At 40.6% G+C, this 143,623-nt stretch overlaps 7 protein-coding genes, 1 long non-coding RNA gene and 2 other non-coding genes across 16 annotated transcripts; 4 read left to right on the top strand and 6 right to left on the bottom strand.

Annotated features, from left to right (window-relative positions):
- Nucleotides 1–29,901: 29,901 nt before the first annotated feature.
- trnak-uuu (transfer RNA lysine (anticodon UUU)) lies at nt 29,902–29,974 on the bottom strand. Its single transcript has one exon. It is a non-coding gene; the product is annotated as a tRNA-Lys (tRNA).
- Nucleotides 29,975–32,216: 2,242 nt separating this feature from the next.
- On the bottom strand, nt 32,217–34,212 carry LOC143418746 (uncharacterized). 2 transcript variants are annotated; one of them, XR_013098761.1, is made up of 4 exons: nt 34,077–34,212; nt 33,849–33,985; nt 32,913–32,969; nt 32,217–32,787 (listed from the first exon to the last, which is right to left on the bottom strand). It is a non-coding gene; the product is annotated as an uncharacterized LOC143418746 (long non-coding RNA). The 2 variants fall into 2 exon arrangements; XR_013098760.1 differs by having other exon boundaries at nt 32,217–32,790; nt 34,077–34,205.
- Nucleotides 34,213–35,250: 1,038 nt separating this feature from the next.
- ccdc3b (coiled-coil domain containing 3b) lies at nt 35,251–44,780 on the top strand. Its single transcript, XM_004545105.2, has 3 exons — nt 35,251–36,040; nt 39,560–39,734; nt 43,311–44,780. The coding sequence occupies exons 1-3, from the start codon at nt 35,682–35,684 to the stop codon at nt 43,602–43,604; spliced, it is 828 nt and encodes a 275-aa protein (XP_004545162.1). The 5' UTR covers nt 35,251–35,681; the 3' UTR covers nt 43,605–44,780.
- Nucleotides 44,781–62,972: 18,192 nt separating this feature from the next.
- camk1b (calcium/calmodulin-dependent protein kinase Ib) lies at nt 62,973–103,335 on the bottom strand. Of its 4 annotated transcripts, none has more exons than XM_014412833.4 (13): nt 103,184–103,285; nt 101,340–101,352; nt 97,088–97,201; nt 77,625–77,756; nt 70,395–70,469; nt 69,239–69,377; nt 68,570–68,696; nt 68,273–68,348; nt 67,806–67,918; nt 66,754–66,832; nt 66,443–66,530; nt 66,067–66,175; nt 62,973–65,976 (listed from the first exon to the last, which is right to left on the bottom strand). In XM_014412833.4, the coding sequence occupies exons 2-13, from the start codon at nt 101,348–101,350 to the stop codon at nt 65,876–65,878; spliced, it is 1,164 nt and encodes a 387-aa protein (XP_014268319.1). In that variant the 5' UTR covers nt 101,351–101,352; nt 103,184–103,285; the 3' UTR covers nt 62,973–65,875. The 4 variants fall into 4 exon arrangements, with proteins under 4 accessions (XP_014268319.1, XP_014268320.1, XP_014268321.1 ...); XM_014412834.4 differs by lacking the exon at nt 103,184–103,285 and adding an exon at nt 103,054–103,132; XM_014412835.4 differs by lacking the exon at nt 101,340–101,352 and having other exon boundaries at nt 103,184–103,335.
- Nucleotides 103,336–105,181: 1,846 nt separating this feature from the next.
- nek4 (NIMA-related kinase 4) lies at nt 105,182–114,461 on the top strand. Of its 3 annotated transcripts, none has more exons than XM_076883916.1 (16): nt 105,182–105,487; nt 106,802–107,068; nt 107,159–107,356; nt 108,103–108,210; nt 108,775–108,929; nt 109,090–109,234; nt 109,571–110,179; nt 110,264–110,314; nt 110,391–110,540; nt 111,040–111,204; nt 111,903–111,969; nt 112,086–112,198; nt 112,380–112,468; nt 112,582–112,793; nt 112,874–113,010; nt 113,733–114,461. In XM_076883916.1, the coding sequence occupies exons 1-16, from the start codon at nt 105,398–105,400 to the stop codon at nt 113,829–113,831; spliced, it is 2,655 nt and encodes an 884-aa protein (XP_076740031.1). In that variant the 5' UTR covers nt 105,182–105,397; the 3' UTR covers nt 113,832–114,461. The 3 variants fall into 3 exon arrangements, with proteins under 3 accessions (XP_076740031.1, XP_076740032.1, XP_004545166.2); XM_076883917.1 differs by having other exon boundaries at nt 112,377–112,468; nt 112,877–113,010; XM_004545109.5 differs by having other exon boundaries at nt 112,377–112,468.
- Nucleotides 114,462–114,598: 137 nt separating this feature from the next.
- Nucleotides 114,599–116,034, bottom strand: spcs1 (signal peptidase complex subunit 1). Its single transcript, XM_004545110.5, has 4 exons — nt 115,877–116,034; nt 115,238–115,297; nt 115,069–115,155; nt 114,599–114,884 (listed from the first exon to the last, which is right to left on the bottom strand). The coding sequence occupies exons 1-4, from the start codon at nt 115,910–115,912 to the stop codon at nt 114,759–114,761; spliced, it is 309 nt and encodes a 102-aa protein (XP_004545167.1). The 5' UTR covers nt 115,913–116,034; the 3' UTR covers nt 114,599–114,758.
- Nucleotides 116,035–116,484: 450 nt separating this feature from the next.
- On the top strand, nt 116,485–121,145 carry glt8d1 (glycosyltransferase 8 domain containing 1). The gene is made up of 9 exons (XM_004545111.3): nt 116,485–116,847; nt 116,969–117,067; nt 117,205–117,409; nt 117,505–117,622; nt 117,705–117,789; nt 117,894–118,006; nt 118,103–118,269; nt 118,449–118,561; nt 120,125–121,145. The coding sequence occupies exons 1-9, from the start codon at nt 116,832–116,834 to the stop codon at nt 120,307–120,309; spliced, it is 1,101 nt and encodes a 366-aa protein (XP_004545168.1). The 5' UTR covers nt 116,485–116,831; the 3' UTR covers nt 120,310–121,145.
- A 639-nt stretch (nt 121,146–121,784) lies between these two features.
- gnl3 (G protein nucleolar 3) lies at nt 121,785–127,073 on the bottom strand. Its single transcript, XM_012917452.4, has 15 exons — nt 126,934–127,073; nt 126,678–126,736; nt 126,381–126,521; nt 126,086–126,205; nt 125,927–126,007; nt 125,711–125,846; nt 125,500–125,603; nt 124,614–124,764; nt 124,413–124,500; nt 124,051–124,228; nt 123,805–123,947; nt 123,448–123,584; nt 122,618–122,766; nt 122,322–122,388; nt 121,785–122,229 (listed from the first exon to the last, which is right to left on the bottom strand). Exons 1-15 carry the CDS (start codon nt 126,944–126,946, stop codon nt 122,129–122,131), a joined length of 1,668 nt encoding a protein of 555 aa, XP_012772906.1. The 5' UTR covers nt 126,947–127,073; the 3' UTR covers nt 121,785–122,128.
- LOC111501481 (small nucleolar RNA SNORA47) lies at nt 124,867–124,999 on the bottom strand. The gene has a single exon (XR_002721512.1). It is a non-coding gene; the product is annotated as a small nucleolar RNA SNORA47 (small nucleolar RNA).
- A 2,673-nt stretch (nt 127,074–129,746) lies between the features above and the next one.
- On the top strand, nt 129,747–134,826 carry LOC101482976 (uncharacterized). Its single transcript, XM_004545113.3, has 2 exons — nt 129,747–130,007; nt 131,819–134,826. The coding sequence occupies exons 1-2, from the start codon at nt 129,827–129,829 to the stop codon at nt 132,736–132,738; spliced, it is 1,101 nt and encodes a 366-aa protein (XP_004545170.1). The 5' UTR covers nt 129,747–129,826; the 3' UTR covers nt 132,739–134,826.
- Nucleotides 134,827–143,623: the final 8,797 nt, after the last annotated feature.

Here is a 143,623-nt window from a genome sequence, read left to right as displayed (position 1 = left end):
GATATTATGGTCAACAGTATCGAATGCTGCACGCAGTTCGTGGCCTTGTGTGGGAAGAATATGCAGGCATTTCCTGGAGGATTAAGGAAGTGACACCACTGACTGCCCTCCACAGTCGGCTGACCAATACAATACCTCTGATGCATTATATTTCAGTCCATCTGATGCTGCCAGGTTTCCCCTCAGAGTGTCCAGGAGCTCAGTTATGCCTTATAAATATATATATGCCTTATACCATAAACACTACTCAGTACCATTTTGAGTCACTGGAATGCCATTTCCAGAAAACAGACTACTGTGCCTCATAATTGGCAGAATCCCTCTGTCCTCGCCGATTGACTTACCACTTTCTGTCTCTCTCTTTCCTAAGCGCTGTACCTCTGTTCTGTCTAATGGCAGTTTGCATAATCTTCACATTGATTTAAGAAAAACAGTATTTCTGGGTGGAACCTCGATTGTCTCCAACAGTGTTTAAAGTCAGCCACTCCCCTGGTAGATTTAGTATTCATAACTGTACAAGAAGTATATCATGACCTTGCTGAGGTATTTAGTAAAGATCTCACCCTCTCACTTACACCACCACTGCTGCTTCCATATGATTGCACAATCATTCTGCTACCAGATGCTCCATTCATCTCAAGCCATCTATATAGTTACATAACCAATTCACTAGAATAGAATAGAATAGAATAGAATAGAATAGAATCATCATTTAATTTAAAACACATATACAAACAAACAGTACACAGGTCACAGAACAGAAAAATACACATTTTGTTTTACATATTTACATCAAGGACAATAGTTACCAAAAACAGAGTACTGTACAGTTATTAGAATTAAATAAAATTGAATACAGATAAGAGGCAAACCCAGGTTGTAGTGTGAATCGGTTGATAAAATAGTGCAAGTTACAGTGCTGATGTAAACATCTATGTTTGTTGGGAGCAATTTTGATTGTACAGTACACTAGCCGCTGGAATCATCTGTCACTTAAGACAGTAACACTTCTGTCACTGATTTCTGTGGGATAAACAAAATTACTGTTAAAACTAAATATCCTCTGCCTTTTTTGTCCTCTGCTTTTCAGCTCTTTTAGGGTGCATCACTGTTCACCAAACCTACCACCTGATAAGAATTAAAGAGAGTGATTAATAGAAAGCAGCCTTTTAGACACATCTGGACCACTTTGAATATTGCCATACTTTTTTTGGCTAATGTCTCCCCAGTTTTCTAACCCCTTTTCAATGACATGCTACATGACTTCATTAATCATTTTGTGCCTGTTTACCTTGATGACATTCGTATTTTCTCAAAGTCTGTCCAGGAGCATAAGTCCGATGTCCTTCTGGTTCACCAGTGTCTTTTGGAAATGCCTCTATGTCACGTTGAGACAGTAAAATTCCTAGGGTTCATTGTGAAAAGGGCAGAGGTGTGGACTCGAGTCACATGACTTGGACTCGAGTCAGACTCGAGTCATTAATTTTATGACTTTAGACTTGACTTGAAAAAATGTTCTAAGACTTGTGACTTGACTTGGACTTTTACACCAATGACTTGGGACTTGAATTGGACTTGAACCGGTTTACTTGAAAAGACTTGATATTTTACCCCAAATATAAAATTTAACAGGCATATTATATAGAGATTGAAAATGTGACGTCATTCACGGGTAGAACCGCAAAGGATTCTGGGAACTCGTGGCAAGCGGTACTAGCGCACGCAGGCTTTCAATTAAAATCAGTTATACAGCGATAAAAAGAAACACAAAAATGTCAAGAAGCCGTTGTATTATTAACTTCAATAGCCGGTCGCATGACAGCCACGGGAAGCCGACAGGTAAAGAGATCGGTTGTTATCGGATTACGTCGTTGAAGAGAAATTGTTCAAGCCATGTTTCCGAAGTAACAAAGAGGCGACGGATGGCCTGGATTGCAGCCATTCAAAGATCAAATATAACGTCCCAGAACACTCCGGCTCACAGGTTAGTCTGCTCCAAGCATTTACACGAAGGTCAGTGATTTTTTAGTAGTTAATACGTCATTTTTCTTAACATAATTGGTGATATAGGTTACAAGCAAGTCTGGCGCTGAACAGAAATTGTCGCGCTATGCTCCTTTATTTATTGTGCATAAATAGTGAATTGTCCTGACACAATATTGCGTTTCGCTTCTGTTATTATGGTACATTGACAAAAACATATACTTTTATTCACAGGATAAAACAGGTTTTTTGTATCACTAATTGCCCAGTACGATTACAGCATACAGTATTATTGTCACTGCTACATTTCTGTGATGGGTACCAGAAATTATTTCCACTACTAATTAATTACCGTTGAGCTCAAAGGTCCTATTAATAAACGGTTAAGGAATGTGTATTTATGACGACAATTTGTGAGACTGGTAAACTTATGATACGTACGATGGTCTTTCGTTCTACACGGTGCATTTCAAGGTCCTGTACCCATCCGTCGGTAATCTGTACCTGGGCTTGTTGCAGTGACCTGAAGTTACTAAACTTCATGAGTGTGTGCACTCACTCCAAGAACCGTATGATTATAAATATGCATATAAATATGCTAAGATGAGATAGCTGACTTCATCTAACTAGCAAATGTTGTCCAGGCTACGTTGGTGATACAGTTTTTTTTAATGTGTATGATATTTTTGTCATGCGATTTTAAAGCTGGTCCTACAACCGCATCCAAGAATAACATGCAGCTTATCTCAGAACTGTCGGTGAAAATTATTCTTGGAGCTAGGTTTAATTGAGCTGCATTTTAAAGAGGTGCAATTTCACAATTTGTGTATATTTACATTTAGCATATAACTGCAACATTATTTTTTCGTTTGTTTTTTTTTAAAGACTCGAAAGGACTTGAAATTCAAAGTTTCAGACTTGTGACTTGACTCGGACTTTTACACCAGTGACTTGAGACTCGACTCTGACTTGCCTGACATTACTTGAGACTTGACTTGAGACTTGAGGATAAAGACTTGAGACTTACTTGAGACTTGCAAAACAATGACTTGGTCCCACCTCTGGAAAAGGGGAAAAGCGCAGGGCAGATACAGTTAAGGCAAAAGCGATTGTTTATTGGTGATTGGCCAGTACCTCCAGAGAAAGTTGCCTTACCTCTATCCCATCTCACATCTCCAAAGGTCCAATTTAAAGTGAGAATCTTCCAGTGATACAGATTTCTTCTTCTGAGTCTCCCATCTCTTCTTTTTTTTCTCCTCTTTTTTGTTCTTAAAGCATAAGCATGTAAGCTTTTAAACTCTCTGATCTTTCAGAGATATGTTTGCCTCCTTTTTCAAATCTGTGAAGGCATGATTACTCCTTTCCCAAGTTGTTGTTGTCTTCCTTTCTGTTTTTTCTTTAGGCCATAAATCCTGCATCCTTTGAAGGTAGGGGTCATGCTCATCATGTCCATCCTCACCCAGAACTTCTGATAATGTTCCCTGATGAGCTCAGATATTCAGGTTGAGTAGGTTTGACTAACTGAATGAAAGCTGTGGAGCGTCATCATTTCTTTATTCTCAAATATTTACTTCAGACAGAATAATGATATTAAAATAATGCAGAATTTACTCTGCAGAATACTCTGCAGAATAATCACTGTTCTTATTTATATTCATGTTATAAACATTGGTTTTAACACTTCCTTTCAGATTAAATTACCTTCAGCACAAGAGGTCTATATTCTTTTAAATAATTAATTGGCTCGATTTTAAGTGTTAATCAGTCACTTTAAAAATCTTACCCCCTCCTCGATCTCACTGGACCCCTCTGGAAGAGCATGTAGACCACAGGTGTCGAACTCCAGGCTTCGAGGGCCAGAATCCTACAGGTTTTAGATGTGTCCTTGATCCAACACAGCTGATTTAAATGGCTAAATGACCTCTTTGACATGTCTTGAAGTTCTCCAGAGGACTGATAATGAACTAATCATTTGATTCAGGTGTGTTGACCCAGGGTGATATCTAAAGCCTGCAGGACACCGGCCCTCGAGGCCTGGAGTTGCCTACCCCTGCTTTAACAAAATCAGCTTGAAGCAGATGGTGAAGCTGTCTCTGCTCAGTTTTATTATCTCATGCTGTAATTGTATTTTGGACTTATTGCCAGAAAGACAGCAGACAGTATGTGTTGGCAGTAAGAAATCACCAAAGCAGGGCTGCACTCTGGGCTGAGTACTTTGTCAACTGCTCTTTACTGTGGTGACAGATGACTGCACTGCCAAATTCAGCACAGATCAGATCAACACGCTTGCTGATGATACAACAATATTAGCACTCATCATCATGGACATGCTTTTCTATAGTGTCTGCAGATGTTGTGCTATCAGTGCTCAGGTGTTAACAAACAATGAAAAAGGTCAACTGTACACTATCACCTTAAAAACAAATTGTTTTTATTAGAAGTGGCCACAAATAGTTATTGCCAGTTCATCTAATTTGGGATGACAATACAAATCATGCATAAACACACATGCAAACTCATCACTACTTGTGATGTCAGCAACGGCCATACGTTTCTCACTTTTAATTGGACAAGTGCATAATGTATTCGTTATTCTAATTAGCTGAGAAATGTTACAGTCATGTGACTGTCATGTTAAAAGTCTCTTAACACACTCCTCATACAGGTATGTAGACAACCTAAAGAATGCATTGTTTGTTTGTTTGTTCATGAGAACAGAGAAAGAAATGTTTTTTTGAATGCTGAAAATTGAAACTTGTTCCAGGGCTGTGACAGGGAGTCATGGAGTTATTCAATGTGACTGTTAATACTGTGAGCTTCCTTCTCTGCGATTCACAAAAGAATAAATTATGTGTGTTATTATATGTTGTCCTCAGCTCATTTATGCTTCTTACAATATGTGGAAATCTTCTTGTGATAATTTCTATAATTTACTTTAGATATCTCCACACTCCTACAAACTACCTTATCCTCTCTATGGCTGTGGCTGATCTACTAATTGGTGCTTTAATATTTCCTTTGAGCATGACAGTGTCTCTAAAGCCATGTTTGTATATATACAGTTTACTGTGCAACTTAAGAAGCACAATGGATGTAACAATGGGTGTATCTTCCTTATTAAATTTGTGCTGTATTTCTGTTGATCGATATTATGCTGTTTGCCACCCTCTGATATATAAAACTAAAATAACTGATTGTGTTGCCATGAAGATGGGCCTTGGAAGTTGGGCTGTTGCTATCTTGTGTGGAATTTTTGTCTTCCTGCTGTTTTTTATTTTAGACGAATGTGACACAAGTTGCGTTTTCGCTCTCATTGCCGCATCAGTGGTAGTATATTATATCCCAACAATAGTTTTACTTTTCATGTACACCAAAATTCTTGTTGTTGCACTGAGGCAGGCACGCAGCATCCATAATACAATTTCTCAGAACACAAAGTCTAAAGCAGTTTCCAGTACGGAGAGAAAGGCCACAAAGACATTAACCATAGTTATTGGAATATTTTTAATTTGTTGGGTTCCTCTTTTTCTTAGTTATTCATTTGTTCCTCTGGATAGTTTTATACTTTATGTGCTTCTTGAACCATTTAACTGGTTTGCAATTTCTAACTCAATGCTCAATCCCTTTATTTATGCTTTCTTTTACACTTGGTTTAGAAGAGCTTTTAAAATGATAATTTCTGGAAAAATATTTCAAGGTGATGTTACTAACATAAAACTACACTGACAGCTATATATATATTATGAATTATATCAATAAGAGTAAATATCACCACAGTTGATCTTCTCTATGTTGTTCATTACAGTTTCAACTATGTAAGTCAACTGTCACTATGCACAGACTGAACTGCCTATGTACAGATTTTATCAGTACACTGTTAATGAGCTTGTTCATGTAATTATCACGTTTCTATAAAATATGAAGATATATTGAATGGCTGTTAAAAGTGAGCATGACACAAATGATCATTCTTCTACTACTACTTCTGTATTGCCCTTATAGAAGACCTTGTTGACAAACAGCATATAATGTTACAATAAACATGTACATAATTGTTATAATAATTCTGTCTCTTTTTTAAAAAAAAATTAAGTGTGTACTGTGTAAATGAAACAAGACAACACAGAGTCCCTAATTAAAGGTGTGAATGACTGTTGAATCCTTATTCCCTAAGCTTGTCTGCGTGTCTGCTTGTCTGTAATTACAGGTGTTTAGTCCACTTCCCTTGTGTGTACTGTGTAAATGAAACACGACAACACAGAATCCCTAATTAAACGTATGAATGACTGTTGAATCTGTATTCCTTAAGCTTGTCTGCTTGTACACAGAGCTAACTTTCTCCCAACCAGCTCTAAGAAAGGTCTAACTTTAGCACTTGGCAAATACATAAGGTAAAGATGTTTGGAGCAGAAAACAATAAAAGAGCAACAACAGTAGTGACATGATATTTTCCCATAATTACTGCCTTAGGATGGTGACATTTTTCATTGCTCACACTAAATTAACCCAAAAAGTCTGTTTTTATTAATTTTTCATTTACAAACATACGTACATACTAGGGGTGCAACGATACACAAAATTCACGGTTCGGTTCGGTTCGATACTTTGGTGTCACGGTTCGATATTTTTTCGATACAAAAAAAATGTTCATGCCTTTTTAATTTGTCATTTATTAAAATTATAAATATATATTTTAACTCAAAAGTACAGTTTTTAAATTTAACCCTAACCCTTGTGCGCGTTTTTTATTTTGACAGCGAATGCGCACCTGCGGACCACTTATGTGCAGCCCTGGTTATTTAGCTCGTCATATTGCAGCCACAGAAATTCTTTTGTCCATGAAACCATAAAGCTGCACTTTCTTTTTGCCTTATAGTCTGATTTGTCATAACTTCTCCGTTTTGTGGTAAGCTTTTCTTTGGCTGTCACTTCTTCACCCTGACCTGTCTTATTTGGCTCAGCAGAACTAAAATATATATCTGTCTGTGAAGGTTCTCAGTCATCTAGGTTATCGTAGTCAAATATAAATCCTGCTGCTTTTACACACTCACTCACATAAGCTCAGCGATTCTCTGCGCGATCAACCTCTCACATGTTTAAGCTGCGGGAGATTTCACTTGTCATGTTTGCATAGTAAGCTAACGATTAATAAGACGATGTCAGAGGAATTGGTGCGCAAATTATCATCACTCACAGATCAGTGCTGTCGCTCTCTATACACAGTTCGCGCGATTGCAAAGTGAAAGCAAAAAAACAAGCGCAAATTCAAACGCGATTTCAATATGTCACATATTGACAGTGGCTCACCGATGCCAATGACATAATTACCCAGCTACATTTCCGAAAGAATGCAAAAGCATTGACATATATTTTTCCTTCCTACAATAGCCCGATGGGCAGGGCAGAGATAGATTTTGGTAGCCCGACTGAAAAAATTGCTAGCCCCGGGACGTTGGGCTAGCGATATTGCGAGCCCTGTATCTGATTGAGGAATCACTCATCTTTGGAAAAGAGAGTTTATTACAGAGAAATGTCTCTTTCCAAAATAAAAGCTATACTATCCGCTTCTTCTGGGCTATATTCTCAGCAGCATATTAAACATATAAGGAGAATCATGTGCTAACAGCTGTCTAAATGACTCGGCTAAAGTTAGTAGCATGCTTGCTTGTTTTTTTTCTGCTTCCACTTGTCTTTGCACTAGGATGATGTCGGCGTAAATGTGCAGTCATATTCGTTGTGTTCCCACTAGTGCTTTCAGGTTAATCTCGTTGAAATGACCTTAACGCCACAACACGGCAAATCTCCGTTAACGAGCTACCGCCGATCGCCCCGTGCATGGGGCTAGACGGCCAACACGTTAACGAGCTAACTGCGCTAACACACTAGTTCCCACCCATGTAATTGAGCATTGCATGGCACATCCAACATACTGTTTTACTTTAGTCCATGACTCGCTTACCTTCAGGGTCATACGTCACATGAAAACCAAAATAATTCCAAACGCCAGATCTGAATGAGTAGTCGAACGCAGATTCACTGAGCGCTCAACACAGACAGCATCATCAGAAGGAAAGTTGATAAAATAAATTACAAATTTTGCATTGTTCGATACATATGCGTACCGAACCGAAAGCACTGTATCGAACGGTTCAATATCGATACGAATATCGTTGCACCCCTAGTACATACATACACACAGTATATCTCAACAGGAAAGCTAAATATATATTGAACATGGGAACAACTTTTTTTCAGGCGACACATAACACACGTGTTCCCATCAAAGAAACTGAATCATGAATCTGAACAGCAACACTGAGATAAAATATGTTTATGCCACCCACAAAAAAGCTTTTTCATTTCACTGTCTTAAAAGTGGGAGTATAAATGCAGTAAACCTTTTCCCCTCTTTCACTCTCTTATTCCCTCTTCTTGTGTGTGAGAGAATGTGTGCGTGTGCATCAGGTTTGCTTTGTGTTCCAAAGTTGAGTATTTCTGCTATTCTCTCTGCACCTGAGTGTGACACATTATCACACACCTGCATGTTGTTGGGCCAGTTAAGGTCTGACTACAAGAGAGGGAGTTTCTCCTCAGCCAATAACATATCATTGGCCTCTTAAAGCAAGCTAGGTTCCCGCACATTGGAGACTTAAAGAATCGGTGTAAGTGTGTTTCTTTGGCCCTTTTTTCTCCTCTGTTCAGAATGCTGATAACACAAGGTGGGAGAGCTGAAACTGGACCTTCACTGAAGGTCCAGTTTCAGGTCACTGAAGGAAATTGCTCGTTGAGATGGCTTGCCAACCACTAGTGAAGAAATACTATTGAACTGTGTTATTATAATGAATTCCCTTTCAATCCATTATACTCTTACTAGATCATACTGGTAACATGATGTTTACAGAGACCCATCAAACTTACTCTATGTTAACATTAGGCCTCACATAACATTCACTATAACACAAATAAAAGGAGGGACAAATACTGTTTTATGCTATATTTTGTTCGTGTCTCTTCTGTCATTGTGGCTCAGTAGTGAGTAGTGGTGCAACAGATCACTGTTGACCCGTGATCCGAACCGATCCCTCTCCATGGTTCGGTACGTACATGATCCGAAGATTCGAAAAAGAAAATAAAAGTTTCACTGCACAAGTTTCATGCGCAATCTGCGCATGGTCAGTCTTTCAAGCAATAGTCATGGCCAGCGCTAGCGGTCCAACTGAAGGAGCAGAGGACCTCCAGAAACCTCCAGCATCACTTAAATCTCATGTGTGGGAGCATTTTGGCTTCCCCGTTAAATATGTAGATGGGTAAAGGGTGGTGGATAAAACACAACAACAGCAACAAACTTTATTTATATAGCACATTTAAAACCAGTGGTGTACCAAAGTGCTTAACATGCAAGAGAGTAGGATGAAGTAACAGGGAAGGATGAGGGCTATGGGGCAAGGTACCAAAACATGCTAGCAGGCTGAATGGCATTAAAACACAAAAGCAAAAGAATTGCTAAAAGCATAAAAGGAAACTAAGTGTAAAGGATAAAACAGTCAAAATTTTTTAAAATGATTAAAAGTAATTAAGAATAAGCCAAAGATAAGAATAAGCATTAAGCTAACTGACAAGCAGGCGTTAACTGGTAGAAAAGGCGAGGCTAAATAAGTGGTTTTTAACCGCGATTTGAAGAAATGGATGGAATCAGACTCGCGTATAGCGATGAGGAGGTTATTCCATAAATCAGGTGCTGCCACGGCAAACGCGCGGTCACCTCTAGTCTTTAACCAGGATCTCGGGAGTACCAAGAGTGACTGGGAAGATGATCTTAGTGCTCTAGTAGGGGTGTATAATCTAAGTAGCTCAATGAGGTAGCTTGGCGCTATATTGTTAATAATTCGGAAGGTAAGCAGCAGGATTTTGAATTGAATGCGATACTTAATGGGAAGCCAATGCAGGTCAGCAAGGACAGGGGTAATAGAGACATGGCGCCCACTACCAGTAATGAGACGAGCAGCCGCATTCTGAACAATTTGGAGTCTATGGAGGACAGGAGAGTTAAGACCGAAGTAAAGTGAGTTGCAATAATCCAACCTAGATGTCACAAAGGCGTGGATAAGCTTTCCAAGGTCCCTATGCGGAACATAATGTCTGGCCTTGCTAATAAGACGCAATTGATGGAAGCAAGATTTAACAACAGAAGACACTTGTTTGTCGAACTTAAAAGAGCTGTCCAAGAATACACCCAGGTCACTAACAGTGTCGGTGAGGAAACTGTTAAAGGAACCGAGGGCGTCACGGAGTTGGCCACGGGGGACTCTGCTGTCAAACACGATAATTTCAGTTTTCCTGTCATTTAGAATAAGAGAATTACCTGCGAGCCAATTTTTGACCTCACGCATACACTCGCGAAAGCCGTACAAAGACATAGCAGGATCATCAGTTAGTTCGAAATACATCTGTATGTCGTCAGCATAACAATGATGTGTAATGTTATACTTCTCAAAGATTGCGCCTCAGATACAGTGAGAAGAGCAGGGGGCCAAGGACAGATCCTTGAGGCACGCTGCAGGAGACAGGTGCAGCAGAGGATAAATAAGGGCCAAAATTGATCGAGAAGGACCTATTAGAAAGGTATGACTTAACCAATCAAGGGCGGCACCTCCAATGCCAACTGTGTGTTCAAGCCTCGCTAATAGGATGTTATGATCTACCAGCCGAGGATAGATCTAGTAGGACCAAGACTGAAGAGCGTCCAGAGTCAGCAATCAGAAGGAGATCATTGAGGACTCTGAGCAAGGCCGTTTCAGTACTATAACAGGGTTTGTAAACAGACTGAAATTTATCATAAATGGCATTCAGATCCAAATACGGCTGGAGTTGTGAAAGAACGATCCTCTCCAGTATTTTGGACAGGAATGGAAGGTTAGAGATTGGCCTATAGTTTCCAAGATCGTTATGATCAAGGTTCCTTTTTTAAGAACGGGCTGGACAACAGCATGTTTGAAGGCTAAAGGAACAGAGCCTGCAAGTAGGGATATATTCATTAGAGATAGGATGCTGAGTCCAATTACGCTGAAGCAATCCTTAACTATACGAGATGGAAGGATATCATAAGCAGGAGAGGTGTCCTTTGATTGGTCAATAAGTCGCTTGAGAGTATGGAGTGACACCGGCTCAAACTGTTGAAATGATAATGAACAACCAGGGGTGGGAGTAAAACTCGGCACCGAAGGGAGCGAGAACTTAAGATGTAGAACTTTATGAATAAAATGAGTTAAAATATTTTCACAGAGAGCAGGAGAGCACACCAGTGGCATTTCAGGACAGGGGTTAACCAATGAACTGAAAACATTAAAGAGGGATTGAGGGTTGTGACCATGAGTAAGAATAATTTTAGATAGGAAGGCAGCTTTAGCCATTTTAGCAGCAAGTTGAATTGCAACCGGCGGGCACGCAGGATATCATAAGAAACCTGGAGTCTATCTTTCTTTCATCTTCTCTCATCCCGGCGGCACACACGTTGCAAGGCACGTGTAGAATCGTTTAGCCAGCATCGGGAAAAGGATCTAGGGTGCTTCATTTTAACAGGGGCAACAGTATTGAGGATGGAGGAGCATGTGGAAAAAAAGGTACTAGCAAAGTCATCAATCGTGGAAGATAGGGAACAGTCAGGAATGGAGGAGGCAAGTTTCGGAAAAGACGTTGAAAAATTCTCCACAGTTCCAGAATTAATTATACGTGTAGGGTGTAGGAAAGACTCAGGGTGAAGTTCAGAAGTACATAAGTTAACATCAAAGATAACAGGAAAGTGATCAGAAATCCCAACATTGCTTATATCCTTAATGCTAATGTCCAAGCCATATGAAAAAAACAGATCGAGAGTATGGCCCCTAGCATGGGTTGGTTGATTACTGGACAAGATTAAAAGAGTCTGTTAATGCAAGGAAATCTTTGGCTAACGGATCGTCATTACAGCAGATATGAATGTTAAGATCACCAACAATAAGCACACAGTCATATTTAAAAATAACTGAACCAAGAAGGTCAGCAAATTCGTGAATAAAAGTCTTATTATATTTATGTGGCCGGTAAACCACAACAAACAGAGAAGTTCGCGAGGCGGTCATCTCCAGAAGTTGAGCCTCGTAGCTGAGGTAGGAAGGACAGGGTAGCTGTTGGACTTTGTATTTACATTTAGAGACTGAGGGTAAGCTACCGCCTCGGAGAGCTAAAAAACACACAGTCCGGGGGGAGAAGCTCAGAAAAGGGAAGCGACTCACCAGGGCGAATCCAGGTCTCTGTCAAAAAGAGAGCATCAAGGCTCGTGGCGGAGAAAAAGTCTACACATGGTTGGACCTCCAGGGCAACGGAAAACTACGTGACCGTGACCGCTCATTACATCACAGCCGAGTGGGAGATACGAAGCCCTGTACTGCAGACATGCCCCCTCTATAAGAGTCACACGGGTACAAATCTGGCGCACTTACTGACGGAAGCGATGGCAGAATTGAGGATAGAGAGGCCCAATACCAATATCGTGGCTCAAGAGTTGGGAGTTCGCCTTGTAATCGGAAGGTTGCCGGTTCGAGCCCCGGCTTGGACAGTCTCGGTCGTTGTGTCCTTGGGCAAGACACCTCACCCGTTGCCTACTGGTGGTGGTCAGAGGGCCCGGTGGCGCCAGTGTCCGGCAGCCTCGCCTCTGTCAGTGCGCCCCAGGGTGGCTGTGGCTACAATGTAGCTTGCCATCACCAGTGTGTGAATGTGTGCGTGAATGGGTGGATGACTGGATATGTAAAGCGCTTTGGGGTCCTTAGGGACTAGTAAAGCGCTATATAAATACAGGCCATTTACCAATATCCCAGTCACAACAGATAATGCTAAAAACCAAATAAATGCCGTGAACGAGGCAGGACTGGGCCCACAGATAGGGTGCTTTGCACATGCAATTAATTTAGCATCCCAAAAGGGAAAGTGAGTAAGATGGACCGCCTCCTTGGGAGGATAAGGAAGGTGGATTCCTACTTGCACCAAAGTTCAACAGCTGCTCATGTGCTTAAGAGCAAGCAAGATATGCTACAACTGCCTACTAATAAACTCATACATGATGTCCCAACAAGGTGGAACTCCACTTATGATTAGGGATGGGTATCGTTTAGGTTTTATCCGATACCGGTGCCAAACTTTTGAAACGGTGCCGGTGCTTAAACAGTGCTCAAACCGGTGCTTAAAGAATGGAGAACACAAAATTGGTCCAAAAACCTCTCATGTTCAGCTGTTTTTTTGTAAAAAGATAACAATGTTAGCATTCTCTGCAGCTATAGGGGATTTATGGCATCACTCTTGGCTGGAAGCAGAGCTTAATCAATGGAAAAAACACAAACTTTGTCCAAAAACCTCTCATGTTTAACTGTTTCCCACTTTTTCTTTGGTCATTTTAGCCTTTTTGGCCAGGGTGAAGAGAGTACCTGCCATCAAGCAAGAAGACAGCCGCATGTAGCTATGATGATGTTTGCTAGTTCACCTTACATGCACTAATGTAATAACGAGGTTAGCCTACTCAACGTAAATTACACACGAACAACATTAAGCTACTCGCGCAGAGAAGAACGGCAGCTGCTGCCATCATCATCACCTTTGACAGTATCACAGTATCACCTTAAAGCACTTGTTGCAGGCTGCTGAGTATACATATTTTGCTGTGAAGTACAGCCAGACTTTTGACTGCTTCGCCTCGGGCATTTTTAATCTGTAGCACTGCTCTAAAAGAACGTACTACTATCCTCAGAAACGTAAAATGATTGGCTAGAATCTAAAGTGTATGACATCTTAGGGAAAAAAAAGCACCGAAATAAAGCACCGAAATGTGCGCTGCTTTTTGGTCTGGTTACTAAAGTTTATGTCAGAACCGGATACCGGTACCCATCCCTACTTATGATATGTTGGAACGTTATCATGAGCAGCAGACAGCTATATACTCTGCACTAACAGACAAAACCCTGAAGAAAAATGTCAGAGAGATCGTCACCTTGTCTGATGATGATGTTAGAGTGGCAGAGGAGGTCCTCCAGCTGCTCAAACCACTCAAAGCGGTTACAACTCTGTTGAGCACTGAAACTGCACCATGTGTCCATGATCCTGCCTCTGAAAACAAGGATCCTACAATCCATGGTCCCAAGTGAGGAAGACAGCACCATCACAAGAGATGTCAAGACTACCATTACAGAGGACCTGAAGCCCAGATACACTTCACCACCAGCCCTACAGGAGAACCTTCACGGAACTACTGCACTTGATCCAAGGTTCAAGTCCCTGTCTCACCTAGACATTGCCCTACACCTGAGGACATACAGTGATCTCACTACTGAGACTGTGAGCAGTCTTGGCACTGCAGACTGCGAAGAGGTAAATAAAATAAATATTTAGAAATTATATATATATTTTTTTTTTAATGATAATGTTTTTCTTCAAAGTTATTGCCACATTTTAATGTCAATGAAATATTCTTTTAAAAAATAATTGTTTTAATCAATAAAGTAACTTTCCCTGTAGGGTCAAGCAGCACCAACAGGAGCAGACACAAGTCCTCCTCAAAAGAAGTCGGCAATGGCAGAGCTTTTTGGCGACACTTTTGTACAGAAGGACATGGGCAGCAAGGCTTTTGCTGACACCATCAAAGAGGAGGTGGCATCCTATGAGGCAGTAAGTGGCATTCCAGTGGATGGTGATCCACTGACGTAGTGGAAAAGTAATGAATGTAAATACCCTCACCTTGCCATAATGACAAGACGCTATCTGGGTGTGCCTGCCACTTAAGTGCCTAGCGAGAGGGTGTTCTCAACAGCAAGGGACATAGTTACAGCAAAGAGGTCTACACTCTCCCCAGAAAATGTAGACATCCTCATCTTTTTGAAAAAAAAATTGAAGTTATAAGCTCACATCTGCTTTGCTTTCTTTCTTCTTTTTTGATGATGTGGACATAAGCTAGTTTTTATTTCATTCTCCAAATGTTCAAAGTAAGAAGCAATGATACCTTAAATTGAATTTTGAGTTGTTTTTGATTGTGCCCACATTAAAGGAAATAATTAAAATGCCCTATAATGCACCTTAAATTTGTTTTTATATAATTGTGTGGAATGATTCTAGAGTTGAATGTTTTTTAAAGGGCAAAAAATACTTAACTAAATAAACGGACAGTTACATTTGTCTTGACTTTTTTGCTGATCCAAAAATTTATCCGATCCATGACTTAAAACCGTGATCTGATCCGAACCGTGAGTTTTTTGATCGGTTGCACCACTAGTAGTGAGTATGGGCCCAGTGTGCCTATTCACTTCTATGATGTCTGGATATGCTTCTTATGACACGGTGCATATTGTCCTCTTTTAAGATGTGGATCAGGGCATGAGTGAGCTCCTGTACAGACTGTGGCCTATCTGGGTTTAGGTCAGTGATAAATTAGGACCAGTCAGAAGCATGCCTTTGTCATCTATAAACAGCCTGCTAATTGCAGCTACATAATATCAGGCATTTGTGTTTCACCATAGAACCCAGAGCACACTGCAGGAGCATAAGATCTGACAGTGGGTCCTGCTACCTAACAAGGCATTTCTGGCAAGTCAGTGGAGGTCTTTGGATGTCTGGGTGACCTACAAGACATGTTGTATAAAGCTCTGTCTCTGCTGACTGTAGTACAACGTTCAGCAGAGATTTCCGGTATTTCCGGGTCACTGCTCGTGTGGTCGACTGGCCAGTCAGCTGAGCAGTTTTGTCACTGTCTGCTGAGGCAAACTGGAGGGTGAAGAGTGGACCCAGGTGCAGACATTCTAAAACTCAAACTTAACTGATCATGAGCCGTTTATTAAGGCAGACAGAACAGTACAAAATAAAAGGGCGAAAACAATGCAAACTAAGCAATAACCTAAACTGGGTAAACTAGAAAGGAAACACGAACTATGAAAAACCCCGGCAAATAGAAAAACAAACAAACTCCAAACATGGCAATGTGATGAGGATATATGAAAACCTGAACGCAGTACATGGCATGGGAACAACGCAGACGATCCGACAAAGACTGAATGAGAAGGCACAGACTAAATACACACAGGAGGCTAATGAGAGAAGTGGGAACACATGGGGAAACAGCTGACACACATGAACATAATGACATCATAGTAGAAGAGTAAAACTAAACATGATGAACACAGGGACACAAGACCTCTTCAACATAAAACAGGAAACATAAGACGCAGACATGACACATCAACACCCTGGTTAAGAAAGCCCGTCAGCGTCTCTTCTTCCTCAGAAGACTTAGAGACTTCCATCTGCCACTGAAGGTGCTCAAGAACTTCTACTCCTGCACCATCGAGAGCGTCCTGACGGCAAACATCTGCACCTGGTTTGGGAACAGCACCAAGCAGGACAGACGAGATCTGCAAAGGGTGGTGCGCTCGGCAGAACGCATCATTCAATCAGAGCTCCCTGACCTGCTGTCCATCTACACCAAGCGGTGCAAGTCCAAAGCTAGGAAGATTATGATGGACCTCTCCCATCCCAACAATGGACTCTTCTCACTGTTGAGGTCCGCTTCCGCTCCCTTAAGGCCAAAACAGAGAGAATGAGGAGGAGCTTCTTCCCCCAGGCTATTCGGGTCCTGAACCAGATGTAGGACTGGACTCTCCCAAACACGTCACTATAAGACTGGACTCTCACACACGTCACCACACGCACCACCACACATTTCCTATAATTTCCTATAATGCTATAATTCCTATAATTTATAATCCTTATCTTTATAATCTCTTCTGCTATTTGCACATTCTTTACTGTAAATTCCTAAGTTAATTTGTAAATTTTTGTAGTAAACTGTAAATTGTAAATATTGTAAAACCTTTCTTCTGTCATTTAATGGTCGGGCATTGTACAGCTACAAGCATTTCACCCCCATGTCATACTGTGTCTGGTTGTGTGTGTGTGACAAATAAAATTTGAATTTGAATTTGACAAGCTGAACTTGACAACATAAGACACAGACATGAAACACATGAAGGGCAAGGAGACTTAACAGGGGTTGGAAGACACAAGGGGAATATAATAACAAAGAACTATAACAACCTAGGCATGGTAAAAAAAAATGAACTTAGAAAACCTAAAGGGCTTAAACATAAGCCATAAACATGAACAGAAAATCAAACTCAAAATGCTGGGTCAAAAGACCCAGGATCGTGACAAGTTTTGTGTTCTTTTTCATTCTTTTTCTAACTTTACTGCTCTTTTCATTGTTGTTTTGAGCTGTGTGCTTGGTATAGTTGTATTCTTTTCCTTTTCCTTTCCCAGTCATTTTCGGACTTGTTTTCGACACTCGACATGACCCCAAGGCTCAACTAAACCTTGCAGCTGCATCCCAGCCTCCTGCTTTTTCGCTCTACTCCCATGGACTACTTTCCCGAGGAAATACTCAGTGGACACGGAAATAAAAAAACTCACAATAACAAGGTCACCAGGACTCAAGAGGGAGACACACAAACAACGAGCATTCCCATCCATTATCCTTGCTAATGTGCGGTCTCTCTGCTTCAATCTGGACGAGCTGCAAGCCTGCATCAACCACCTGCATGAGTACAGAACTTCCTCCGTTCTGGCATTTACGGAATCATGGTTAAACAACAGCGACTATGACAGCACGCTGCACACTGATGGCTTTTCACCACCCCTTCGTCTGGACAGAGACCGCGAACGCACCGGGAAGCAACATGGCGGCAGAGTGTGTCTGTATGTAAACAACAGCTGGTGCTCTACAGTCACTGTGAGGCAGAAGCTGTGCACTACAGACATCGAGCTTCTGGCAGTTTCCCTGCACCCCTACTACCTCCCCAGAGAATTCCCACAGCTTTTCATCATCTTGGTTTACATCCACCCCAGAGTTGATGCAGCTAAAGCCACAGAGTACTTCACCAACACTCTGTACAAACTTGAACAATTATCACAGGACTCTCCCAAGTTCATCCTGGGTGATTTCAACCAATGTTCTCTTGACAACTCGCTTAAGGGATATCAACAGTATGAATACTGTGGTCACCACCCCCAGAACCCTCCAGGTGGAAGGCAGCAACCCTTCCTCCCTCCCTGACAACCTCAATAATTTCTACACCAGGTTTGAGACGGACAACATCGCCAAGCTTGAAGAGTCCACATCCTCACTCGCCAGGACTTAAAAGTGAGAGTTTAAAATAAGAAAGTTCGGGTCAACAACTCTCTTTCTGTTCTCCGTTCCACCTCCACTGGCTCCCCCCAGGGCTCTGTGCTCTCCCACCTGCTCTTCATCCTCTACACCGATGGAGATCCACACAGCCCAATTGTAACCTGGTGAAATATGCTGACGACACAGTTCTCCTGTCACTGCTGTCAGACCCCTCACAACACCACAGGCCTACTCTTCAGGAGTTTGTAGAGTGGTGTAACAGCTCCAAACTTGAACTGAACGTGAGCAAAACCAAACAGATGGTCGTGACCTTCTCCAGTAGGCAGAGGGATCTGGCTGCTTCAGTCACCACCACTATTCATGGGAAGCCAGTGGAGGTAGTTGAGGAGTACAAATACCTGGGAACCATCTTTGACAACCTCCTGAAATTCTCAGGAACAGAGTGCAGCACAGTAAATCAGGGTGCTCTAAAATCATTGGCCTGCCTGTCAGAACTCTGGCACAGGTTTTCAGTCAACAGGCCCTTAGACAGGCAGCCAAAATCATCAATGACCCATCTCACATTCTCCACCCCGCATTTCAATGGTTCCCCTCTGGGCGACGCCTTCGCTGTATTTCCTGCAGGACTGAGAGGAGGAGAGCCACCTTTGTCCCCAAAGCCACTCTGCTTTATAACTTTAGCCGATAAGACCATTTCCCACACCCATAAACATAAACTACTCTACACTCTTTTTATACTGCCGACACTTTACTCACTTTTAGTCACTTACAGTTATTTATTCACCTATTCAGTCACTTTAATTTTAAAACTGTGTAATTTTAAAACTGTGTATATACTGTATATTATGTGTATGTATTATCTCACTCTTATTGCCTGTTTATGGCCTGTCCTTATCTTCAACGTCATGCTGTTCTGTTGTATCTTTATTGTCCCTTGGGGATAAATAAAGTCGTTCTGATTCTGATTCTACACCTGAAGGGTCACTAACTTAATGTTAATACAATACTGGTTCTCGTGCTGGGTTGATGCCCTGTCCAACTTCCCTCATGTGATAGCCCATCTGCTGCTATGCCCTCTATAGGTTCGAGGCTGTGATAGCAAGCTTCTTCTGACTGGATGATCCATGTATGGATGGGTCATCCTGGTGGAGCTCATCTACCAGCAAAACCTCAATGGCGTGTGGCACTACTCATGCTGCAAGTAGTTAAAATGACACTAACAAAATGAAAAACTAGAAAAAAATTGATAAGGAGAGAGCAATGGTCATTGAGGATGGACAACTATTTCATTCTATTTCAGTGTGAATCTGAGCTGTACCATCTGTCACTTATCATCTTGATGGATGCTGCTGCGGAGCTAACAAAAGATTTGTGTGTGTCTCAATTTGCTTATGTGCAATTTGATTTGTGTGAACATCCGTGTGTGTGTATTTCGATGCATGTGTGTGCAATCAGGAATATTTATAGAAATCTGCAAACGTGTATTCAGAATATGGGTTTAAAGATTTATGTAAATAACTGTGAAGCGTGCATTAATGGCTGCTCAAAGTACAGACAAGTCATCACTTACAGGTCACCCAGCTTTCCATTTGATTTTCTTTTTACACATGAATCGTGGTGGAGGGGTTTGTGTGTCCCAGGGATCCCAGGGGCATTGTTAACTCGCAACTCAGGAGTCCTGCGTGTGAATCCTCAAGGGCAACCCATTACAATATGGACATTTACTACAGTAGCTGAAAAATCTGCTGGAAAAGGCACAAATGAGATGATATGTTTCACGTCATGTTTGCTCTTTCCCTCCGTGCTCTGCACTCGGCAGTGAACCCCCACTCACCCTCCCCCCAGCTAAACATCTAATCACTGTTAGTATGCAAATAACCTGGTGTCAGGTTTCTCAGTAGGCAGGGCAGAGCAAAATTAAGCAGCTAATCTCTGTCGTCAAAATCATAGCAGTTATACCTGACAGTGAATTATTTTAATGTTCTTCATTGTATTTGTTACTTTAATTGCGGGATTTTCTTTTGAAACTTAGTGGAGTGGAAGTAATGTTCAGCACGGACTTTTTAGTGACACATAACAAGTAAAGCATGTACCACGGGTTTCGCTGTATCACTGCCTTCAAGCTGGACTCAAGTTTATAAAAAATGTTTAAGTATTGTGGTTAAGTTAAATCCAATTTATTAACCTACCTTTTTGAAATGAAGTGCAGCTGCGAAGAGCACTATGGCAACAATGAGGTGTCTTTATGGTATCTCTGAGTTTCCATGAAACCATGACAAAATGTATTTGTGTTTCTACACTTTTATTTGCTGGGTTTATTTTGATAACAGTGTTATTGCAAACCATGTCACATGATGGTTTAAGTTATTTAATTTCACTAAACATGTGAGAAAAGCTAGAGTAGCATTATATTTTTATGTTTAAGATATGGTGATGTTTCTGAATATAATTGACTTCATTTTAATTAGTTCTCACGATGACAAAAATGAGCTATCCTTTTGGGTAACTTAGAATAAATCATCTGTAAACAAAAAACTTGTCTGCATGGTGGCTGATGGTAGCAACAGCGACTCGTGAGATAATTAACAATTAAAAAATACATCTTTATTTGTACAGTCAGTGGGGAATGAGGCCATTGTTCTTTTCAGTTTAATGTCTGGAAGAGAAGTGTTTCTTTCTATATCCCACAAGCACCACTGTAAGCCTGTCTGCTGCATAGAGCTGATTGGAGGACCTGTGTCTGTCTGAATTTAGATCAATTGTGTTAATACAGTATGCCAAAATGAAAAAATAACTTCAAATTCAGATATTTGAGGTTTCGCTGAAAATAATGATACCAAACAAGGCAAGATGAACAGTTTTTAAAGGTGAAATATAGAGATCAAATCAAAAGTAGTCAAAAACGTCAAATTATACCCTGGACCCCAGAGGGTTAACACACCCCGGGAACCAGTTCAACTTATTGCCAGCTATTTGGACCAAGCTTTTACAATGGTTGTATAAGGAGTGAATGGCCTGTAGCAATGCGACAGAAACACCATACTACGGAAGCACCTCCCACAGGGCACCCCGAGGGACACGGTCTAATGCCTTCTTCAAGTCCACAAAACACATGTAGATTGGTTGGGAAAACTCCCATGCCCCCTTTAGTATCCTCTAGAGGGTAAAGAACTGTTCCAGTGTTCTGCCACCAGGACGGAAACCGCATTATTCCTCCTGTATCTGACATTCGACTGATGGACAGACTCCTTTTAAGCGCCCTGGCACAAACCTTCTGGGGGAGACTGAGGAGTATGTTTCCCCTATAGTTGGAGCACATCCTCTGGTCCCCTTTCTTGAAGATAGGAACCACCACACTGATCTACAAATCCAGAGGTACCCCCTTGATCTCCACATAATGTTGCAGAGGCATGTCAACTAAGACAGTCCTACAACATCCAGAGCTTTCAGGAACTCAGAGCAACTTCTCCACCCCAGGGGCCCTGCCACCAAGGAGATGTTTAACTGCTTCAGTTACCTGAGTTGTCAGGTAAGATGAGTTGTCTCCCTCAACCCCAGACTCTACTTTCTCTACGACAGACGTGTCAGTGGGATTAAGGAGGTCCTCAAAGTATTTCTTCCACTGCCCGACAATGTCCAAGTCAGCAGCGCTCTGCCCGCACTATGCAGACTACAGGTAGAGCACCGCTTTCCCCTCCTGAGTAGCTTGACAGTTTCCATGGCCTCTCCGTACTCCTCTCACATTCGAGTTTTTGCTTGAGCCACAAGTCCAGTTCCACTTTGCCTGTCAGGACCTACCTTCCAAGTCCCACAAGCTAACCAAGCCAGATTTTTTCTTCATCCTGATGGTTAACTTTACCTCTGGTTCTGGTCACCATCTAGTTCGGGGTTACCACCATGACAGGCACCAACCACCTTGCAGCCGCAGCTCAGTGCAGCTTCTTCAGCAATGGAGGTGCTGAACATTTGGACTCAATGTCCCCAATCTCCCTTGGAAGGCTGTCGAAACTCTGACGGAGGTGGGAGTTGAAGATCTCGTGGATTGGGGCCTCAACCCGACTATACTTTTAGGCGCGCCAGGTCTGTCCAGCATCCTCATCCACAACAGCCCCTCTGCGGTCTATAGTGTCCTGGTGCCACGTACACGTACCCTTATGTTTGAACATGGTGTTTGTTATGGAGAAACTGTGGTTTGCACAGAAGTTCAATAACAGTACACCACTTGGGTTCACATCTGGCAGACCATTCCTCTCAATCACACCCCTCCACATCTAATTGCCATTGTCTACATGAGCACTGAAGTGTCCTAGTAGGACCACAGGTGGAGTACCCTCAACCAATTTGCCCAGGGACTCCAGAAAGAAAGCCAGATACTCTGAAACATTTGGTACATAAGTTCAGACGACAGTCAGGACCTGTTCCCCGACCCGAAGGTGCAGGGAGCAAACCCTCTCTTCCACTGGAAAAAACCCAACCGTTCAGGCAGATACGAAGATACCCACTCCAGCCCGCTGCCTCTCACCAAGGGAGTGTACTCTAGACTGAAAAAGAGTCCAGACCCTCACCTGGAGATTCGTTCCGGAGCTTGGGCTCTGGAACAAGTCTCCAGGAGGTGAGCCCAACTATATCTCCATTGAGGTGAGCCCAACTATGTCCAGCTGGTACCTCTTAACCTCATGTACTAATTCATGCTCCTTCCCTACTGGAGAGGTTACACTGCATGTCCCAAATGCTAGTTTCTGTAGCTGGGGATTGGTCTGCCAAGGTCTCTGCCTGGGTGAAGGGTTCCCTCAATCTTCTGCTCATAGGGGCTTTTGGATCGCTCCTTGTCTGGTTCCTCACCCAGGACCAATTTGCCACATGAGACCCTACCAGGGGACAAAAAGCCCCAGACAACATAGTGCCTGGCATCCCTGGGACACACAGACAATTCCATCACGATAAGATAGTGATTCACACAGGGGGCTGGCAAACTATTGTGTCCTAAATGTTATGCAGCCATCTGCCGCCAGATGATGCATCTTTGTTGAGAAACACCACAAATCTGTTAATCTAGGCCTCACATTTTTGTTAACAGTATTAGAATGAGATTACCGATACAAGGGGCAGAAGGGAACTTTCTGATAAAATTGGATGGCTTTATTTTTTCCATTAAACCATTACATTTTCTCAAATGTAACTTAAAAAGTGACCACCAATGGCCAGTTTTGGTAAGGACAGAGACTTTCAGGCAACAGGACTAGAGGCCAGCAATGGTGGTGCAGACCCTGGGTTGACAGCGGTGACGCAAACCCTGGGCGAGAGTGGTGGAGACTCTGGGGTGACAGGACTGGAGGTTGCCAACAGCAGCAGCACAGATGGAGACCCTTGGGAGGCTTGGCAGGAGGAAAGCTACACGCTACAACGATAAACCTATTAGCAGACGGTGCGGAGAAGTCTATCAGAGATGGAGCAGATGGTGTGGGAACCTCTGGTGGAGATAGCGCAGGAGCAGATGCTGCGAAGTAAGACGGCTGGGACGTCTCGGCTCAGTACCCAACTGATGCAGAAGGCTGCATATTTTTGCAGTCGAGAGTGCACTGAGACCTACGACTCAGTCTGAGGGCAAACCAGGATAGGAGCACTAAGTCTCACAATCTCAGAGCTTGGAGGACAGATATCTGTTTTTTGGTTTTCTGGAACACTTCTCTGGAATGTTGACAGTCTTAGAATTCACAGAGGTGGAAATCAAACCCTCTGTTTCAATTTCTAGGAGAAGGCTGAGGCAGGGGCAAGTTCGTCTTTTTCAGCACACAATCCAACCTGAAAATAGGCTTGTGAGGAGTGAACTGGCTGCAAAGGCAAAGAGGAGCAGGCCTGCTGTAATGGAAACATGGAAGGACACATCTGCTGTAGGTGACTGAGAGCTGTAGAGAGCTGTCAGATTGCGAGACAACCAAGAGGCCAGGAATTCCAAGTCTTTAATTGGGGTGCCCATGCCAAACAGTTCAAAACATATTTTTGTTCTTAGCTGGGTGCTAACAAAATAGTGTTGGGAAACACACAGGTTGTGAAGGAAAGGAAACTATCAAAGACAACACCCTGCAGGTGACTCCAGTACAGGTCTATAGCATGGATTAAGCTCTGGCAATAATCCCAAAGAGCAAATATTTCCTCAGAAAACAAATTTGAGTCCACTCGGTCCATTATGTGGTCATGTTTTTCTGTCACTTTGTGTCAATGAGTAAAACATTCTGCGAGGCACAACACAACCATGAGGGAGAACACAACACAGGTGGGAATACAGCTGACACTAATCTGACTGACAAGAAAGGGGAAGCAATACTAAACATAATACACATAAAGCATGACACTATCACAATAAAACAGGAAGTAACAAACACAGAGGCCAGGACTAAGACACATGGGGTTGACACTGGGAATGGGAAGAAACCAGAGGTGTGGACTCGAGTCACATGACTTGGACTCAAGTCAGACTCGAGTCATTAATTTTATGACTTTAGACTTGACTTGAAAAAATGTTCTAAGACTTGTGACTTGACTTGGACTTTTACACCAATGACTTGGGACTTGAATTGGACTTGAACCGGTTTACTTGAAAAGACTTGATATTTTACCCCAAATATAAAATTTAACATGCATATTATATAGAGATTGAAAATGTGACGTCATTCACGGGTAGAACCGCAAAGGATTCTGGGAACTCGTGGCAAGCGGTACTAGCGCACGCAGGCTTTCAATTAAAATCAGTTATACAGCGATAAAAAGAAACACAAAAATGGCAAGAAGCTGTTGTATTATTAACTGCAATAGCCGGTCGCATGACAGCCACGGGAAGCCGACGGGTAAAGAGATCGGTTGTTATCGGATTACGTCGTTGAAGAGAAATTGTTCGAGCCATGTTTCCGAAGTAACAAAGAGGCGACGGATGGCCTGGATTGCAGCCATTCAAAGACCAAATATAACGTCCCAGAACACTCCAGCTCACAGGTTAGTCTGCTCCAAGCATTTCCACAAAGGTCAGTCTGCTGTTGTAGTTAATGCGTCATTTTTCTTAACATAATTGGTGATATAGGTTACAAGCAAGTCTGGCGCTGAACAGAAATTGTCGCGCTATGCTCCTTTATTTATTGTGCATAAATAGTGAATTGTCCTGACACAATATTGCGTTTCGCTTCTGTTATTATGGTACATTGACAAAAACATATACTTTTATTCACAGGATAAAACAGTTGTTTTGTATCACTAATTGTCCAGTGCGATTACAACATACAATATTATTGTCACTGCTACATTTCTGTGATGCTACCAGAAATTATTTCCACTGCTAATTAATTACCATTGAGCTCAAAGGTCCTATTAATAAACGGTTAACGAATGTGTATTTATGACGACGATTTCTGAGACTGGTAAACTTATGATACGTACGATGGTCTTTACTTTCTACACGGTGCATTTCAAGGTCCTGCACCCATCCGTCGGTAAACTGTACCTGGGCTTGTTGCAGTGACCTGAAGTTACTAAACTTCATGAGTGTATGCACTCACTCCAAGAAGCGTATAATTATAAATATGCATATAAATATGCTAAGATGAGATAGCTGACTTCATCTAACTAGCAAATGTTGTCCAGGCTACGTTGGTGATGCAGTTTTTTTTTAAATGATATTTTTAAAAAAAAATCATTTATTTATGTATGATATTTTTGTCATGCGATTTTAAAGCCGGTCCTACAACCGCATCCAAGAATAACATGCAGCTTATCTCAGAACTGTCGGTGAAAATTATTCTTGGAGCTAGGTTTAATTGAGCTGCATTTTAAAGAGGTGCAATTTCACAATTTGTGTATATTTTCTAAGTTCACTATTTTGTCATGTGTTGAGAAAAACACAGATTTAAAAATTACATGGTCTAATATTTACATTTAGCATATAACTGCAACATGCTTTTTTTCGTTTTTTTTTAAAGACTCGAAAGGACTTGAAATTCAAAATTTCAGACTTGTGACTTTACTCGGACTTTTACACCAGTGACTTGAGACTCAACTCTGACTTGCCTGACATTACTTGAGACTTGACTTGAGACTTGAGGATAAAGACTTGAGACTTACTTGAGACTTGACTTGAGACTTGAGGATAAAGACTTGAGACTTACTTGAGACTTGCAAAACAATGACTTGGTCCCACCTCTGGAAGAAACAGACTGACATGGGTACATGAGAGGGTAGACTGACAGACACAGAGAGGAGACTAGGACAGCATGGATGTGAAGGGAACAAACAAGAGCAACAATACATATAGAATTTAAAATACGAATAAAGAAGACTCAGAGACTAGTGTAACGGAAGCTCTAGAAACAGTAATATAGAGCTACAGCACAAGTTCATAACAACAAAAAAAACCCAAAACTGGGTTGAACACCCAGGACCATGACATATCTGTTGTCATTGTTTCTTAGTTTTATACTAGTTGGTTAGTGTAATTGTTTTTCCTCATGTAGTTGATTAAGAAATTAGTTGCCAGTAACATCCCTAGTCTTGACCCTACAATATAAAGTGCTTGAGGCAACTTTTGTTTTGATTTCGCACTATATAAATAAAACTGAATTGTAATATGTTGCTTTTTTCTTCTCAATTTCTAAAGCTTTCTAGTTTTCACACGTCATATTCACTATACCAACACATGCACCCAACAGGCCACCCCTAACACTGCCAAGCAGGGAGGAGAGCAGGCAGGTCTTCCTACACCCCTGGCTGATAATCCGTCGCCAATCTGGCTACATCCTGAGTTTGTTGCAGAGGGGGGCATCTAAGTGTCTGCCATTCAGAGTGTGGTGTCGATGTGGATGGATGTGTGTCTTTGTGAGTGTACCCCGCCTCTTGCCCTATGGTAGACTCCAGCCTGCCCACTACCATAGGGCAATTGGCAGAGGATGGAACTTGAATTGGCATTACTAAATAAATCCCGGGAGAAATCAACTCAAATTTGATGCAGACTGGTCTAATGGTATGGGCTCAAACTGTGGTCATAAATATTTTGTACTTGTAAATCAGTTTTGTATGTGTAAAAAGAATTTGTGTGTGCGTAAAAAAAAGATTTGTGTTTTGACTTAGCCAAAAAATACATGTGAAACTCTGCACTCAAGTTTCAAGTAACAAGTATGAATTTTGACCCTATTTTTCTTCCTTTCAACTGATTGGTCAATATCATGTCAATCACAAATTTAACAATCCAGTCAGAAAACAGATGGGTTTGACTGTCGGAGGGGCGCTTTTTTGAACTGCAGGTCCTTGAAGGGTAATACAGTTTGAAGCTGGAGGATCTCTATATAAATATCCGATAGAAGCTAGGTCCCCTATCTGTGCCGCGTCATCTGTTACCATTCCTGTCACTCTAGCGACACGTCATGATTCATAGTTTTTCAGTCTCTGTTCTGGTCATGTTCATAGTAATCTGCTCCTGTCATGTTTTCATAGTCTTTCATGTACCAGTCCAGAATTCTGTTCTTTGCTTTTTCATGTCGTGTTCATAGCTCATAGTTACAGTTCAAGTCAGAGTCTTAGTTTGTCTTAGTCTTTAGTTGTTTCCCAGTTTAGGCACTTTGTTTAGGTCATTGCCATAGTTTATGTTTGTTTATTTTTGCTTTACTGTTTACCGGCCCTAATAAAGGCTCACTTTGAGTTCAGTAAACATTTTGCCTCGTTTGTCTGTGTCCGCACCTGGGTCCTTCAAAGTTTGAAGTTTAATACTTATTATACGTATTATTTCTCAGGATGATAACTGTGATTTCTGTGATACAGTTACCCCATATCTCCACTCATCAAAAATTGTAGCTCCTTCTGCTGAATTAACTGAAATTGCCTGATTGTAATCCAAATTTGGAAGAAAAAAAGCAAAATTGTTTGACTTTGTCTTTCTACCCGCCAGGTGTGCAAATAACTTGGAAATCAAGTTATTGGTTACAGTCTGTAACCAATAACTTGTTTGAACAGCATGTTGTCATGGTGGTTAGCACTGTTGCCTTACAGCAAGAAGTCCCCGAGCTCCACCACTTGGCCAGGGTCTTTCTGTGTGGAGTTTGCATGTTCTCCCCGTGTCTGCATGGGTTCTCTCTGGGTGCTCTCGTTTCCTCCCACAGTTCAATGACATGCAGTTACTGGGTTTATGTGACGGCCAGGTGACCAGTGCGAGGTGTGTACCCACAGTTGTGAAATTAAATCATCTTTATAATAGAAAAGTTACAAAAAAACAATAAACTCACAATGCTGGGTCAAAACACCCAACGCCCTGACAGGTTACGTGAATTGGTGAATCTAAATTGCCCATAGGCGTGAATGTGTGTGCAAACGGTTGTCTGTCTCTGTGTGTTAGTCTTGCCCCAGGCTGGTGACCCATGCAGGGTGTACCCTGCTTCTCACTCTATTACAGCTGGGGTAGGCTCCAGTAACCCTGATAGGTGGAAGAGAGTGGATAGAACGTTACAGAAAAGTGTTATTATAATTAGAGTTTAATGACACTTAAAACCACATTACTTTGGAACATGTTACTCTCAACACTGATTATACACCAGGAGATGTATAAATCAGTTCTAAAAATTAGCTATGTTGTTGATGTACTTTTTTCTTCTTCTTCTTTTTTTAAAAAAAATCTCCATAAGTATCATTCTTTGTATCAGCGGCACAATGCTGCCATGCTATCAGTCAGGAAAAGGTTATAAAGCTGTGGGACCTCAGCCAACCACAGTGAGAGCCATTATCTACAAATTGTTAAAACAGGAAACAATGGTTTCCAGGCTGACTTACCAAAATTAAGTGAGAGAGCAGTGACTACTCATCTGAGAAGTCACAAAAGACCCCAGAACCACATTTAAAGAACTCAGGCTTCATTTGTGTCAGTTAAGGTTACTGTTCATGACTCTGACATTTTTGCCCAGTCTCTTTCTTATGGTAGAGTTCCAAGAGAAAATCCACTACTGAGCAAAAGGAACATAAAGGCTCATTTCAGTCCAGAAAACATCTTGATGATCCTCAATACTTGGACAAGACAAGTATTCAAGTAATACTCTAACTTTTGTCTTTTTAGTCCAAGACTTTTCAACCTTTCGGAAGATGTGTGTCCCATTACATCTGGCGTAAAAGTAACACAGCATCTCAGAAAAGGAACACCATATCAACAGTAAAATATGGTGGTGGTAGTTTGTTGGTCTGGCGCTGTTTTGCTGCCTCAGGACCTGGAGGACTTGCTGTGGTGTCTACCAAAACATCCTAAAGGAGAATGTATGGTAATCTGTTCATTGACCTGAAGCTGAAGCGCACTTAGGTTCTGTAGTAGGACAATGATCCAAAACACACCACCAAGTCCAACTCTGAACGGCTTAAATGTTGTCCCACCTAAAGTAAGACAGAAAAAAAGTGAAAGTTTAACGTGTCGAGAAACCCAGGGCGGATTTGGTGAGATTGGCATGTCTTAGACACCAGGTTTCGCAAAGGAGCTGAGCTGAGAACCAACTGGCGGTGAGTAGGACCGAGGGGCAGGGAAAGATTCTTTACAGATCTTGTACGGTGGGATTATCTAAAAGAGGCCTCTGTCCCTGATATCCACAAATCCCACATCGTCATCCCACCTGCAGTCTATGGACTTTGCTAAAGATGACAATGAGGTCACAGAACTATCAAGAACAACTGAGCTTGTTAGGTAAAGCCATGGAAGGGCAAGGATCCAAAGGAGACACCTGGACAGGGACTTGAACCCTGGACCCTCAGATTAAAAGTCTGATGCTCTTCCATCTGAGCTACCCAGGCAACAAGAGTCACGTGTTTGTCCTCTGGGACACATAATGTCTTTCTTTTCTGTAAAAACGTGATCTCTTATCCTCTCATTTTACTGTAGGTACTGGTGAGGATTTGCAGTTAGATATTATTAAATGGTCATTTCAGACAAGAGCCAAGGGAAGGATTTGATTCTAGGGGAAACATCGCTAGGCTGTATTATGACGTGTGATCACCCAACCTACCAAGCCCTAGGTAAGTCAATGGTATAATGGGTGAGGCCTGGGAGCTTCTGAAGGAGGACCTTCTTCAAATTCCACCTCCACTTGATGGACGTTTGCAAGCTGCACCATATGTGTTTGTTTTCTCATTTGATGGCAATGATCCACGTAGTTGTAGGCCGTATAAAAATTATCATTTGTCAGTTTGATGTGGTCGTTATTTTTCTTTTAATGAAGTCCTACCAACAAACCTACCAAGCCCTAGATGGTGACCAAAATAGCTTTGCCGAAACCCAGGATCGAACTAGGGTCCTTTAGATCTTCAGTCTAAAATGTTGTCCCACCCAAAGTACGATAGAAAAAAAGTTAAAGTTTGACGTATCGAGAAACCCAAGGTGGATGTTTGCAAGCTGCTTGGACTTTGCTTCAAATGTCAAGGTCACAAAAAGTTGTGCGCTGCCTGTGTCAGTTTTTGTTGGTGAAGCGTTCAGTTGCGAGCTTGAAAGCTGCAGCTGTGTGAAGTGATAACAACTATATGCTGAAGAGCATAAAAATGTGGACGTGTCCGCCGTGGTTTGTTTACAATAATGTATTGTGTAAGTACTATTGCTGTATGGGTCACTCAATGTAAAATCCATAAATTTACTTAACTTACTCCTATCATACAAAATATTTGTAAAGCGGATTCTGACTCATTATTTATATTACATGCGCAAACACTATACATCCATATTTTATTCACATTAGAACACAGAAAACAATACTAATATTAGAATTTAGAAGAAGAAATTTTACTGTTTCATGAAAAATATAACTTCATTTTCAATTTCATGGCAGCATTACATCCATCCATCCATTCGCTTCCGCTTATCCTTTTCAGGGTCGCGGGGGGCGCTGGAGCCTATCCCAGCTGGCATAGGGCGAAAGGCGGGGTACACCCTGGACAGGTCGCCAGTCTGTCGCAGGAAAGGCAGGAAAATAGGGTGTTGCTAGCAAGAAACAGCTAGGCTAATTCGCATCTACTAAATTATAGACTAATTTCAAAATAATGTTGTGTAAAAAAAAAAGTAAATAAATTGAATAATTAATCATCTCCTCTACGTAGTATCAAATAATCTGGACAAATTTCTGCGCGTAAAGCGAAGACTGATTATTATTCTGTCATCAGCTCGCCTGAAACCTGTTTATTCTGTGCAAAGCGCTAACTTGTTTCTGACCATTTTCTCCTGTATATAGATTCCCCTGGAACTGTTCCTGTTTCCTGTCCTGGATTGTCTGAGAGCGGCTGAGTGGCGAAGTGCGTGTGGGACAAAAAGTATGAGTGTCTGACGAGGAGTGTGGAGAAACAGCGAAGGAGCATTCATATGTGGACTTCTCCCTTTCTTCCCCCACAGATTCCTGGAGCTCTGCACTTTGTATATATCACACGTTTTCTGTAAAAATAAACAAACAAACAAACAAACTACTGACTTGTCTTTTGAAAGTCCATTCGGTACTCCGGTGTATCTATCTCTACATCTACTCTATTTCTTGTAAGAGTAGCTCTCCTGATACTTCAAGCCCTTAGCCAACCCTTCCTTCTCTTTTTTTTTTTTTTTTTTTTTTTTAACCTTAGAGAATAATATGTCTTGTGTTGCAGTTGAATCATCTTAACTGGGTCCCAGTTTTGTCAAAGGTAGCTACAGTAGTAAATCAGCTCTCATTTATAGACAGATTTTCTAAATAGAAAGTGTCTGTATACCACACCTGAGGTCTTGTTCCATTAATTGGACTCCAGATTTACTCCTTCCTGAGCCAAACAGCTCAGCCTAAGCCCAGCCATCTCACTGAGGGTGGTTGGTTGGTGCACAGCAGATGTTTGACTTTCAGTCTTGGGATTAATCATTTCTAGCCCCAGGCATCAGAATCAGTTCATTAAGTACATTTAAACCCCTGAAACTTCTTTTGTGGATCCTTTGTTCAATGTGGAAAGAAGCTCTCTTCTTTATTTCAAAACCTAAAACTTTGCAGTGTGTCAATGTGTTATTTTTAAAACTGAGGTAAACTAAAGCTGCTGCTTAATATGTGCACGCTTTATTTGATTTTGCAAATCGGGCTGAGGGCTCCCTCCACATTCTTCAACTACACCTTTACAATTATTCCACTTTGAAAACAAAAGAATAAGAATAAGAGAATTTAAAGAATACATTAAAAGCACCAAATTACCATAACATTTAAGCCCATGATGAGTATATGTAAACTTCTGACCACAGTTGTAGATCTCAGTTTATGAGGGAATAAAACAACACTGAAAAATTACGTGAGCTGAGAAACACAACACAAAGGTGGCGTGAAAGATGATTATTGGTTTGAAGACTTGACTTTCAATAGTGCACACATATCTGTATCTGGTAATAACATGCAAAATTAGTCAAATATGTCATGCCTCTATGCTGTATTTCATTAAAGACTACTGATAATATTCTGCTGTAATCATTTTTGTATATTTTTTTTGTCGGTGTAATCAAACATCATCAATCAAACCCAAGCTTCCTTTTGTCCAATAACAACACGGTCATCTTGTGCTCTGCTCTCTCTTCGCTACATCCCAGATCCTTCATCCACCACAGTTTCCTTCCCAGGGCTCTGCTACAGGACAACAGTATTTCAGCCAGGCTCTACTCACAAACCTCTTGTGAATTGTAAAAAAATTTTGCTCTTTTTAATAGGATAATAAATGCAGGATTCAACTTCAAGTAATTACAGCTTACATAGTTTATGTCCTTCTGGGAAGCATCTCCATTATACCGCAGGCTGGAACTCTCCTCCTGTAAATGAGTTGTTATATTCATGAGCTCTCTCTAGCAGAGGTCTCTGTTAATAATAATAATGCTGTATGGGTTAGATTTATGCAAAGCAACACAACAAATACCCAAGTGTACAACATGACAGACAGCCCACTTAATCACATTCCACCTCTCTGCTGGCTTTCACGCTGGTTATCTGATACGTGTAGCAAATGCACTAAGTAACAAAGTCAGTGTTAATGGGCTTTGCGGTGTCTTCAGATTCCAGGCCTGGTATGCAGGAACACGGTAATGATACATGTCTCAGTGCCTTGCTTGACTAAGTTACACATTATGCCGGTTAAACAGAGGAGTGCTTCTCAACTTAGGAGTCCAGTTTCTGGGCATTGTCTTTGTTCTTTAGGTTTATTTTCGTGTGGATAGAATCTCAAGTCCATCTGGCCAAATGGGGACATGGCCTACTTTTACCTAAAATATTTCTCTTCACAGTGTCTGCAGCTACTGACATTTACACTTGTTTTGGGTTTTTTTTTTTGTTTGTTTGTTTTTTGTTTTTTGAGGACTGCAGAGAGGATTGTGGTGTGAAAGATCTGTAGATGACATACACTCTACATGCAGTTTAAAACGAAACAATGAAAAGGAAATGCATCAGTAATTAGTACAGAATGTCTCAGCATAAATTCCCTTATCTCCCTTAAACTCCCTTATCTGAAATGTGCTGGTTATTCAGCTCATTTTCTAACAATAACATTTTAGCACGTGAAGATGTTTCACTCGTTTCGTGCTGAGAGTTCCAAAATAGTCTGTATTGTCTACTATCAGAGAAGCAGTTGTTAAAATCAAAGTAAGCATAAGCTACAAGTGTGGGCGTAAATCTGTGGCACTTTCCTCCTTACTTACATTTCCTGCGTTCACGTCTATCAGCTCTTCAGCCTCACTGAGCTCGGTGCTGCTGCAGCCTCCGGGGAAACACCTTGATGGTTCCTCCTCTCTTGTTTTTTGCAAAAAGTCAGACGCTGTTGATTTTCTCAACAGTGCTGCCACACAAACAGGTGAGGCAGATACATTAATTTAACACCGAATTTCCTCTAGATGTAAATATTCTGTCCTATCGTAAAAACATTTCACCTCCGTCACAGATGTAGTTGACCGTGAGCATCACAATCAGCAGCTTTACCGCCATGTCTTCTTGCAGACTGTCATACGCTGGAATACTGTGCCCCCTTTCAGGTGCTGCTACTTTGTGTTTGTTACCTGAGAAATACCCACGCCCACCACCATCCCACAGGGACAACAAGAATTTGATGGATTTGCAGAGCGACAGGGAAGTAAGAACTGTGCGAAGGAGCACATCAGAGCTATACTCGGAAAGGTTTAAGAGTTATAAAATATTCTCAAACACTTCATAAAAGTTATCCAAAGGAGAAAAAAGTAGTAGCTTTGTTTGAGGAGCGACTCAGTCTAACTGACTCTGTACGAAGCTATTGTGGTAGAAGGTCATTAAGTCATGGACCTTTAAAACCTAATGTTCAAATCTGCAATTCTTCAATAGTGTGTGAAAGGTTATAAAAGAAAAACAAATTTACTCTGACTGAATCAGTTTCTATTTATGTTAAAGCAGTTGTTTTTTCCTTATTATACAGGATTTGTGCAGAACTCATTTGGAAGCTGCTGTTGTATGAAATGAAAATAGGAAATACTCCCAAAACTGGGAATTCTCATTATACAACTTTAACAGTTGTAAATGAATTACACTTCGCACAGCAATGCGTCAGATTGAGAGAGATCTTTCAGAGCAATTATGACTCCATCTAAAGATTTCTGTAACCACACTGGGTTCGTTTGTGTAAAATCATCGACATTTATAAAACTATCCGCATAATTCATGTAAATGAGAGGAACTCAGATCTGAGCCGCTACTCCTCCACATCGCATGGAGCCAGCTGGGGTGGAACGTTCGTCTTACTTGAATGCCTCCTAGGCGAGGTGTTCCCTCCATGTCCTAGCGGGAGGGAGGCCTCCCAGGACTCTCGGCCTCAGTGTTTCCGCGGATGAGCTGGAGTGGGTGGGAGGTCTGGGCTTTCCTTCTTAGGCTGCGGTCCCCACGATTAATGGATAGATGGATGCTGGATATTTGCCACTGACATGCAACTGGTATAGGTTATCAACTCTTTTCCAGTTCTACCTCTGCTATCTTGCGGATAGTCACTAGAGGGCGCCACTATTCTTTCTTTAGTGAGTTTCAATTAAAACCCGTAATCTTCTATTGTTTGCTGGGATTTCACGATGGGTTTGCTGCTTTAAATACCCGAGTTTACCAGCACTGAAGGTGCCTTTATTGTGTTTTCACAGGAAAATGTAGGTTTGAAACTGAAAGAGCACCTTTTTTGTCTTTGCTCCTCCTGCTGCCATCCTAAAGGTGAGAGGCAGCGTTTTTACAGGGGGATGCTGAGGTGAATGGGCTGGTCCACTTGCAAAGAATTGTGGCTGGAGGCAGTAGTAGGACCACGGTGAAGGATACACGGGATTAATTTGTTGCTCAAAAAAAAATTTTTTCCTAAGTAACTTACTCTGAAACTAAATATTAATTGTGCATTGGTGGAAGTATGCGCCTGTAGCGAAATCCCTGCAGCTTTTTTTCTTCTTCTTTTCCCTCAGTGATTTCATCCATCACCAGCACTGCGCGCCTTGGTGCGCCTCCCTGACTCACGGTTGTCTCCTCGTTGTCACAACATGTGGATTATTTTGGCGTTTATTTTTGCAGCCGTCCGTCCCGAGGGGAGCTGGGGGTGTCAGCTACCCCATGACTGGAGACCGCAGACGGAAGCGTGCCGTGCCGAGCTGGCCGAGATCATCGTGTTTGCCAAGGTGCTGGCGCTGCACAAGGAGTCGTACAGCGTGTATAACTATCTGCCGTGGCAGCACGACACTGACCTGCTCTTCTCCGCCGAGATTGAGCTCCTGTGCGATCAGGCGTGGGGCAGCATGCTGGAGGTTCCTGCGGGTTCCAGGTTTAATGTCACCGGCCTCGGTTACTTCCCCTGCTTCTCCTACAGCGTCACCAAAGACAACAACTACTACTTCTTCCTAAGGTGAACTCACAGATGAATAAAGTTGGTATGGCATTAATCACGCGTGATAACAGATAGCTGTAGTCTGATTTGATGCCAGTCTCAGTTAAGCTTCACTCCTAAGACTTTAACACCATGCTCACCTAAGTTGCAAGCGCCTAGTTTAATTTGGTAAGAAGACTGTAAACGATACACTAGGAATCGGGCCCTCCTGTACAAGATGCTTAGCTCAAATGTTGCATTTAATTTCACACATCCTATATATTCAATGTGGAAATATAGACAAAGGGAGACAGCGTTTAAGGATTTTATATGTTTACACTAAAATATGCAGTGTGTGTTTTGTCCCTGACAGATGATCTCCTACAGGTCAAAAAGACGCTTAAATGTGCATTTGACTGCCGTACATGAGAATCAGAAGATGATTACCTGACTAAGTTGGCTACCTGTCCATCTTTTTCTTAGGTCCTCTTTGACACAAGAGACAGTTAAATATTTAAAGAATAGAAGAACAAAAGGTTTAGTCAATAGCCATGTCATTGCTTTATATGATGAAAAATAATGATCACTAGCAGGTTTAAGTTTTCTTCATCCTCATTAAGTGCAGATGTGATTTATTCTCTGTGAATAATGCAAAATCCACAGATGTCACGTAGCACTCTTTCCAATGAAAACCAGCACCTCATCAGGCCTGTGCTGAGATCTGTCATGGAAACAAAGTATTGTTGACAGATTTAGTGAATTCGCACTCGAAGTTCACTCAAAGGCAGATAACTGGCACCTGTCCCCCATACAGCATATTCTCTTTCAGTCATTATCTGTCTGTGACACCATCCCAAATTTGGTTAATGTGCCGAATAACCAACCAATTTCCAGATTTAAAAAAAAAAAGACAAGAAAAGAAAAGAAAAGTATGCAACAAGTTAATTCCTAAATGTCTGTGTTGGACAGAAACAACACTGTTGCTCAGGAAACGTCTGTTGCTTTCCAGCTAGTGTAATTACAGAGCCAGACATTTCCAAGAGCTTGAAGGTAAATTACAAAGAATTTTTGAAGAGTTATGAGCACACCAGCGGTCAATACGACCACCTTTTGTCCTCCATATATGCACCAGTGTGTCACCTGACAAAAGGAGCGTGTGCTGACACGCCTTACAGATGAAGAGACAGGATATTCAGAGAGGGGTACTAAAAATGCATTCCTCAAGTTTAAAGTTTGTCTGTCCCACATGAGGGTATGTGGCAGAGCCAACAACAATAATGTTTTATAGCACATGTTACACCTCATATATGCAGAATTACGTGCACATGTGTGATAGTGTTTTGCTGTGAGTGGTGATAGCAAAAAGACTTTCATATGATTTTTTTTACTAGCCTGAGTTAATCACACCTTCAGGGACAGCTTTGCCGTCCACCTGTTGCGATGGTGAAAACCATCCGGATGTTATCCCTGTAATCGGGGCAGGTGACCGCTATCGGAAACTTCCTAGAGCAAGTCGCAACAGAGTTGTGTTTAAGTGGAGACCTGAAGATAATTAAAAAGCCATGATTACTTCAGTAAAGCAATACAGTGGTCTTTGTCAATGTTTACCAAAGATATAATGGAGGAAAACCCCCAAATATGTTTGCCCACATTTTCCTTTAACTTCAGGGCATCTAGGATTGAAAGACTGCCAGTGTACTGCTTTTAACAGATGGTTTTTTAAAAAAACAAAAAAAGCTCAAGAACCCAAGTAATTACTGGGATGGGAACAGTTATTACACTGTCATAACAACATATCAAATGACAGTGTGTGGCAAGACTCGTAACTTCATGTAAAAAAAAAATTGCAGAGATCAGAACAAAGCCTGAAAATTTCACCTTACAGTTTAACAGGGGGTGATGCAATCTGGGGGTTAATTGGCTGGCCAGGAGCAGCATTTCCTAAAGTCAAAGGAAGTGTGTGACTAAGCAAGACATAAAGCATCAATAGAAAGATCCAAAAATCCCCTGTGAGCGTGCACTTGGCGAAAGTGGGGGAGAAGAACACCCTTTACTTCTTCTGGAAAGCACAGGCCTGGTGAGTGAGAGGATGATTATTCGAAGCCATATGCTGTTATGCTGTTAGTAGCTTCATATTTACATATTTAAACAATCCAACTAAGTTTCCTGGTGATTGCAAATGTAGCAAATCGATTTATTTTCCAACGATTCTTTTAGCACCCTAAAAAAAAGAAGAAATAGATTTTAGTCTCAGTTTCGTGTGGTGTTTGACACCACAGCAACCAAATATTTAGAGAGTATTAAATCAAATGGTTTAGATGGGAGATGACATATGGCTTAAACAAATTGTGTTTGCATGTTCTGCTATGTGCGAGGTCGAGGCACCTCCTGTTTCCTGAACCTGAAACAGATCAGTTTAGTTTTAGTGGAGTACAACATCAAGTCCCAGACACTATAGTATCAAGTCCAAACTGAAAACTTCTCATCACAGTCTCCAGTGGATGTTCATTTCCTGTTGCAAAAGCCCCAAAAGCATAGTCTCTGACTAAAATAGTATTTCCAATCAATCATGAGTATAAGCTCCCTGGACAGAGCTGAGCATGGAGAAAAATGCAACTGAAGACCTCCCTCGGGACCTTTAAATGAGACAGATTGAGTGTTCTGCTTTAGCCATATGTTCGATGCAAAAACCTTAGCTTATAGTTCATTTTTTTCAGGATTTGTAACTTTTACATTAAAAATGAGGTAACCTAACACCGAGCCTTGAAGGAGGAGAAAGCTATACTTACTTTTACTCAAAGTAAGGTTTTTGAAGTACGCATGCTGCTTTTGCACTCTCGATCATGTACTAAACCGATACTCTGTGAAAAAAGAAAAAAGAAAAAGGATTTTCATTTCTTCAGACCTCACAGTGACTGTGATTACATCTCACCTTTGACATCTTCTGTTGAAGCAAAACATCAGCTTTCTTCTCGCTCTTTCAACATACACACAGATACCCACATATACAACACACACCCACACAGCTTCCTATAGGGACAGCCAAACTTTTGATGTCCCTTGAGGGATATGAGATGGAATCCAGATGTATGGAAACCCACTGCTTCAAGACTTCCTGAAGATATGAAACATGTTTTGTAAAAGCCTTTGGCTTGTCATTCGCTGGTTTGAGTCATCCGCATAATGCTTCAATTTGCATAAAAATAGAACAAGACCTGTTAACAATTCTCTAGAGATGTGTTTCTTTTTTTCCCCCAGATAAAGAAATTGTATATATGAAAATCATACAAATACTAAATGCCTAAATTCTCAGACAACAAACAAACATTGACTGAGTGGACTTGTGCAAAATGCTTATAGCGATTTTTGCACAAGTCCATTTATTTGCTTTGAGTGGACTTCTGGTGATAATTAAATGTTACACAATCTATTCTTCTGTCTGCGTGCATCTGTTTGTTTCCACACATTTGAGGTTTTTTGTTTTTTTTTACTGAAAGCCCACATTTCACTCTTGCTCGTCGCTGTATCAACAGACTCTTTCCCCTTTCTGTCATGCAGGATGGATGAGAATTACAACATCGTCCCCCACGGAGTGAACTTTCAGGACCCCATCTTTATCGACACCGCAGAGAATCACCGCATGTTTGCTAGCCTCTTCCAGTTTTCCAACTGCACGCCTGGAACTCAAGTCCACACCTTTACCCCGGAGTGGGAGGCTCAGGAGGACAGCCGGGTATGCAGATACTCAGACCCACCAAGAGAGACTTGATGTTTGACTCTCTTGAAGTCATCTGTTTAAATCCAGTTAGTGAGAAGGGGCGTGTTTTTCTCATTTAGCTGCTGCAAGTTCTGGTGGCTTCCCACATAGTACTTCAGGCAAAAAAGTATACTATAGGACATGATAGCCACAAGCATTGTGGTAAATGTGAAAAGTATTCAGTTTGACATCCTGTTCAAAGGACCTTAATGTGTTCTTACAGCATGGGAAACCAGAAGCACGTTTCTTTAGGTTTGGCTAGATCAGCGGTGCTCAAACTTTTTTCTGGCACGCCTCGTTTCAGGGGCTGACAAAGGTTGATTCCTCACACCCCACAATTTACAGCCTGCATCCAGCAGTTGAACTTTACTTAAATGAAGGTTAGCGTAATAGCATCAGCAAACGTGCCATCCCTGCAGTGGCTCGAGAACCACTGGGCTAGATAAAAATTGGGACAAAGGACAAAAACATACAAAGAATCCTGAATAAAGTCGCTACATAAAGTAAGTGGCCATTTTCTACAAAAAAAAGCTCATGATTGCAGATTGGTGGTGTAGCAGTGCCACACTCTTACTCTTGTAATGCTTCTAATGATGCACATGAGATTATAACATGACCTTAATGAACCAGCTCAGTCTCCGCTTCACGCCCCTGCTGTCACTGCTGAAATGATTAAAGCATGTTTGTGTCTACACGTGCTTCTCCTAAACCTCGACTGAGTCAGTTTTGAAGGGGTTTCCAGCCGCTCACTGCTCTTTTATCTCCTTTAATGAATTTAAACCTTTTGGCATAAGCCCCCCCCCCCCCCCCCCCCCCGGTTCAGATCAGTTCACTCCTGTCTGGTTTTCATTTGCTGACTACTCATAAAAGAAAGAATCTGCCATGGGTTAAAAAAAAAGAAAAAAAGAAAAGAAAACATAGTTTTGTATTTCCATTAATGGAAAACTTTTTTTTTCTTTTGATCCGGCTTGTGATTATAATTACAGAGTGACGTCTTGATATCGGTGCCGCTTTGTTATATCACTCTGGTGATTAAATTTCCTTCTAGCAAAATAAAAACAGACTTTGCTTTTAGTGCTACTCAGCGACCGCTGTTTGGACAGTTGACCTGAAGTCAAATCAGACTGGATAATATGTCCTGCATCTTATAGTCCAGTGTTAACCGGAGTAAATCAGATGGGGTGACGTCATGTTGTGATTTAACACTAAACGTTATTAGTAACATAAACATTATTTTAAGAAGCAGGGATTTTCCCACAGTTTTGTTTCTCACACTGATGGTGAAATATTAGTGTTAACGGGCCAAAAACAGTCTTGAGCCAGTGATAGGACACAGAGCCAACACTGATCACACAATGTAGGAAGACCGCAGCTTCAGGTTGCATACGGTCCAACTGTGCAAAAGTCTCAAGCTGCCTCTCATTTCTTTATATTTTCTTAGGAATATGTGACATAGGGAAGTGATTTATTGAGACATCTGGAAAAAAAAAATACAATATACACACCAAAAACTTTAACACGCTTGAAAGTCAATATTTATTATGAGCACCTTTATTCTTCAACACACCCTGAACTCTCTCATCAAGCTTTCTTGTCATTTCTTTAAGTAGTCTTCAGGAATAGATCTCCAGGTTTAATGAAGGACATTCAAAGCTCTGTGCCAAGATCATCCTACACTGCTTCAGTAATTAGGTTAAAACAGATTTAGATCAGACACATTAGAAGTCCTGGATATTGTCTGTGCTGGTTGGATGCATTTTAGAGAAACTTTAGAAAAAATGCAGAAAGAAAGAAGAAAAGTGTGGTTCACAGAAGAGGCAGGCAGGATCTTTTTAACAGTGTTGCATGTTGAGCTTGAGCCATTCTGGGGTTTAAACATCAGAATATATTTAATGCACTACGACATGCCCAAGCTACAGTATGTTTGGCCGGTTTTTGCTGTTAGGCGTGAAGGTAAAATGATACGATGCTTTTTTGAGGTAATGTACGTACGCAAAGACAAAAACAGTTGATTTTAGCACACTCGTATGTGTCTGCCAGGCAACCTGATGACATGACAATCACTAAATTGAGCCCTTTGGGGGCCTAAGATGTACCTGTGTGCCAAGTTTGGTTGCTCAGCTCTTTATTGTGTAGGAGGAGTCGGTGTACAAATAAAAACAACACACACAAATTTTGTCCCTTACATTAAATCTAAATAGATATTAAAAACAAACATATAATTAACAATTGTAATTAAATCATCTTAATTTTATCAGTTTTTCACTTGATGGCAATCAACTAGAAAATTTTGCAGAAGCTGAAAGTTTTTTTCCCGTCGTTCTTATAAATCCTTACAACTGTAGTTTGACACCATGTGTCATACAGGAGAGATGTTTATCTAACCGAAAAACCATATCTCCCAAATCCTGATTATACAAATTTGAATGTCATGTCTCTCCAAGCTCATTTCCCAAAAGACTTTAACAGTTTAATACAAAGTATGTTGAAGATGAATTACACTTATGAATTTTTCGCACTAGCTGCTATCATCTAATCCATCCATGGCGCCGTTCTAGGTTCAGCAGGTTTGCTTTTGGTCCACCTCTAACTGAACGTGTGCGCAAAAACATAGATGTGCCACTTTACACTTTATGCTTCATAAAACATTTCTTTTAGCTCCTAAACTTCATTCTTTGCATTGTAAAGTTTAATATTTCCACAGAATTCGCTCTGGGACATATGGAAGAGCACATGGGCAAAACCCACAGCTAATATAACGAGAAGTAATGTACTAAGCAGCGATGTGGGCAGGCAGCCGGCAGCACATTTTTAACATTTCCTGAAAAACCATGAGTGGTGGTTATCTGATGAAGGAGAATTTACATCAGTGTTTCATGCTGGCCCGTGTGGAAGCATTAGGATCTGCTACGGAAATCCACACTCAAGCAGACAGGCATGCATTCTGAAGCATCTGGAGCTCGTTTTTTCACCCAGGAATGGTCCAGGCCTTTGGATGTCTGTCACAGGTTCCATCTCACAGTGGTGTCTCACTGAAATGGGAAAAGTATGTTGTGTAACAATTTTTCCCTAGTTGCTATAGAGCTGCACCGTTGCCCACAGTATTACATAAAGAGTGGGACTTGTGCTACACGATAATGCTTAAAACAGTTCACTGCCACAGTTACACAGCGAGAAATTCTCTGCTGTTTATACAAAAGCTAAAACACTGGAAGACCTATGAGCTGTTGGCACTAAAAACATGAATGATTCTCTCATTAGATTCTGGCATCAAGAGCAACAGATCTAGTAGGTGTTACATCTTAAATGTATCACAGAGAGATTTGACTTGACTCTAGCATTTAGCATGATTCATTGTGGGATAAAGCGCCAACTATGATTTCACTCAAGTTGCAGCGCAGGATGAAAATTTGTGGGAAAGCCTGCAGAATAAGGCTAACACTGGAATAATGAGAGATTAACTGTAACCTTTCACGTTTACCTAGTGTAAGACATCTCGTGCTTTTTCAGGTAATACAAACGTATTTGGCTCTGTTTTCCTTCTCCTCGCAGTTGCTGTGCTCCACCGTGCAGAAGGCTCTGTTTGAGGAGGAAGAGAGGGTGAGGACCCTCTCCCAGAAAGTGCGTTCCTTGGAGAAAGCCAACGGCCACCTGAGGGAAAAGGTGAAGACCATGAAACGTCTGCTACGCCAGGCTCAGCGAGAAACAACAAAAGAGCAGCAAACCCTCAGCTTCAAACAGATTTACGAATCGAAGAAGCCGCAAAGTCACCCCGATCAGGACACGACCCAGGACCAAAAGAACCAGCCGATTAAAAAGGCCCTCTCCAAAAAGCTAAAAAATTAGAGCTTCTTCCTGTTAACTAACGGAGAAGTGCTCTCTGTGAAGCATTAGTGGCAGATCAAACTGAAACAATAGCAAGTGAAATGTTGGGCGAGGTGACAGAAAGATCTAAGAACTCTGAATAAGCATGAAAGCCACTGTATTCTTCATGTCTTCCACAAGATTCGCCTTATTTCCAAAGAAGCATTCATTTTAACCCGCAGGATGATTCCTCTGCTTTGCTCATGCAACAAAGTTTAGTGCCTCACTCTTTAGTTTGTGGTTCAGTTGATCTGTGCCAGTGACATCATTGTTTCTCTGCACGACTGTACTGTCACCTAACCTACCCACAACTTATACCAGTGTGTACCGTTTCAGTTTATTTCAAGTGGCCGCACAAACAACTACTAGAAAGCTCATAGTTCAAAGCTTTTGAATGCCCAAACAACAGGGAGATAATGTTCAAACATTGGAAATGAAATATCTAAATCTGATATTTCTTGTTTCTGTGCTGGACACAAGCATTGTATACATTTTAGAATTTGTTTGTTTTTTTTTCTTGGTTTTGCTGTCAAAATTCTTCAAATCAAACGTTGACTTTTGAGAGGATATGTGACAGTGTGGCATGTATTGTTTTAAATGATCCTATGTTTCCTGCGAGTGCTGAGGTATAAATAACCTTTTATTAACTCAGAAGTTTGTAAGTGCATGGCATTAGGTTGACTTCAGATGCTCACAATTACTGGCTGTGCAAGCTGGTGAGCTAAAATAAGCATGTGTGGGGTAAGTGGTTACAGGCCTGCATATTGATCTAGTTCTCTTTACGAGGAGCAACAAATATACCAAAGAATAAGGTGTGAAAAATATTTTTAAATTCAGTATTTGTTTGTGGGGGGGTTTCTCCCAAGAGTGCATTTTTCCAAGTTCACATTAATCTGTGATTTGTACTGAATCAAAGTGTCATTTTCGTATATAACAGGGTGCTGAGCACCCATTAATTCCAGCCAGTGAGCCTGGCATGGTACGGGATTGGCTTTTTCTGTGTCAGAAAAAAAAAGGTTGCTTTTGTTATACATTCTGTATTTGCTTTTGATATGATCTTGCTCTCTCTACAATGTAAACACCTGGCTTGCCTCGCCGATACAATAGCTTTTGTAATAGTGACTGTAGCTTTTTGGAATAAATTAATTTTTACAGAAAGTTGCAGTTGTCAGAGGTTTTTATTTCATTTGTCAATCAGATCTTTATGCTTCATCATTTTCCTCTTTTCAACACATTGCCAAAAACCGAGTGGGGCTCTGTGGAGGCCAATCCATGACTGATAGAGTTTCCCTGTGTTTTTTTTTTTTTGTTTGTTTTTTTGCTTTTACTTCATTAGCAGTGTATTTGTGATCTTTGTCATGCCGAAAAAATCAAGCTGTTGCAAATCAGATGCCTTACAGATGCTATTGCATGATGGATGAAAATGTGATGGTACTTTTCTGCATTTATAATTCCACCAGTTCTGAATAAAAAAAAACATAACATGGTCAGGTACAAAGACTGAGCTGATAATGAGTGAAAAAGAAGCCAATGTCCAAAGAAAAACACCTACAGGAAACCTGAACTAAATTAAAAATGACAAGAAAGGCTGGCTCCTTGGAAGGAAAATATAAAGAAATGAGGCTTGACTCACAGCTTTTGCACAGTACTGTAACTTTGAAAAAAGTCAGCGTTGCAGTGTTGGTCTCTGGATCTGTTTCCAGATCTGTCCAATCAGCAGCAGAAGAAAAAGGTTTCATGTAACAGTTTAAGGCAGTCATGCTTCTTTGTCTTCGTTTCCTGACATGACTGCATTCAGAAGTCCAACCGAGTTTAATGTTCCTAAGTTCTTTTCATCTGCAACACTGATACTTTCTAATAAATGTAGCCAAACAGCAGAACAAAGCCACTACTGAAAGAGCTGTGTTGCAGAGTGGTAATGATTTCATTTCGTAATGTTTCCTGCTTTCTGTGTTTTCCAGTCAAAAATGATAAATGCTTTCTGGCATACACAACATATTTAGTGTGATTCGCTGCTAATAAATCAAAAGTTCTCACAGACCCCAAAAGAAACATCAATCCTAAAAATAAATCAACCCTGCATTGACCCATTGCTCTCAAACTTTTGTCCACCTTGAATCTGGTGAACTTTCACAATGAACATTTATACAATGCAAAATCATCTTGGCAGATGAAATTTTCAACAAAATTTCCAAGAGAGCTGAACCAAATTTCTTCCACATGCTGCTGTCGCATAAAACGGGGGGAAGCCCCCTCTCTTTGTGTGTCCAGAGGAGAAATGAAAAACGGACACATTTCAAACACATTTTATGTCAGGAAGTCTCTTGCAGTTCTGTTGTTCTGCAGTAAACCAGACCATGATGCTTTTCTTCACAAGCATCACGTGGCCTCTTGAGCGAAGAAAGAGACTAGATCCACACTCCTCGTCTTTGCTTTGTTGACTCTTTCTTCTCCCTGTGAAATCATCGCATCCGACAACCTTGCCTGCGGCCAACTGTCAAGATCACATGGATCTGAGCCAAAGATGATATACACACACCGCTTTCTCAACATAAACCACCGTGCACAACCAAGCTGCAAAACAGATGTCAGGCAATGCGTTTGCACAGTGGTGGTCCACCTCGACAGGACCTGGCATTTCTGTGAACACGGCTCGTTTATCTGGCCCCATTTTCCTTTTTAAATGCTGTTATTTTTCTCTGGTTTTGTTTTTTTATATTAATAATTCCAGTATATTTTCTGATTGGTTATTGCATTTTATTCTTTGTTTTCCCCACCTTGCAGTTCAGATTTTCTCAAGCATTTACACTTAGCAGTCTGTTACTGCTTCACATAAAGAAGTCCTGCAGAGAACTTTTAACTCTGAGCCTCAGAACCTAACACTGACTTTGTTGTTTCTGTAGATAATTATCTGGGTTGGCCCTTGGGTATGCAGTTTTTCCTTTAGAGCAAAGAAACCCAGAGCTTTGTGTTTCAAATTAACTTTATTAAAACCTGTGAGGTAACAGTTCTCTGTATGTCCTCTGGCTTTTTCTCCAAAGACATGCAGGTAATGGGGTTGGGTTAACTGGCGACCTGTCCAGGGTGTACCCTGCCTTTCACCCTTTTACAGGTGGGATAGGCTCAAGTATTGACCACATAAACATTTGCTCACATGTTTGTTGTCTGACATATTTGCACCAGAATAAGAAGCTGTTTGAAGTTAAAAAGTGGTTTTCTGACAGATAGTGAGAAACAGCGCAGTTATTCACTTATTCACAGCAACAATGCTCATGTGCTAATCGTTTTGTCACGGCTGGCGGAGGGAGCCGTGTGGTGTGGAGGAAAAGGAGGACCCAAGATGCAGCGAACTGATGACAGAGTGATGTTTATTTACAAGGTGGTGGTGGTGGCAAAAACAGGCAACTCAACATGAGCAATTACAAACCTAAACTGGGAGAAACTAAAGACAAACCTGAGACCATACAAAAGGGGTGCGGGGCAGAAAGACACAGAGACAGGAACGAAACACCATAGAATGCAGAGCTACACGGAGGAACGCAGTGATACATGGATGAACGCAGACGAGCCGACAACGAACACAGACCGACACCCACTAAATATACACACACAAGGTAATCAGGTAATCACACACAGGAGGGAAGAACAGCTGAACCTAATACACCTGGGGACCGGAGGAGACAAGCTGAACACAATAACAGACACAGACCTTCAGAACAGAACAGGAAATCCAGAACACGAGCCTTCAAAATAAAACAGGAAACAGACTGATGTACAACACAACACGGGGACATGAACAGAGCACCAAGGACAGACACAGGTAGGGCTGACAATACACCAAACTTCAGGTTAACCCTAACTAATACAGATCAGAAAAAACGCAAAACGCTGGGTCAACGACCCAGGACCATGACAGTACCCCCCCTCCAAGGGCTGGCACCAGACAGCCAAAAACAAAAACAAACGACCAACCCAGGGCGGGCGGCGGGGGCCCAGGACGGAGGGACCAACACAGAGCAAAACAAGCTCCAGCGGACCGAGGGAATTGTCCAAAACAAAAACACACATGCTGGAGTACAAGGACAACAACACAGTTCAGGAGGCCGGCCCAGGGGCTGACAGCTCAGAAGTCCAGGACAGTTCATCTTCTGAGGCCGGCCACGTCGGCGACGCAGATCCATAAGCCGACCGAGCGGAAGGCAGCGGTGGCGGAGTGGAGGCAGTTCAGGGGGCCGCCCGTGCACACGGCAGCGGCGGCAACAGGGAAACTGTTCAGGCGGCCGACCGTGCGGACAGCAACGGCGGCGATGACAGAAGTCTGGAGGCCGACCGTGCGGACGGCAACGGCGGCGATAACAGAAGTCTGGAGGCCGACCGTGCGGACGGCAACGGCGGCGATGACACAAGTCTGGAGGCCGACCGCGCGGAAGGCAGCGGCGGCGTCTAGGAGGTCGTCCATGTTGACGATGACGCTCCACCAGCGGCCTGGCAGATGACCGCCGATGTCGAGGCGGCAGTTTGGGACCCGAAGGTGGCGTGGCCGTCGCAGCACCAGACGAGACCGAAGCAGAGGCTGGACCAGACGAGGCAGCTGATGAGGATGCTGAAGCAGAGGCCGGACCAGGCGAAGCTGAAGCAGAAGCCGGACCAGGCGATGCTGACGAGGATGCTGGAGCCGGGCCAGGCGATGCTGAAGACATGAAGGCTGGAGCCGGACCAGGCGATGCTGAAGACGAAGCTGGACCGGGCGAGGATGAAGGCTCGGAGGCTGCAGCTGGCGAGGATGATGAGGCTGCAGCAGGCGACGGCGTGGAAGCCGGAGACTGTAGCGCTGCAGGCGTGGAAGAAGCTGCTGCTGCCCGTGGCGTGGATGAAGCTGCAGCTGGCGAGGATGATGAGGCTGCAGTTGGCAGCTGGACGGGCTCCTCGGGCCCTCCAGCTGACGAGGCAGGAGGCTGGCTAGGTTCTCCTGAACCTCCAGCTGACGAGTCTTGAGGCTGGACGGGCTCCTCGGGCCCCCCAGCTGACGAGACAGGAGGCTGGCTAGGTTCTCCTGAACCTCCAGCTGACGAGGCAGGAGGCTGGACGGGCTCCTCGGGCCCCCCAGCAGGCGAAGCAGGAGGCTGGACGGGCTCCTCGGGCCCCCCAGCGAAAACAGTCTCTGGACCAGTGGGTACCGGGGCCCCTGGAACACACAGGTCAGAACCAGTAGGCGCACGGGCCTCTGGCAGGCACAGTTCAGAACCAGCAGGCGCACGGGCCTCTGGCAGGCACAGTTCAGAACCAGCAGGCGCACGGGCCTCTGGCAGGTACGGGTCAGAACCAGCAGGCACACGGGCCTCTGGCAGGTACGGGTCAGAACCAGCAGGCACACGGGCCTCTGGCAAACACAAGGCAGACTGCAGCTGCACAGAGCATTGACCCAGCTCGGGCAGCGACAGCCGGATACAGTCCTCAGCTGGCTTCTTAATCTCCAGGGGTCCAGAGTCGGCCGGGGGCTGGGACCCAGCCTCTGGGGAGGCCCTGGAGTGCATCACAGTCTCTGGGCTGGCCAGCTGTTGCGGACTGACAACTGCGTTATGTGGTGTGTCTCTCTGCTTGACATGAACAGGTGAAATACAGTGCTTTTCCGGTTGGATGGACTTGACTTGTAATACAGGCGGAGCTGGTGAAGATGGTGGCTGAATAGGTGGCTGAGCTGATAATAAAGCTGATGAGTCTCTTGCCAACAGAGCTATTGACTGAGCTATGGATTGTAACCAAGTGTCTAATAGGTCTGGCTGTGACTGTAATGGAGGTGGCGATTGAGTGGCTAACAGAGCTAGTGGCTGCTGGGCGGCTAACTGAGCTACCTGCTGGGCAGCTGGCTCAACAAACACAGCCCCGGAATAAACAGTCATTCGAGCTGGATGAGGGACCTATATATATATATATATATCATGAATTTAAATTGTATTCATTTTATTAGGACTAAGTTTATGCTAGGTATACCCACCCTGAATGACAGGCGGAAGCCAACATAAATGGCTGTAAGCGCTATGTTTCATGTGTAATAGAGTATATGGATACTTCCTGCTTAGACCCCTTAGACACAGGTGTAAAGCTTGATTTGTGGCTTTCTGGGAACCTTTGGTTACTGGGGAAAATGTGACCCAATAACCAAAGGTCGTGGTTTGTTCCCGTCTTCGCCATTGTGGTGGATGTGGAGGTTGGGATGGGCTTAGGGCGTCTGGAGAATCCCTAGGGACGTTATCCCTGGAGGGCTTAACCCAGGGGTTGTGGTCATAACCTGGTTAGTGGCTCTGGTTGCTCTTAGAGGGTGTTCTCCTTGTGGCTGCGTGCAGCAGGCCTGGGGGAGGGCAGACGTAGGTTACTGCCCTGGTAGCCAGGCTGCCCCCTGAGTGGATCCGGGGCAGGCGTGGGGCTCCGTGCTAGGGCTCTGGCTGGAACTTGGGGGCTTCAGTCCTTGTTGGTGTGTCGCCGAGGATGTGGGCGGGTGGGTGCACAGGGGCTCAGCCCTGGCGCAGGGGGCCTCTGGCGCATCGGCCTAACTAGGGGGCTCTTCAACTGACAAGGAGTTTGATCCATCCTTGCAGGAGTCCACTCTGCAGGTGGGGGAGAGTCATGGGAGAGGTGGAGAATAAACTTAACCTGGGTGCCTACTGTCTTGTGCAGTCTGGGAGATGATTGAATGTTAGGGTGGGTACAGTTTCCTCTGCGTTGGGGTCGGGTGGGCTGCCCCAGGTCCTGTGGGGCTGGGCGGTCCTGCTGCCGTAGACCCCGGTCTGGATGGGCCTGGGCTCCCTTGCCTTGGTGGGTGCCGAAGGACGTGGGTACCTACTGGGATGCGGGTGTGTCACCAGGGTGCAGGGGAGGCATCCCCCCATCCCCTTCTGGCCACCTGTGCCTCAATTTTATTCCACAACTTAGACATCCACATTACTCACACTCTCATAACACATACATATAGGGCCTTGAGGGTGGGCACGTTAACGGCGTCCAGTGGACGGTCTGTGTATTCAACCCCACCTCTGGTGCTCGTGCCCACCTCTCAATTTTAAATCCATGTAGACAATGAGGGTTCTCGGGAGGGGCTGTGCTAACACCTGCTGCTCTCTGGCAGCACCACCATGCTCGCCCGTGTTTTAAATGCACCTTAGAATAACACACAGCCACACTACACATGAGCGAGAGGAGGGAGGTTTGGGGTCTTCACACACCCCTGTTCTCTGCTGGCCATCGGGGTGGGGGGGCTGGATGGAGGTTTTGGCCGTCCGATTGGGATCTGGGATGCGGGGCCTCCCTGCTGCTGCAGAGCCTGGGGCGGTCTGCTTGCCTCCACCCCAAGGGGAAAGGGTAACATCTCCTGGGTCTAGGTGCCGTTTCCCCCCTCCAGGGGTGAGGGTACCTGGACCCAGGATATAGAGTTTTTTTGGGGAGTGTGATTGTGTGTACAGTGTCCATGTATGTCTATCCCTACGTTGGGTGAGTGCTGAGTATTTGTATATGTGTGCATGAGGGTGGGAATGCATGTTTGTATCTGTGTGTGCCTGTTTGTCTGTGTCTATGTGTCAGGTCAGGTCTTACACTCCACCTATCTGGAAACTCCCAGGCCTATCTCCCCTCACCACACTCCCTGCCGGTAACTGATGCCCTCAGGGGTCGGTGCGTTGGTGGTTCTTGGTGTCCGGGGCTGGGCGCTCAGGTATGTACCAGCTCACTCCCGGTGACTACTTGGCGGGGCCTGGTGCCTGTTGCTCGGTCAGGCCTCTTCTGGGGTAAAGGGGGCCCTCGGGCCTCCAGCCTCTGGGCCTGCGGCTCGGTTCACTCTGGCACAGCTGGCTGCCAGCAGAACCGGCGGGCATGCCACTGCAGCCCCCTCTGGCTTCTGCTCCGTGGCTACTGGGTGACCCCTCATCTGGGGCTCTCCTCAGCTCTTCCCAGGAGGGTGGCATGGATGCCCCTCCAGTGGTCCTCCTTGGGCTCTCGCACTCTGGGGCCTCTGGATGTCTGGGGCCTGGATCTCCTCCATGCCTGCTTCATGCCCTGGGGGACGGGGCTATGGCTCTCTACTTCCTCTAGCAGACCATTACATGGGGAAACCTTTTGAATACAAGCGCGCTGATCCACACAGGTGTGCACACGGGTGTTCACTGTTCATAGACATAAACTACACCTCTATTGGCTGCTATTTCCAAGCACATTGTGCGCTGTCGGTCCTGCTTGCTACACAACAACATTCAATATTTAATATTTACTGCTGTTTACACTTAGCTAGATTAACGTGATGTTGTTGTGTTTAGTATGTTGTTCTGGTTTTTTTCTTTTTTGCTTGTTTTCTCTTCTTTTTCTCTCAACAGGTGATCCAGGAGAGTTTTTTTTCTCTTCTTTCTCTTTTTAAGTGCCCTTTCTCACTGTCCCTCTTCCCTTCTGTTTTTCTTTTCCTTCATCTTTCTTTCTCCCTTGGTTTACAACTGAAAATAAAATAAAATAAATAATAACAACAAAGGTCGATCAAATGGACCAATACGGCAAGGCCGTGATGATCCATTTGGCAAAGTAAATCCATTGGGTATCCTTGTTGGTCTTCAGACAACAATTCTGACGGCTAAAGAACCAAATGGGACAGGCAAAAAGAAAAAAAAAAGTGACCCAACTAGTTGGTAAGTTGTTGTCAGAGATTACTGGCAGCTGTTAAAACTGGTTGCAATGAATACCTCCTTGCAAAAGCCTTGATCACCAGTCACCTGTAGTTTGCACAGAGGATGCTGAGTCGTCTGCAAACATTCTCTAGGGAGGCAAACGTTCTTTGCTTCCAGTTTGCATTGACCTTTCACAAGTTTCTCTACAGCTCAGAGAGTACGTGACAAGTGCTTGCAGACATGTTGGCATTTTTCATGCAAACTGTGGGTGGCAGCATCAATCTGCTAGCAGCCAAAACAATTTCAATCAGGCTTTGTTTTGTTGCACCAGGCGACAGGCAGAAACCACTCACCAACTGGCTGTGGAATATATATTTTTCCTAGAAGACTGGAGGTTGCCAGGGAGTCGACGACTGGTCTCTAGGCCTCTGTGACTGTGGATTAACCAAGTTAACTAGCATTAGCTTATTACTTCTGCTTCCAAAAAACAAAAATAAATAAATAAATATTTGACATAGATTAAAATAATTGAGGCGTCCACAAACCAACAGGTGATATTATGGTGGTTATATCAATTTTTTAGGTAACAGCCATCCTCTCTGTAGTATGAATGTCTGCACTCTTTTTAAGGACTACAGTGGTCTAACTGACTGATCCAAATCTATGATAATACTGTTAGAAAGGCTAAACACTGAGACACAGCTCTGTCTCTCAGTTTTTCATTGCCACCACAATAACATCTACAAACATTTCCTCAACATCTCCTTACACTTAACCAGCTGTACTTTCAGCAAAGGGGGAGGAGATTTTTCATTGCTGTCTGTCCATGTGTCCACGTGTGGCACATGAATGGGCTCTGTCTCACGTTTGAGTATGTGGATTTTGCTCACTCGGGGAAATAATTTCTCATGTTTGCATTTACTGACTAAATCACACATCTTTCTTTCAGAAATCGTTTCAGGGGCACAAACAGTTTATCTTCTTTGGAGGTATTTTCTTTTCCAACTCTTTGTATTTCTTTCTTTTTCCTCTACCAGTTGGCTGAAGGTAAGCTGCTGCTTTAACCTTCACTGATAACTGTTTTTTCCCCCACTTAGCTTCTTCTCCTCTTACCACTTTTACCTCCTTTCTTTCTGGGTGCACTTGTATGTACTGATTCCTTTCTTTGTCTGGGTGGCTGACTGGGTCCATAAGGCAAACAGGAGGAATTCAAGTTCATGTGTTTGTTGTTAGTAATGCTATTCTGTTTTTCTATCTAATAGTTGGGGGAGTTTGCGTTAACGTTGCCATATTTTCCACTCCAGATGTTTACAGGTTTTTTTTCTTGGTTTTTTTTTGTGAGCGATTTGTTGAGGATTTGAAGCTGATTTAGTATTGTGATGTGGGTCGACTGTTTTCTTGCTTTGTTTTGTTTTTTCTATGCAAGAGTGATGGATCCTTCCACTTGATTGCAGGCATGAGTAATTGTAGGCTGGATGTTACAGCTTTAGAAATCAGTGGATCAGATTTTTTGCAGAGCTTAAAGGGACAGCTTACCCCACAGTGCCAAATGTTTACCTTTGACCTGCACCATATAATTATATATATCTTTTTCCTTTTTGAGGTTGTATTTGTCATAGAAGGAGCTTTTTCCCCCACCACCAAACTATACCCACCAATGTGTCACTCTGCAGAAGAAGGTTTGTGGATTTTGAGCAACCAGGTCATGATTTCCATTGTGTTTAAGAGAGAGCAAACATTTCAAGAGCCTTTCTTTTCTTTTTCCAATACTTGGCAACTCAAACCTAGACTTTCTATCTTTCCTATCTTGACTTAATTTCTAAATCCCAGTCATAATGTTTATCCAAACCCAGTTTATACACGGCACAAACAAAACACAGCTGTGAATGCTATTTTTTTAAAGCAATTAAAAAAAATATTGGCACGAGTCATTAAGCGTGTCAGAGCAGATTTAATATTAGTGCAATCAACAGCACTGCTTGCACCTTCTGCACACACTTATCCTGTAAAATAAGCCTGAACATATCACCAGAACTTAAACTGGTCACTGTGAAAAAGCTTTTCAGACCTGCAGTCTGTGAATGCACAAGCAGTCATTTTCTTTTTCTTTCTTTCTTTTAGAACAATTACAATTTCAATAAAACAAACAGAAAATGGAAAACACAAATAAAAATGGTCTGTACAACACAAAGAGAAGGTGTTGGAGAGGTAGCAGGAAAGAAGCAGTGGCTTATCCAGTGCTGCCCCCAGATAAATACTCTGTTATATCACCTACATAATGATATTCTTATTCTATACAACAGCACATGTATATACACATAATGTGAATCAGCAGACAAAATAAATTTTAACTTAAATTGGACCAAATCCATGAATTTTATAACAGATTTTTTCAAAAAGGTATTTTTGTGTTCATGATACCAAACATGTATTATCCTTATTGGTCTTTTTTGAATTGTGCATATTTTTGTAGAGAGGTCTTGTGTTGCCCCAGATTTCAACACAATAATCTCAATATGGCAGTAAATTATTTATTTAAATTTCGCACATGTGCATGGTTTTGTGTAACGGGCTGAGAATGTCCTTTGTGTCTGCTCGAGCCGGTTTTCTTGAGAAAGAGCGCGTAGTGAACACGGACCGCAGTGTGTTTAAAACCAACGGAACAAGAGCTGCTCTCATTTCTGCAGGCTTTTCAGTGGCTGCTCTTTAACGTAAGCACAATTTTGTTCTAATGACCTGAATGAATGAGTAAAAGTGGGTTATCTGAAAATTTTATTCACACGGACACTGATTTCACAGAGTTAACACCCACTGTGACCTCAGGCAACTCAGAATTCCTCTCCGGATCCCGTCTGATGTCCACGTTGATCCACGCACGTCCTTTATAGATGTGCAAAACCTGTAGAAAAAACCTCTCTAATGATTTTATACCTCATCTCTCTTGCACTGCTTGTGTTTTCCTCCTGACAAAGGCTTTCCTTTTTGTCTACCATCGCCTCATGGCCGGAGTCTGGGCCTGCATTGCTAATGTAAGTAACATGGATGTCAAGTTTCTGGCGATGTTGGACCCTAATTGCAGACTGAATTTTCCCAAAAGTGGAAAATTAGTGGCTCTTCTCTTTCTGCCAGATGCTCTCCATCTCTCGTTTTTCATCCTTCTTTCCATCCTGTTTATTATTACCAACTGTGGTTTGCAGAGTCATGCAGGACTTGAGGGGCTGCAGCTTTTCACAAACTGTGGTTCTTCGGCTTCAGGGCCTACAGTTCACCGTGTAAGTGCTCCAAGAAGGTCTCAGGATACAGCCAATGTTTTTCAGAGAAGTCGTCACACGTCGCACGCCAATATTGTCTTGGAATTCAGCTTTATTGGCTACTACTATTAAATATGAGACTCCTAAGAAAGCCCTTTTCATCCTTTCCCACTCATTTCTGCTAAAATGACTCATCCACAGTGAGTGAATTGTTCACAAACTATATGTCACTCATCTCCAGGGCATGAAGAGGAGGGTGAGCTCACTGCATAGTTTAGTCTCGAGCCTTCCGCCGTGCTCCAGCACCTCAGGGATTGTTCAAATTCAAACAACTTGGTTTTACAACTAAAGCAATGCAAGGCCACAGAACTGAAGAGACATGCAACTGGAAAATCTGTGCACGTTAAGGTTATTTGTCTGTTTTTCCAAAGAAAATATTTGGCTAAGGACGCTGGGGGTTATCTGAAGCTGCATCCAAGACAAATGCACAACTTAGAGTGAATAAAACATGTCAGCGATTAACTGAAAAGGGCGGAAAGTGAATGTGTGTGTGTGTGTTTGTTTCTGTGTTTATTTGGTATCTAAAGCCATCCACACAGCTATTTGTTTGTCAAGCCACTGCTTGCTCACTGCATTTGTTGGTCTTCCTAATGTGTGTGTGTGTGTGTGAGTGTGTGCAGAATCTCTAAAAATAATTTAGAGATTCTGTAAAACTTTGCAAATATTTTCTCATTATTCCTTCAGCATGCTGCTTTAAACTGCTTGTTGAGCTTGGTGAGATCATACAAGTGTTTCAAATAAAAATCACCAGCATATTTGTCTGGGAATGGAATATCACTTAAATAATTGTGACCTCCACGAAGGCAATTACGTTTTCACTTTGTTATTTTCAGCCTAAATTTTCCCAGATTTTTTCTCAGACTTCAGTAGTGGGTCCAAAAAGAACCAAAGAAATATATTTTGGAACAGAGACTCAAAAATAGTTTGGGAAAGCATGAATTAAAATAGAGCAGAATAATTGGTATTTGCTATTATGCATGCACAAATGCTATTGCAGGCAGATATTCAGCACTTGGCAGAAACTAAATGCATTCAGGCTTGTAGACATGGTCATGACATCTGGTTGAAGTTCAAACCGAGCGTTAGAACTGTGAAGAAAGGTGATTTAAGTGACTTTGACTGTGGTGTGGTTGTTACTCTCAGGCAGGCAAGTCTGATGTACTGGAATTTTCCCACAAAACCTTTTCTGTTTTTGACTGAGAATGATCTAGAAAAAGTGGAAATATCGAGTGAGCAGCAGTTTTGATTAAAAATACTGCTTTGAGCTGATAGGAAGGCAAAAGTAACTCAAATAACAACCAAGTTATGCAGAAGAGCATCTCTGAACACACCACACTTTGAACTTTGAAGCAGATGGGTTACAGCAGCAGAAGACCACACCATATTCACTTTGAGCCCATCAGTATCAACTGCGTCTAAAAGCCACAGCCTTCCTTACTATTGCTGCTGACAATGTCCATCACTTGTGGTCACATAGTGATTGACATTAACAGAATTCTGATGTTTGCTTCCAGCAGGATAACATAAAGTGTAAAAAAGATCATCTCAAACTGGTTTCTTGAACATGACAATGAGTCCACCACATGCACCCAATGTAAACCTAATATAGCACCTTTAGGGTGTGCAACTATGTGATGCTATCATGTCAATATGGATTAAAAACCACAGAGGAAAGTTTCCAGCACCCTTTTGAATCCATGCACCTACTTTGACTTATTTATTTATCGCAGTTTTCAATCCTCTCGTTTAGTTTTCCCGAATGGCCTCAGGAATTATTGTGACAAGTATTTATTCGAATGGTTTTCTTTTCAGGGAAAAGGGTGGGAAAAGAGCGAACAGTTCAAACCAGTAAAAACTTGTCATACTTGTGACATCACATGTGTTGATGGACAGCATGGATGTAACGGTCGTACAAATCTGAGAGCATTGACAGATATTAGCACAATAGGTTCCTGCTGACAGACGTGAGGCCTGTGTGCTAGTGCTTTTTTTCCTTTGTACACAACACATTTAATTTCAAACCTTTAGTCAACACAGTAAGGTAAAACCTTGAGTAATTAAGCTTAATAAAGAGGCATTTAATCTGAGAACCGCTTTCCCCCAGAAGGCATAAACTCACAGAGTTGTAGCTCGTCTTTCATTTCCAGTGACCTACAGTATCTTATCAGTTATCTTCATAGTTATTGGAGGGTAACTTAATGCCAGTCACCTTGAATGATCGGTTTGATTTAGACTGTAAAAGCTCAGCTACAGAATGGATCAGCTTTTGCCTGAGTTGTATACTTTGTATTTGTGCTAACAAGGTTATATATCCACCTCTCAACGGCAACATGCTAATGGATTATTTAGAAATTTCGAGCATGCTGACATAGTTATTTACCTATTCACCACGTCTTCACAGTGCTGTGACACTGTTTGGGTGGAGCGTTTTTTTAAGGTCTGATTTGGGCCCTGTTCGCGACACATAAATCTTTGCAGCTTTCAACATCAGCAGATAAATCAACCTGAAAATGATGAGACCAAGTCTGTCATAGCAGTGTTGCTCTCTTTTGGCTCTTAACTGCATCAAGTCTGCGTTTCACATTCCTTACAAGCATGGGCAACGGCATGTGCTGCGAGGAGGATGTGGACTATGCACAATCCTCACCAGGGTGCTGATGCTTTTGTTTTTCTGTTTTAATGGGAATTGAACCCCAGTATGAAGATGCGCATCCTCGCCTTAGTTTTACAAGTTTGTCGTGTCAGGTTTCACTTTCCCTCAGTCTTCCACATCTAAAAATAAATAAACTGCTTCTTTCAGCACTTTCTACCTTGTGATCAGTGAAATTTATCCCCCATTATTTTTGAATCCTTCCCGTGTTCATGGTTTGACCACATAATTTTTACTCGTCTACTGTCTCCTGAATGAGGTCGACCACCAGATTCTTTCTCACTCTCCGCTCTCCCACCAGCGCATCGCTCTGGCGGCCAAACCGCAAGCCGCAGTTACCCAGCATTCCTTGGAGAGGATGAGAGAGGCTTCAAGTAGCAGACTGTTAAATTAACATTCATGAGGAACCTCTCAAGTCACAGAACTGTTTCATGAGATCAACTGTTGCTGAATTTCACCACTGAAATGTAAAGTAGCACTTCCATTGTAATGTTATTGTTTTGCAGATTTGCCGTTCGAGACAAAGAACAAGACTGACTTTGAAACAGCTCTTAAGACTTAGAAAAAAAAATATCAAAGGGCAGAATGGGGGCTTACTGTTTGTGCATTTATACTGTGTCTGGGAAATTTACAAAGTCACTTGTGATGTCCTCCCGATTTGCATACAATGTGAGCCATCAGGGGTCAAAAGTGTCCCCACTTCATTTGACTGTTTTTTAAAGTATAAAGTATAAATTGTCAATCAATTCAGTGTTACACCTTAGTTTTACTTAAGACCAACACATTAACACAAAATTTACTCAACATTTTACATTTTAGGGCCACCAGACCTTCTTTACAAAAAATAAACCCTGTTTTTTTAGCGAAAACAAATTGAGAAAATTAAATATTTAATTGTTTAGATAATTTTGACTATCTGAATAACTAGAGAGTGCTGTATGTTGAACTTTAGTGAGAAAGTTTTTTTTCAAGCGTTTGAAAATTTTTAATGGCAGCAAATAATCACACTGGTGGTCCTCAGGGGTCAAAAATGTCCCCACTTCATTTGACTGTTTTTTTAAAGTAAAAAGTATAAATTGTCAATCAATTCAGTGTTACACATTAGTTTTACTTAAGACCAACACATTAACACATAATTTACCCAACATTTTACATTTTAGGGCCACCAGACCTTGTTTACAAAAAATACACCCTGTTTTTTAGCGAAAATAAAACAAGAAAATTAAATATTTAATTAAATTAAATATTTAAAAAAAAATTTTTTTTTTAAAAATTCTCACTAAAGTTCAACATACAGAGTGCTGTATGTTGAACTTTAGTGAGAATTCTTTTTTTGAACCATCTATAAATTTTAAATGGCAGCACATAATCACACCTGTGGTCCTCAGGGCTCAAAAATGACCCCGTTTGCTTTGAAGCAACAAGTATAAAATATCATCCATCTCTGTGTTTCAAGGTTTTATTCAACTTTATTCCAACTCATTGCCTGACAGTTTTCTATATTTTGGCATGGTAGGAGGGCATGAGTCTGAGTGAAGGCAAACTTTCATGAGGACAACGGCGTGTCTATATTTGACCCAAGTGCAGGAGGAAGCTCAGGTTTATTCCTCTGCACTGGTCCCATCATGGACAGCATTCTTTCTGCAGTTGCAGGCCAAGGGGCATATACAGTAAACAAGCTGTTACAGGTGATTGTTTTCTTTTGGAAACCTGCAATGTTAGGGACAACTTGTGTCCTGACTGCAGGACAGACGTTTGCCATCGCACACGAGCATGTTCCATGTACAGCTGGACCTGCATCACATGCTGCCCATGTTTTTGTCTCAAAGTTCCCTGGTTTACTTGGATGTTCTGTTGGAGGGGACAGAGTCCTCTGAAGGGGACTTGGTGCTCATACAGTCACATCAGTACCAGGATCTTACATCACAGCAGGAGGAACACCCACTTGTGTTTCAAGTCAAGTCAACACCAACACACATCATACACCTCAAATGGGAGCACGTTTGTGTCATGAACGACGATCATCTATTGTGTCTTTATCAAGAAATTATGTCCTTTTTGTGCTTCTATGATTAATCTTGTGTCAGCATGAAAACTTCTCTACCAGACTCAGGATGTCATAAACTGGCCGTAGCGACTCTACTGGATGCACGGCAGTAAGAATCAACACACCCACATATGCCTACAGCTGCATTCGGTCCATTTTTCTTCCTCTCTTGTTGTCCCTCCTTGTTCATCATTGAGTTGGCTGTAGAGCAGGTCATCTGCTAATTGGATGGTTGTTGGTTCAATCTCTGTGTGCTCTAGTCTGGAGTTCTTACCAAGGTGTCCTTGGGCAAGTTACTGAACCCCAACTTGGTCTCTGATGCATCCATTGGCATGTGAACGTTAAAAAGCAGAATACAAGCAGAATACACTGTGTATAATGCTTTCAGTACTCGAGTAGAAAAGCCACTGAAGGAGTATGGGACCTGGCACATGTGCTTGGACTGTGGTAGATCATCTTTCTCTGAGGCACATGAGAGAGTCATGCATCGTCTGTCACTGGGAAGGTTAGAAGACCAGATCAGTGTTTCCTCACGTTACTGCAAATATTCCTCTGTCTCAGCTGATTCCTCTTTCCTGCTTGATTCTTTGTCTTCATCATAATTGAAATGGATGATGTGTAGTCCTCTGACACATCTTCTATTTCAGTTTCACATTCTGAAAATTCAAGAAACTTCAAGAAGCCCAGTCACTTTCTTTCCAAGCTCCTCAGACTACCATGTCCTGGATGCCTGAGAACCTACTTGAACATAGTTCAGATTCTTCATCACTTTTCTTCACTTCATAGCCTTCTTCCACTTCTGCAGGTGGCTGATGTGCTTTTTCAGAGAAAGGGTAGCATGTGCTCTAAATATTGACAATATTTTCTATATCTTCTAACCCTGGATCTTCCTGAACATTGATTCTCCCTCCTCATTATACTAGAGGACAATATGTGCTTTGTCCTACTGGTCATTGCTTTGCACAACATGGTAAAAAAAAGTATGCTCATCAAAGTATGCAAATCTCCAGTGCAATGGAGGCTTTTGAGGATACTTTCTGTGTATGTATTATTGTAGAGTCTACCTTACAATACGAAACACTTTGATGCGGCTGTTGTTGTGATTTGGCGCTGTATAAATAAAATTTCATTGAATATAGAGCACCTGCCTCCTCATTGTGCTGCCTGTTGTGGTTGTTATGACCAGTGCTTGACCCCACACATCAGTGATCCAAGATCAAAGATGTTTGAAAACAGTATGGTGTGAAAATACGGCTCTTTGCAACACTTTGTACTTTGGGGTCATTTTTGTCCACGAGGGCCAACAACGTTATAAAATTCAATAAAAACCACATAAATAAATCAAATTACTTGAAACTTATTCCAATCATTCATAGTATAGTAATGAATAACTTCTGTTATTTTCAGCCCATTTGATGAATAACAAATACATTTTTGATAGCAAAAGATTTCTTTAGAGGACAAAAATGACCCGTGGACAACACAAGGGTTAAGAAATAAGAAAAGACCAGACACAGGACCTGAGAGACGCATATGGTCCTTTCAGTTGAGCCAACTATGTTCACTGACGCGTCATCAGAAAATGGTCTCAGTGGAAGGGTGGCTGCCAAGAAGCCATTCTTAAGGAAAGGAAACAGGGAAAAAAGGCTGCGGTATGCCAGATTACACAAGAACTGGACTGAAAATTAGTGGCAACAGGACTTATGGAGTGCCATCCATCATTTGGATTGGGGGGAGACCCACATGTGCACAGGACAAATATGTAAACTCCACACAGAAAAGGCCCAGATGGCACCTTCCTGAGGCAACAGTGCTAACCACCACACCACTGTGACTCTTCAAATTCAGCTTCAACACTCTAATGAAGTGATAACATAATGTGTAACAAGATGGAGGTTCTTTCATGGTTTGACAGCCAGTAGTGTTGGAGATCTTGTCAAAACTGATGGAATTATGAATGAAGAAAAGCAACATCAGATTTTGATCCATCATATAATACCATCTGGAAAGCATCTGACTGGCAGTGGGTTAATTTTTCAGCATGACAATTGAAGCAGCGTGGGAAGAAAATGCAACCAACATCTGAAGAAGAGCTTTGAATGCCCTTCAGGAAGCCCGGAGAACTATTTCTGAAGACTACTTAAAGAAAGTTGACTTAAGAGTGCTCAGAATGTGTTTCAGAGTAAAGGTGGTCACAGCAAATATTGACTTTCAAACTGTTTTTGTCCTATATACTGTACCCCCATGTATGTGTGAACCTTTCAGTAAATCACTGCACACATTCCTATTATATTCCTAGCATAAAATAAAGAAATTATTAGGGGCTCAAGACTTTTGCACAGTGCTGTGTATTCACAACAAGACAAAAACCTGTTGTGGTAATTAACGCTAGCAGGAGTTTGCCTTTAGCCTAATGAAATTAAAATTACTTTCACATCCTCCCCAGCTGTGTACTGTAACTGAAACATATAACTGGTTATTTAGTAGTAAACTGACAGAAAGTAACAACCAACAATCCTGCTGAATTAAAAAAAATAAACTAAAAATCAGACTAATGAAAAAATTCAATTTTTTGATTTTAAGGTTTTGTGTTTAATCGAGCTAACTCCTTTTAAATCGAATATGTAAATGCATTAAATCTTAAGTCAGTGCATTAGTTAACATCATAACTAATGATATAAAACATGTGCTGAGGTGTCATTTAACCTTAGATGAAATCCTTTTATTCCACTTTCCAGCACACTTGAACTCTACATATTAAGCATAAATGTAGCATTCAACATGTATTTTTTCCCCGGACAAACAAACTCATTTCCATAATGCATAGACAAGGATTTTAATGTATGCTTCCCTTACAAATCACTGGCTTTCACACTAAGCAATAGTCACTTTTCAACAACCCATGATGCATTGCATCTGTGTATACAGTAGGTACTGCAGCCCAAAACAGCATTTATTAAAAGGCAACATAATTATGGTACAAACACTCAGAACAAACTGTCACCACACACTGGTCATTCTCTACAAGCTGTTAGAGGAGAAAGACTGTCTCGCTCCTTTAGACTGGCGCAATGTAAAATATATAAATGAAATTTGTCAAGAGCAGTAGCAACGTATGAAACCAACTGTGAGGTCATTAGCACATCCTTTCTCTACATGTTCCCGATATCATTCCGGCAGTTTTCCTACAAACATGGCTGACTGAGCAGATAACAGTTATATTTCCCCATCATGTGTTTTATTACCCTATACCCTGATGTAAAAATCTTTAATTTCCTTGCACATTTCAATTTGTTGCCTCAGCAGAGAATCAAATTAGAACTTTCAAGGACTTCTGTTAGTATTTTTTTGCATGTTAAATACAACAAACCATCTTCTTATTCATCATCACTAGATTTCTTTTTCCTGCAATATGTTTTCTATGGGTATTAAGTTTTTAATTTAATGGAGGAGGACATGCAAAGGATTATGCAAGTGACGGGGTGAGAGAGCAACGTGATCTGCTGTGGTGTCCCCTAAAAGGAGCAGCTAAAAGAAAAGAATATTTACATGGAGGGTTTGAAGTAACATTTTAAATCCATTTCTTTTTTTATTTATTGTGTTGTAGCTGTCTAAAGGAGACACGGCCAACAACGACTCAAATTAGAGCTGTTTTCATTAGCACGGGATCAGTTTTAATATTGACTGCTCCAAAATTAGTCTGTCTGCACGTCTGTTTGCTTTCCTCTGCTTCATGACATACAAACAACTCACGCAAAAAAACAACAACAAATTCCTGAAAAAAATAATTTGCCAATGTTTACCCAAATATATGCAGAAAATTTCAACAATTATTTTTTGAAGCAGCACACTAAACTCGTTTGAACCTGTTGAAATGTTACTATTTTTTTTCTTTGCCCTTTACTCATTTGCATGACAGGATTTGGATTAAACGATTGTCAAATAAAAAGAAACATCTTCCTTTTATCTGCATTCATCTCATGGTGGCTGTACAATTTAAGAAACGGTCACAATTTTCAAACAACATCATGCAAACATATGTAACCAGCACTAAATTACATGAGCAAGAATGATCAGCTGAAAGTCAATGAGAGAGCAGTGAGGGCAGAGATCATCGCTTTTACTGCTTTTGACAGCGCTGAGCTCAGGACAGGACCCACTGTAACAGGTCCCAGAGCAAAAGTACAGAATATCCAATTAAATGCACACAAAACACCTTAACATCTGCAGCAACCAATATGAACACACTAAATGAACATTTATAGATTCTCCAGCATTTACATACTAAGATTCATTATAAAAGCCAGTAAAAGGACCAATAAAACTCTGTTTGTCCATGTAGGATTTTAAAGGGAACTGAATGTAATAAATGTGAAATATTTACTTTTTATTCTTACATAAAATGCACTGAAGGGTGTAAAGTGGGTCTTTGTAAACACCAGCGTCAAAGCTGTCCCTTGTTGTTGATTTACCTTGTCGTATTGTAAGGAGTTTAATGTTATTTTCATTAACAATTAATGAAAAATATCATTAGCTTACATTTTGTCTTCAGGCATCCAGTCTAAAATTACAGTAATTAACCGTGAAACTACATCTTAAAGCTCAAAGTATAACATGTACAAAATATGAAGTTCCAGAAAGAGGTTCTGTTGCAACAACTCTCACCAATAGACCCATCATAGTGTATATCCTAAAGGCACCTTAGACAAAGAGAAATCCCTGTGTGCAAGCGGTTAAAGAGGTTGAAGGTTGAAAAACAAATGTGAACAAAAGATAAATGGAGAAGCTTTTCCCTCTCAGAGAGCCTAACCACTGCATGGAAACACTGTATCACCACGAGAAAGGCTACATAGTAAATAAATGGAGTTTTCATTGCATAAACTATTCTGTTGCTGATTGTCTAAAAGCATGACTTAAAGACACAGAATGCAGCTCTGTAATATTACAAGATTTGACTCAGTTTTTGTTTCAAATGCTGCAAAAAAAATGCCAGAAATGCTCCGTCGTTCTGGCACTGCGTCATTTGTTTTGTTTTCGTACTGCGATTACTGAAACAGTGTATGTTTTTAGAAATAGGAAAGCATGCATTGGGAAATTATCTCCTGATCATGCAGATATTGTTTCTGGATTTGTACTTCAAAGTCTAACAGTAGGAAGGAACACACAAATATACAAAACAATAAAAACAAACAATGAGACGAATTGAATTCAAAAAACAAAAACCTCAACAATTAAAAACAGTGTCCAACAAGCTCTGTTCTGCTTCGGCAAAAACAATCCCCCCCAGGAACGATGATGGAAAAGTTCGCCTTCCCCCACTTGCTTGGTATCCTCTCCTCCTTTTAAACTCATCCCAAAAATCACCCACTGTGGTGCATCATCATCGTTATCATCAATTCTTCCACCTCCTCCACTTTCAACCGGGTATATGACTTTCCTCTTCAGGCTGGGCTGACTTGCTCCCCCTGCAGACGAGAGGTTGGAATGACTCAGTAGTCCAGCAACCAGATAAGTGGGGAGACAGCGCCTCTGGTGCCACTGAGGGAGTTTAAATTGGAAAGTGACTTGGGATCAATTAGATAAGTAGGTGGAGCAGGTATGGATCACACCCTGCTGGTCGGGTGGCAGCGGTATGTTGGACAGTTGGACAGAGCATCTACTCCGCTGTCGACGTTCTGTGAGCACCCTCCCTCACAGCAAGCCTCTGGGAGATATAAAGCAGACAATATGAGTAATGAATCTACCTGACATTAAAAACGGTGAAGTATGTTACACACAGCCAAAGAGGAGCCACCTGCATCTTCCCCCGGCATCAGCAGATGAGCTGGGTTGGCTCCTTCTTGTCCCGTGCCGAGCTGGAGACGCCTCATGTGACGAACCACTGCTGTGGCATTGAACGCTTGCTGCAGAGAAGCAATAATGAAACTTCAAGAAAGGAGGAAAATCTACTTGCCAATTTTGGACAAATTAGGATCTGGATGGCAATTTAACCCGCCGAGGATCAAGTCATTGTAGCTGAAATCCCTAACCCTAATTACATTTTTTAATTGCCCGGTACAGTTAAGTTAAAATATAGCAAACCAGACCAGTTTTAATCTCTGTCCTCTCCTTTAATGCTAAAAATGAAAAGAACAATGCAACATGTAAGTAGAACTGGGAGGCAGACTTACCTTCCACTTGCTCTTAGCAAAATTCTTCTTAATCTGCGCACTGACAGACTCGTGAATGTTCTTGTCCAGCGCAGTATCCCCAGCAATCCTGACAGAGGAAATGGCTTTCAGTGCGAATGTGTTTTATTTGTGTGCATAACGGATAGGAATCCGGATAGGAATTGTTCTACAGATATGGTCACACATAGTTAACCGACATGCAGTCCAAACACTTACAATATTTACAAAACTTAAGTGTAATTATTGAAGATTTGAACTAACAAAATAACATTATTCTTCTTTGGAAAAATTATGTGTACAAGGAGCCATACCAGGGGTGCTGCAGAGCCTGCTCACAAGTGTAACGTATGCTGGGATCTTTCTCCATCAGATGTACTATAAAATCTTTAGCTGAAAAGGTAAAAAAAATATACATTTTAAACATTATCAACTGCATAAAACTGATGTTTAATGAATGATTAATAACCATACTGTACTATCAGTCTAAAACTGGATTAAGCTTATTAATGCAATAATACTTCAGTGTTTTAACTTGACGCCAAGAGTCAAAAGTAGGAATTTTATTTTATTTTTTTACATTTGATCGTTGCCTGATCTTGCAAGTTAAATGCCTGCAGGGTAAACTTTAGGCTTGGAAGGAACAAAAAGATCAAGTCTCCGTCTGGCACTCTGTGTCAAATGGAGTGTCAGGTAGGTGGGAGATTTTTCTGCTCACTGTGAGGGTCTGTGTTTTGCAGAGAGAAGTATTCAACATTGGCGTGCAAAACTGCCGTTCACAATATTCACTATTGGATGAATGCCACCCATTCACAAGGCAATATTTTATGAATCTGGCAAAGATACTTGTAGTAAAACATTTAAATCAGCATGTACGTGTGTAGACACAAAATAATTACCATGTTCTTCCTGTCGCTTGTGGAATGCAATATCTAATGTAATTTCCAGGTGTGATTTAATGACTAGAAACCGTATCAAAGAAAGTTTTTGAAGTTTCTCCAGGACATGTGAGCACTCTGGAGTGTACAATCCCAAATAACAAATGCAGACAAGCACCGGCTGAGACTGTAACAATATAAGAAAAAGGATGTAAATTTCTAATAAATTTCTAGTGGCTCATCTCTTTCTGTGTAATCCAGAACTATCAGATTTGATTTAAAGAGGAGGATGTTTCTGACCTCAAAGAAAAAGAATGAATGAATTTGATGGTTTCCACAACACACACCCAGAACACAATCCTCTGGTGATTTGGGAAACTTTGTTAAAAGGGTGTGTTCCTTCTTTAATCACAGTTTCCAGTGTGATCAGCCTGAAAAGTATCAGTTCCAAAAAGCTCTTTATGAGAGGTCTCATGTCTGTACTGTACCTGAATCAGAGATATCGTCCCAGTACGGAGAATCAAACTCATATTCTGCTTTCAGGATCTGTTCAAACAGTTTGGCATCATTCTCGTCATAGAAGGGAGGATAACCACACAGCCTGAAACACAGAGACAGCACAGGCTGACACTTCCCTTTACAGACACGCTTCGGCTTTTCTATGATGCTAAAGCCTTAATCACTCCTTTATTTAGTAGCTCTGCTTGTTTTGATTTGGCTGATTTTAATGCTGGGTGCCCTTCCTGATGCAACCACCAAGGGATTAGTGTCTATTCCTGGGATCCAACCATGAATCCTTTGCTTGTTAGTTGAATGTTAAAATTAATACTGCTGCTGCTGAATCCAAAACATGCTGCATTCTGATTAATCCTTATCAAAACCTGACTGTTAAAATATTGTATCTCTGCAGATGTGATTCATCTTGTATAAAGATACATCTAAAACATGTACTCACAGAATATATGCTATGACACCAATAGACCAGCAGTCAACTGCTTTACTGTAGGGCTTCTGAGCCAAAACTTCAGGGGCTGAGGAAACACAAGGTCATAGCTATTAAGGCACAATATAACAAGACTTAGCCTTCATAGTGTCTGATACATGTTTAGCATGCTTTCTGTCTCACTTTTTCATACACAGTACACCATCTCTGAGCCATTAAACTGTGTTAAAGCTGAGATCTGAGAAAAAGGTGGTGTACACGCCTAAAGTTGTTTTTTATAAACAGATTTCTAGTATTTGACTCCTTTACCGACATATCCAGGAGTTCCACATGCTGTTGACATCACACTGCCAGAGCCCTCAATTTTTGACAGACCAAAGTCACTGATCATGATTTTGGAGTCTTCATCCATGCTGTAATACAGCAGATTCTCTGGCTTTGGATGGAGGGACAACAGAACAGAACGTAAATAAAATGCATCATAAAAAAACCATAAAAAGTCTTGCAAACTGAAATCCAACATCACTGGACACACAATTAATAACTAATTCTACTTTTGTTAATGATCAGCAAAGCCATACAGTAAGGGGGGATAACAGACATGTATTTAGTCTGGGGGGAAGAACGTTTTTGCCAATTCCTTTAAAGGAGTGTGTGTGTGTGTGTGTGTGTGTGTGTGTGTGTGTGTGTGTGTGTGTGTGTGTGCGTGCGTGCGTGCGTGCGTGCGTGCGCGCGCGTGCGCGTGTGCTAAAGATCCTCAAAGGTTCGGTTTAAAATACACAGCACCATTAGGTATCAAAACACAGAAGATAAAGCCCCATAGCACAAAAACATTGATGAAAATGAAACCATATCTCATTATATTGTAGTGAAAAAACAAAAAAAGAGAGACAACAACCTACAAGAATAAACTCAAATTCACTACCATTTGCCACACAAAGTCAATCTTTTCAAACATAGTTCTGATCCCTGGTTCACCTTGAGGTCACGGTGCACAATGCCCATGTCGTGGAGGTATTTGACAGCATCCAGGATCTGCTGAATGAGCTTACTGGCATCTTTCTCTGTGTAGAAGCCCTTCTCTATGATACGATCAAAGAGTTCCCCACCAGACACTCTGTATTTTCAATGTGGATAAGAAAGAAGAAAAGAACAGTGAGAGGGGGACTAAAAATAGAAGGGAAGCATGGAAATTTAAAAGTGTAAAAGCGAGATATAAAAAGATAATCCCTGCTAACTCCAGCAAATAAAAATCTTTTATAGTTAGTTATAAACCACTACTTCAGATAAAGTTACTTTCTTACAAACCACATGGGAAAAATGCTTTCAGTCTAAAATTATAAACAGTCAGTCAATCTTACAATGTCTGCTTCATATTTTGCCACTAGATGGCAACGTGACTCTATCATAGGAATTTCGAGTACATTATGAATACCTGCACAGGAAATTTAACATCTTACAACGAGCTAAAGAAAGAAAAGAGAAGATGATATGGATGTTTAGACAAGCAGTGCATGGAAAGCTGGGTTGCTGAACTCATTCGGCCAGTGTCCCCGTGTCACTTTAACCACATATTCAGTTCCCTCCATGATACATTCCTATTCCTGCGTACATTTTCACATATATGTGCAGCCTCTGTTTGACACCAGTTGGCAGAGGTAAAATAAAACTGAACAGGATAGTGATGCAGCACAACATGAAAGAGTGAACAACCACGAATGAGGTAAAACATCTGGATTTCAAGGTCACATCTTCCCTCTTTGCTGCTGTTTTTCATTTCCCTAATTTTACAGTCATTAATAAATTAATAATAATTTTTCTAATCCTCATCTTGCCTTTGTTTTTCCTCTCTCACTCTGACATTTCACTAGTTGAGGTGGGTGGGACACTGACTGGCAACTAGTATGAGGGCAAACTCCCCACTGTTGCTCATGAGTAGGCAAAGTACAGAGTTTTCGTGTGTGTGTGTGTGTGTGTGTGTGTGTGTGTGTGTGTGTGTGCGTGCGTGCAAGCATGCCTGTGTGAATGTGTTGCAGGGTGCAATTCATGGCATGTGACAAGCCGTGTGTGGGAGAGAACACAAGTAGGCACGCAAAGACAATTCACAAAGTCCCACACATATGTGAATACTCACAGTTGCATGACAAGGTAGAGGTGTGATTTACTCTCAAATATGTCTTCCAGAGACACAATGTTGGTGTGTTTGATCCTGTGAAGAGAGGGAAAAAAGGAAAAAGCAGGCGAGAAGTTCAGTTGTTAATGTCTGCAGATACAGATGCGAGATGGACTCATCAGATTAAGATTACTCTTGTACCTCTGTCTAACCAACGTGTAATGTTAGCACACCTGCAATATGTGTCTCATACAAATGCTACTGTCAATAAATAACTGTAACCAAACTTTCTGCCAGTTTTTTAAAAGTGATTTACTAACACATCCATCTACAGTCATGTACAAAGGAAAATGCATGCTCTTTCTATCCTGAGGTTTAAGTGATAACATTTTTTAAAAAATGTGTGCTGTATGTCCCTACGAGGTTCTAAAATTACTTAGAGACAACCTAATCTAAAAAAATAAAAAAAATACATACATAACACATTTGATAGGCAGCGTGGCCTTAAAAAAATATCAAGAAAAATGTAAGAAGTGAAGGACAAAAGAAGAAATGGCAGGCATAAAAAGAAAAACAAAAAAAGACACCAACAATCTAAAATAGATCAATAGTGTCTGACAGTCATGTCCTCAAGAAAAAAGGAAAAAACAAAGACCTGGCCCATGACCTGAGAGATTTAGCTGGTTTTTCCATCTACTGTTCACTGAAGCCTCATCAGAAATGGTCTCAGTGGAAGGGTGGCTGTTAAGAAGACATTTTTTGGGGGAAGAGAATCAAGTAGGAAAGGCTGACATACGCTAGATTACACAAGAACTGAAATGAAAATGCAAAAGTCTGATAGTGTGAAGAATCCAAATGTGAAACGTTTTCTTGAAACTGTTGTCAGTATTTATGGACGTCAGAAAAGAGGCACAAGAGAGAGCATCAAAAGCCATGTTCAAAATACAGTGGAGGTTCTCTCATGGTTTGGAGATTTTGATTGAACATGCAATATGTTCTATAGCTATAATTCTTATTTTTTTATTTACTTTAACTGTTGATTCACTTTTGACCAAATGAACACACTCAATACTGTATGTTGGAAAGAAGTAAATCACTTTTGAAAAACTGGCAGAAAGTTTGGTTACAGTCTCCATGGTTTCCACAGACCATGGAGACCATCTGACTGGTAACGACTTCATTGTTCAACTTTACAATGGTCCCAAACACACTGACAATGCAGTAAAAGCATACCTGGAAAGAAAAACACACAGTGGATCACTATCAGTCGTGGATTGGTTTCCACAGAGCCCAGACCTCAACATTATTGAAGCAGTGTGGGATCATCTTGGGTGAATGGTAAATGGCCTGTACTTGTATAGCGCTTTACTTAGTCCCCAAGTACTCCAAAGCGCTTTACACTACATTCAGTCATCCACCCATTCACACACTGGTGATGGCAAGCTACATTGTAGCCACAGCTGCCCTGGGGCGCACTGACAGAGGCGAGGCTGCCGGACACTGGCGCCACCGGGCCCTCTGACCACCACCAGGAGGCAACGGGTGAAGTGTCTCGCCCAAGGACACAACGACCGAGACTGTCGGAGCCGGAGCTCGAACCGGCAACCTTCCGATTACAAGACGAACTGTCAACTGTTGAGCCACGATCGCCGACAAAACGTGACAGCCAACATCCAAAGAAGAGCTTTGAATGTCCTTCAAGAAGCTTGCAGAACTATTCCTGAACTTTGCTTAAAAATGACAAGGAAGCTGCCTAAAAGAGATTAGACTGTGTTAAAGAATAAAGGTGCTCATGCCAAATATTGACTTTCAAGCTCATAAGTCTGTACAAACTCAGCGTTGATCTTTGGTCTTGCTGTGTTTCCACTGATGTTTGCACATGTTTCAATAAATCACTGCACCTAGTTCCATTTTAGGAGCAAAATATAAAGAAATATGGGTAACTCAATCTTTTTTCACAGTACTGTATCTCAAGAAGAGGTGTTTGTCCTGGTACAGGAACCAACTCATAAAAATATTGCCCCATAGTGCTACCTTTTACTTCAGCTTTGATTCTTTTTGATTTTTCCTTTTCCTTCATCATGCACTCTGAGTGTTTGTTACCTCAGTGCCTGGTCTAAGGTGTGTGTTTGAAGGTTACCGAGTTGAAGGCAGGAAGACAAAGACAACATAAAACCATGTGTCTGAGATGTACCCAAGGTAACTATGTATGCGTCATCCTGTGCTCACGCTGGATTACAGCAATGAGTCTTATCCACCTTCATTCAGCAGCTTAGCTCTGTGTGGAGCGAGAAACGGACATGTGGAGACTCACATACAGTTTCACACACACGATTACATATGGTCTGCAACATGTAGTACACATTCTGTGCTTGTGTGGACAATGAACCTACGGGTGGACACGGGTCATTGTGACTGTCAGAAAGCTGAAGTGTCTATTTAAGGTTCGGTCCTCTGCTGACCCCTGTCAGCTTGGATCACAGAAAGTCAGCAAATTAGAGAACAGAGCTGCCAACTTTGCAGTGAGCACGAAGCAAAACTGACACTTGAGTGAAAGTAAGAAAACAGGAAATTCTAGTGATTTTTAAATGCTGCTGATTTTTTATTGATTTATTTAACCCACCCTTTGGATTTTGCTGTCTTAGACTTTAAAGTTAAAAATTTATTTTTTCTGTTCACACCTTTTGTATTTTATTGTATTCTTCCAGAGCACTGAGTGGGCCAACCACAAACGAAAGAATGGTTCTTATAAAACTCTTGTAAAATTTTAAAGTGTTTCCAGAGAAAATGTAAATATGTTTTTTTCAGATCAGAAGAGATTCAATTAGTCAAATGAAAAGAAACAAGCCACCAAAACAGAACTGTTAATCTGTTACCCATCGTGTTTTAATTTGAATGCAGTTACTTCAGTTCATGTGCACGCAAATAAAACATTTTAAATAACTTCTCATTTTAAGAACTGTATAATCACTTGAAAATCTTCCACAACTTTTCTGTGTTAGAAGCAGCTACTCTACTGGCAACAAGGTTCCCTGTGTGACACTGAGCAGAATATGCAGTCACATCACCCACTGCCTGCCTCATCTCGTGAATTCACTTTGTAGTAAAGGTGTCAGATACAAGCTTGTGGTCTGACACAAACATGTGTAGTCTTCTTATCTGTCCAGTCCAGTGTTAAATGAGATGGAGTCAAAGACATGCTTAAGGTATGATATTCAGGCTTTGCTGCAACCCTTTCCAGATTTGAAACAAAGTAAGAGGGCGACTTCACAGAAATTCCTCCGACTGGCACAGCTACAAGTGACTCGAAGAGTACAATTAGTCACTGTATTTGCAAATGTCTGTGCTTCAGTAAATGTTTGGTCTAGATAGAACGGGGGAAAGACGAACAGCCTGTGTAACATTTATTAGCAAGACAAAATAGAAAAGCGAAACAGGAAAGACATATTTCTACACTAGCTTGGTGATCATATATTCAATACACTGACCTCTTTTATACAGTTCATAGTAACACGTGTCAAGCATTAAATACACACCAATAAATTTACAGTGGGAGAAATAACAAAAGCCATAGAGGATGACGGGTTTGGGTCTGGCCTCACAGGGAGTGAAGGCAGAGACCGAGTGGCCACATAACGTGGCAGCTGACTATTTAAAAAGCAATTTAATGCGACAGCTGTGTCCCTCGGTCATAAACAAACAGCAGGTTTACTCTGTTTCAGTGTTGTTCCACTGTGCTTTTAAAGTATTTATTAAGGCAGAGAGTAAAATGTGGAGAGAAAGAGTCTCTTATGGGTGTAACACAATGGTGAGACTTGTTTTTCACTGGTTATGTATATAATCAGTTTTGTATTCTTGTTTGCCTGTTTTAGTTAAACAGTGGTAATTTTATTTTGGTGATTTTATGACCTACAACACTGTTTCTAAAAAAAATAAGTACACTTTGAAAAAGAAAAACAGAATGCAATAATTTAAAAATAATTTAAAACCTATATTTAGTTGAAAATAATACAGAAATATATCAAACTGTTTTGTTTTTTTTAAAAAAAAGCTCATTTAATGTTTTGCCACCAACACTTAAAAAAAAATTAGGAAGGAGCAACAAAAGATAGCAAAAGTGGTTCAAAGCCAAAAAAATAACTCATTATGATTAAACTTAATGAATAACATTATTATACATAAAACGGAAAACCTAGAAAAAAAAAGTGAACCTGAAAAAGGTTCACAGTTGCACACACAAACTTTGGAAACACATAAACTTTAAATAAACCTCATTTTTTCATAAACAGGATCAAGAAACACTGCCACATATTGTGGGCCTGACTACAGCCTAGTCTTTGCAATCAAAGTCACGGATACTCTGACTTCTCCAAGCTAAAGCGCAAAGTGCACATTAATGATGGGTAAAGTGAGGCTTTGTGCAAACATTCAAAGCAATTGTGTCAACTGTTTCGAGACACTCATCCCTACAGTGACACCTACTGGCCAGTTTTGATATTGTCACAGGTTGACAATGCTCTTCTTCTCTAAATGACCATAGAGAAAAGTGTTGCACACTTCTACCACTCTATCAATAATTATGAACATGTTTTGAAGAAATGCCCATACAACAAAAGGAGAAAAACCTGTAAGAACCTTAAACGACAAAGCTGTGACTGTAAGCAAATACTATTTCCTCCCTTTTAAGTTTACATAAATGTGGTTGTTTCCGCTGTTTTGAAATTCAGTGAAATGTAAACAAACCAATTTATAAAATGTTTGTTTATTGTGACAACAATTTCAATGTCACCTACTTTGTAGGTAGGGTGTAGATGTAGATGTAGAGGTGGGGAACTCCAGGCCTCAAGGGCCTGTGTCCAGCAGGTTTTAGATATCACCCTGGGTCAACACACCAGAATCAAATGATTAGTTCATCATCAGGCCTCCGGAGAACTTCAAGACATGTTGAGGAGATAATTTAGCTATTAGAATCAGCTGTGTTGGATCATGGACACATTTAAATCCTGCAGGACACCGGCCCTTGAGGCCTGGGGTTCCGCCACCCCTGGTGTAGAGTGTAGGCCACAGTGATCTTTATAGAAGATGTTTCATTTACAGTGGAACGAATGTAGCTAATTATACCAATGAAAAATTAACGTCTATGTAAATAGACAATTCACAAATATTAGTTTTTCAGCTGTTTTGCGGATGAGTTGGCTTCTTTTTTTGTAACTTACCTCCCTAGACGTGGCAAAAATCTTTTCACACTTACTGTGGGTATACACGGGTATTTTTTGCCAAGCTCTAAAGGTGTGGATAAACAACACCTTATTCATGCCATCATCAGTGACCTCTACAGTGGCATCAGCAGTTGCACTATGGGTGCTATGAGTTTCACTAACCCAGCTGTCAAAAATTTCCTACAATCTCTGCTGAGTCCTGAGCTGTGGTTACTGCTGCCACTCCTGCTCCTGGTCTCGGTCCAGCTGCTGCTGACTTTCAAACTTTCTGGAAGTTTGTGGTGACACCTGGTGTGGTATCGCCCTCAGTTGATACTAACAATCAACTGAGGGCGAACGCACCAAAACTTGAATTAGCTGTGATCACATTATGTGCGTGTTTTGAACTGCACTGTGTTTCAGAAGATCTGCGCTTCATAAGCTCAACACAGCATTGAAGTTTTAGTATGGAGCATCCCACCCTAGTGCAAATGTCACAGGTAACATCTGTAAAGGGCCCACTAATCCTAAATAATATGAAATTGTGTATTCGGGGCCCAATTTTTATTTTTCACTTTAGTTTTAGTAGGGTGACTGGACAAAAACTGTGGAGTTGGGTGATTTAAGAATTAAAAAACTGGACAGCAAATATGCCTCTTTTCTTAAGAAACATTTTATGAAGCCCCTGTAATGAAAGCGTTACATGATCACGTATATCAAAAAAACAAAAAAAATGCATGAATTTTGGGGGAAAAGGAAAAAAAAGGTGGAGTTGGGAGTGAATTTCCTGATTCAGATATTCATTTTCTGGATGCTGCCATCCAGAAGTGTTTTTAGTAAAGGTCTTGCTCATTTTAGCAAGTGTGCCAAACTTCTGCAAGTATTACAACGGCATGCTTCTGTCCAGATGCTACATATTAGTACAGCTTCATGAAACGTATATTTTATAAACAGTTTAAATACTCCCCCACTCAGACCCCGTTCCCAACTTTGTGTACTTGGATGAGGTGTTACAATGATTCATGAAACCACTTTTCGAGTCTATGCAAACTTCACAAAGAGCAAGGCCTGATCTGCAATCCAAGTTTACTTCAGTTTACCTCATTTGTCAAATTTGGACTGTTAACTAAACCCCAACATGCTCATTGCTCCGTCCTCACGTCACCTCGTCTCCTGTAACCCAGGCAACAAGAGCGCTAAAAATAACTAGGGACCCAAAGTAGATCAGCCATTTTCACTGTGGCCTGTAATTCCCTGCATCTAAAGAAAGGTACATTTGAAAAACTTCATAACAGCAAAGAGTGAAACTGCCGCTTGCTTTAATATATTCAACATTATGCCTGTTTCTCAGGTAGAAAGAAAACCACTTGGGCAAATGACTCAATATGTGTTTGCTGCCAGGAGAAGCTGAAAATCATTGGTTTAAATCATTGTCAATCTTCATTTTGTGTGATGGCATGAAACATAGCATGATCTCAAAAGATAATGTCAATTACATTAATAGTTGCATCATATACAATAATTAACTTGAACACCTCATATGAACCCCAATCCTTGTTTCTACCTGAGAAACTCCAAATCAGTAGAAATAAAAACTATTTTTAGAGTAATTTTAGAGTAACAGGCTACAGAAGCTAATCGTGTCAGCTAAGAAGAGGAAACTGATGCTATAATTCACACAGGCTCACACGGATCCTTCCCACCTTGGATCAGCGGTTCAGGTGTGTGGTGGTGTAATGGAGTGGGTGATTTCTTTTTAATTTTGTTTTGTTTTTTTGCCAAACTTTGGCACATTTAAATGCCACAGCCTACCTTCTTACCCACATCTTTTGTTATTTGCTCTCATCGTCACAAACAGTCAGGAGATCTTCCTAACGTAATGTGCAGTGCTTCAAAATACAGATTTTTACAATAACAATTTAATCTTCTATGTATAAATAATTTCTGATCTCTCTCGTGTTTTTAAGCAAATCCATTCAAAATATGTCTTCTTTAAATGAAGACATATAGGGCCTATTAATGCCAACTCACCAAAACACAGAAGTCTACTTACTTGTGCAGTACTGCTATCTCATTCTCAATGCTGTTTTCCTTGCCCTCTAAGGCCTTCTTGGGGATACACTTGACGGCCACCAATTTCTGAGTCCTCTTCTCCTCAGCCAAGACCACCTCAGAGAAAGCCCCGCTGAAACACAAACACACAAGTCTGTTAGACCTGAGTTTATTCATCCCAGGGGCTTCAGCTTTTCACATGCGTCGCTGACACTCTACAGAAAATAAGAAATTCCAGCTCTGATGTTAAACTGGTCTAACTTTTGTAATTCTTGGCTACCAGCATCTAAAAGCTAATATAAATTTTAGCCTGCTGATGCCAGATTGTGTTTATTTTTAATATCAGCCGCCTCCCGAAGTCTTTGGCGTGCTGAGTCAAGTTTTGGAAAGACTACAACCTGGTGGGATGAGTTGGAAGCACCAGTATTAAATATCGAGGTTTATCTCAGTGACAAATGTTGATACTGGCCAAAGGATTTTAAGTCTGACTCATGTAATGCTGTATATCAGTTGTATGCTACAGTTTACATTGTCACAGATTGAATAATGGTGTATATGAAAGTCCATATGAACAATAAATGGGGAAAAAATAGCCTCAGAATTTTTCCCCGTTTTGGATGTATTGCAGGCTTCATAAAACTTACTGTTATGTTATAAAATTCACTGTCTTCTTATTTATCTGTATTTGTTTCTAATTTATCTATATTCAGGGGTGCACATAAGTGGTCCGCAGGTGCGCATTCGCTGTCAAAATAAAAGACGCGCACCAGATAAGAAGTTGCAACGCACGTTTTTTTCACGGTATATTCTGCACCACATCTCTGTGCGTTCATCATTTGTTTGAAGCCAGCTCACCTCCTGCAACCACTGTTCCGAGACTACGTGCTTCTTTTGCGGTTTGGACTCCTTCGGACATTTCTTTGGTGGTGGAGGAGCACCAAACTAATTGCTTAAAGGAGCTTGCTTCTTCGCATCTTTAAGAGTTCTAAACAAAGAAAATCTTACGTACGCAAACGCACGTTGCAACTTCTTATCTGGTGCGCGTCTTTTATTTTGACAGCGAATGCGCACCTGCGGACCACTTATGTGCACCCCTGTCTATATTTGTTTCTCTATTGTTTTCTCTTGTTTTAACCGATTGTGAAGCACTTTGGTCAACTCCGTTGTTTTTAAATGTGCTATACAAATACATTTTGAATTGAATTTGAATTGAATTTTGCCTTTTACCATCATTTACGTAAAGAACCCAGGCTTTGACTAGCTGAAGTACTGCAACGACAAATCTGACAGCCTTTTACACTTTTTTCTTTTTTATTCTCTTGGTTTCTGTATTCAGGAAAATCAAAACAAGTAAAGCATCTGAAGTCAGAGTAGCAAAAGAATAATAGCACTTTCCCATGACCCATTTCAGAGTGGAGGTGGACCTCGAGCATTTTGACCACAGCCCGAAGAGTTCTGACTCAGCTCCAGTGCTGTTCAATAGCTACAACTCCTGAGCCACAATGGTAGGCTTTGACACCGCAATACAACAGAGACAAGGTCACGGTAGCTTCAATGCAACGTTTTGGTTTCTTCATGTGTAATGTAACTTACTGTTTCAAACTGTGATGATTTTAATAAAATAAAAATAAATAAATAAGCAAGACTAAAGGAAAAAACATTGGTAACATAAAAATTACATAACACTCTCCCTGCAGCAGAAGGTCTTCTGATTACTGATTTGTTTAGCCTACTAATCAGTCTACCATATATTAAGCTGTACTTCACATACCAGAATAAATAAAAGGAAGAGCTTCCATGAAAAAACTAGGGTCTTCCTGATTTTTAATTTTTCATATTTTCCCATACACCTAAATTACAGTGCCTTTTTAGGGAAAAAAAAAACAGATGGAAAGACCACTATGGCACATAATAATCCTGGTAATTAGCCCTAAAGCTTAACATCTGTGCATCCCATACCCATGACCTTATGCTGTGTTTACAACACATAGGATAGACTGTTGGGATGATGAAGTGGGTAGTGTCGGGTATATATTTGGTTTTCTACTAAGTGCTAATGTTGGATGAATCTGAGCGTTTTGAAGTGAATACATTTCTTACAGTAATGTGTAACACAGGCAAATTTATCAATTTCAAAGCTTTTGATACTCTCATGCTTGAATTCACTGGATCATTCTCACTGATTTTTATGAATTTTTAGAATAGAATAGAATTCAACTTTATTGTTATTGCACATGTCACAAGTGCAGGCAACGAAATGCAGTTTGAATCCATCCAGAAACTGCTTTAGCCATAATATAGATATATTACAAAAATATATATTAGCAATAATATATATATATATAGATATATTACAGGAATGGATCTATTATAGGTCATTTTTGCAATGGTGGTTCTTCCAAAAGTCTTATTGCACGAGGTCATCACTCTCAGTCAGTTTATTTATAAAGTCCATTTAAACACAACACAGTGCTAAACAGCAAGTAATAACAAGAGTGAAAATGTTTAGAACAATAAAAATAATGATTTTATCCAATATTCTTCAGGTAGGAGTGTCAGGCAAGTCATTACACAACAAACACAAAAATCTGATTTTTTATATCTCACCTGAAGGAAATCTGAATTCTAGTAAATGATGTGTAGTTTTACAGGAAAGTTTACATAGCTTGAAATAACTCACAATGATGTCTTGCGGTGAAGCAGTAATTCACACTACAACAGACACTGACAGTGAACAATGTTTGTTTTTTGTTTTCTCAAAAAAAAAAATCTATGATCATTTCAGTATTAGCTGCCAATACCATGTTCAAACATGTCCCTGTTTTCTTAAAACCAATGGCACGATAAAAACTCAGATCAAAAGTGAAATCGGTTGTTATCGCTCTGGTTCCAGGCAGTTGTTTGTGTAGACAGAAAGGAAGGACATGCATTCAGTCTAGAGATTTACAGATTCATTATTACTGCCAAACATGAAGACTTGTTTTCATACCAGCGACATCTGAAAAACAAGCAACTCTCTCTTCTCTGTAAAGTAATCCTAGAAAAAAAGAATCCTGCAAAACACATTTACATTCATAATTCAAATTTTAATTTTAAATAAAATAAATAAATTCTTGAAAGAAGGCTGATTTTGCCTAATGTAATTTATGGCTCATGAGTTATATCAGGATTTTCCATAAAGGGACACTGTGTTGGCAAAGGTCGAGTGCACTGAGCAGTGATAGATGTCGCCTGCAGTCCTATTTTGGCTCAGCGTTTGTGTTCCTGTTTGCATTTCTTGCAGTATTTATAACAGTTGTTTGTGTCTTTTGCTTTAGGAAATTACTTTCGTAGTGAAATAAAGCCCATGATCAGTGTAACAAACTCAAAAATTGGGTTCCCATTTTGCTACTACTATTGAAATACACGCTGCCATGCATGACATTGTGATATTTCAATTTTGACATGACAGGCATTGGTGCACGCTGAATAACACTGGCAATGGCTTCCTTACAAAATAACAGTGAAACTGCTTGCTTCCTGCTTACGTTTAAAGAAATTGAATATGCAAACAGAGGGCTTACAATTACCTTTTTTTAGTTATCAAGCAAAATTCGTAAAGACAACAAATGAACAGTAGTTGAGCTTAGATATATATGTTTTACAACGGGTCCTTCCACAAACTTTATGCAGTGACCCTCATGCAGGTCTCTGGTGGTGTTAACTACAAAAACCCAAAGAACCCTGAACCCAGATCTTGATAAGACTAACTGTGAGTGAGGCTTTGTGGTCGTGTGTCAACAAGAAACTAAAACTTGTGCAGGAATGCCATCTGCTTTGGCAGAAATCCAGCTCTGTGGAGGAGGTTGTCACTGCTGCAAATTCCTCTGCAGCATCTGGAGAATTTAGCTGACATTCTCCATGCTTCCACTGACAAACCAAAAGGGCTCTTGGGAAGTGTCAAATAGTGGTTCACAGAGACGGTCTTTGACTACAGATATTCAAGGGGGGGGATTTTATTTGTTTCGCAAGATAAAAACTGTATAACCATTTTGCCATGTGAAATGATCCTGATGTATATTTGCCTGACTTGAATTGTTTAAAATAACTTGATATTTATATTTAACCACATTTTGCCATAAACACCCCCCCCCCCAAGAAAAAAAAAAACCTTTTACATTCTTGACTTCCCATCACAAAATAAGACTGGTCATTGTTTTTATGTAGTTCCCAAAATTACTTCCCTATTTTCTGAATATCAGGAAACAGTCCTTCACTGCGTTGGTCCTTTAAAGTGACACTTTTACTGAGCAGCAGCCTTGACAGCCACTGTTTAATAAAAACAGAAGAAGCAGACACAAGTTCAGCCAACTGCCTTCTATGCTTGTCACCACACAGGGGATGCCAAAGAAATGTAGCAGCAACCCTCAAGTACTGTTGTTATACAACTGTTTTACAGTAAATTATCTGAGTATTATTTGATGTGTCTGCAACTGGCACCGTGCAGCCTAAAAAAACATGAAGAATATAGAAAGGATGGCTGTGTCGGGTGAGTTTGCTGAAGGTTAATCCTAACCAAGGTTTCAGTTGGATTATAAGGTAAACAAACGTGTTTACAGAGCTGTTCCCGTTCCAAACAGGATGTTCTAATCAGCACCATGGGAACTGTGTCCAGAAACAGGAAACACTCAGTCCCCTCACCCTCACGCACACACAGGCATGCAGACATGGTACGACTGGAGAGCTATTAGCTGCTAAGCCCTTAATGAGGACTAGCTTGCCATTATACAAACAGTAGGGCATTTCTCAGAAAATCACTGTGTAAATACTTTACACAGTGGTTTCAATATATACATACAGTATACAGTCAAATATAGAAAAGACATATACACATTTAGGCCTCATACAGTTTAAATATTTGCATAAACTCCGTCTCTGTTGGTTTTACACCCCACCCAAACATTTGAATAAGATGCTGGGCTGTTTTTTTATTATTATTATTAATTTTATTCATCGTAAATGGTCAAATGTCAGCAGACCCCTCTGTTTCTTCTATTTTGAACACAACACCTTTTTTATTTTGTTACTGTTGTATTGTATAAAGTAAGTGTCAGTGATGATGCAGATATGTACAGCACATACTGTATGCCAATTAAAATGAACTCTGCAAAGCAAACATTAAAAAAAGAAAATCAACAAGGAAGTATTTCTTATGTGGCAGTGACGTTTTGAGAATACTAATCTTCTCTGACTGTCTGCCATGGAAAAAGGACATTTCTTATTTCTCAAACTCACAGCACTTCTGCCATCTGTCCTGCTGAGAAGTTGGTCAAGAAGGTATGTAAACAGATGACAAAACTGTAACTGTGGAAAGGTCAGAGAGACATAGGGAAGGACCATCTGGCCCAATAAGAGCTGAGAGATACCCAACTGTGAAACTGGACCTGAAACATAAAAAGACCATCTTTGCTCTGTGGGCCTCCCAAACATGAAGAACAGCACAATCAAACCACAATCACTCTCGATTTACATATAACAACACAGCACACAGACACAACACATCAGTAAAATGTGGTCATCTAATCCTAAAGGGAGACCCATTTAAAATACTTGAATTACCTTTTTTTTTTTTTGCTCCATCAAGGCAAAGACACAAATCTGAGACAGTGAAAAATACTTGTCTGTCTGTCAGCAACATCACACAAAAACTGCCAGAATTTAGCCTACATTAACCACATCTACCTCATGAGTAAATAATGTTGCCTATGTTGTGTTTACAGCCTATTGTTTTGAATCACCTGATCAAAACAACCATTTATACATGGCTAATATCTCAAAATTATACACCGTGCCTCCTTTGTCACTGGCGCCTTGATGCAGCAGGTTATGACAATATCAAAATACATCTCTCACTTCCAACTCATCACATATGGACACATGTATAAGAGCCCTTGGCATCAAATCACATAAAGGCAGTGGTTAACCCATCCAATACGATGGGTTAACTTTTGGCATATTTTAACTCAAACTGAAAGTTTTTCCTATACTATATTCCAATATTATACTACACGTAACACAGTAGTGTGCCTAGCAAGTAAAAAAGGAAGTGAAAATCAGTAAGTGGAAGATCAAATAAACTCAGAAGCTTCCAGATTATCCTCCAAACCTTTTCTGTCGTTGAAAGCCCACCATTACCCCTCTGCATTGAACACAAACTAGCAAAGCATTGTATTGGTGTGGAGCTGCGATGAGTATGTTTGCATTCTGTTCTCCTAGTTTACACATCTGCAGCATTAAACCTTCCTATGGGGCTAAGACTTGCTGTGATTGCATACCGAGTGAGGATGTATACACATACTGTATCACAAATGTGAAAAGTAAAATGAAAAAGAGATTTATTTACTTTTAAAAGGTTTAAATAAACCATTTAAAAACCATTAAATAAAATAAGGCAACACGGTGGCACGGTGGTTAGCACTGTTGCTGCACAGCAAGAAGGTCCTGAGTTCAATTCCACCATCAGGCTGGGGTCTTTCTCCGTGGAGTTTGCATGTTCTCCCTGTGTTGGCGTGGGTTCCCTACGGGCACTCCGGCTTCCTCCCACCGTCCAGCTTGTGGAGATAGGTTAATTGATTAATCCAAATTGCTCATAGGTGTGAGTGTGAATGGTTGTCTGTCTCTATGTGTTAGCCCTGCGACAGACTGGCGAGCTGTCCAGGGTGTACCCCGCCACTCGCCCTATGACAGCTGGGATAGGCCCCCGTGACCCTGAAAAGGTTAAGCGGAAGCGAATGGATGGATGGTGTAAAATATGACCTACTGATATTGACAAAGTGCACCAAAGACCAGCACCATGGCTAAACTATGTTTTTTAGTGTAATACCTCAGTACAATCCACACTACAGTTCAGTGAAGTAATATTACATAACCAAACCAAGAAAACTAAACTGCTACATCTAGAGCTATGAGCAACATGGGGAGCTACTGGCTAGAGTGAACTCATTAATTCACCAAAAGACAAACATTGCTCCTGAAGTCTGTACTGTTGTCAGTCTCTGAATGGTGATAGCAGACAGCAATCCCATGATTCCTATGTCCTCTCTAGGTTACTATCCAAATATTTCTGTAACTGCAAATCTAAATATTGGAAACACTAACAATTTACTTTTAGCCATCTGATCTGTTCATGAGACACCAACAAAAGATATTTTCTGACTTTTTATATGGAATACTATTTGTAAATTAAAACAGCTTTAAATCTACAAGTACACAAGTGCTGGCATCAATAATGGTCAGTTTGTAGCATGAAAATTTTTCAGCAGAAAAAATTTGTCCTTCACTGAGAATAATTAAGCCACTCTGACGATACACAGTCTATCTGGACCAATCATCTCATGACGTAGCCTCTGCAGCTAACATTGTTTCTGAGGATAGAAATTCTTGGTTTTGTTATCTGCTATTTCCTCAATAAATAACAAAATGAAACACTCTTAAACTGTCATCACAAAATAACTGAAGGTTTCAAGTCTGAACTATGGCCAGTGCAGTAAGAGGTCACCTTACCAACTCCAGTTAATTCAGAACACTGCTGCCTGGATTTTAACTGGCACTAAGAAATATGAGCATATTTCTTACTCCAATAATAAATCAATGTTAAACTTAGACTGGCTGACCATTCAATTTTGTATCCATTTTAAAAGAAAAAGCTACTTTTAGAGGCTACCTTATCCACAAGGGGGGTCACCACAGCAGGTAGCTCTCTAAAAATGCACCTCATGAGGTAGCTTGACTTCAGAAATCTTGTTGTCCTTAAAGTATTTTTTGGGAAAGCCAGAAGCTGTTCACTGTGTCCATGGGAAAAAACAAAACTAATGATAAACACACACACACTTGCACACACACACACACACTCACGCACACACACACACACACACACACACACACACACACACACACACACACACTATTTTGAATTTTGGATTAAGTAAAATCCAACTTTGAATTTTTTGCCGTTCTCCAGAGCCCATAAAAAGGTATTTGGGAGAGCCATACAACAATCCCCCAAAAGCTTCCATTACACCTTGAACCTTGCCCTGATATACTGAATGCTCATATATACATCTACCTTCTAGTAAAGATTATGTTCAACTATAACTTAAGATATTGCATGCAGAGCAAGTTGCAAAAAAGCAACAAGAAATTTCTAAAACTTTTTGACATGGAAATGCTAAGTATATACATACATTTAGGGAAGATTTACCCTCAAAAAGTGCACTGTAAAAAAATCAAGTTGGTATTTTGCATTGATAAGCTGGTCCGGCTGTTTCAGAGATTCAGGATTCATCCAATTCCCATGAAAAGACAGCAGCAAGGAGAATTTTATGATTTGCTCCAGAAGCTGAAGCTGTATCATGAATGCTTTCGTACATATTTCAGGAAGTCAATGGGGCAGTTTGAGCTCCTGTTGGCATAGTTGGGACCACAACTGAGGAGCCAGAGAACTCATTTCAGAGAGGTGATTGCGCCTAGCTGTTTATCTGAGGTAAAACAGTATTAAGTTAATATTTCCATATCATTGTATATTCACTACCGATGTGCATGTTAAGCTACAAGGACTCTTGTTGCTTAATATAGTGGTCTGATTACTAAATATTTTACGTGTCCTGTGTTTAAAGGCCTTTAAAGTCTTCACTAATTGATTTTATTTTATAGCTTGATTATTTATGGATTCTGACTCTCTTTGGTAAACAAATTAAATTTCCAGCACGCACCTCTTTGCAGTACGCCATTGGACAGGCATTGACAAAAGACAAAGTAACAAGAAGCTCTACCCAGCTAAAAAAAACAAAAACACACACACACACACACACACACACACACACACACACACACACACACACACACACACACAGAGTAGTTTGCTGGTAGTTTGAGTGTTGAAAGAGATCAAAATTAAAATTTAAAAAGGAATGAATATTTGCCATAAATTGGCCGGAAAAAGGACAAGTAGATATAAATGGTTACTCTTGGTGGATGTTTACATAGCTCACTGCTATCTAGAGGCCTAAACTCTGTTACTACCAGAGCTTTAGTATCCATTTAAGATAAAAATAGACCCAACTTTCCACTGTTTAAACTCCACTTACTGGCAGGAATTGCTTTGAAGCACATACATGAAAACAAAATCCCCCAATCAAATCATATAGCGGAGTATAATTAAGTTAGACAGCAAAGAACACGCATCCCTAAGGATTTCTTGGATTGGAGATAATAAGCGCATGGAATGTCTTTTCAAGCCAGTTTGCTGATATGTGGACAGCTTGAAATGTGAGAAATACGGACAATAAAGGATTATAACAATGGAGAAGGACTGTGGGAAGATGTACATGACAAGCCTGCGAGTGTACTAAAAGCTGTTAGGAGGATATATTGCTGTGAGCAGATGGAGTTGCCTAAGTGGGCCAGACAGTGGGCATATATGTGTGTGTGTGTGTGTGTGTGTGTGTGTGTGTGTGTGTGTGTGTGTGTGTGTGTGTGTGTGTGTGTGTGTGTGTGTGTGTGGATTCAGGAACTGCAGGCTATGCCATGCTGAGTTGCAGACTTCTGTTCGAATTAGGTCAGGGCAGGGCTGAAGGGCTGAAGGTGCCATAAGCAGGGATGGATTTTGAGGATTGTGCTGGAGTTGGAAATAGTTCTAAACTGTCATTGTTCCAAGGAATGGTTAAACTCCACTGATCTGTGCTATGGCTGCTAGAGTGTCTTAATGAATGCATATTTAGAATGCAAAAATCTGTCCCACTTGATTACTATTTTTGGAATTTGAAACTGAAAGAGCAGCGAAAAGACAGAATAAGCCAGAGACACTATTACAAGGACACAGTAATGTATTGTCTTGTGCTATGCTTTACAGTACTGGAGCAAAGCCCCATCCACCTTCTTCCTTTTAATATCATCTATTCTGCAGCTCAGGCTCAATTTAAAAAAAATAAAGAAAACCAGTCTTCTTTTTAAGCTAGCTATGAGGTGATAACGTTACAGAAAAATTTATACTTTGGGGGTTTATGTGAAGATTAAAAACTGACGTTATAATAAGCACTATTACAGGAATACGATGGGATAAATATGGTGGTAAATGAAGAGATGGGAGAGTTAGGACACAGACAGAAAAAAAGAAGCACGGAGAGATGAAAAATAGATGAAGTGGGGCAGCTCTCATGCTGTGAGATTCATCTGCTCCATAAAGGTGGCTGTTTCTTTTGTCTGAACGGCTTTGTTAATCATCATTTTGAATTCGTTTGATTCAACTTCACACGCAAATGCTGTAGTAAAAGTGAGTCTGTGCTTATTTTCCTTCAAACTCCATGTGTGTCTGAACCTCCACACTACACTTTAGACTATAAATATGTTGGCATAGGGATGTGTGGGGTGATTGCTCACTTATTACTTGAAAATATTGCACAACACAGCAACGAAGTAATAAATTGCAGCAATATGGATTCAGCAGCATCATCCAAATTCAGACAATATAAATATAGTAATTATGTATAGGAACTGTATTACTTTACAAGATTATGGAAATACTATGTAAACACAATATTTGTGGCAACTAACTGTGGTTGAGGATGTAATACACACTCAATTTCTGGGCAATCACTTTCATTTGCAAAGTGACTGCACAGGTTACCTAATGAGATGCAACGTCCAAACAACTGCAGTACATCTTGGACTCACTTCAATCCCTCTCTGACAAATTGGCAAAGAATTCAACTAACTGCCATCTAATTTAAAAATACAGATCGCCAATCAGGTGCAAGCAACCTGACTCAGTAAGAACCAATGAGTGCAACTTGTCTACGCTGCAAGTTGCTCGATTCCGACTCAATTGATTGTGCAAAGTTGACATTTTGCAGTTAAACTGGCCCCTACAGCAACTACGTCACCATCTGAAGAAACTTCTTTCAGCTGTTTCCTTATTTACGTGTCACCACACTAGATGGCTCTTCATATTTGCATATCCCCCCAAGGGATTTGTGTCTCCTCCCAGTCTTAAAACAGGGACCATGTTAGGCACATGAGTGGGCCACTGCACCACAAAGCCACAGTATCATTAACTGTGCAGGGATTTCTGAATTTTAATTTCAAATCTCTGAAGTTCTGGCTGCACTAAATAATTAATGTGAATTCCTGTGTATGCAGGTAGCAACAGGTTTGCAACATACCACAACTGATTTGTGATTTTTGCAGTTTAATCACAAACACAATGCACATCTGTAATCTGATCCCATTCAGCTGCAAACTGGCCACCACAGTCTGACTCTACCTCGTTGCTGTTTATCACTGCCTTGCTGGGCCAAAGTCACTTTGAAGATGGCAACTGACTGTCATCGAAACAGTCATTTCAATGACAATGAAACTTTGAACGGGTGAGTGCAAGATCCAGACAAAGGCATGTCCCTTATTTACTATAAGATTTATATACTATAAGAGAGGTTAGTACGTGTTTTAGAGACCGTGGTCTCTCTAAATCAGAGTTGTCAAACATAATGCCCAGGGGCCATAACTGACCTAGTAAAGACTCCAATGCGTTTTTTATTTTTGTTTGCTTGTTTTAAACAGCTTTTCCTACAGGCAGTAAGCTAACAGAACTTTTTTCTGTAGTTTTATACATTTATTTATGAGTTCTGACAGATTTTTGTCATTTACTACGGCAGCATTTTTATCCTTGTAGAAAAACTGAGCTGTACTGTTGAAGCTGCACTTCTTTTTCTGATAATAAATGGGATTAAATGCGTAGTTAAACATCTTTACACTGACAGAAAGGGGAGTTTGGCTGAATCAGCCCACTTAAGCTCAAAGTGGGCTGAATGTGGCCCATGGTGTAAAATGAGTTTGACATTCCTGCTCTAAACAATAATATGATTTACTGTAAGAACATTTAATGCTACAGCGTGGTCAAAGCCTCATCTCTGGTCATGCAAATCATCGTCATTCACAAATGAAACTGTGCGTAAAAGTGCCCAAATAAACACACTCAGACGTATGAACATTTAGTGCTGAGTTATTGAACCCTTCCACTCAGGAGCAGAGAGCCCTTAGACAGAGAGGCAAATCAGTGTTAAAACCCATGTAATAGCCCAGAGGCATGAGTATGAGGTAACAAGTGGAGCAAAAGGTTCCTCTTTTCACTAACAGATTGTGTCCCAGCACTAACTGTTGATTCTGTACAACAAATCAGCAAAAATCTTGAATCCAGCATTTCACTGAGAAACATCAGCAACACAGTTTCATATCACAGAAATACACACTGATGAAGTTAAAAAGATTAGTATCTCATCCATCTAATAGACACTGAACAATATAAGCTCACTCTGAAGTCTAGCACATAAAAATATCTGTGCTCTTTGCTTGGTAAAAAGAGAAGAGAAGTGATGAATGGATCCTCTTTCATTCTCAGAGTTGCCAAGTCAAATGGGGGGAGCTGAAGGTCAACAAGAGATAACAGAAATAGAGAGGTTTTATTGATTATTATAATTATACTGCATGTGCCTATAAACATACACAACGGGGCAGAAAAGAAAAACAAGTGTTGAATCCTTTTACTCTCTGTGCCTCTCCATCACCCCCGCATGTACAAAAACACAACTCTTACCAAATCAATTGCAGCCAATAGCAGATCCTACAAACAACGAGGGCCACTGGGTCACCATAGAACATGACTGACGAAGACAGGCAGTGGCCAATCCATCAGCCATAACGATTTTAGATGATTACACCATGCACCCCTGCTTTTTCTGTCCACTTCCTCCTATAGCCAGTCTCTTGTTGCTTTATCTCCTCTATGTTTTGCAATGTATTCTAGGCTAAAAATACCAAGAATTCCGCCTTACTGCTCGCGGCATGAGAACATGTGCAGCCATTTAAATGTCAAAAAAGTCAGCATGGTTCATTTGTGCAGTTTATCATCACTAAAGAAATCTCAAAGCCTGTGGCAAAGTGTGGGAACATTTCTTGCAAAGAGATGTTTATAGGCACTACAGTGAAAAGATCAACATCTTAACAACAGAAAGAAGGGGGAAAAAGTGAAATAATGGAGGACACTGGGATTCAAATGACATAATAGGTCATCTAGTCTTTGAAACATAGAAACAGTTTCAAATAAATAACTACTGACAGCAGATTCACTCATATTTTCTATATTAAGTTGAAAAGGCTCTATAATAATACATTACACAATATATAAGATATTTCCTATTTTCCAAATACAGGGCCTGTGACAATGAGCAGTACACCCGGGGCAACATGACTCATGACAAATGCTTACCAACATATTGTAGAGAGAGCAGTGAAAGTCAATATTTGAAATAAAAGGTTAGGAAAGTACCAGCAGAGACAAGGAAATTCAAACTTCTCAGTCAAAAACATCTGAATATGTATGCATGACTGCATACACACCAAGCCTTGCACACCTACCCTTGTTGAATTCAAGGTAACTGTGACAAATGCTACTTTTAATATTACCAGATCTTTAACTAGAAACGTAACTGTAATACTCTATATGTGATTAACAAAAGCCCTGAAGAGGATCTGTGGCATTATGCTCAGCTGTGTGTCCTCAACCCTGCATAATGAACGCTTTAATTTCAGCTGAAAATCAAAGGGCAGCAGGATACACTGGGATCCCCCATCCAACACTGAACACAGTTTGAAACCAGGAAATAGAGAGCAGGTGATAGAGATGTGGAGCCAAAAATGAGGTTGGCTTTCTGACAGCCGAGATCCAAGTTTTGAGTTGGGTAGGACAAATAGAAAGAGAGAGAGGTTGGGGGTGTTAACTTAAGGGAGGATTTAAGTTGATTGCAGTACCATTGCTTGTTTTTATTAATCCCCATCTGTTTTGATTACTGAAACATGTGCCTGCAGCTGGGGATTAACCAAATGCAAGCAGCTGTTATGTGGTTCATAGGACTGATGCACTGATACAACACTTATATCAGATACTGATCAGACAGCTGGATGGGGCATTTGTAACAACACAAAACTCTATGGGGCTGACCTAGAGTACTGTGCAATAGGGTTGAGCTACCCCCAATTTCTTTATTTTATTTCCAAGGAGCCAGACTTTCTTGTAATTTTGAAAGTGGTCTTGGCAATAGCTTGCAGAAGTTTCTCTTTGGAGACTGGCTGCTTTTTCACTCATTTTCAGTCCAATTCTTGTACCTGACTATTTTCAAAGCCACTTAACACCGACCTATGAATCATATAATATAAAAAGGCTCCTAACTCGAAAGATGAACTAGTGTTGTTTTCATAAAACGGATAACTTAGCTAGGACGTGGCTGTCAAAAGGCCATTTTTTTAAGGATAGCAAAATGGGAAGAAAATGTTGAGGTATGCCAAATTGCACAATAACTAGACTAACTAGACCAAAGGGTCTGATGGAGTGATGAATCCAAATGTGAAAAGTTTTGTTTTTTTAGTTCTAATTGTTAGTATGTACAAAGGAGGTCAGGAGACAGCCATCTGTAAAACATAGTTGAGCTTCTGTCATGGTTTGGGGCTGCATTTCAGTCAGCGGTGTTGGAGATCTTGTCAAAATTGGTGAAATTATTATAAATTCAGAAAAGGAACACCAGATTTTGAGACAAGATGCAGTATCATCAGGATACCATCTGACTGACAACAGCCATTTCCATTTCTCAAACACACTGCCAGTGTAGTAAAAGCATACATGGAAGGACTATTCCTGAAGGACTATTCCTGAAGGACTATTCCTGAAGAGTGCTTAAAGAAATTACCAGAAAGCTTGGTTAAGAGAGGTCAGTCTGTATTTAAGAGTAGAGGTGATCGTGCCAAATACTGATTTTCAAGTTCATTAGAATTATATAAACTCTGTTTTACCTTATATATACCATATTTCCATGCATGTTGATACACATTTCCTTAAATTATTGCACCTATTTTCCAAGCAAAATATTAAACAATATATTTTTAAGAAAGGTGACTTAAGAGTTTTGCACAGCGCTTTATTTAATTCATTTCTATATTTAATAGGTTACTCATCAGAAAAAAGTGCACCAATAGACATGGGTCAGGGAAGTGACACTGAGTATTTCACACATGCTACGCTAGAGCAGGGCGATATGACCAAAAATATTTATCACGATATACATTTGAAAATTTGCGATAACGATATAACTGACGATATAATTGACACTAGACAAAATACTTTACAACTCCACAATTTTATTAGTGGAAAAAAAAACATCAATGTATTTTCACTTTTCACAAGCAGCTGTTTTTTTATGTGCATTAAAGTTATATAATATAAAAAATTAACAGTGCAAATGGAAATTCCTTGCTGACAGTTTAACCAAAAGGCATTTCCAGTGGAAATTGGCCAACATTGGCCAACATATCCTCAGCATAACCAGTTCCACACCAGTGAAGTTGCAGCATTTTTACAAACCAATTCTGGTTCATCCGTTTCATTCAACGATGCACGTTTTACCCATATTCTATCGCGATATTTCATTTTCTTATCGTTGCCCAACATTATACCAGTATTACCGTGAACGGTATGATATGGCCCAGCCCTATGCTACGCCACAAGTTCTGGGGTTTTTTTTTATAGTTTGTAACTGACTAGGTGATTTCCAACAAACAATGGTCAAGTGAGTTGGCCACAATAAAAGGAGTGTGCTTTCCATTTCAGCTTCGCTCTCTCTTTCTCTGTTAACATTTTGGATGTTGCTATATTCGATTTTACACTTGTTAGGAAGATTTTATAGTGCTTGCAGTAGCATTAGTAAGCCATCAGCTTCATTACACTCATCAATACCTGTCTCTCTGTCCAGCTACACTCCATGTGTGTACAGAGGGGTACACAGGGGTAAAATGGAAAGCAGAGAAAGAGAAGAGAGACACTAGCAAGAGCGTTTAGGACAGCAAGCGCAAAAACTTTGATCAACATCAAAAGTACAATTTGTTTGTGTGTACCATTGTTTGGTATTATTTTGATCATAAAAAGCAGTTCAGTACATTTATACCATTGCATGTACCTGTTACATTTGCTTTGTGAAGTTTGAAAAAAAGTTTAATTTGAACCTGATGCTGCTTGAAAGATAAAAGAATGATTTCCAGTCTTTACCTCACAGTGAGAAACAAAGCTTGTTAATGTACACTGGAGCTGTATCAGTATTCAGTATTGGCATAAACCTAAAGCCAAGGTATCTGCACTGATACTGCAACAGACCAAGCATCCTAAAGTGCTGGGATAACTGTGTCATTGAAGACCCCTGAAGGAAATAAATGTGACATATATAAATAACAAGTCATTTAAATACACATTTGATTATTTTGCATTTACTGAATGTTTTTGCAAATTCAGGACAGGTAAATTGATGACTAATGTTTAAGACTAATACTAATGGTTTTACATCAGTGACCACCCCGATCATGGTCAAAATATGAGCAAGGAAGGTTCCAAAAAAAACCCAAACAAACACAAAACGTGTGTAGAGAAAGGTATAGAAGCGCATCAAATTTTCTGTGTTTCCATTAAAAAAAATTTAATTTTTAATCCGATTCACAAAGCACACACATGAACCCGGTGGTGGATTATTAATAGCGAATCAAAAACTTTGTTTCCATAGTGACTGTTTGAGTCCATTATGGAAAGTGTCTCTTGTTGTTACCAAGACAACAATCCAGCAAAGGCAAATGAATGTGGCAAACAGCTGAGTGATGCATTGAGCCGGTGATCTCTCCATAAACAAGCTCAGCCCCAAACCGGGGACAGGTGGAGAACTAGAGGGATGACAATAAGAGGGTTGAAAGGATTTTCATGTATGTGGCTGTCAACCAGGCTCAGCTGGTTATATATATATGTATTCTTCATATTATGATTAGGTTTTGAATATGTTTCTACTTATGTCAACTCGTGACACAAAAGGAGCAAGGGGAGGTTTTATAAACTCACAAAACCAGCTAGCTTTCACCTTGTATTAGGTTTCATCTAAGTTCACAGAACTTAATCCAAAACTAACAAGGATGTGGGTGTATGGAAAACACGCTTTAAGCAAGACACCTTGGACAAACATCCTGTCTTATGACACTCGGCATCCATGCTTAACGAGCTTATAACCAGGAGTTATTCTAGGCATTAAGTGTTACAAGTATGCATGCACAAAACAGTATAGGCTTAAAGGGGAAAAATGGGATCCAAATTGCTAAAGTAATTTTGGGAAAACATTTCATAGTGGGAAAGACAGTGGGACTATTTGGACAGGAGGACGATCTCAATCCCAGCATGACCTCTGAAAGGCAGAAACAGTCTTGATGTCAGAATAAATTATATTTTTATAAAAGCCAAATCACATCAAGATTTGACTAGCATACTGTGTGCAGCTACAACAGTGGGATTCCTGCATACTAGCACATATAGTGTAGCTGCGCTTCAGATACGTCAGGAATGATTCAAGTTTCTATAAATGACAAACAGCGGGGTTGCCATTCAAAAATCAAGCATGACCATTTGAGATAAAGTGATAATCACAATCACACCCATGTGAATAAATCCTAAACTTAATGTTTGTGATTTATATGCTATGTTTTGCAGGATTTAAACATCTCATGCTATGACTTATTCATGAAAGAAGCCACTTTCACATTTTTTGTCCCATGAAATAACAAAAGCAAGAAAGTATAAATCAATTTAACATTATGTTCTATGGGAACAAAAAAAAAACAAACTAGGTCACATTCACAAGTGAATCACACTAAGACATATTAAGTCATATAACACAGGCACACACGCACGCACACACTTTGAGAGATTACACAGCAAACAGATCATTAATAAGGGGACAAGCACAAATCTGCAGCCAGCTGAACGCAGGACACTACATCCAAAAATATTTCAGCGATATAGCAATCTTGTCTGCAAGTACTGATAATACTGAATGTAGGCAAAGACTGCTGGTGGTATGATGAAAAACAGCTTAAATAGTTTTCAGAGCAGCCAATCCTCCTTCCTAGTGTTTCACACTCACCAGCGACACAGACGTAAAAACACAGTGACAGACTAAGAAGTGAGAATCCAAGTCTGTTACATATTTTTATGTGTCACTAGTCTCATATAATGACATATGTGCTGGAATAAACAAAGACACTCAGCTATGCAGTTTGACTTTATGCTTTCTTAAACAGTGAGCCACACATTTACAGAATCACAGAATCACTGTTACGTAAAACATGTTTCCCAGTTAAACAGTATATTACAGGGGAATAGAGAATGAAGTGTTCCTCATTTGGCTGTTCAGCAATATAAAATAGTGATAATTTGTTGAGAGGTCCTTTGGCTTAACAATCTTATAATATAAGAATAAGAATAATCGAAGTAGATCAATAGATTACTTCAGTATTAATGCTGATCCTTCTCAGGAGTATCATTTTGGCCTTTCGTCGACACTACATTAAACAGGTTTAAATTTACGAGGCTGTGTGTTTATCTTGTGTACTGACTAAGAAATACACTTCTTTAAGAGGTCTAACATTGTATTCATTTGCACACAAGCAGCAGCTGATCAGCATCTCAGTGTAATGCTTTGTGGCAGGATTGTTGACACTGGGCCAGAGAGGTAGATCAACAGGATATACCGGTGACACGGCAGTGTTCCTCATACATAGACTTTACTTGGGCAGATTGCCATGGTATACTGAAAATCTCCAAATCATATTTGATGACCCTTTTTTTTTTAATCAGTCTGAGAGAACAATAACATCTGTTACAGGGTTTGTCATACATCCATTTATTTATTCAGCTGCTGATAACCATATAGACTATATACGCAGCAGATAAATGTAGCCACTGACCCTGACAAGTGAAGACAAACTGTGGGAGACTAGATGCTGGGTAAAAAAACAAATACAAGTAAAAATCAGTGTCACACACAACAAGTAATTGTGAGGTCATTAGCTAAATTCACGGGCTTTGATCAGATGATTTTTCTGAAAATAAGTCCATGTTTGAGTAGATATAATACTTCAAAGAGAAAAAGGCAGGTGAAACAAAAGGTGGAACACAAAACTAAAAACCTGACATTCACAAGAGCGCCCAGCATGAAGTTGGCTTGCAAAAGGCAGCCCTTTTAGGCGGATGGTTGCATAACACCGCGTATGGGTGCATCATTTGCCTATTCAATACATTCACGGCTGAGTGCCCTTTACCAACTATGGTTTATACATTCTTCAAGCAGCAACACTTACTAGGTAATTACATGTATAATGGTTTTATAAAAAAAATGAAATCTAGTGTCAAGTATATATTTCTGGATTTTGTCCATGTGAGACAAGTGAATAGACAGGCATTAAAGAGCACACCATTTTTGCACTTCATGGTTCTGCAATGTCTTCTAGAGTGTGACAAAGACATCTCGCAAACCAACAGCACGAAGGATTTCAACACTGTGGCAAAGACACACTTACGTGCCCAGGACGTCTTTGAAGTCATACTTCTCCTTTATGTCCGTGGTCTTCTTTTTCCAGGCATGACAGTCCTCATCCAGCGGCATCTTCTTGTTGGGACGCTCAGAAACAATGCTAGTGAGGAAAAAGGGGGATAAGGAGAAAATATTCATAAATATCGGCATTTAACTGCCATAAATACTTCACTGATAGTTCAGGGCTCACATCTCTTGTGCTTTTTATTGCAAATCTATTTTTTACCCTTATCAGTTAGATTAAACATTTCATATCCAAATGTAGGTCACATTACTATGTGAGCATTATTTCACTGTGTTGGGAATATATTAGTTGTTTAGCTGATTTATTAGGGTGTGTATAAGCCAGGTGGGTGTCTGTTAAGCCACTTTTCCACTAGAATCCACATGACTCATCTCAACTTGGTTTTTAGGTTTTTCCATTAGGTGATAGTACCTTATACCAAGTACTTTTTAGTACCTACTAGACCAGGTTTCCAATCGAGCCAAGTCGAGTTGTGATGTCAACAGACTCCGTGCCACTGATTGGTCAAGGAGTGACGGTACTGGATGAGTTATGAGACCGACTCCTTCACAAGAATCATACCCGCCATTTTTTTATCCTGGCAACGAGGGAAATGGCTACACACAACGCCCGCCACCTTCTCTGGCCCTCTTCTTTCACACTGAGTATGACAAAAAGTCATAGACCAAGCAGCAGGTATACCATCACCTCGATGTCCTCCACTGTATGGTGTGTTTGTGTCTCATACAAATGAGATCACAGACCTTTCTACAGCGCCTTTCAAAAACTAACCACACTGAGTTGCAACTACAGGCAAACCATTGCAACACTTTGTTACAGCAACAGCTGCATGTTTCTGTTGCGTTTTCACACAGTCAACATTGTATGGCATAGGACTCTAAGCACAGGGCCAGGAGAGAATTGGTCATTTACACAAAAACACTGGTAAATATCTGGTCACGGTTGCTTGTGTGCTGGTGATTCCTTTTAAGTGGTTGTAACATGTAGCATATGCAGCGCTATAAAGCTTCAAAATGGCAAACAATAAAGTTCACTTCCAACTATATAGAGATGTTGTGAAGTTACATCAGTGCAGTCATGTGCAATACAATTTATAATCAGCAAAAGAGGAATTCATTGCAGACAGGGCCAAAAGCCAAGTCTTGTATCTGCCAGGTTAGTAAGTAAACCAAACAGTGACCTGAAGCAGTTCAGTTGCTGCTGTATGTCCTAAGTACATAACTTCAAGTGCTTAACTTCTTACCACTGCAGTTGTATCAGAGCTGCATACAACTCTGGTTGTATTATGGATCCAGATAACATATAAATTTGTCATCCTCACGCAATGTTTTTTTCACAGAGCTGCAAAGCTGTGTTGACAAGTCCAACTTTAAGATGAGCCCCTCTGAAGAAGCACATTGTTATGAAGAACTGAAACTCAGATGTTTATGCTTATGAAACGTGTGTTTATCTATTTAAAGTTGAGCATCAGGCAAGTTAGGTGAACTCAAATAAAGTCAAACAAAATTAGATTCACACTCATATACCCGGCCAAGGTATTAAGCCCTCCATAAATACCCTTCTACCATTAAAAAGTTATAAATGCAGCTCTCATTGAAACAATGTTTGTTTCTTCCTGTTTTCTTCTCACTTCATTTTTCACACCAGAAGTTAACTTTCAGATGTTTGTCCTCACCACACTTTGAAGAGTGGGAGGGATCACAGAGGACCCTGCTGTCACAGCTATCATAATCTAAACCTAGAAAGTGCCTCAAGATCTCGAAGACTAAAATAGCCCTGGTTCATATCAGCATGCCTCACTCCTCCTCTGTTCCTGCTGCCTGCCTGGCAACTTCACAGTCTGTCTATATGGGATGATATAACATATTGTTCTGGACTGGGCCAGTGTTGTTCTGCTAAAGGCGATATAACAGCGCAGTTAATCATCTTCCAATTAGTTCAGAATCAGCTCATTTTAATGCCGAGAGGCACTGTAGCCATATAAACAAGGCGAGGCTTAGCACTGCAGTTATCTCAGAACAAATGGTCATGGCCTCTTCTAGCTGCAGGCACTGATTGGGGTACACGCACAGTAGCATGAATTCAAAGATTATTTTTTTTCCCACGTGTGTCCAGGGGTTTTCACATGATCACACACATACAGACGCACACAGACAGGCGCAGCGACAGTCGTGTTACCTTCACTAATGCCAGAAGTTGGCTTCATACATGTCGCCATGGAAACCCAAAGGCGCTGCTATGGTATCTGAGCGTCTAAATTGCTTTAGTGTCTAATGGCAGGTGGCAGCTAAGCTGGAAATCATTCTGGTTACTTTGACGGCTGGCTGCGGTGTGTTACCTTTAGCTTGAATATATCAAAATAGCCTGCTCAGACATAAAGTGCACATATATGCACAGGAAGAACTGTTTCATTTTAATCTACAGAGTAATTCTCAGTGCTAATTTTTGTATGTGTTCATGTTCAACTTCCGATATAATCTAAGGAACAAACCAACCAAATGAGCCTGTCGGAACAAAGCTTACCGTTAACATTTAAATACATATGAGTCATTCTACACCACATCATTTGGTGCGCTATTTAGAGAAGATGAAGTAAAAAGGAAGTGTCTCTAAATTAAACATGAAAACCAGCATGCAAAGTGAGGATAGTTGTATAAGGAAGTATAGTTAACCATGTGTAAATACTTTACTGATACATCTGATGTTGCACAGCCTGTAGTCCTGTAACTACTGTGAAGAATCAACAAATAATAAAAGAGCAGACTAACTGAATTCCCATGTGTATGCTCACCACCTGTCTCTTTCTATGGAAACTGTGGATTCATTTAGCAATTTTTACTTTAATGTTTTCCTTACAAAATAACCTGGAGTAACTTCAAGTCAGGACCTTGAACCTGCACTGCCAAAACAACTACTTAAAGTTGATATGTTGCAATCATTTCTACCATCATAGTTGTTTCTTGGCCCCAACCACAGAAGCTTTGCATGATTCACTGTTCAAAATAATCCTTGTCTATCGCATTGTAGGATTTGGTGCAGCCCCTCAGTTTGTCCACATTCCAAAGCACAAAGTTATTGCTCCACTACCTTTAAGCCAAAACTCTTCTGATTGACTACCTGTTGCAAACAGAAGGTCTGAGCTGTTGAGATGATAACTCTCTTTTATTTACAACATACAGACCCAAGAGCAATCTGAAGTCTGAGCTTTTGGTTCACATGGATCATTTGTACACGTGCTTTTTGAAAGTCTGGCATTTAACAGTATAATATTATATAAGAAATATTTATTTATTTAAATATATATAAAAGATATATTTTATGAGAACTATGCAACTACACAGTCATGACCCCTTGATTGTAAAGATGTTCGTTTTCTGTATACAAAATGGTTGGGTTGCATAATAAAAAGCTACAGTAAAACATGACTTCCATTAAGAGACTAAACAATGAATTAAACAACTGAAAATAAAATTCTTCACAGTTCTGAAAGGCTTTGTATTTTTTAATCCCCCTAACTGCATAAGAGCAAAAGACTTTTGAGAACATGAAGCCAGAGGAAGAGTGAAAACACCTCTCACATGCTGCTTGTTTGTAGCATCTCACCTTGCTCATATGGAAATTCATGTTAATTCATGCACTGAGAAGAAGTGACATTGAACATCAAAGTAATTTTTAATCCATATATGCGTCAACCTTTTGTTGCCAGTGGTTGCATTTTCTAAAGGTAGCATTACGCAGCAAATGCCAACATGCACCTAAACCTCCTTCACAGCACTTTTATATCAAAACAACACATTTCAAGCCACTGGAGTTTAATCCAGTTAGACATGAGCAAGGGTGTCTGTTGTTTTTTTTTTTTATTAAAAAAAAAAAAAAACAGGCAAATGCTATAAACAGCAGATTAAGGTTCATGTTTCACACACGCAAGGGCAGAAAAGGCCAAAGCTTAAATATGTGGAAGAGTAGAGGAAAGATACATGCATGGTATTGTATGAGCATAAAGCGGATAAAAAAAAAAGCCCTTCAACGTCCACGGATGGCATGACTTTGGCCAGTGGGACACGATAAGCTGCTCAACTGAGTAAATAAGCAACAGGACTGAAGAAGCTGGAGGTTGGAAAAAAGCACAATATCATAGTCACATTCCCTGAGAAGTAGGTGACATGCAGCATTCACCCCCTGTTGAAGAATTAGAGAGAGTTGCTGTACTCACTGGTTTCCCATTCCTGTGATGCGCAGTGGACAGAAGAAACACACACACAAACACACACACACACGACGACAGTTAAATGTGACAAAATGGCACGTGCAAAAAAGCTCTGTCCGGCCCTGCTAAACCGTCTCTCACACTCACAGACACACAAACACACACATGAACACACCACAAAATGAATGCAAAAGACTGAAAAAAAGAGGAAGTAGAAAAAGTTAAATTAACATTTAAGGAGACAGAGCTCTGCAAATAACTTATTTGGCTTGTGTCTCTATAACGATGCAGATAAACTCCAAATTGGTTCTGTTTATTATTCTTCTGTTTTTTTAAAGAATAAAAACTGATTTTGGCTCAGCTTAATCACTATTATTCCATACTTCTCCACACCATCTATGGCAAACTGAGGGGAAAATATGCTGCCAAGTATGAACAAAAAGTCAAAGACATGTCCAAGGAATGCATTCCTGTTAAAGCAGACAGAGTTCACTGAAAGCTCACTACACTAGTGCAAAGAGATGATCTTTCAGTGATTTTAAAACCTTCAGATGAGTCTGGCTATGTTTTTGAATCAAATTTCATAAACCTACCCCCAACATGTTTGGTTATTTATCTTGATATCTTTATTATCTCTTTGGAAAACTAGTGTTTTTGTTTTTGAGGAATCTAGTTTTTTTGTTTCTGAGAATGTTGCGCACACTGACAAGGACGAAAGACACAGGGGGGGAAAGCAGCTGCTGTCAAAACAAACTAACAAACTCCATTCACATATTTCATACAACAACAACAAGTTTCATTAGGTCAAACACTTGACAAAGACCTCCGCAGATGTGGGCAAGCTCTTTTTCCACAGGGTGCCAAGTGGAACATATTTAGAAGCATAAACACAGACAGTGAAAGAGAAGAAAGAAGAGCCAGTTTGTGTTTCCCAGAGTCAGAAAGCAGCTGTCAACTGAACGCCATGGAGCCCATCCATACCTGCATATCAATCAACCGACCTGCACCCATCTGCTTCCATGGCAAACACATTGAGATTTTTCTAACAGCAGTGTTGATTGGTCATCTGCTGTCAGTGACGCACACCAAATCTCCTCTTAAGGCCAGCTTATCAATGATAAGAGGACTTCTTAGTAGAAGAGGTGAGGAGGTGTGTGAAGTGTTAAGAAAGTGAGAGACGGTGTGTAAAGAAAGCCACAGAGAAACAGAAAGCAAATAAACGACAGAGACAGATGGGGTTACACTCAAACTGCTTTAAGGACTTCCCGGGGAAGACGTACAGTGTGATGTGTTTTTACTGATGAAATCATTACAGTATTTCTGATTTACAGATTAATAACAGGGATCCTTCTGGCCTAACGCTTTTTGTAGACATACCATAAGTTAAACTTGAGCCATTTAGATAGATATCTACCTGTATATGGTTTCAGTGAAAGAAGAAGAGGATAAAAAGCGATCACTTCAGTCTCTAGTATATTCCATGTCAGCATCTGATCTTCAAAACAGCAGCTTTAGTTACACCGAGGTCCTCTCGGAGTGAATGGGAGGATATAACGTGACCCCGGCTGCTGTTTATGCTTCAGCAGCCTAAAACGCTGAAAACGAGTTATTTTTAAAAGTCGTCAAATCTCACTTCAGCTGTTATAAACACATTCCTTCTACGGAAAAGTCCTTACAGGCGAGGTAAATGCAGCCAAAGTGCCCGTTAACGACAGCTTACCTCACAGAGAGCTCAGTGGGGGAGAGCAGCTGTCCAAACCCTGACGAGAAATCGCGCTCAAGCGCCTATCTGCTCTTTGTCGGAAGGGGTGGGAGTCAAAATGAAAGTTAACGCAGTGTCTCCCTCCTACCTGAAAATGTGCTGTCACGAAGGTCCGGAGTCTCTGCCTGGAGCCCGCCGGCTGTCTCTCCTACTCTGAGCGCTCGCGCTGAATCTGCACGCGCCAACCTCCACCAGCAGGGTTCCTCCTGACGTCACCTCAGGGCAAGGACGGACACAGTGAAGCGGACCAATCACCGCTCTAGCAGTGTGGCGCATAGGTGAACGGCTCTGTCTCACCGACGGTAGCTGCCTCCTCCCTCTTTCCCTCCCCTCACTCGTGACTCCCACACCTGTAATAAAATGCTTGGAGGCGAGAACACCTGTATCGACGTGCTGTTTCGATAGTGGCTGTAATAAACACAATGTGTCACGGTTTTTATGACGTTAACAGCCAAGGTGCTGTGGTTAACAGACTTCCAGGTGTAGGCTAGTTAGGTATTATAAGCTCTAATAAGTTTAGATAAATACTTGTGACATGCACACGCTGAGTGGTGTAGCCGCTTTTATTGGCCTGCTGTCACATAGAAGTGCGACAGTGTTGCAATAAAATAATCGTTATGTTTGATCAAACGAGGGTTGCTTTTTTTGCTAGACATGAGCAGAAGCGTGTTTCAAAGGGGGTATGGGGTGTCACTACCCCGCCTAAAATATAATGTACCCCACCCCCATCAAAGCCACTGAACTAGAGTGATGTTAATCATAAAATCCCTAACACCATCGGATAGCACCACATATAGGACTAGTAGGAATGTTACTTACATTTAGTCCAAGTATTCTACTCCAGTTTACTGGGCATGTTGCTTACAGCAAGTAAAAACTCATGAGTTTTAAAATTTGCTTCCAACTCTTCTGCCTGTTGTTTCATGAAACAATAAAATCAGTGACAAACCAAATTTTTAAAACTGAAGCCAAAAATAAATAAACCCATACAATTTTTTTTCAGTACCATGTGCATACACTCTGTCCTGTGCAGACACCTCTAAGCTGAAATTGTGCAGTGTCAGCTTGTACAGGTGTAGTGCTCCATCTAGTGGATTACATAACCTCAAACAGGTCAAGATCATTGCAAGCTTAAAGTGGTCTTCTTGGAACTGAAACACGTGTGCTAACACACAGGATGTTGTGTATCAGTTTATTTGAACCTTTTTTTAATCATTGTACCCTGTCCATCCCTTTATGTTTCACAATGGAATCATAAAACGCTGTTAAATTGCTCTTCAGCACCATCTAAGCTTGCATCCTGACAAAGAGCCACTGGTTTTAAATTATCTGAAGTGTCTTGAAGTTCTCACTCATTGCAGATGTCAGGTGTAAATTTGCATTTAAATGTAGTTTTCTCTCTGCTGATACAAAGCTTAGACCTATATTGTTGGATGTGGGATTTAAACATTAAAATAGGATATTATATGACTTGTTATAAAGGGTTCATAATTTCCATGCCATAGCAGAAATAGTACATGTATAACTCGTAATTTTAATAAAGAAAGGTTACAGCCAATGCAGTGGTCCAGTGTGCTACCAGTGGCGTCATCAAGGGAAAACCCTGTCTCCCAATATGTTTTTTTAAACATACAACGTTTTGCTATTATGTAAAGAAACAAGAAACAAATAATAAATATTTCTTTTTAGATCTTAGAAATTTTATTTGACTTCTAATTTGATGCCTGTTTTGTTAAAAAAAAATAGTATTTTGTTTCGTTATTCATTTTATTTGTATTTTTATGTATTTATTCGTTTTATTTATTCAGTCATTTTTTTATTTCAGTTTTTAAACATCTACATTTGTAATTAAACAGGTCACACGTCCTCGGTGGCTTCTACGCTTTGTATTCTTCTCTCAAAGGGTAGAAGCGTGAATTAAGGTGCTTTAGGTGAACAGTTGTGCCACTGTCCCCTGAAACGCATACAAAGCGTCTCTGCGGTGAAGGTGCTTCTTGTTGTGACTCCAGGCACTAGGTGGCGCTGTGTCACAAACTGAGCGCTCCTTTCCCCCCTCTCACCTCATCATCGGCAGTGAGCGACCAGTTGCCTAGTGACGAAAAAACTGTTCAGCAGGGCTGATTTCCTGCGTTTCCAACATCTCGTCGCTGGCGCTGACCTAGGGGGAAGTTTTTTCTCCCAGCAGATTTGTTTGCGTCGCATTCACAGCAGGATGCGGGACTGAATAGAGCTGTTACGCTTGACGGGAGCCGGTCCTGTAAACTTTTGGCGTTTCGGGCCTCGTAATGAAGCGTTTTGAGGAATGATGAATAATTACACTTTCATCAGGGTCGTTGGGAAAGGGAGCTATGGGGAGGTGAACTTGGTGAAACACAAAACAGACCGTAAACAGGTGAGAAACAGAGCGGTTGTAAGTGGAAACAAACCCCAGATATGTTAAAATAAGCACGCCTTTCAACCACATGCTAAACGTTTTCGTAGAGACCCTAAAACCCTGCTAAGTACTGCTAGCACAAAGTTAGCATAAGTCCTGTAAAGTCTCACGGACTGAGTTAAGGTTTTATACCCACTGAAAACCAATGTTTCTGCTAACTTTGGCATTATAACAACAGCTTAAGCTTGTTGACCACTGTGATGATAATATTTCTATACTCTATTATTGCGTCTGACAGACGTGAAGTAGTCCATTCATAACTGACTTATAAATCAGAACTCTTTGCTCCTATAACTCAGCTTTTCATTGCACAATTTGTTTTCTTTCACGATGAAGCATATATGAAATCACCTCCTGCAACACGATTTTTGTGGGCCAAAGTTTGTATGTACATGAATATTTGTAATGATTTCTGTGAGATATGCTATGCCAGTTACAATTAGAGTACCATGTGTAACTCCAGAACTTTGTTTCATTTGGATTAAACCATCTTCTGATATTTTTATTTGTTTGTGGTACAACTTGCACATTTGCTCGATCCAGCGTGACAGATGGATGCAATTAGCATTTTCTGCCGTTTTGTGACCAAGAATTTCATGTTAAAATTAATTCTCTCAGCATTATTTTGGAATAGAACCATATCTCATTCAGAAAGTTATTTTATTATGTGTTCAAATATGTATGTAAATAAGTTTACAAGACTATTTGAATCTTCTTTTTCTTTCTTTTTTTCATATTTTAACTAGCCAATACTCAGACATTTATTTATTAATTTTTCCGTAATTACAGACCCGTTATGAAATACCAGTGAAATTTTCAGGCATGTCTTTAATAGTTTCCGAGATATTCATATTCAAACATTTCCTCAGATTTCAATGTGAGGAACAAGGTCTGAAAGTGGCTGATCCATCCATCCTATTTATTTTTCACATATGTCACAGTGGGAGCTGGGCATTATTCAAGATGTCATAGGGGAAGCAGCAGTATGGCACCTTCTAGCAGTGAGATGACAGAGCTACCCGTTGTACCATTGTGGGTTGGCCTTTTAAAAATATAAAAATTTTCAATGCATCTTCTAATAAACTTGTATGCATTCATATAGTTTAGTTTTTGTTTTTTAATGTATTTTTTCATAACAACTATTGACCAGTGTACTTCATTAAAGGTGTTCCCAGGCTGCTAGTCTATAGAGGAACAAAGGCATAGACTTGTAAAATCTATTCAAAGTGCATAGGTTTTGTTTTTCAGCACACGTGTTTGTGTTTCTTGTAGTATGTTATAAAGAGATTGAATTTGACCACCTCCTCCAAACGTGAACGACGTGCTGCGGAGCAGGAGGCGCAGCTGCTGTCTCAACTGCGCCATCCCAACATTGTGACTTACAAGGAGTCCTGGGAAGGAGATGACTGCCAGCTGTACATTGTGATGGGTTTCTGTGAAGGTGGAGACCTCTATCACAGGCTTAAACAACAAAAAGGAGAGCTGTTACCCGAGAGGCAGGTGGTGGAGTGGTTTGTCCAGATAGCCATGGCATTGCAGGTGAGTTCTGCATCAGTTTATGCATTTTTTCCATCATTTATTCACATAAAGCGACAGTCACTCTCTTATTTCTCTTATTTTGTATATCAGTACCTACATGAGAGGAACATTCTTCATCGGGACCTTAAAACGCAGAATATCTTCCTGACGAAAACCAACATCATTAAAGTGGGGGACCTTGGCATTGCCCGAGTACTGGAGAACCAGAATGATATGGCCAGCACACTCATAGGAACCCCATACTACATGAGTCCTGAACTCTTCTCTAATAAACCTTATAACCACAAGGTATTTTGGATATCTGTTTAAAATGACTCCTTGTCTTTGAAGTTATATAAGCAGGGTAAAGGACTGGGATGACTTATTAAACACAAATGTGTAGTATATGGAGTCAAACACATCAGCTAGGAGGCAGCAACTCTCAGGGCTTCATTAAAGGGCACATTAGCACATGCATAAATAGGATTTCCTTGATTGTTGTTCCCAGGCCGTTGGTGCATAGAGGAGTTGTTCTCTAAGCAGGACAAAGACATAGACTTTAGTAGCTATTAAAAGTTTTTTGTTTCAATGCAGAAGGAAAGCTTTGGCAGTGCACAGAGACAGTGTGCCAGGATGATCACATAAGAAATGAACTATCGTGTTTCTTTCCCACAGAAGTGAGACAGTGCTAGCGCTCTGCCAAATAGGTTATGGCACCAAACTGTATGTGTAACTTTAGCTTCCCTGATATAGTGTTTTATTGGCTCATTACATGTTAGCACACTGTGCAGTATAACCAAGGAATGTATCCACTAATACTGGCCCACATTAGGGCAAAATGTTATGTAGCTGAGGTATCCAGCTTATAAATGAAAGAAACTGCAAGTAGTAATGTAGACAAGTTAACAAGTACTTATGCTTTGAGTACTTAATTTAAAGGTCACATTATGCCAGGTACAAAGTCATGAAGTCCGCTCTCATGAATGATGCTCCCATAGACTTTGTATGATAATGATGCATACATCTTTTTATGGGTTTAATTTTTCTGTCTCTAGTCAGATGTCTGGGCCCTGGGCTGCTGTGTATATGAGATGTCTACACTGAAACATGCCTTCAATGCCAAGGACATGAACTCACTGGTGTATCGTATTGTAGAGGGAAAGGTGAGCTTTATATTTTAACATATTTATGTTTTAAAAAAAATTATTATTCATTTTTTATTCGTGTTTTCTTTAGGTAAAGTATTGTAAGTTACAGTATCTATCCATCTATCTTTGTCTGGGTTACAACCTGGAACACCCGCCAGTCTGCCACAGGGCTAACACAGTGAAGCATACAACTGTTTACACTCACATTCACACCTATGGTCAATTTAGAATCACTTGTTAACCTAGTCCATGCATGTCTTTGGACTCCAGGAGGAAGCTGGACTATCTGAAGAGAACCCACACAGACATGGAGGAGAACATGCGAACTCCTTACTGAATAAATCCATTTGAATATATTATATCAAAATAATATCTATACCACAATGTAGTTTAATGAGCCTAAAACGTTTGGATGATTTTGTGAGTGTCACTTAAGCTCACTTGTTTACAAGCCCAGACTGTGGTTTCTGTGTGACTGATAGGTGTCTTCAACCATTTGGATTTGTTTTTTAATAATTAACACTTGTCCCATGTGGTTTATTCTGAACGGTGATAATTGTCTTCTGGGTTTCTAAACAGCTTCCACAGATGCCCAGTAAGTATGAGCCCCAGCTTGGAGATTTAATCAAAAGCATGCTGTCTAAGAGACCTGAAGACAGGCCCGATGTCAAACTCATTCTCCGGCAGCCCTACATAAAACGACAAATTGCCATGTTCCTTGAGGCAACAAAAGAGTAAGTTCCCTCTAAGTCATTTTAATGAAAAAAATCAAAAATGGTGTTTTGAAATTTTCTTTGTATGTTTTTATAACCTGATCATTTCTGCCCCTCTCTTTGTGCAGTGATCTCTTTGTTCTTAAAGGCTTATTATGTGTCTTGATTTTCACTTCCCCAGAAAAACTGCCAAGTCACGAAAAAGACCTGTTGGTGGCAGTGGTGATTGTAGGACCAGCAGTGTGTCACCTGTGATGTCATGTCAGCCAAAGCCTGAGAGGCTGGCTCCCAGTCCACAACCTGAACCTCGTGCCAGGGTAAAGCGGGTAAGTTAAGGATGAATACTAATACTGATTTACCGTAATAAAATGAATCCTATGACTTATATTATTTTTATTTACACAGTGGTAGACTGATGGAAGCCACACATATCAGTGTGTAATGGTAATGATACTCAGTCAATCCTTTCTTTTGAGTTTTCTTATTTTCATCTCATCTGCGCTCATTAAAAAACTCCCCCCTTTGTGGAAAGTATTTGTTTTCTACTTGGATATAGCTGCTATATAGAAAGAACACTCCTATTAAACTTTTTGTGATTCAGTTAAAGATGTTCATATAAACAAGGAACCCTCTGTGATTGTTATTTTTGTTGTTAAACTCAGAAAGACGACAAATCGCAACACTTTAAAGGCCGGAACGGTGTGGTAGACAGCACTCCCATCCAGACGCCTCCGCCATTCAAACCCTCTTCACCTGATGCTCTCAGAGCATCCCTGCTTACTGTTAGCAATATCGATATTGATATCCCCGTGCAGCTGGACAATGACCTGATACAGAGACAGGTGCAGAGGCCCCAGCCTGTCGTGTCGCATCACCGGGCAGCTAATGAACCTCTCACGCACAATGTGAGCAAAGACAGCAAGGTGAGAGGGAAACCAGATCCCTTTCCCCCTCCTTCGCCACTAAAGCCCCCTCTGAAGTCTGTATCAGGTGTTTGCAGCACGAGAGAAGACGAAGGGAGGGTGGCCGGTGACTTGTCTGACTTTCAGCGACAGGCCAAATCAAACCCTGGGGACAAGTTATCTATCTCGGGGGAGAAAAAGATTTCAGATATGGACGATAAGGATGATACCATGGAGTTACTTAAAAAAGCTGATCCACAGGACCCAAATCCAGAAAACGAGGTTCTAGAAGCAGATGCAGACAATAAGAACAACACTGTGACTCTTTTCAAGCATGCTCCAGCACACCTACCTACCTCAGACATCCAAGTAAGTGTCCTAAAGTACCTTCTTTTGATGTTTTCATCTGGAGTGTTCGGTGTTTGTTTTATTTGTTCAATTATATCTCTGTAGGAAAGCCTAGAATCTACTGAAAAGCTGTTAGAGCCACTCCCTCCACCACTGGTGAGTGCTAAATAATGCAGATATAGTATAGAACACGTTGCCTCGTGTTAATGCAATTGTATTTGTGTTTTTTCAGGAACCCGTTAAGGAAGAATCTCCCTTACAAGCCAGTAAGCCAGATCGAGCTGCTACATGTCTAACTCCTCTGTACCTATCATCAGAACCATCTATATCACAGCAGCACAGAGGAAAGCACACAAGACAGAAACATGAGGACCAGGACAAGGTAAAGACTGATACAGGAGTGATGTTGCTGAAATCATTATCGTTCTAATGATATTTTAAAGGAATGGCAAGACAAAAAAGAATGTGTCTGTGTAGGTTCTCAGTCATCAAAATCATCCAGGCATTCTTAAGAGCTTGACAAGGAAGGGAAGTGGAATTCTTCAAGTTTGTAAAGCTGTTTCACCTCTCATCCAAGACGCTTCTTCAGTTGTAAAATAATCGGAGGAGAGTCCCTGTTGGATGAGAGGCGAACCGTCTTCACAAACCTAAAGAAATCCAGTTGCCTTCTTAACGATGCTCTCAAGAATGAGCTGCTGATCTTCTTTCACTGACCTTTCACTGACTCTCCAGTCAGCAAATTTCATTTAGCATTTGTTTTGGTTAAGATCTATTCCTAACCACTTTCTATTGCAGTGCTAGCCAGCTAGCATGCGTGACAGTAACAAAGGAGTGAGTTAGGCTAATTAAAGCAGTTGTTGCATCTTGTTTTGTCCTTTCAGTCCAAGGTGGCCGCTCTTAGACCTTTACCTCAGCTTCCTGTTGATACTGTAGCTGTGGAGGGGAAAAAGAGGAGCAGGAGGAACTCGGAGACCAAGAAAGCTGATGTGACTGTGACCTCAGAATCAGTTAGCTCCCATAATGATGGACTTTTACCAGCACCACAGGTGAGGGCATTCCCCTAAAACCACAGCTTTTAATTTCTGAACATTTGCTTTGCCTAAGACATAACGTTTTTGAGAGAGATAACAGATTATCTATATCTGCATTTTTTAGTCTTCTACATCTTAGAAACAAATGTCAGCAAGAGTAAAGAGAACAGTGTCAAAACAGGAGCAAGGCCAAGGCTATACTCAAACTTTGATATTTTATTATTTCATTATTACAATATGATGACGTCAGCCTGTTATGGCATCATTTGACGTTGTAGGCCGTCGTATTGGAAAAAATAGAAAATATGTTGTTCAGCTCCATTTCATATGTTACATTATTCAGTATAATTTCTTGAAAGTTTTTCTTCAAGGTCAATCTTTACTTTGGGTGCTAACAATGAAAGTCAAGGTCAAATGTTTAGCTGATCTATCTAGCTGATCCCAAGGCCTAGAATGTTGTTGTAAAGTTTGAAGATGATCTATAATAAATTTTGGGGAGCAGTTTTTACTGATTTTCACCAAAATGAAATCACCTCGAACTGTGAATGCTAGTCTGCTAACCAACAGACAGACAGACAGACAGACAGACAAACAAATAGATCCAATTACATACTGTGTAATTGGATCTGTGGGGGCAGAAAGGTTATTTCTGTTTTAATTCTTGTCATGTTTCATAGTTTATGCAATATTGTTCTATCAAATTTTATTTTTAGGATCGTCCCCTCTCTGCAAGAGAGAGAAGAAGACTGAGGCAGTCCCAAGAGAGTGCCAGACAACCATGTACGATACTCGAAACTCAAAGTGGAGCATTTTGTTGCAAAACAAACAAAAGGATTTACAGAAATTAATATTTGTTTCTACATTTCTGTCTCTGATTAGTTTTCTGTCTTCCCCAGGTGTTAGTGCTGTACGGAGGGCATCTTATGATGTCACGTCCACCAAGGCTGAGCACGACAGTGCCCCATTTACTCGATCTGTGTCTGCCTCTTTTGCAGAGTCCAATAGTAAGGTACAGACACGCCACCCACTGTGACAGTGCATTGACTTTACTGTTCATTTGTAAGCTACATTACATACTGACTGTGGCACTGGCCTGACTGAGAGTGACCCACTGCAAATTCTGCCTATTGTGAGGCTAATCTGATCCTATCGTACTGAGTCTGAAACACATATCTGTGTTGTATCAGCAGGATAAACTGCTGGAGCAAAAGTCAGATGAAGATGAATGCAGCTCATCCACAAGTTCCACAGAGCGTTCAGAAGGAGACTGCAGGGAAAGGTAAGAGCATACGGCAGTAGAATTGAGTGCAACTTAGCTGAATTATAAAACTGAACCAAAACCTAAATTTTCTTAAACGTGTTTATAATCCATGTTTTGTGGTCTCTCTGCAGAAAGACTGAATCCAGCGACATGCACGACTTAGTTAATATGATGACTCAGACTTTGAGAATGGATGTTGGAGATGGTGTAAGCGAGGGGGACAGAGGCAGATTTGGCTCTACCGCACTGCCAGAGTTTAAACTGAACAGGAAGTACAGGGATACCCTGTTGCTTCATGGGAAGGCTCGAGAGGAAGCGGAGAACTTGTCACTCGGTCAAATAGGTTAGATGCTTTGTTCAAACCCTTTGCAATATGTCAGTCTTTATGAAACTCCATTGTGTTAAATATGTATGTCACTTCAGAAGGCTCTCCATCTGGTCCGGCCAAAATAAGAAGAGCCATAGAACGTCTGAGAACAGATGTGGTGAAGGGCCTGGGGGTCAAGCTGTTGGACAAAGTGCTGGAAGTGATGGAGGAGGAGGATGACGCTAAAAGAGAAGTGGGTAAAACACATCCAATATCAAGATAAAATTACATGGATAGGTCAAGGTTTAATAAACCATATAGTAGTGGAGAGGAGAAAAACATTATTATACCAATCTTCTTGGTTTTAAAAAAATCAAGAACAATATCTAAACAAGTGCAGGCCTCACTTCTCTCAGTTCACGTCAAAGTTTATGGGAGAGCTGGGAGAAACCCCAAATGAAAATTTTGGAGTGGCCTAGTCAAAGTCTGGACTTAAATCTGATTGAGATCCTGTGGCATGACCGTAAACCATCCACTGTGGCTGAAGAGTGGGTCAAAATTCTTCCAGTTTTGTGAAAGACTTATTGTCAGTTTTCACTTGATAGCAGTTCTTGCTGCCAAGGGTGGCACAATTAGTTATTAGTTTTAGGTTTTTCACACAGGGCCAAGTAGGTTTGGGTAGCTTTTTTCCTGCATGAAAATATAATCCAAAAACCATATTTTGCATTTACTTGGAAATATCTTTGTCAGATATTGGAATTTGATGTTGCTAAACATGAAAGTATAACAAATATGGAAAAAACTAAGAAATCAGGAAGGAGGTGAATACTTTTTCATGGCCTCGTACATTCAGAATATCTAATGAGACTAACAAATTTGCCATTAAAACACCACTCGTGATCATGTACAGATAGACATGCCAGTTCACAGTAAACTGACCCCACTTGTCTTCCTTTTTTTTTTTTTTTTTTTTAGCTGTGCCTTCGCAACCTAATGGGAGATGAGAAGTACCAAGCCTATGCTGTAATGGTGAGGCAGCTGAAATTCTTTGAGGATATGGCCTTTAAGATTTAAAAAGCACTATATATGAAAGCTTAAATGTTTTTCACAATCGTCTGTGTGGAAACCCCGAAGTAAGCTGGAGCAACAAATCTTAAATGATGACGCACATCAAGATGGTCTTTGCAAGAAATATACCAGCATTCATGTTCAAACATGGACTGAATTGAAAACTGCTCAAAGGCATTTTTTTCCTGCCATTACCAACATGATTGTTTGGGACTGTTACATTTTTTTCCAGACAACATGCAAGATCTCACTTCTGACTGCAGGGTTTATCATGGGACTGTCATACAGATATAATCTTATTGTGTACATTACATGTAAATGAAGTTAATTTCTTTCTCTTGTTTTAAAACTTAATTTCAGTATAAACACAAAATGTGAAAGCATCTAAGGATTTTCCAGATCCCTATGCAAATATTTTTGTCATGTTTAAGCACGCTCTGTCTTTCCATTTGCTGTAGAGGAATATCACCTTATGTATAATGCAAACCAGAATTTCTAGAATGGTTACATCTGTTGAGGACACTAAATCTTCCCCCTACTGCTCAATTGTATTTTCTTATAGACAAAATAATGTAAATTAGATGTAGATATTAACATGTGAACAATTTCTAATAAATCCTTAATGTATTTCTTGTTTATTTTTCTTGTTCTTGTTTCTTGTTTTATGTTGAAAACCAGAATAAAACATTTAATTGATAAAAGAACTAAAACAAGATGACTGCATGTGCATTCTCAGCATTCCCAAACATAAACATAATTTAAAAAAAAACATGGACTGTATCAGGTGTTTATTATGTGAAACACAGGTTTCATTGCTGGGTAACACTGTAACAAAGGGTTCTTACTAAATGCTTCAAATGTGAATTGCAAGACTTCAGTACAACATCCAATATAAAAAGATGTATTAACAGGCAGATACGGGGTGCCTGCGAGTTATTTGTGCTTCTTCTTTTTGGTGCTTTCCTGAGGTTTTTGGCTGGGCTCTGCAGTGCTCTCTGGTAAAGCCGGCTGCCAGGACAGAGGATTCCTTCTGAACATAGGCCATGGAGGCAAGGTCAACTAAAGCAAAGAACAGACCCAAAATTAAGTTATGATGGATGTTGTTAAAGGGCTGGACAGGTGTGAAAAAACAAGCGAAAACAACAATGTGTCTAATTCTGACATGTTTTCCTCTCAGGCTGAAAGGAGAGCAAGGACAGAAACATGTAACAGGTGCACAATGTATCTATCATGGCAAACTTACCACACAGGAGACAGCAAAACCAGCCAAGACAATGTACACTGTCCACCCGAACTGTTCAATGATCAGACCGTACACAAATCCAATCGCCTGCAACAATTACACAAATATCTTAAAATCTAACTTCAAGTAAAAATTAAAAAAAAGATTGTGTGAAATTTTGGTTAGTTACCGCTGAGATGAGTATTATTCCCTGGAAAATCTGTTCTGCCAGCTTCTGACCTTTATAATCCTGGAAAACAGTTGTTTGGGGAGGGAGGAGTGTGTGTCAATGAATCTCTTATTATTATACGTGAAAAGGATGTACACCATGATTGCTTAAGCCCTCCTATGCTACTTAACCCCCCCCACACACACACACACACACACAAGCAATAACAGAAACAAGTACCAATGTCGTCATTAAAACAGCTTTTTCTCAGTGTAAAGTGTGCAGATGAATATAACACCAAGACCCTTCAATTCCTGACTGAAGGTTGCAGTGTAGTAATGAGTTTGTCTTATGGGTCCGAGCACACACATCAAGCTTCTTTAGGTAAGACAATGCATTTGCAATATCAATAACCAACTAATAGCTGCTGAGTCATATGGTAAACCTATCTTTTAAATCTTCTTAATTAGGAAGAATGATCTTCTTCACGATTTTAGGTTTAGGGGATAAATCATATAACAGCTGTTACCTGCGTAGCCACAGACACATCGGCCAGCTACCGTTAGACAGGTTAACTTTAGCTCAATAGCACAGCATGCACGAAAGTCAGTGCGAGCCTGACCGTGCAGTTTCTGATCAAATAACCCAATTACCGCTTACCATATGCGTGGGGATAGACTTGAATATAGGCAGCATGTTTCCAAATGAAATAAGCTACCATAAAATTGAAAGAATTAGCGAGAACAAATCGAAGGAACTGAATTTCCGGTTTCAAAAAGATACGTCTGTAAACGAAAAGGACCCAATTACAGCGGAGGAAACCGCGCAAGCGCAAAGATCTACAACGCATACGGATTGGACGAAGCCGTACGTGGTACAGTCAAATTTGGGTTTAGTATGATTGGCCACACAAGTGCCAGTCAAAATATGTGGCTCCATTATTTTAGTTATATATATATATCTATATATATATCTATATATATATATATATCTCTATATCTATATCTATCTATATATCTCTATATCTATATCTATCTATATATCTATCTATATCTATCTATATCTATATATCTATCTATATATATCTATATATATATATATATATCTATATATATATATATATATCTATATATATATCTATATATATATATATATATCTATATATATATCTATATATATATAGATATATATATAAATAAACGTAGCTTATGACACGTTTGTGTTAGTAAAACGCGACAAGATGTAGTTTTTTCAGTCAGGCACATCAGAGACACCTCTTACTACGCGAAGGCGTGTGGATGGGGCGGATTTGATGATGTTGAGTTGGCAGTTTGGTTTCAAAGTGAATTCTTCTTAAAACTCTGCAAAAATTGCAAAACTTTTGTTTGTTTTAACGTACTAAAAGCCAACGCTAATGTCCGCTAGTTTGCGGGTGGTTTCTCGTGTTTATGAGGTTTCTGCCACGCAGCGGTACAGCAGCAGTCCTCATTAACTGCCAGATGATCCTGCGCCTTCTGCGCGCAAACCACCTCTGATGTTTATGTTTTAACCTTTTTATTATTTGGTTTGTTTTCTTTTCCTTTCACGTGCTGGAGGGACGGATGAGATCATTACTATGGGACTGAGGAGAGGTAGGTCAGTTTGAATCATTTGCAGCTTAGCTGTAACTAGTTCTGCAGAGTGTGTGAAAAGCAGAAATAGAAAACTTGCAGAGTAATAATGAGAGGACTATATACTTACTGTGTCTTTCAGTTAACGTGATCATTCTTGTGCTGCTGGCTGTTGCCTTCCTCATCATAGTCCAGCGAAATCTCCTCAATCTCAGTGACTTTTTGCACACAGAAAAGCCAGGTATGGTCATTATCTCTGTGTTCGAGTCTTCACTGTAGTGTGGGGCACACACTCTTTCGTGGAGCAGTTAGGTGAATTTAAGTAAAGCCATACAAAAAGTTGATGTAATGCATTTTTAAATGTGCCTTTATGTGCAGATGAAGGGCTGATTCTTCCCTTTGAGTCTGAACTGTCTCCAGACTTGAATTCGGCAAGGACGGGTGAGGAGATTCCTGTTCTCATCACCGCTGCTGAGGACAGACTTGGTGCTGTTGTTGCTGCCATGAACAGTGTGTACAGGAACAGCAAAGCCAATGTTGTCTTCAACATCGTGACCTTGAATGAAACCGTCGCTCACTTAAAGTAAGATATTTCAGCACGTCTCTCTCCTTAGGTGCGGAAAGGTGGGAGTTTGTGAACTTGGTCATATTTGACCTGTCCTTTTCTTTATTTTACAGAGCATGGCTGAGTAATACTAGACTAAACAGTGTCAAATATAAGATAGTAATTTTTAAGCCTGAGTTACTTAATGGGAAGATATCTAAGGATCCTCAGACCCCGGAGGCTGCAAAACTAGTAAGACAACTACAGGCATACACATGTTGTTTGCATGCCTTCCCCACTAGCTAAAACTTGTTTTAACTGTATTTTTTTTCAGCTGACCTTTGCCAGGTTTTATCTTCCTGCTTACATTCCCGAAGCAGAGAAAGCTATCTATTTGGACGATGATGTCATTGTACAAGGTGAGAAGTCTCCAGAAATGAAGAGATTTGGTTATGAAATGAGGCCCCCCTTTTTTTTTTTTTTTTTTTTTAAGACCAGTAAATTCTTTTCTGTTGGCTCTCAGGTGACATTCAGGAGCTCTATGAAACCAACCTCAAACCAGGACATGCCGCAGCCTTCTCTGATGACTGTGACTCGGCATCTGCCAAAGGCATTGTTCGTGGTGCGGGAAATCAGGTGGGCATGACCCACAAGAGCTTTTCAGAGTAAAACAAAAAGTTAAGAATATCATACACTGTGATGCTTAATTAGATGACAAATCTCTGTTAACAGAATAATTACATTGGCTTCTTGGATTTCAAGAAAGAAGCTATCAAGAAGCTGGGGATGAGAGCCAACACTTGCTCTTTCAATCCCGGGGTCTTCATTGCCAACTTGACTGAATGGAAGAACCAAAACATCACCCAGCAGCTGGAGCACTGGATGGAGCTCAACACACAGTAAGTGACTCAGACTGGCGCAATAATGAATGGACTTCAAACAAAGGAAAAAAATCCTACTGTTAGTTACAAAACATGAATTTAGAATAGACCTTTGTTGTCATTGTACATGTACCTTGAAATTTAATCCAGTGAATCTCTTTCTTTGTTTTAAAACCGTGATGTTTTCCTTTTCTCAGGGAGGATCTATACGGTAAAACCCTCGCAGATAGCGTTACCACTCCTCCACTCCTCATTGTTTTTTACAAACGCCACTCTAGCATTGACCCCATGTGGCACGTGAGACACCTTGGTAAGTTCTGGCTGATTTCTAATTTTAAAAATTGCACGCTTGACTTTTCTCAGTTCATGGGCAGTTATTTTGCGCCTTGGTTTTTCCACACGCTTCTTGCAACCCTGTTGACTATTTTGAATGAAACGCTTGATTGGTCGATGATCACGCTTCAGAAGCTTTGCAATTTTGAGACTGCTGCATCCCTCTGCAAGATATCTCACTATTTTTGACTTTTCTGAGCCTGTCAAGTCCTTCTTTTGACCCATTTTGCCAAAGGAAAGGACGTTGCCTAATAATTATGCACACCTGATATAGGGTGTTGATGTCATTAGACCACACCCCTTCTCATTACAGAGATGCACATCACCTAATATGCTTAATTGGTAGTAGGCTTTCGAGCCTATACAGCTTGGAGTAAGACAACATGCATGAAGAGGATGATGTGAACAAAATACTCATTTGCCTAATAATTCTGCACTCCCTGTATAGCTCGTTACCCTAACCTTAACCATGTTCACGTTCTAACCCTCAAATCTAACTCCAAACGTTTTTTTAAAAAACTTTTTTTCCTGAGTGGACATCAGCAGGTTTATTTTTTCCATGTTAAAAAACTATGACATCACAACAGTGTTCTTGTTCACTTGCAATGTTGAACTTTGACAAACGTTAATGCTGCTGATTCAAGAACAAGTCCAACGTGGAGATATCAGATACATCCACAAGACCAGGCTGCTTGACAAGCTTTTAAAGACACATTTAGCCTCAGAATCTAATTATTTATGTGGTCTATAAGGCCAGATGAATACTATGTAAATTACTTGGGGGTAAATCATTTAAATAGGTAATTTTTTTCATGGTGCCAAGTTGTAGATTTCTCTGCCTTCTTTAGAATATAATGGATCTAAATGGCACCTTGTGGAGCTTACAGTGCCGTAATGAAAGTCAGTAGCGACGCGTCTCTTCACAAATTACGACATGCTTTCTTAAAAGAACAAAAAATATTGTGATCACTTAAATGTAAGAACTATTCTTTTACTCTTTTATCTGACTTCACCCATCAACTGTTTCGCTCTTCAGAAGAAAGCATGAATTTAGTTTTGTTTTTCCATGTTCACCACCACATAATAAGATACTTCCATTATGTTCAAGAAAAAGGCAGCGATTTCTACATCTAATATTTTTAAAATGGTGGAAATCACACCAAAACAATCCAGATAGATATATGGCAGGCTGTTCATTAGTCTGAGCATTTTGCTGTAACTGACTTAAAACAGCCACCTCCTAGCCTTGTCTTCACTTCTAACTAATACATGCCAGTGTGGTCAAATGTCTCTGCAAAGAGGCAAATTGTCAGTGTCAGACTAGTCCTACAGCAGCCTTTTGATGTCATTAAGTGACTTTTAATTGTGCAAAAACTCTGTGAAAGATAAAAGTATTCAGATCACATGTTTGATGATCATACAGGATGGTCCTGTTTTGGTGATAAAAAAATATGTTTCTCTTCATACAATAACGGATTATATTTTGTGCTTTCAGTGTTAAATATGCTAAATAAAAGAAACAATTCTGTTCATTTTTCAGGTGTAACAGGTGCTGGAAGCCGCTATTCTTCCCAGTTTGTGAAAGCTGCCAAACTCCTGCATTGGAACGGACACTATAAGCCCTGGGGGCGAGGATCCTCCTTTACTGATGTGTGGGACAAGTGGTTCATTCCCGACCCCACAGGAAAATTTCACCCTGTGCGAAGACACACGGGGGACAGCTAGACTGAAAAATGGGCTCCTTGAACCTTCAGATCGGGTTCGTAGCAGCAGGAAAACTTCTTCATATCTCAGGAACTATGCAAATGTCATGTGTTTTAGTTCCATCGTCCTCCGAATGTGGACCTGCCTATTCTCATCTTCCAATGAACAGAGATTTTTTTTTTCTATATCCAGAGTATATTGTTGATAGCTTCGAATTGCATTTTTTTAGAAATATTTTGTTAAACTAAAAGTAGACCATTTCAAATACTGTTTTACTCCCACTCAGCTGAGCATAAACCATCCTTGTCAAAGTAAATGGCTTTTAAGTAGGTGTGTTTAGCAGCTAAATAAGGATTTATTTACTTAATGTGCATATTAAATGACTCAATTATCTGAGCTGTCGTTAGAGTGAGTCACAGCCACAGCTTATTCCTGCTTCTTTCTGATCAGCTAAGTTTGAATTATAATCATTAGCCATGCAAATTCCTCATGTCAGTACCTCAGTGCAGTACTTCCTGTGGAAAACTATATTTTTAAGTCTTGTATAAATCCTCTACAGGTTAACTGCAGTCAAACTAATGGTGCATGTTACTTTACCATAATAAACACTACCTGTCCCGCTTTCATATTTAACAAAAAACAAAAACAAACAAAAACTTTTTTTTTTTTTTTTTTTTTTTTTTTTTTACACGAACCACTAAGATCACTGCACCTCTGCAGGAACAGAACAGCTTTGCACGAACATCTCCTACTTTAGTGCTTCATTATCAGCATTTTCCTACTACCTGTTTAAAGTTCCCTTACTGGTGTAAATGTCTTTTTTTTGTATATCAAATAAAGGTTACATGTTTATTAAACTCTCGTGATTCTTTTTTTGTCCAATATCTGCTAAATCTTTTTACAATTGCATCTTCTTCAGAATTCGGTACCTTTTGTGACAGTGTGCCAAATATCAGGCTTAAATCCAGAATTTGATTTGATTTCCCAAAAATAGCAGTCGCCATTTATGAATCAGAAATTGCTACACTTTTCAAACATGTCTGAGGGATTTGCAGAAAGTTGATAAATATTTGGAAAGTCCAGTCTTTTGTGATCATACCGTTGCTTTTGTTGTGTACAGTGAAGATGCTGGTATCTTTGGTCACCTCTACATGTGCTAGCTCTCATTTTCCTAATAGGGATGGACAATAACAAAACAAAGACACTGTAGTTAATACCTTTAAAATTAGGCTAAGATGTTTCCCAGTGGGTTGTGTCAGATGGATGTCCCTCCCTGAACCTGGTTCTGGAGGGTTCATCCTGTTAAAAGGGAGTTTAGAAAAGTTAGTTTTTAATCACCAAATGTTTGCTCATAGGGGGTTGTCCGATTGTTCAGGTTTTCTCTGGTATTACTGTAGGCTCTGTAGATATAAATAAAACTGAATTAAAGAGGGTTTTCATATTGAAATGTACTGATCTAAAAAAACAAAAAACTCCACACAGCAGAAGGCAACAGATTGTTTCTTTTCAGGTTTATTACCTTGGTAGTACGATGTCTATTTACACTGCAATACAAGATATTACAAAGATCTTGTAAAGAATCAGATATATACAGATGCATGCTATGCAATAAAGTCCATCTCTTGGTTGGTGGTTATTCCAAGAAAAACAAACCGACTGATTTATCAGTTGAAAACTTTCAGATTAATCCCACAGTAAGCTGGGTTCAACCCAGCTGTACTCTGAAATCAGTCCACTAGCAGGACAAGTGAAGGCACCCAAGTGACTGTATATCATCATTTTCATGCATTCTGCTGAATCCAAAGTCTGAATGTCCACCAGGCTGCAGGCACCCGCTCAATCATTTAAAATCAGTGTTGAAGTCATAGGCGTCGTCTGTGATAGCTGTTGAGAGGCTGATGTCAATGGGGACAGACTGAAAACGCACGTTTCCTTTTTTTCCTGCAACGAGAAAGCAGGAGATGTTAAGTAGCTGCCTTGATGGGACCAATATTCTAGTGACAAATGAAAGCAATCTTTTTCAAAACATTTACTTTTGATTGTCTTTTTCTGTAGTTTCTCAGCTTTCTCCTTTTTATTCGAGTCCTCCGTGGTTTCAGTCTGTAAGAAGAGCGGATGGTTCAGTTATTTAAACTCAACAAGCTCAAAAATATACAGTGTGTTTTATTAAGAGAAAAAAAAAGGGTTCCAGTCATCAGGATCAGAGTTGGATTAGAAGTCTTCATGAACAATTCAAGACTTGCATTTTTGTCCTCATTTCCAGAAGAGTGGACCATCATTAACATTTTAAGCAGCTCTATTGTTTGACAGGTTTCCCATCTGTAATTACCTCGCTGCTTTCTTCGTTCTGCTCTGCTTCTTCTTCTGTGGCTGCAGCTCCAGGCTTTCCTTCAGGGATGTCGGCGACACTCAGCAAACCTGAAGTTGGCCCTTTAGAGGTGAATCCTATACTGCTGGCCTGGTTTGGAAATCTAACAGCTGCAAAAGGGAATGTTTTCAACAAGATTAAAAAATGAAAACACTGTAATACATTCACAAGTGCTGACCTGAAAAGCCCACTTGAGGCCTCAAAAGGCCAAACTGCAATTCTTTACACCTCACACGAATAGAACATTAATATTAACCGTAACTACTTCCTGCACTCTCAACTTTTATTTCTAGACCTCTATCAACCAATCCCTGAATTTCAAAACAAGCATCAGATGGGAAAGGAAGGTGATTTTATGACTCTAAATGTGCATGATAGTTGTGTCAGATGGATTGGTCCATTTCACATTTTGGACCTCTTAAAACCATTTGAGCATCATTTGCTTATTATTTATTATGTTTAATGTTGCTGACAATGTCCTTTTCCAGCAGTATAACGGACCATGTCACAAAACTCAAAAATCAGCTGAAACCTGCTTCCTCTGAAATCTTTTGGGATTTCAGTATCGACCAAAACCAGAGGAATATTTCCAGCACTTCACTGAATCTATGCCACAAGTAATTAAGGCACTTCTGAAGGCAACAGGGGCTCTAACCCAGTAACTAACCAGGTGTAACTAATAAAGTGGCCGGGAACCATTTACCTCTGTAATAGTGTACTGCGTTTGCCTTACATTACACAATGACACTCCCCCCCCCCAAAAAAAACTTCACAAAATTTCACATTAATACCTTTCAGAGTTTCCTTGTTTCCCGTTTTTATTTTGTTTAGATTCCAGCCATTCTGCATCTCAGTGACCACGGCATCAGACAGGTAGGCAGGAAGGCTGTGGTTTTCTGGTGCCTTACAGTGGTAGCTCAGTTTGGCTCTGAGGAGACATCAAGCCAGAGAGCAGGATTTTTTTTAATTCAAAAGCACTAAGCAGTTTGCCAAGCAGCATATTTACAGCTCAGTACAGCACAGTATCTGGATCAGAGTTGGATTAGAAGTCTTCATGATGAACTCCAGAAGTGCATTTTGTCCTCATTTCCAGTCATGCACTGCAGCTGCCCACCTTCCCAAGACAGTATAAAAGTGCGCACACTCACCCTGTCCAATCTGCAAGAAACGTGGTGGCCGCCTGCTCTGTGTTGGGAACGCCGCCCTTCTGCAAATAACCACGCTTTTTGGCGAAAAGGGTCAGAAACTCCAGAGAATTTCTGAAGTCTGGGATGTTATACTGAAGCATGATCTGGAACAATCAGAACAAATAACCTTAATTTATTAAAACTGTAATTTACAGCAGCGACCAAATTTGTAATGTTAACACCTCCTGTGAGAGAAACTCTTCGTACCTGGGTCTTATCACACTGCTTAAGCAGATTCCTGACAGCCTCCAGCACACTCTCACCGCCTTCCTCCACCTGCAGGCTCCTCAGAGCCATCAAGGCCGGAGGGTTGGATGGCGATGCCACAACTCCTGGGCTGTCTATTAGCTTCACATTCTTTGCGATGTGCACCTCTTGCATCATTCTGGTGAATTGTAGAGAGGAAAAAAAAAATGATGATGCAAAACAAGCGAGAGGGTCAGAGAAACGTATTCACCACCAATATTCACTTAAATTACAACTTTTAAAGCAAACTAAACAGAACAATTGCAAGCAGTGATACAGAAGAGTTCTACTTAGAGACTGGATTTTTAAAGATTGCCACTTACTTGGTGGTGCCTCTCTTGATGCCAACATTGCATGCTAGGGACCCCTTTATACTGTTGATGATGCTGCTCTTCCCAACATTAGGAAAACCTGAAGGTAAAAGCAAGTGTGCAAAAGATTCAGTACCCTGAACAATTGACAGTGAATGAAACACCCATCAAGGACATTGATGGCAAAAAAAAAAAAGAAAAAGAAAAACTTACCGACTACGCCGACTCGGAGTGAACCTTCACTCTGCGTTTTATCAGCGTAGCTTATGAGCAACTCTGCAAGACAACAGTTTCCAAAGCAGGCTGCTCCTCTGGATCTGTCCAGCACTTCATTAGAGGCCACTATCCTGCGCTTTTTGGCTTTCTAATGAAGAGCAAAACAGAGATATCATGAACAGTTAAAGTGGCTGAGGACTGCTCTTTTGTAAAAATGGATACCTCGTGTCTGCATGCATAGAGATTTTTAAAAATGATCCACAAACACATCTCAGCTCTGCGTAGAACAGGCTGAATTAATCATGTGGTTTGTTTACTACTCTTGGAGGCTATAACCAGTTATAACAGCACAGAAGAAGCTGTCCAACCTTCTCAGTCCTCCACATCATTAAAAAAAACAACAACCCTAATTTCTAACATTTCTTAGTAACCACAGAACTCACACTAGCCACTGTTGAATAACAGTTTTAAAACACGCTCGTTATTTCAGCCCTCTATGACAGACAACTCGTGAAAATGAATAAACTGCATCTGTGATCTAAACAGACGGTGGACTGCTTCCAAAGCAGAAAGTTGGAGCTGTCACCAGTTCAGTATTGACCAAACATGAGATGTGATCAGTCTCCCTTTCGCTTTTTAGTTATGATGTTGGGTGATGGCAAGAAAATCATTTTAGCAAAATCTCACTGTGCAAAATCTCAGGTGAATTGACTCTTTTTCAATCCCAGGCGGAGACACAAATCTACTTGGGGTTGTGCCACGCATCCAGCGTAAAAATAACTAAATATAAATCAAACTTACGGAACTACTGGCTGTTGTGGCAAAATCTGAATGGCAAAGTCTTCATGTTTTTAAAGTGTGGAGAGTAAAATGCACCACCTACCACAACTCCATCCCGCAGCTGTGTCGATGCTTTAAATGCCACAGCAGGAAACTCCTGCTGCAAACACTGGATCCACCTTTCCACGGTCTCTTTTGGCACCAGGTCTGCAACAGACAAAGCCAAAAACCAGTTTAATCCAATGAAATTCACGCAAACACATCAGGGTTTAAACTGTACGTGAAACATGAGGCAGGATCCCAAGTCAATTTACCTATTTTGTTTAAAACCAAAAGTAATTTCTTGGTGCCTCCTCTCTGCAGCACAGCCTCCTCGAGCTGTGGACACCTGCACCCCAGTGGATCACGAGCGTCGAGGACTTCTATTACTACATCAGATGCATCGATTACCTGAAACAGAGGAGATCCCTTGAGCGTTAAGAGCTATTATTCTCCAGGGTTAGACCACACCTGGGAGCAGGTAGCTTTACCTTGTTTAATTCAGCACAAAGGAAGTGTTTTGAGCTCCTGTCTGGGGCAGGCTTTTTCTCTGACTGAGTTCCATTGTCATCCTATTTAAACAAGACAAGGTCAGCAGAGAAGAGCTTAAAAGTTGAATACACATAAGGTCTTAGCGATGGCCTTTTTACCTTGCGAGCCTTCTTCGCCGTGGGTTCTGCTGCTTTACTCGCAGCCTCCTTCTCTTTCTTCCTCTTCTCGGCTCGCTGCTCCTTTTTAGCTTGCCTCCTCTTTTCTTTTTCTTCCTCGACCTATGAGACAGATTCATTGAAAGACTCTTACACTTTACCAACACAAGAGACATACTGCACATGAATGTCATGATGATCAAAGCACAGACTTTTTCATGGTTAGATCGGGACTGTGCATTAACCTTCAACATGCTCCCGTGATGATGTGCGCAAGAAAAGCCATTTGACTGCTAACCTGTAGCCTCCTCTGTTCTGCCTCTCTGAGGATCTCCTCTTTGAAAGGAGCACTGTTGGGCACTCCGATATCCTTCTTCACTCGTTTGCTCACTCCTTTCTTCTTTGCCTCTTTCCTTAGCTTTCTGTTGTGCTCCCGGACCTAAATACACGACAAGACTGGGTCACTCAGTTACATGGGGACACAAAAATCCGTTTGAAAAAAAAAAAAAAAAGAGTCTGGTCCACATGGGCCTCCTGTGGGAAACATTTACTCAAACGTCCTGCTAGAAGTTAGTGTCAAAGTTAAGGCGCTTACCTTCTTCTGTATTTTATAACGTTTGGCACATGAGAGCCGCTTGCTTGCCTTCTTTAACTCTGAAGACGACAGAAAAGAATAAAACAGTTAGTGGTTGTTAGCTGGAAGCCGCGCTAAAGCAGACTGAACAGGTTTACCGGCCACCAATGACAGCCGCTAGCTCGTTAACCGCGTGATTAACAGACCAGTAAAGCTCTGTATAATTATTCCACTTTATTCATAATGAAGTATTATTGTAACAACGTTATTTACTTACTTGGTCGTTTCATGATGGAGCCGCAGACCTACCAATGTGACTGAAATGCTCTCACACGTGGGAGACGGAGAAGTTTGATGTCATGTCACTTCCGGTTCTTTCAGCGTGTGGTTGGGATTTCGCCACCTGCTGGTCAGGAGGGTTTAGTTACAATCTTGTTCTTCTTTCGCCACAGCGGATCATCTGCCTCAGCCTCATCCTCTGTAGCTCCAACCGTGTCCTTCTTCATTACGTCCATGAATCTCCTCTGTGGGCTTCCTTTTTTCCTCCTCTGTGGCAGCTGCATATTCAACATCTTGTGTCCAGTGTATCCACCTTCCCCCCTCTACACGTAGTCAAATATCTCAGTCTTCAAGGTTCAAGGTTCAAGGTTCTTTATTTACATGCATAGTTATACAAGTATAACACACAGTGAAATGTAGCCTGACACGCTCCTCGACATGAGCAAAAAAAATTGGGGGGGGGGGGTGTAGAGGAAAAACATTATATATATATATATATATATATATACACATATAGTATATACATTGGGTGAATGTGCAGTAGTAGCAGCAAGCAGGTGAATTCTGTACATTAATATGAATAGACATCTGACTATTTTACAGGATAGACAATATAAACATATTTAAAATTAAAGGAATTGAAATGTACATTGTGCCTTGGTTTAGTGTCTGGAAGAGTCCTGACTCAGTCAATTATAGATGATGTGAGAGGGCGGGTGTGTGTGTTTAGGGCACGGATGGCTTGGGGATAGAAGCTCCTCTTGAGTCTCTCTGTCCTTGCCCGGAAGATGCGGAACCTTCTACCAGATTGCAGAAGTTGGAACAGTTTGTTGCCAGGATGGGACGGGTCCTTCAGTATCTGCGCTGCTCTAGTCCGGCATCTCCTGGTGTAGGTGTCCTGAAGCGGGGGGAGAGCAATCCTGCAGCAGCGTTCTTCTGTACGGATCACTCTCTGGAGAGCTTTTTGGTCCTTCACACAGCTGTTCCCAAACCACGATGTCATGTTCTGTGTGAGGATGCTCTCCACAGCGCCTGTATAGAAAATCCTGAGGATCTTTGGAGAGACCCTGAACTTCCTCAGTTGTCGTAGGTGATACAGGCGCTGCCTAGCCTTTTTGGTCTGGACCTGAATGTGGGCAGCCCATGTCAGGTCTGAGGAGATGTGGACACCAAGATACTTGAAGGACTGCACCCTCTCCACTGGAGCTCCATTGATGATAATGGGCTTGTAGTCAAGTCTAGTCAAGTCAAGTCAAGTGGCATACTGTCATTTCAACCACGTGCAGCGGTACAGTACACAGTGTAGCGAGACAATGTTCCTCCAAGACCATGGTGCTACATATAACATATAACAGACAATCAACACAGGACTACATAAAGTGCGATTGTGCAAAAATAACAAAACCCCCCAAAACTAAACACAATGAAACCAGACAGAACAGAACAATACAGACACAAGACAGTGCAGACACAACAGTGCAATAGAAAAGTGCAACAATGACAGTGGGAAAAAGCAGCTTGATGTATGAAGGTGTGTGTGTGTGTGTGTGTGTGTGTGTGTGTGTGTGTGTGTGTGTGTGTGTGTGTGTGTGTGTGTGTGTGTGTGTGTGTGTTTAATCCAGTCACTGAGTTTTCAGGAGTCTTGTTCTCTAACTTCGTCTCCTAAGCGTTCAACCTCAGATTTCCCTCTGATGTACTTATTTCTAATCTTATTCATTCATCCGGGTCACTCCCACAGAAAATCCCAACATCTTCAGTTCTGCCAACTACAGATCGGCCTCCTCTCTTTTGGTCAGTGACACTGTCTTCCAGCCGTATATCATACCAGGTCTAACTAGTAACTTATAAACCTTCCTTGTCACTCCTGCTGTTATGCTTCTGTCACAAATCTCTCCTGACACTTGTCTTCAGTTACTCCACCCTGATTCAATTTTCTTCTTCACCTCTCTTGTGCACTGTCCAATGTTTTGGATGGTTGACTCCAGGTATCCTAACTCACCCACTTTCACTACCTTTGCTCTTATCAGCTTCCCTATACCCATCATCCTTCTCTTTCACACATTTCTACCCTGTCTTGCTCATTCCTTTTCTCTCCAGAGCATACCTCCAGATAGATCACAGTGTTATCTGCAAACATCACAGTCCACGAACACTCCTGTCTGACCTCATCTGTCAACCTGTCCATCACCACTGCAAACAAAAAGGTGCTCAGACCCAATCCCACCTCCACTTGAACCCATCTTTCACTCCTACCTCATACATTTCCTGCACCACCCACACATACTTCTCTGCCACTTCTAACTTTCTCCTGCAGTGTCACAGTTCCTCTCTTGGCACCCTGTCATATTCTCTCTTTACATCCACAAAGGCACAGTGCAGCTCCTTATGACTTACTCTGTGCTTCTCCATCAACAATCTCAAATGCTCACTGATCATCACCTCTCTTCTCACCCTAGCTTCAACAACTCTTGCAACAAATCTTATGTACACGTGATATTTTGTATAAATAAATAAATAAATAAATAAATAACACAGCAAATATTATTTGTATTCCTTATTTTTGTGTGTTCTCATTCTTGCTGGCTCCTGAGTGCAAATTTTAAATCACCAGAAACGGATACGTGTTGGAATTACATTTAAAAAAAAGCCCAATGAATTTGAAACGAATAAAAGAAATTGAAAACATTCTGCACAATAAGAATGAAACAACCCCAAAACTGCAAGTCAAAGCACAGGGAAAATAACGAAAAACAAAAATCATTGGAAGACAATCCCTGGGGGTAAGAAGGCAGAAGAAAGTAGTTGGGGGTCACGTGACGGGGTCGAGCATCTTTTTTTTTTTTTGGTCCGTTTTAGCTGGTGGCAGGAGCTCCGTGCAGCCCAAAACAAAAATGACCAAACTTCAATTTTTAAACGTCTTTTTGACTGAGCGTCTCATGCTTGCTGCGCAGGAGATTTACAAATCTGTCGAGGACACGATTTTGGAGTACCAGGAGGAGATAGCGATCCGGGAGCGGGAGAACGACCATCTGAGACGCAGGCTGCGAGAGGCTGGGATTGAAATATGGCCAGGTTAGCTCCACTCTAAGCTAACGGTGCAGTGGTTTCTTCTTCTGCACTATTAGCCGAGTGTATGCGGGGAAGCGGGGATTGGTAGGCAGAGGAACTGAAACAGAAACGTCAATGATGAAGAGCAGCAGCAGCAGAATAATTTCGACCCGCTTCCAAGCAAGTCCAGTTTGGTTGCTGACAAGCTAGTTGATGTTAGCTGCTGGTGCTGTTGTTGTGTAGGGGCTAGCGCGATAGCAACCTTTGTTCGTTAGCCAGCCTGCTAGTCTACTAGCCTAGTGCCTATACCCGGGCTAGCACTGAGCTGTATCTGGATCCTTGTGTGTATACTAACGAATTTGTTTTGCAGACGCATACATTATCTGACAGTCACACATGCTGGAGAAGGAAAAGCAAACAAACCACCACACAAGTGATGTGTCAGCAGTGTTTGTTTACCCCGGTCTTAAACCCCTCATTCACAAACACCCATAATTCACTCGGGTTCCAAAGTGCTGGCAGAGATGCCATTTAATTATTAGAAATATAGATACTGTTGTTTGCATGACACATTAATCTAAATTACCAAATTCCTGTTAAATCCTCTGTAATTTCTTTTAATATATCACTTTAAAGTCAGGGGTGTTAAACATAAGGCCTGGGGTGCCTGAATGGACCAGGCAAAGACTCCAGTTTAGCCTAATGAATGGCTTTGGAAAATGTGAAGGACGGCATAAATGTCTGACTTTTTGCTGCATCTGTTTTTGAAAGTTTTATAGCTTTGTCTACAATAAAACTTCCCAAACCAATTAAGGATTTGAAAAAAAAAATTTAACAATTAAACTCTCCTGTTTTATAACATAGTTGGGGCAACAAGCTACTTGAAACCTTTCTGTAATATTACATATGCATCTCTTACAATTTAAGAGTCATGCTGAGAGATTTCTTTCATTTACTACAGCAGCATTACTTTATGTTAAAGAGAAACAGACATAAGGTTGAAATTTCACCTTTATATGAAGATATCTCAGGGAATTTTTTTTTTTTAAATTTTTTGCACTGACAGAAAGTGGGACTTTCACCAGATCCGCACAGTTAAGATTGGAGTGGCTAAATGTGGCATAACTTTATCTATATAGAATAATTTAAAACAAAAGAAGTTGACCCAAAGTAATTTACAGGCACACTCTTTTGTTATTCAGGTTTCAAAAGGAGGTGTGGGGTTGGGCAATCACCACAAAGGCCTGGTTTGCTTTAGTTTTCTGGGGAAAATGCATTGAAATAAGTTGTTGGGACAATGACCTCAGTGACCCTGATGCAAAATATGCAGTTAAAACATCTGTAATAATTATATAGACAGGATGTCCAACATGTCACCATCAACAGACTTTGAATGGTATCTTTAAAATGGTACACTTTAACTTTACCCTTGTAGCTAGACTACACATACACTGTATTTACTGAGTATGTCTTTAGGCCATAGTCTTGCCATTATTGGTCATAAAACAAAAGGTTTAGGATGCCACCATGTCACTCGTACTGTAAGCTGTGACCACGTCAGATTTTTAACATGGCATAACTAAAATGAAATATTTCTGTTCTATTAGTTTTACTTAAGAGTGTCGCACGTTCAGCTCTTTGCCTGTTTCATGTTAAAAAGAAAGAACAGAAAAAGGTTAACAAAGAAGATGCATCTACCATTTCTTCAAGCTCTTGTGTTGAGGAACAAGGGATTTTAATATTTGATTTCAAATGTCATCAACAGGCTGTTAACATATTTTCTTCAATGCAGTCAGTGGTTTCATCTGACCAGCTTCCTTCCAATGTCTTTTCAGATCGTCCGTCCATGGCGTTGTTGGACGAGGAGGATGGTGAGCATCCGCGACGCGAGTGGAGTCCCAGCATGGGGCACGAAGAACGCATTCCTATTCAGATCAAGGACAAAAGAGATATGCGGGCCAACCAAGCGGATGATCAGCTTCGGGGACATGGTTCTTGCAGCACATCAGAGAATATGTTCTCTCCTCCTCGTGTTGGAAATGAATATCCTCAGGATGGCCCACACACATCCAACGTCCCGCAGAATCAGGGTGTGGAAAACAGGGAAAGGGATCCTGGATCTCGAGGTCCCCCGAGGCATGTGAAGGCAGAGAGCGGAGCTGGCCACAGAGGCTCGACTTCCTCCAACAACGGCGCCCAGCCTCTTGCACCGGTCAATCCAAACTGCTCAAACGAGAACAACATTGACATTATTGGGGTGGAGAATGGCGGACAGATGGTTGGTGCTAAGGGTGCTGGAAACGCAGCGAACAGAGGACAGGCTTCTCACATGCGGAACCAGGGAGCCAGCGCCGTAGACTGTCCCCATCAGAAGTCCCCCCTACAAGGCCACATGTCTTCTTTCTGTTGCAAAGTTTGCGGTGAGGCGTTTAGTCACATTGGCCACTTACACGTGCATGTGCAAGTGCACACTCGGGAAAAACCTTACCGCTGTGGAGTATGCGGAAAATGCTGCAGCTCCTCAGGCAGACTTCAAGAACACCAGCGTAGCCACACGGGAGAAAAACCGTTCCGCTGTCAGATTTGCGGAAAGGGCTTCACACAGATGGCTCACTTGAAGGTGCACATGAGGATCCACACAGGAGAAAAGCCATACAGTTGTCCTGTGTGTGGCAAGTGCTTCAGCCGCTCTGACAAAATCAAAAGGCATCTTCAGACCCATAGCCGTGAGGGAACATATTTCTCAGGGCAATGATGCAACTGTGTTGCTATACAATCTGTTGTGTGAATCTTGAAGAAACTTTTCTATAAAAAGCTCAAATTGCTGCCATTAGGACGATGAGTTGTTTCTTCCAATATTTCAGGATCGAAAAATTCTGCAAATCCTGGAGAACTTTTTTTTTTTTCTAACCTAATAATCCTCAGTCCATCAATAGAATTTATATTAGCCAGTTTAGTTTGTTGTTTAACACATTTTTTGTACTTGTCACTGAGTGTTAAATATTTGACACCATTTGCGTCATTAGCTAGACTTTCTGTAATATCTAGCCTTTCTTTAGTCAAATAAATAGCATGAAGAAGTCTTCCACCCACATCTTGAAGCTGAGACACATCAAGATCTGCAAGAATGTCCAGCACAGTCACAGCTTATGAGCAGCCGGTCACTTCCAAGTCACACATGAGTTTTAAAATCTCTCACTTTATGACTTAAACTAAAGAGCAATGTATGCATAAAATCATCTTAATTTTATTAGCTAACAAACAGAGCTAATAGTGATGGTTTGGTAAATAAAACCTGTGTATTACATGGCTAAAGCACTGCCGTTTAAAATAAAATACTTTTACTTTTAAATGTAGCATTTTTTTTAAAAGAAAAATATTAGTGTTGCCAAAAAGCCCTGTAAACTGGAGATGTGGCTGATATAAAAGGAAGAGTCTGATCTAACATTTATCTCCAACAATTTTCTTATTGTCTAACTTAACTTTTTTTTTTTTTTTTTTAAATTAGGTGCTGTTACATTAAATACTTACATGCTGCTATCTCACATGAGCCCTTTTCAGACATGCTTGCCTTATCAGCCTGTTAAACTTACGGCACATGTCATTTTAACACAAACTTTTGTGTTCACATAACTTACTGCTTCCACTGCAGAGATGAAGAGTCGTGCAAACACAGTTTTTCCTGTGTGTGCAAACAATGTGCACACTTTAGGGTTATTTCTCTCTGTCATTGTTGTCAGGAGAAGAGTCTCTCTGTGTGTTGCAATGAAGGTGCTGCTGAAAGAAGCGTCCCCTGACCCTCTCACACAGGCTCGGACAGGTCCCTACCTGTTCTGTATTACGCAGCTAAAAGGCATCATAAAGGAATGTCTGCTGAGCTGAACACCTGTCAAAGAGCACAAGAGGCATGCGCTTTGGCATTCTTGTGTTTTTATCTATCCAGTAATGTGACTGGATGTATTTCAGACTTGTGCACAAAGTGGCACATTACAAGGTCTGACTTTAGTGAGGTTTGACCTCTACAGAAAAGTGTCCAAGGTGCATTAGGATACTGTGCGCATGTCTGAAAGTTACTCTTGTTTCATGATGTTGATTAAAAGGAGGATACATCTGTCAGGAGAGTGCACCACTATTTTGTGAGATTCTGTATAAAATCCACTGTTTCTGACCCATTATACATTTAGGAATTTTGTGATGTCTTTTTTTGCTTGTTTTAACGACATGCACTATTGCATTAGTCCTGGATGATGCAGGAATTGACACTATGACAGGACCAGGCAGTATTAGCAGAAACTGTGTGGTTTTTCAGGGATTTCATTCACAGTAGTGATCATTTAAATGTTTTTGGAGTGGCCTCCCTCCACTTAAGAGTTCCACTTAAGTCCTTCCTCTTCACAGTGATTGATCCCTTCACAGCAGATTCATCAGTTTCTCCTCTCAGGATTAATGCTGCATTCATAACTGGGGGCAGTTGAGAAGCATTAAACAGTTATGATCAATTTAATTTTTTCTCTGCTTGTAGCTGAAGTAAATACAAAAAAAGAAACTTGTATCCACGTATCGTGCAAAAAGATGAACGATAACGAAAGAGTGGTCTTTCCAGAGTGTGTCAGAGCTCAGTCGCTAAGGAGGCCTTGTCTCGCATCATTTGTCCCTCTACATGTGATGAATGCAGCATGAAAAAAAAAAAAAGAACTAAACTCCAGCACATCTTCTCAACTTACCAGCAGCCCAACTCACAGTCTTCTCTGGGACATCTTTGTTCCCCTGCGCACACATACTGTACAGTGTTGTATCAATATGTATTAAATGTTATTTTTTAATAAACTAGCAGTTGAGTATTTGTTGCTGTTGTCTCATATGTGGCCAAAGTATTCTAAGAGAGATTATTTTCATAGCCAATCACATCAAGCATCCAAAGGTACAAGACACTAATGTTTGCACATCTAGACAAAACTTCTGGCAGCTTGAATTTTCTTGTTTGACGAATTGCAATGTTCCAGTGAATTCTAAATAATACTACCCAGGATTTGAGCACAGCCTCTTCATATGGGAGGCAAATGTATAACTACTAAACTATGAAAGCGCCTCAGACTTTGGACAAATGAAGGTTATTTGTGCCATGGCTGTATTTAAGAATGCTGATTAAATGTGTGCTACTCAGTACCGCTAAATCAAGTCTTGAATGTAATTAAACTCCTACTGAGTTTCAGCTGCTTCAGAAAATTAATTCTAATTCATTGTCGCATCTTTAGCATTCAAGTTCCTTGGCCTTCGAAGTAAACATTGAAAACCATTTCTAAATAACACCTGTCTGCTCAAAAGCAATACAGTTTTGGAAAAGCTGGGGAAGTTTCTTAGAATGACAAGCTTTTGCTAGTTGTTGAGTCAGAGTAAGCTCAAGAACTGTTAGCTGTCAGCTTTACAGTGTTTATTAGCAGCACAGATTAGTTTGCAGTATGTCAATAACAAATTCCTGTCCCTGCAAAGATGGCTAATTTGGAGAAATCCACTGCCCCAAAACAATATATACTAAGTTGTAGTTAGGTTTGACTATTTTATATTCATTACACAATACATACACTTAGGGACACTGACCTGTTTCTCTTACTTTAGCATCAATGCCATGGCTTATCTGGAGAAAGAATGGAGTATGCTGTGCCTTTGTACTACACCACAATCAGTGAAATGTGCCATTTTCTTTAGTTACAATAATGCACTTTATAGGCATATAAAAACAAAGAAGCAGCATGTACAATCAAGAACCTTTAAACAGGCTGTCACAATGTGTTACTCGTCTCTTAATAATAATGCAGTCATGCTATTTTATATTGTAGTAACAGATTCACAACACCTGGTGGAGTCCTTTCCATGTGATTGTTGGTCATTAGTCTGACTGCAAGAGTGTGAAATATGAATGTAAATCTCATCTAATAAACAACAGCTTTTTTGGTGTTGAAACATTGAAGTGCTATACTGAACTTTCATATATTGAAAGCAAGTCATTATCATCAATGGACCTAATCCAAACTTGTGTCTATATGTTTTTTGGTGCATGCAGTCTTTTTCTGCAACAATTAGTGGAACAAAGCAATCACAGAAAGTTCTAGCAGCAATCCGGCAAATCATCTGGAACTGAAACAAGATGCTATCAAAGGCACTTTCACAACTTTTCAGACAGACAGGAGTATTCACTCAGTTTTGTGATATTTATCAAAGTTCTAACATCCTTGTTTGCATATCAGTTATTGAATCAGCAGCCGTGAATACTGAGAGTGACTTGAGCATCAAGCAGCCCTTCTGGAGCCGATCAAGTTTGCAGCCCACTCTGTGATCTGCAGTGAGATGTCACATCTCGTCAAAGTGCAAAGAGGAAGCAGTTATTGCACGAAGCAGGAAGTCTGAGGTGGCTCTAGCTGATATATTGCATTTTATTTGCTCATATCAAATTTCTGTGATAATACTGAGTTACTAAAGAGGGTCAGTTTGGAATGAAAACCCATTTTCTCTCTTGCTGAATAATTATATAAGCTAATCACAGTCAATCAAATCTCAACTCTTGTGCAATCAGCCAAAAGTGGCAAATGATTGCCTGTGTAAAAGAACTCAACTCATCTCATGCAATCAGCAGCAGTGATGGCTCTTTTCCCTGCTTTTCTTTGCCAAGCGCTTACGCACAAGTATCACTTAACTGGACTGTGACAAAAAAAATAATCATCCCTTGCATTTTTGTGGCCCACCATAATCCCACCATAAATATCTCTGATGCATACACATATTATGTTTATATTTCATTTCATTTTGTTTAAATATAGATATTGAAGCAGGTCTTAATCAGGTTGCTTGGTACAGTTGTTTGTAGGGTTATTTCTTAGTTGCGCTGCAGCATGTGACAATAATTAAAAGCTACACTTTAGCTATTAGCAGTGGCTCATGGTCAAAGTAGCCATTCACTTTGCTTCAGATTCTCTTTCTTCCTAAATATGTCCCTCCATCTATTTACTTATCATGTCTTCCTTGTCTCTTCCTCACTTCTCCACAGCTGGTGCAGCTGCAGCAGCTTCCTGTGACTGTGAGACCTGGTTACTAGCTGTTACTAGTTGTTGCTAGTACTACTGTTCACGGTGTAGCAGCACTGACAGCTAACATAGTCAATTTGAAATATTTAGCTGTATCTATTATTAGTTTCTTTTTAATGTTTTCCCTCAGCTTTTCAGCTCCACCTTTGCAAGTACTTCCACACTAAACTTTTTCTACAAGCTGCGTGAGCGCACAGCAAAGGGAGGGGAAGGGCCAGTCGTGTTAAGAGATTTGACTGAGAAATATAGTATCAGTAGGGATGGGAACTGATAAGAATTTAGCAATTCCGATTATCAATATCACTTAGTGATTCAATTGGCTTCACCACCACGTTACATTACAGACATTACATTCATGCAAATTAATTACATGGTGCGTGGTCAAATGTTTATGCATCTTAAAGCTATTTCCCCTCTTAGTTGTGCTCAGTTTTGGGGTCAGTACTGAAAAAAGTAATCATTGCACATATTACAAAGAACAATTTTCTTAAAAGTAATGCAGTATGTTACTTAATTGCACAGTTACTTTCATGTTACTCTGTAAATTGATTTGAAACGCACTGTCTCACTAATTAACCTGAGGCTTATTAGATTATTCTGTTATTATATGTTACCTTATATATGTAATCAAAGTAGTTGAATTAGAATACTGCTGTAGATCACATTATACCCTTTAATATAGAGTGTGTGAGCTGTATGTAGTGTAGTTCTCATTATACTTTTGAGTTAACAGAACATATTCACATATTAGTTCATTAGATAAATGTGCATCACTCTGTATCCTTGATCTGCTGGGAATGTGTTACACTGTTTTCTTGACATGCTTAATTGTTGAATCATGAAGAGAAGGTTGTAAGCAGGAGACTCTGTGTCTAAAGACAGGGGAGATAGATAGACCACATTCCACACCCCCACCTTACAGAAAGCAGAGAAACAACTGCCGAGGTCATAACTTAGGCGCTGTAACAGAGAAAAAATGTGATGTTTTGGCTTTTACGACTAGCTGGGGGCCACTAGAGACTATAAAAAGCTGAGCAACCCGTCACCATTTTGAGACATGTGCCTGACCCTCTGGTAGCATCTCTCCCGTCCGGACGTTGTAATGCTCTGACTGTTGAATTGTATGGAAATAAATGATTGTTGATTGAGCATTGATACACCGAGTATTGTCCCTCCTTCAGCCCAAAGATTCAAAGAATTGGGAGATTTCAACAGGCTACAGCCCCAGATGCCAAAACATATCACTATCCCAATGAGGACACACGCGATCTTTCTCTTAATATTTAGGTATGAACAAAGCCAACAACACAAATCACAGATGAAAACCAGTACAAAGAAGAACCGGTTCTCAAGTCCCATCCATAAGTGTCTGTAATGAAAATGAATGAATGGGCTGCTGTCGGTGCTTTTACAGCCCACAAATGAGTTGGCATACTGGGAAAATGCCTGGGATACCAGATTACCAGTCCAGCCCTGGAAAAATAGAAAAGAGGGAATGTCTGCAGGAGGGCCTGATGCAGAAGACTAAGGATTTTAGTCATGTGCCAACAGAAGAGTGACTAATACTCAAAGGACAGATGAAGTTTTTATAGAGTTTGAAAACAAATTCTCACACTGAAATATTTCTGGTACAGAATGTTCATCATGAAAACAAATGGCCACCTCACAGCCGCGTGGTAGCCTATGTCACCATGTCCAGGTTCATGCTCCTCCAAAAGTGCAAAAAATTAAGTGTCTGTAATTCAGTGCTCTTGCCCTGATGAAGTTAACTATTTTAGTTACAGTATCAAAGACATGGTTATTTTCATATATTTAAGTGGCTTTTAGCTTTTAGAGCAGCATAAGACAGGAAAGATGGAAGAATGCTGCATCACTTGCTGTAATACTGAACTTAAAAGTACAAACATGCAAAACTCAAAAGCTAGAAACTAGAAACTAAAAACTAGAAACAAACTACCAGGAGGAGAACATTAAGAGGAGAACATGGCACATAAGAAAACAGAGAGCAGGCAGGGATGAGGCATCAGCAGAGGAAGACAGAGGACTTAAGTACACACAGGATCACCATCAACCATTTCTTCCTTTTCAAAGGGAGTTTTTCCTCCCCACTGTCGCCAAGTGTTTGCTCATATGGAATCACACGATTGTTGGGCTTTCTCTGGAAAAGAGAAAACAGAAAAACAATCAGGTGATTGTATAAAGGGCAGTGAGGTGACAGTGATTTGACACTATAAGAATGAAATGGAAATGATTTGAATTAAACTGAATTAACTAACAGAAAATTAGTTTTTAACTTTATGTCTCTTTTCTTCTTTTGTGTCTCCGTGCAGGTATGATGACTGTTTATTTTGCTAAAATCTTCTTTCAGTACTTTACTCAAACTCAACCTGACTACATAGAGTAAAGACCAGCATATGTGTACTAAAGACAAGACACAGGCTCACCTTTAAGTAAGAGGAAAGGAAAGAAAACTGTCTTGAGACGTTATCTTAGAACTAGCAGAGAATGTGCTGTGTTATTAAGATGTTTCATACTTTTGTATGTTTGTATTTCTAAATGATTCACAATAAAGCTGCAGAAAACTGTTGAAAGAGAAGCATTGTCAGAAGCAGTGTCTGAGCATCTTTATTGATTTATCCCCTTTTCAGAGCGTAACACTTGCATGGCCGGCGTGCCAGATTACCAGTCCAACTTTTTCCAACTTTTATCAAAACCTTGCTGACTTTGAAAAGAGTTTAGTAAAAATGTAGCCCTAATGTTGAGTATAAAGTGTACAGGTACACCTGTTTGCCTGCCTTGTTGTAATGCAACTCTCTAATCAGCCAACCACAGATCAGTAATTCAAAGTATTTTAGGCAAGTAGACATGGCCAAGACAGCCTGATGACGTTGAAACTGAGCATCAGGAAGAAAGGTGAGTAAAAGTGTGTTGGTTGTTGTTGGTAGTGTTTCAGAAAGTGCTGGTCTGCTGGGTCTCCAGGGTTTACAGAAAATATCCTGTGAGCATCAGTTTTCTGGGTGAAAATACCTTGTTGAGGTTAGAAGAGAATGACCAGAGAGCCTCGAAGCTGATTTAAGGGCAACAGTAACTCAATCAAGCACTTGTTACAAACAAACTATGCAGAAGAGCATCCCTGAAAGCATACCTGTTTCAAGTAAACCTCTGACAGTGTGTTACTGTATTTGCTCGTACATACATATTTGAAAAATCTCAAAGTAATTTGATTGAAAATGCTAACCCAATGCTGGACAGTATTCAGGAAAGTCAGTGATCTACAGCTGTAACTGACAAAAGTACAAACTGTTTCGATAGTAAAGTATGCGTAGAACCAGTAGCAGTGTGCATAAGAATGTCAAGAATCTCAAATGTGGGTTCGGAAACGTGTTACTGATTTGAAAACTGCAATAACAGTAGCGAGAATGACTTTTCTGCTGTGAGAATAGCACCAAAGCGATCGCGAAAAACTACAATCTGAGCCAGTGTCTCATCGCAGGCCTGCACTGTTTCATAAATCTTCCCTTTTGCTCCTGCTGCTCTCCTCCTGTCACAAATTACTCATGACACTATAAGCATCAGGAAACAGATGAGGAAAAAAAAAAAAGAAAACTCAGGACAAAGCACAGATCACTGTATAGTACACTAATGCAATGCTATTAAGCTAGGTGAGAGTTGTGACTGACAAAAACTTTTCAAATGAACTGTGAAATTATTGCCTCAAAGCAATAACAAAATGTGCTTAGTAGTGATGAAGTATGTGTAGAACCAATAGCATTGTGAAATTGTGTACAAACACAACGCAAAAGACTAATGCAGGCGAGGAAACACATTCACAATGTGAGAACTGCATTAAGAGTGGTGAGAATAATCTTACTGATGTGAGAATTGCTTCAAAGCGACTGAGAAACTGTAAGGCAACCACACGGGAAGAAAGCTGCAATGTGGCAATAAGCCATAAAAGAAAGAAAACCCATCTAACAGCGTCTTCTTTTCTAGAAACAGAGGCACTGTCACTTCTCATAGTCCACAGGCCTCACAGTTTACTACTCCTTTGACAGAGTAGTCCAGTCATAATTATAGCGAGCCTGTTCGGTCATCAAACATCACAGTTTGGTGTACTTGCCATCCCTTGCACTCCAGTAAAGCTTTTACAGTCATCATGATGACAAAGCTGTCATATCTAACAGAGCTGTACTTTGTGTAATGTGGGCAGTCAAAGAGGCTTACTTTTGGTCGGCACACATACTGATAATTCTTCTTCTCTCACTCCTATCATGTAACTATGTAACCGTAAGTGCTATGTAAAAGTACACCATAAAGACTCATATAATAACCCTTTCTATGTAACCCTCTATATATACTGTTGCTTAAGTCATTCATGGAAAGTTGCTGTCTTAAAAGGAATTGATGAGGAAACAATGGCTGTAGTTACTGGAACCAGGCTTAAACCTTTGGTTTATGTAAAGCCAAGATTTTACTTTTATGTTTATTCTTTTTATACAGTTTAAAAATATAAGATGTGAACTTGCCACTTTTTTGGAAGAGTGCTGATTTACATCCTTAGTCTCTGGACACGACACATAAAACTGTTATTATATACAAAAGCCATGTACCAAAAAACACAAAACTAAAAGAAAAATGTAGATAATAAAGCCAATTAAGTGAGTTGATATGGTTAGGGATGTTCACTGTGGACTAACCCCTAAGCCCTCAAGACATTACCTGGATCTGCTCTGTGGTCAATAATCTTTTAATACACACCTCTACTAACAACTGTAAAAGGATGCTTGTATTGTCAGACCTCTCCGTTTATCTGTAGGAACACACACTTCCTGTAAAAATGATATTTTCGCTACATTCACTCAGTCCTTAAGGTCTAAAAACACTGGGACAATAATCTATGACCTAATTAGTGTTTCTTTGTCTGACAGTTGTTGATTGAGAGAACAGAGAGATGAACATGTTCTCCAGGAAACATTTATATGCTGGCCTCCGATGAACATTTAAACCTCGTAACAAAGTGATTCATTGCTCTCACTAGTTAAAAACACCTCAGGTTTAAAATTTGAAGTGTACAGCCTTGATCAAACGAAGCTAAGATACAGAAAAGAAAGGATGCTGCCATCTGTCCCAGGATATGTAAGACTCGGAGTTGAGTCACAGATCTGCTGTTGGACGTCTACCAGGAAACAAGAGGAAAAAAATATTCCCCCACACAAAACACCACCAGTTTCCACCAGTTTCTTTGTGTGACTGTGGTGACCCATTCCTGTTTTTGTCACAGTCACACAAGTCAGCTTTGTGTGGCAGGTACACACATTTTCAGGACATCGATTCAGTTTTCCTTCTCTTCAGTGGAGCAGTATTCATCCTATCAGAGAAGTCTGCAGGGAGTCTGTAACAGAGATCTGACTTTCTGCAAGCAGAGTCTGTGCTGTTATTCACAAGACAACACTGAAGTAAAAACTTCACTTTACTATGACAAAAACCAGAACTCATTCAACTTTGGGGAGATGTTACGGTTACAATAAAGCCTATTCCAGCTGTCACACAGAAAGTCACAAGCCTATCACAGGGCCAACATGAGAGACAGACAACCATTTATGGTCAAATTCTGTCAGGGCACTGGGTTTGTGACCCAGCATTTTGAGTTTATTTTGTATGTCTGATTTCTTATGATGTATTAGAGTAATGGTAAGTTCTACTGTTATTATTAGTATGTCTTAGGTTTTGTTTAGTTAAAATTTCATCCATGCTCCCTTGTTTGTGTTGTTTTCTGTTTCCTGTGTAAGTCACTTGTACTTTACGTATGATTTTTAGTTATGTCTAAGCCTCGTTCCCCTTATCTGTTTCCCTGTTCCTCTCCTTGTGTATCCTTCTGTCTCCCCAGTCTGTTATTTTTCATGTCTGCGTTTTCCATGTCATATTGTCAGGCTTGTGCTGTCACAGTCTTCGTCTCATTATGTTTCCTGGTTTATTTTGACAGTCTCGTGTTCCATGTTCAATGTGTTTAGTTTTGCTTCACCTGTGGCGTCATGTTCATTTGTGTCAGCTGTGTTCCCCGTGTGTGTCCACGTCCCTCACCACCCTTCTGTGTATTTAAGCTGTCTCTGAGGTTTTTTCATGTTCAGGTTTTTAATCATGTTCAAGATTTTGTTCTTCGCCTCTTTTGTTTTTAGCATTTTGTTTTTTCCACTTTAGTTCTAGTTAGTTTGGCCTCAGTGTGCATCTGCCTTTTTTTTGTACCTTTTTTCCAGCCAAAAATGAACTGCTTGACTTTTGTTAAATTATAGTTTCGTTCCGAGCATCTGGATTTGGGTCCTTCTCCCTCAGCACGGTCTGCCAGTGCAAATGTGACACATTCATGCCCATTTAGCACCATCAAGACAGGGTGCCTGTAATGGAGCACACGCAGGCACTTTTCTAGCATCAGGTTAGACCTCCTTTTGCCTCAGAACTGCCTTAATTCCTCATGGTACTGGAAACATTCCTCTGATTTTGGTCCATACTGACATACTAGCTTTACACCGTTACTGCAGATTTGTAGGCTGTGCATCCAAAAAA

Source organism: Maylandia zebra, linkage group LG5, assembly GCF_041146795.1.
Source record: "Maylandia zebra isolate NMK-2024a linkage group LG5, Mzebra_GT3a, whole genome shotgun sequence".
Lineage (NCBI taxonomy): Eukaryota > Metazoa > Chordata > Actinopteri > Cichliformes > Cichlidae > Maylandia > Maylandia zebra.
This window is presented reverse-complemented; position numbering and strand designations above follow the sequence as displayed.

Bases quoted from the DNA above. Each gene is read 5' to 3' on its own strand.
- ccdc3b (XM_004545105.2), top strand. From the start codon at position 35,682: ATGTGGATTATTTTGGCGTTTATTTTTGCAGCCGTCCGTCCCGAGGGG. The intron at 36,041-39,559 runs GTGAACTCACAG...TCTGTCATGCAG, and splicing joins AACTACTACTTCTTCCTAAG to GATGGATGAGAATTACAACA. The intron at 39,735-43,310 runs GTATGCAGATAC...TTCTCCTCGCAG, and splicing joins AGGCTCAGGAGGACAGCCGG to TTGCTGTGCTCCACCGTGCA.
- camk1b (XM_014412833.4), bottom strand. The intron at 68,349-68,569 runs GTAAAGGAGTCA...GTGTTTCCTCAG, and splicing joins TGGAACTCCTGGATATGTCG to CCCCTGAAGTTTTGGCTCAG. The intron at 66,176-66,442 runs GTAAGTCTGCCT...GCTTCTCTGCAG, and splicing joins TTGCTAAGAGCAAGTGGAAG to CAAGCGTTCAATGCCACAGC.
- nek4 (XM_004545109.5), top strand. From the start codon at position 105,398: ATGATGAATAATTACACTTTCATCAGGGTCGTTGGGAAAGGGAGCTAT. The intron at 110,315-110,390 runs GTGAGTGCTAAA...GTGTTTTTTCAG, and splicing joins AGCCACTCCCTCCACCACTG to GAACCCGTTAAGGAAGAATC. The intron at 112,199-112,376 runs GTACAGACACGC...GTGTTGTATCAG, and splicing joins TTGCAGAGTCCAATAGTAAG to CAGGATAAACTGCTGGAGCA.
- spcs1 (XM_004545110.5), bottom strand. From the start codon at position 115,912: ATGCTGCCTATATTCAAGTCTATCCCCACGCATATG. The intron at 115,298-115,876 runs GTAAGCGGTAAT...ACTGTTTTCCAG, and splicing joins AGTCTATCCCCACGCATATG to GATTATAAAGGTCAGAAGCT. The intron at 115,156-115,237 runs GTAACTAACCAA...TAATTGTTGCAG, and splicing joins GAATAATACTCATCTCAGCG to GCGATTGGATTTGTGTACGG.
- glt8d1 (XM_004545111.3), top strand. The intron at 117,068-117,204 runs GTATGGTCATTA...CTTTATGTGCAG, and splicing joins TTTGCACACAGAAAAGCCAG to ATGAAGGGCTGATTCTTCCC. The intron at 117,410-117,504 runs GTAAGATATTTC...TTTATTTTACAG, and splicing joins GAAACCGTCGCTCACTTAAA to AGCATGGCTGAGTAATACTA.
- gnl3 (XM_012917452.4), bottom strand. The intron at 126,008-126,085 runs GTAAAAAGGCCA...TTGTTTAAATAG, and splicing joins CGGCGAAGAAGGCTCGCAAG to GATGACAATGGAACTCAGTC. The intron at 124,229-124,412 runs GTAAGTGGCAAT...ACAATTCACCAG, and splicing joins ATCAAGAGAGGCACCACCAA to AATGATGCAAGAGGTGCACA.
- LOC101482976 (XM_004545113.3), top strand. From the start codon at position 129,827: ATGACCAAACTTCAATTTTTAAACGTCTTTTTGACTGAGCGTCTCATG. The intron at 130,008-131,818 runs GTTAGCTCCACT...ATGTCTTTTCAG, and splicing joins TGGGATTGAAATATGGCCAG to ATCGTCCGTCCATGGCGTTG.